At 34.0% G+C, this 144,179-nt stretch overlaps 16 protein-coding genes, 1 long non-coding RNA gene, 2 other non-coding genes and 2 pseudogenes across 25 annotated transcripts; 12 read left to right on the forward strand and 9 right to left on the reverse strand.

The window, feature by feature from the left end:
- Positions 1–1,097: 1,097 nt before the first annotated feature.
- LOC106359671 (phospholipase A1-IIgamma) lies at positions 1,098–9,000 on the reverse strand. The gene is made up of 4 exons (XM_013799329.3): positions 8,555–9,000; positions 7,529–7,912; positions 2,749–2,978; positions 1,098–1,603 (listed from the first exon to the last, which is right to left on the reverse strand). The coding sequence occupies exons 1-4, from the start codon at positions 8,846–8,848 to the stop codon at positions 1,207–1,209; spliced, it is 1,305 nt and encodes a 434-aa protein (XP_013654783.2). The 5' UTR covers positions 8,849–9,000; the 3' UTR covers positions 1,098–1,206.
- A 2,462-nt stretch (positions 9,001–11,462) lies between these two features.
- LOC125577334 lies at positions 11,463–13,419 on the forward strand. Its single transcript, XR_007315767.1, has 3 exons — positions 11,463–11,584; positions 11,822–12,058; positions 12,269–13,419. It is a non-coding gene; the product is annotated as an uncharacterized LOC125577334 (long non-coding RNA).
- A 21,770-nt stretch (positions 13,420–35,189) lies between these two features.
- On the forward strand, positions 35,190–38,618 carry LOC106360906 (protein CHUP1, chloroplastic-like). The gene is made up of 5 exons (XM_048738733.1): positions 35,190–36,656; positions 36,743–37,056; positions 37,140–37,251; positions 38,096–38,233; positions 38,325–38,618. The coding sequence occupies exons 1-5, from the start codon at positions 35,469–35,471 to the stop codon at positions 38,454–38,456; spliced, it is 1,884 nt and encodes a 627-aa protein (XP_048594690.1). The 5' UTR covers positions 35,190–35,468; the 3' UTR covers positions 38,457–38,618.
- Positions 38,619–38,691: 73 nt separating this feature from the next.
- Positions 38,692–41,128, reverse strand: LOC125577335. The gene is made up of 6 exons (XM_048738734.1): positions 39,900–41,128; positions 39,439–39,515; positions 39,243–39,341; positions 39,080–39,163; positions 38,905–38,993; positions 38,692–38,822 (listed from the first exon to the last, which is right to left on the reverse strand). The coding sequence occupies exons 1-6, from the start codon at positions 40,136–40,138 to the stop codon at positions 38,748–38,750; spliced, it is 663 nt and encodes a 220-aa protein (XP_048594691.1). The 5' UTR covers positions 40,139–41,128; the 3' UTR covers positions 38,692–38,747.
- A 205-nt stretch (positions 41,129–41,333) lies between these two features.
- LOC106360907 (pollen-specific protein-like At4g18596) lies at positions 41,334–42,534 on the forward strand. Its single transcript, XM_013800581.3, has 2 exons — positions 41,334–41,596; positions 42,061–42,534. The coding sequence occupies exons 1-2, from the start codon at positions 41,428–41,430 to the stop codon at positions 42,405–42,407; spliced, it is 516 nt and encodes a 171-aa protein (XP_013656035.1). The 5' UTR covers positions 41,334–41,427; the 3' UTR covers positions 42,408–42,534.
- Positions 42,535–54,572: 12,038 nt separating this feature from the next.
- Positions 54,573–61,760, forward strand: LOC106359669 (protein LIGHT-DEPENDENT SHORT HYPOCOTYLS 9). 3 transcript variants are annotated; one of them, XM_048738735.1, is made up of 2 exons: positions 54,573–55,453; positions 61,514–61,760. In XM_048738735.1, exon 1 carries the CDS (start codon positions 54,841–54,843, stop codon positions 55,420–55,422), a length of 582 nt encoding a protein of 193 aa, XP_048594692.1. In that variant the 5' UTR covers positions 54,573–54,840; the 3' UTR covers positions 55,423–55,453; positions 61,514–61,760. The 3 variants fall into 3 exon arrangements, with proteins under 3 accessions (XP_048594692.1, XP_048594693.1, XP_013654782.2); XM_048738736.1 differs by having other exon boundaries at positions 61,566–61,760; XM_013799328.3 differs by lacking the exon at positions 61,514–61,760 and adding an exon at positions 58,607–58,972 and having other exon boundaries at positions 54,575–55,453.
- Positions 61,761–61,952: 192 nt separating this feature from the next.
- On the forward strand, positions 61,953–65,168 carry LOC106360904 (receptor-like protein 30). Its single transcript, XM_022705511.2, has one exon. It carries the CDS (start codon positions 62,687–62,689, stop codon positions 65,045–65,047), a length of 2,361 nt encoding a protein of 786 aa, XP_022561232.2. The 5' UTR covers positions 61,953–62,686; the 3' UTR covers positions 65,048–65,168.
- Positions 65,169–79,068: 13,900 nt separating this feature from the next.
- LOC106360903 (receptor-like protein 30) lies at positions 79,069–82,478 on the forward strand. Its single transcript, XM_048738737.1, has one exon. The coding sequence runs from the start codon at positions 79,699–79,701 to the stop codon at positions 82,198–82,200; it is 2,502 nt and encodes an 833-aa protein (XP_048594694.1). The 5' UTR covers positions 79,069–79,698; the 3' UTR covers positions 82,201–82,478.
- A 2,388-nt stretch (positions 82,479–84,866) lies between these two features.
- On the reverse strand, positions 84,867–85,271 carry LOC125576921. The gene has a single exon (XM_048737461.1). It carries the CDS (start codon positions 85,269–85,271, stop codon positions 84,867–84,869), a length of 405 nt encoding a protein of 134 aa, XP_048593418.1.
- A 2,415-nt stretch (positions 85,272–87,686) lies between these two features.
- Positions 87,687–89,734, forward strand: LOC106400266 (protein DOG1-like 3). Its single transcript, XM_048738738.1, has one exon. It carries the CDS (start codon positions 88,699–88,701, stop codon positions 89,515–89,517), a length of 819 nt encoding a protein of 272 aa, XP_048594695.1. The 5' UTR covers positions 87,687–88,698; the 3' UTR covers positions 89,518–89,734.
- A 2,293-nt stretch (positions 89,735–92,027) lies between these two features.
- On the reverse strand, positions 92,028–94,018 carry LOC106360902 (CBL-interacting serine/threonine-protein kinase 12-like). Its single transcript, XM_013800577.3, has one exon. It carries the CDS (start codon positions 93,704–93,706, stop codon positions 92,240–92,242), a length of 1,467 nt encoding a protein of 488 aa, XP_013656031.2. The 5' UTR covers positions 93,707–94,018; the 3' UTR covers positions 92,028–92,239.
- A 10,530-nt stretch (positions 94,019–104,548) lies between these two features.
- LOC106360901 (shaggy-related protein kinase eta-like) lies at positions 104,549–107,257 on the forward strand. The gene is made up of 8 exons (XM_013800576.3): positions 104,549–104,809; positions 105,311–105,736; positions 105,809–105,883; positions 105,954–106,010; positions 106,083–106,223; positions 106,305–106,355; positions 106,438–106,617; positions 106,714–107,257. The coding sequence occupies exons 1-8, from the start codon at positions 104,795–104,797 to the stop codon at positions 106,909–106,911; spliced, it is 1,143 nt and encodes a 380-aa protein (XP_013656030.2). The 5' UTR covers positions 104,549–104,794; the 3' UTR covers positions 106,912–107,257.
- A 605-nt stretch (positions 107,258–107,862) lies between these two features.
- Positions 107,863–107,935, forward strand: TRNAE-CUC. The gene has a single exon. It is a non-coding gene; the product is annotated as a tRNA-Glu (tRNA).
- Positions 107,936–108,773: 838 nt separating this feature from the next.
- Positions 108,774–110,364, reverse strand: LOC106360900 (receptor-like protein 51). The gene has a single exon (XM_013800575.3). It carries the CDS (start codon positions 110,304–110,306, stop codon positions 109,008–109,010), a length of 1,299 nt encoding a protein of 432 aa, XP_013656029.2. The 5' UTR covers positions 110,307–110,364; the 3' UTR covers positions 108,774–109,007.
- A 9,595-nt stretch (positions 110,365–119,959) lies between these two features.
- LOC125577336 (transcription factor MYB98-like) lies at positions 119,960–121,741 on the forward strand. Its single transcript, XM_048738739.1, has 3 exons — positions 119,960–120,752; positions 120,902–121,028; positions 121,127–121,741. Exons 1-3 carry the CDS (start codon positions 120,076–120,078, stop codon positions 121,601–121,603), a joined length of 1,281 nt encoding a protein of 426 aa, XP_048594696.1. The 5' UTR covers positions 119,960–120,075; the 3' UTR covers positions 121,604–121,741.
- Positions 121,742–122,129: 388 nt separating this feature from the next.
- On the reverse strand, positions 122,130–124,394 carry LOC106359666 (F-box/kelch-repeat protein At3g13680-like). The gene has a single exon (XM_022690728.2). It carries the CDS (start codon positions 123,899–123,901, stop codon positions 122,693–122,695), a length of 1,209 nt encoding a protein of 402 aa, XP_022546449.2. The 5' UTR covers positions 123,902–124,394; the 3' UTR covers positions 122,130–122,692.
- A 3,285-nt stretch (positions 124,395–127,679) lies between these two features.
- On the reverse strand, positions 127,680–130,036 carry LOC111203838 (annotated as a pseudogene).
- On the reverse strand, positions 129,051–129,122 carry TRNAG-UCC. The gene has a single exon. It is a non-coding gene; the product is annotated as a tRNA-Gly (tRNA).
- A 2,587-nt stretch (positions 130,037–132,623) lies between the features above and the next one.
- On the forward strand, positions 132,624–134,161 carry LOC106358868 (transcription repressor OFP5-like). Its single transcript, XM_048738743.1, has one exon. It carries the CDS (start codon positions 133,069–133,071, stop codon positions 134,029–134,031), a length of 963 nt encoding a protein of 320 aa, XP_048594700.1. The 5' UTR covers positions 132,624–133,068; the 3' UTR covers positions 134,032–134,161.
- A 173-nt stretch (positions 134,162–134,334) lies between these two features.
- On the reverse strand, positions 134,335–136,265 carry LOC106360932 (heat stress transcription factor A-4a). 5 transcript variants are annotated; one of them, XM_048738742.1, is made up of 3 exons: positions 135,874–136,265; positions 135,565–135,782; positions 134,335–135,476 (listed from the first exon to the last, which is right to left on the reverse strand). In XM_048738742.1, the coding sequence occupies exons 2-3, from the start codon at positions 135,778–135,780 to the stop codon at positions 134,592–134,594; spliced, it is 1,101 nt and encodes a 366-aa protein (XP_048594699.1). In that variant the 5' UTR covers positions 135,781–135,782; positions 135,874–136,265; the 3' UTR covers positions 134,335–134,591. The 5 variants fall into 5 exon arrangements, with proteins under 5 accessions (XP_048594699.1, XP_048594698.1, XP_022545645.2 ...); XM_048738741.1 differs by having other exon boundaries at positions 135,565–135,791; positions 135,874–136,236; XM_022689924.2 differs by having other exon boundaries at positions 135,559–135,782; positions 135,874–136,161.
- Positions 136,266–143,727: 7,462 nt separating this feature from the next.
- The window catches only part of LOC125577337, a 1,233-nt pseudogene continuing 781 nt past the window's right edge, over positions 143,728–144,179 (forward strand).

The following is a 144,179-nucleotide window of genomic DNA, read 5'->3' on the forward strand; positions in this document are numbered from 1 at the left end:
ATAGTAATTAATAAATTATTACACTAAAATATAAAATTATAAATAGAAATACATAATTAGATATTAAAGTACAAGCAAAATATCACATTATTCCATAAAATTATTTTCGTAATGCTCCATATCCGGTTACACAAAATTTGTGTAGACAATATTTTAGAGGTTCTGAAGCAAATTTACTATTAGTATTATTATATTATTTAAATTTGTGTGATAATTATGTCTTCATGTATTTTTTTAAAAAAACTTTTACTAATTATTTTTTTTGTAATATTCTTGTTGTCTAATTCTAGTTTTTAAATATGAATTTACAGAAATAAATAAAAATATTTATGATATACAAAAGTTTAAAGATTAAAAAGATAAATGAGAAAATACTTAAAAATCATAAATATGATGTGTAATTAATTATAAGGACCAAAATGTAAATAAAAATAAAACTTTAAATTTAGATTTTTGAGTAGTGAAAATATAAAGTTTCACTTATTAAAACTCTAAATTTGAAGTTTTGAAGTTTACTTTTGAAGACAAAAAATATATATTTGAAATTATAAAATTTCTTTTGGAGATGCTCTCAGTAACAGATTACGACACTTCATAATCCTGATTATTTCAATCAATAAATAAATAGTGGTTATGTATATTTGAGCCTTTTTTTTTGTTTTTTTACAGCAAACGGTTCTTTTATTACTCAAATTTTAGGTGGTTTGGGCCATTATATAAACTATTTTGGCTCTTTTGTTTTCTGGTATCTTTCTCTAGACTGTCATTTAATTCCCGACGGGCGACGTGTGAAGCTCCACATGATATGCAACTGGACGGAGCACTTTTCAAACTGTATTTATATAACTAAGGGATTAGTCATATAGTATAAGTGGCAGTAACATTTATTAGCCAAAATGTTTTATATGGAACGTTGATTATCGCTTTACTCGTGGATGGTTTGATTATATGAAACGATTTGGTCAGAGTAATTGATTCAGAAAGACCCATAATATTAAAATAAAAAGTTAACAAAAAATATTTCAGACGTAACGGCAATCAAGCTAGGTGTACACGTGTTTACTTATTTTATTTTTGCGTCGATGTTTGTATAGATCTTAACCTTTTTAAATGAAAATAGAGTTTAATAGGTGAAAAGTGACAACTCTCCAGACATCAGCACACTTAACGAATGTATAACAATAACAATAACAATAACAATAAAAATCAGAAATCAAAATCTTCATTATCATCAATCTCATGGTCCATTAACTTCCAAGACCCATCGTTTTGTTGTACCATACCTTTGTTTTTGAGAATCCTCCAATGTCCTGGGACCATATACTCATCTTTTAACCCATCCACTGATTTGTTGACCAGTCCGATGTCTCTTTTCACATCGAGTCTGAATAAGTCAGCTTTGCTCGTCCCTTGGGTTCCCGCAAGGCCGTGCAAGTAAACCTCTAGGCAGTGAAACGTCGCCAGGTCTCCTGGAGATTTCAGGTATGGTGACTTTCTTGTGTCTATTGGAAGCTCGTCTCCGACTTCAGCGTAACCTAAGGGTGGATAGATTGGAACTACGTCCGGTAGATTCCTTACCCGTAACACGCGGAGATCTTTCAATCTGTATTTATTGTATTATATAAGTCACGTTTCATTTGAAAAAAAATTGACCATGGAAGATAATTACAAATACTATTATTAGAACAAGTATAACGCTAATTCAGAGTACTAATTACAATATCGGGATGCTATTATTTTTGGTGACCAGTACATATTATAGTATCAGTAAATTGTTTTTTGTTTTTTTCATCGAAATGGTACTCTATTACTCAAACTTGAAGTGGTTACCACTTACCAATACCGGAATAGAATAACCAATGAAATAGAAAAATCTATGGAAAGATCTCACAGTCCTAGCTAAGAAATCTGAAATCTGTTTCTGCGTTCGCGGAATATGAACAATCATAAAATCCGAAAAGCATGTCTTGAGAGTCTCTATCTTCTCCAATTCGGTCGCAAAGCTCGGAGTATCAATAAATTGTTTAATATAGATTAAAGCTAGATAGTATATATAAATTTCATGAGGGTTGTTACTTTCAGAAATTAATATTCTACATAAAATTAATTAATGAAGTTTTATATCGTGTTTTGTTGGTCTTATTAGTTTATGTTTTTAGTGTTTTTCAAAAATCATTCAGATAAGGTTTGAATGTTGGGGATTGAATGTTTGAATGTAATAAAATCTCTTTGGTCTAGTGGTAAAGGGACTCCATCTGGAGTTTCTGTCCTGGATTAGAGTAGCATTGATCATTTAGCCATGCTTTAAATTGATTTAATCGTCTATACCATATGCAAAGTTTCGTGAAACTAATCTTGGACCTAAAAAGTCTTTAAGATCCCTACTGTTATCAAAAAGAATGGTTTGCATGTAGACCACAAAACTTTGGATTCCAAAGGTTTTTACCAAAAAAAAACTTTCCAAGAGAACTTCAAAACCCTAAATATTAAAACTATATATTTGGAAAGTCAACGAAAAAAACGTTTTGAAAAACTATTTAGTGAGTTTGTATTTGTATGTTTTTCACATTTATCAGCTTCCACATTCATCTAGCCAAAAAGATCTTAAGGATTTATCTGAAATTTGGCTCATAACAAAAAAAAAATGAAAATATTATTATATGTTTTATATTTGTAAAGAGGAGTACTATTTTTTTATTAGATGACAATATAAAACTGTTGTAAATGTAATTATTTAATAGGACGTACCCGGAGAAGAGTTTCTTAAAGTCAGAATCGCCCACACGAGGACTAGCAAAGACAAAGGCCGTAACGGGACAAGATTTGTCAGGACGGCTCTTTGGTCGGTTATAACCATTAGCCACAATATCGGCAGCGTTTAGCGTCGCGATGGCAGCTCCAAGGCTATGACCACAAATACTTATACTGATCTTTTCGTCTTTATACTTCTCCAACAATCTCCCAATCTCTCGCAATACCTTATGTCATTTCAAAAATTCAGCAAGAGAATTTCTCAAAATACCCAAACGGTAAAGTCGTCGTTTAACAAGTGATCAATGAAAATGGGAATGTTTCTGTTGTCTATTCATGATTGTTACAGATACATATATAGCGATGTCTGTTTACAATAGAGAGATACGTTCCTAGATTACAGGAACTGATCAAACAGAATAAGAATATCTTGTGTATATTCTTTCACCCTCCCTCAGTCGAAGCGTCGATGTTCTTGACGGTTAGACTGGTTCGAAATTCAGTGAAGAGGGAAGATGGGAGTCCCTTTGTGAAGATGTCAGCGTACTGGTGAGCCGAAGGAACATGAAGAACGCGAACTTGTCCTAACGCCACCTTCTCTCGAACGAAATGAATGTCTAGTTCAACATGCTTTGTGCGCTGATGTTTGACTGGATTTGACGCCAAGTAGACAGCGCTGATATTGTCGCAGAAAACAATTGTTGCTTTTGACACCGGTTGATGAAGCTCAAGTAGAAGATTACGTATCCAGCAAGTTTCAGCTACAGCGTTCGCAACCCCACGGTATTCAGCCTCGGCACTGGACCTTGAGATCGTTTGTTGTCTCTTTGATGACCATGTGACAAGATTGTCACCAACGTACACACAGTAGCCAGAAGTGGATCTCCGTGTGTCCGGACAACCGGCCCAGTCCGCGTCTGAGTAGGCCGTTATCGTGTTTGTGGTGGACTTGTACATTTGCAAACCGAAGCCAGTGGTGCCCTGAACGTATCGTATGATGCGTTTTAGTGCTTGAAGATGTGACTGTCGAGGATCATGCATGAATAAGCAGACTTGCTGGACTGCATAAGCTATATCTGGTCTTGTGAATGTTAAGTATTGAAGTGCTCCAGCTAGGCTTCTGTAGAGCTTAGGGTCATCAACTTTGTCACCCGTTTCAGCTCCTAGTTTGGCATTGACGTCCGAAGGAGTCGAAAGTGGTTTGCAGTCTTTCATTCCTGCGCGTTGGATGATGTCCAAGGCATATTGCTTCTGCGACAAGAAAAGACCAGCACCATTATAATCAACCTTAACCCCAAGAAAAAAACTTAGTCTACCCATGTCTGTCATAGGAAATTCACTCTTCAGCTTCTCTGTAATCCGATCCAGTAGAGCTTTGCTTGTGCCTGTTAAGATGATGTCATCGACATACAATAACAAGTAAGCAAGATTTTTTTGATGTTTGTAGACGAAGAGCGAGGCATCTGACTTTGTGGAGACAAAGCCAAGTTGTTGCAGATACTGACTGAAGCGAGCATTCCATGCTCTAGGAGCTTGTTTGAGGCCGTAGAGTGCCTTCTCCAGCTTGCAGACGTAATGAGGATGCTTCTTGTCAACAAAGCCCGGCGGTTGATGCATGTAAATGTCCTCTGTAATGGTGCCATGTAAGAAAGCATTCTGAACGTCAAGTTGCTTTATTTCCCAGCCTTGCCGCAGCGCGACATCAAGTACAGATCTTATTGTTGCAGGTTTGACTACTGGAGCAAATGTTTCGTCATAGTCAATGCCCTCTGTCTGCGTTTTCCCATCAGCCACTAGTCGTGACTTGTATTTCTTGAGGACTCCATCTGCATCAAACTTATACTTGTACAGCCACATGGAGTTAATTACATTAGCATTATGAGGCTTTGGAACCAACCTCCAAGTCTTATTTTTAATTTGAGCACTGTACTCATCAGTCATCGAAGGGTTCCAATTTGGATCAAGAAGAGCTTTGTGATGAGAAGTAGGAATCTGAGATACAGAGGAGGTCAGTAAGGTAAAGATCTTTTTAGGTTTGACAATACCTGCTTGACCTCTTGTAGTCATTCTCGTTGGAGCAGCAGTGACAGCCGTGGCCGTGTGAGGTTGAGTTGTGTTTGGCACTTGTATTTGAGGCGGAGCCGGTGAGACAGCTTGGTTAATCACCGGAGGAGCTGATGGTTGATTCATCAGAATCGTCCGGAACATAGGAGACGTGTGATCCTCTACCTCCAGGAAGTTATATGGTGTCGCATTGGAAGAATGAAGTTGAGCACCAGGGAAGGTAGATTCATCAAAGATCACATGTCGAGAGAGAATGATCCGGTTTGTTTTAAGATCAAGGCAGCGATAACCTCTGTGATTGGTAGGATATCCAAGGAATAAGCAAGGAGTGGACCTTGGAGCAAGCTTAGAAGCATGAGAGTGATTGATATTCGGGAAGCAGAGACAGCCAAAGACACGTAAGTGTGTGTACGTTGGCGTCTGATTGAAGAGAAGAAAATGCGGACTGCGATGGTTAATTGCCGTGGATGGCAAGATGTTAATGATGTGCACAGCCGCATGGAGAGCTTCTGTCCAGTAAGTCGGAGACATTTGAGCTTGGAACAGAAGAGATCTTATAGCATTATTGATGGTTCTTATCATCCTCTCTGCCTTTCCATTTTGTTGAGAGGTGTGAGGACAAGAGAACCTGAAAACAATTCCATGTTTGGAGAAAAGATCATGAAATTGTGAGTTATTGTACTCACCACCATTGTCACACTGAAGAGCTTTTATAGTTCTTTGAAATTGAGTTTTAACATAAGAGAATAAGTGTAGAAATTTTGAAAACACTTCGCTCTTACGTCGAAGAGGATAAACCCATAGATAATGAGTAAAATCATCAAGAAATAAGACATAATACTTAATACCGCTCATGCTCGGGACTGGAGAAGTCCATATGTCAGAATGAATAAGATCGAAAGGGAAAAGGCTCTTTGTATTAGAACTTTGAAAGGAAAGTTTAATTTGTTTACCGAGCTGACAAGCATTACAGAATTGTAAGCTGTCTTTATTACAAGATAAAACAGAAGAAGAGACAAGAGACTTTAAAGTGTCTTTATTCGCATGAGCTAGGCGTTTATGCCATAATGAAGGAGATTCAATAACAAAAGCAGAGTGGTGGTGAGTCGGGAGATGAGGTGGAACAGAGTACAAATCACCGGAGCTGTCACTGCGCAGGAGGGTTTTCCGAGATTGTAGATCCTTCACAGTAAAACCAAAAGGATCAAATTCCACAGAGCATAAGTTATCTTTTGTGAATCGACGAACTGATATCAGATTCTTGACAATTTTAGGAGCAACAAGAACGTTTTTCAGGGTAAGAGGACGAGTATTAGAGTGAATGAGGGAGTTACCAGAAGACTGTATAGGAATAGATGATCCATTTCCTACAATGACCGAGTTTCCAGTGTTCAATTTAAAAACAGATTGAAGGTTACCTGCTGAGGAAGCAAGGTGAGAGGTAGCTCCTGAATCCATGTACCAGTTTGCCGTCGGCTCTGTCAAAGTCATCGTATTGAAGGCTTCAGCAAAGTCGCGAGTTGGTTGGTACATAGGCTCCATCATGTTTGCTTCTTGTTGTTGTGGGCGTGGTGAGGCTGAGCGCTGAGGTTGTACGGGTTGGTAGTTGATCCATTGAGGTGGATACTGTGGAGACCACTGTGGGTACGGGTTGTTCCAGTTGTTGAACGGAGCCATGTTCCAGTTCCCGTATTGAGGTCTCTGCGCATAGTTGTTGTTGTAGTGACCCCTTCCTCTGCCTCCACGACGGTTTCCTCTGTTGTTGTTACGTTGTTGCTGTCGTTGATTGTCCATTGGTTTTGACTCTTGAGTTGTAGAGACAAGAGCGGTCGAGGAAGATGGTGTGTCAGTGTGGGTTGCCGTTGAACGATGCGGTTTCTTCAGGCGTGTTTCCTCTAGCTCCAGCATATTGCGAGCTTCTTCAAAGGTAGGGAACGGCTTCTGATGTTTGATCACGTTGATAATGTGATCAAACTTTTCATTTAAGCCGTTGAGCATATACATGACAAGGGTTTTGTCAGGGACTGGCGCTTCAACGTTCTCCAAAAGGTCTGCTATGGATTTGAGGCCTTGTGAGTACTCACGAACCGTTTGATCACCAATCTCCTTGGTGCGTAGGTCGTTGTCGAGTTGAATCGCGCGTGATTCCTTGTTGTTACGAAACTGGTTCTCAATTCTGAGCCAGATGTCCCTTGCAGATCCACAAGTCTTGAATGAAGATTTGAAAAGCGGTGGTGCTAGAGTTCCGTAGATCCAGAGCTTGACTAAGCCATCGCGCTTCCTCCATTGTAGGTCATCATCGTCGGTAGGTAGGGCTGTGCCATCGACGTGACCAAGGACGTCAAACGCCAGACAGTGAGTCAGGAAGAGCTCCCTCCAGGCATCATAGTTGAAGACATCGAGATCTAGGACCAACGGAATGTGGTGTTTGATATTTGTTACTCCAAAGGCTCTCTCAACGTTTGCCATTGTGGAAACTTGAAGAAGAGACAATCGGTAGATAACAGAAAGAAAAGAAAAACAGAATAAGAGATTAGAAAGAGCTGTGCTCTGATACCATGAAAATGGGAATGTTTCTGTTGTCTATTCATGATTGTTACAGATACATATATAGCGATGTCTGTTTACAATAGAGAGATACGTTCCTAGATTACAGGAACTGATCAAACAGAATAAGAATATCTTGTGTATATTCTTTCAATCAACACATTACCTGGTCACGAGCATTAGCCTTATTAAAAGGTGACCTTTCGTCCTTAGACATGTATATTGAGTACCAACCTTGATGAATCTGTACTTGATCATTTTTCTCACCGAAGATCTTTTTGGCGTTCACGAAACCGAATTCGAAGTCGTTGACCCATTCAAGTGGTTGCACTGAGCCTCTCCAAGCGACAACTATATCTCTCCGACCAAGAGCCGCGGTGCCTTGGTCGTCTGTCACCGCCACGTAGCCTATCCAGTTCGATTCCTTTGTGCATCCTTCGCGTGACACTGGGAACAATAGGAATGACTCAGGCACGTGAATCTGTGATGTCGCGAATAGAAACTTAGTCACTTTGTACTTTGTATACGGATGCGCTTTCTCTAGACCAACCTGCACATGTTTTAATAATCAAATTTCTTGCATAATAAGGATACATTTCCCTTTATTGTATATAAGTATTTTCTTCCTTCTAATAGTGTTATTGCGGAGGTAGAATCGTGAAAATGGGGGAAAACACCGAAAATGTTGAGTGAACTATGTATACACTTCAACAAATAAGGCTTTGTTTAGGGATAAATTATGCCATCTCACTCGAGGGACAAAACGGCATATCACATATAGTGTATTAATATATACATCCATTTTTTATTGACCGAAGAATGTGATCATGTTTAATTATTAAAAAAGAACGGTCAGTTTTAAAGAACTTTAGAGCATTTAACTGAGGATAGTTTAATGATTTTTAGTATTAAAATAAAATTAATAAAAATAAAGGAAAGTTAATGAGATGTTTTCAGGAATGAGAGACTTATGAAAAAAATTGAGAGATTCTTGAGAACACTTGGCATGGTATTAATGGTTATTTTGAGAGATTCTTTAGAACACTTAGCATTGTATTAATGGTCAATTTGATAGATTCTTTAGAATACTTAGCATTGTATTAGTGGTTCATAATATTTAGCGCTTACCAACTAGAACGTTTTTGACAATGCATACCAATTAGGACGTTTTGTATTTTAACTTTGATGTTACCTTGGCGAAGAAATCTTTTCTGGAGTAAATGCTAGAGCCGGCGAATTTAGATTGGGTGTTTATGTTGAAAGTATCATAGCCAGCCTGAGCCATCTCGCCGTAGTGTATAAGATATTGCCGAAGATCTTGATCCAACGGCTGTAACAACCCTTTCCAATGGTTTTGGCCACTCAGATCCCTCCATCTCTTTGCGATTCCTCTAGATGCAATTAATTTCTCATCCTCTTTGTTCTTCTTTTTCTTTGTTCTCGTGCAGCTGAAACACCTCGTAACTTTCTTGTCTGCTTCGTCCATAATATTTCAAATGTTTAATATCTGTTTTCTTGTTTAGGCTCAAAGAAGCTCGTTGAATAAAAAAGAGATTATGTTGAAAACTTTGAAGATAAAATATAGTTTGGTGGATTTAAGTATTAGCTCGCATAATTGAGGCGTGTTGCAGAGGAAGTATAGTTCTCAAGATTATATAAAAACATAATATTTTATTTGATACAATCCCTTATATATTAAAGGAGAAGCATTGTAATAAATGCATTCACACTATAATAGACACGTGGCAGCCTCACGATGATTTGATAATAAATATGCTAATGCGTTCACACTATATTCATAAATGTGTTCACACTATATACTTTATATTTTTAATATAAAACTCATATGCATGGTTCTAATAAAACTTTGGATTTTTCGTTTCGAATCAAAACAAATAACGAATCAAAATGTAAACTATATATATATTATTTTTATTGTTCACGGATAAAGTCAGGCAAAATATTTTTAAATTTTGATTCCATTCGTTATCCGTTTTGATTTGAACAAAAAATATGGATATCTGTAACTCTACGAAGCAAATCAGTTACTAAAATATAATTAAAAAAAAAACAAATCACAAATTCTAATATTTTTAGGTACGGATATCAAATTCGTACAGAATTTTATATATATATATATATATGTTATATATATTATAGTTTATATAAGTTTACAATATTTTATGAATTAAATTTATTATAATAGGTATTAAAGTTTAGAAAGTTAAATAATATTTTATTTTGTAATAAAATGTTATTATTAAATTTTTCAATTATTTTATAAATTTTATTTTATTTACAGATCAAATAGGATATTCTTTAAAATTCTAAATCATTTCGGTTATCAGAGTCACCGACTATCTAGGTGGCTAAAGATTGAATCGACTTGAATGCCTTCAAATACCCAGATATTTGATCTGTGCCCACATCTATTTACGGATACAAATGATTTTTCTTTATATGAAAACAATTCACTAATGTCAAGGCCTTTTTAATTTTTAATTAATTTTAATTTTATCTTTCATGTATTATTTAGAACAAAAATGTCATTTAATATTAATTAACAATATCTTTATATATTTGTCATTTATTCTTATATACTTATACATACACATACATGTGCACATTAATGTGAGCACCTTATAAGTATTTACCACCACTACCACCACTGAAGTATCTATTTTTTTTTGGAAGTTGAAATATTTTTTTTCTTAATGCTTCTTTCACTACCGACCAAATTGTAGTGAAATGATTTATCTTAATAATTTTCTTTTCTTTTTCTTGAACTATTATCCGCTTATAAACTATGATATAAAAACACTGGTTCGACATGACGATTATCTTAAATTTATAACATGAAAATAAACAAATAATAGTAATTTTTGGTTTTACCAAAAAAAACTAAAAAATCAAACATTCTAACAGAACAAACCAAAATATAACCATTAAAAACCAAAAAATAACTTAAAACCGAACCGATATCCAGATTAAACAAATTTAATGTGTTTTTATTAAAAATAACAAAACTAATAATCACATTCCGCGCAAGACGCGGGTTATTACCTAGTAGTTTCTTAATTTACGTTCACAGAAAGCAATAGGTGACCTTATCTACATACAAACAATTCCTTTTTTAACTTTTGAATATGGTGACCAAATAAAAGAGGAAAGAATATAAAGAAGAGTGTTACAAATATATATCTATACTATACTAAAAGGAAGATATAAGCTCCATTGAGCCTATCTACCTAGGATTAAAAAATAAACCAATCAGAGAACACTGTTTTGCCATGTCATATAAAATGGGGGCTTTTGTTAACACGTCGGCTTATCTTTCTGAACAAAACGCAACTTTCGTTTATATCTATTTGTAAGACTGTTAATGGATAATGGGTTGTCCAAGATAGGTTTAAAGCCCATTAATCAAATCCATCATCTTTATCCTTTTGTCGCCTTGAGGTCGCCGTTAATGGCGAAACCGTTGCCGGTTGTATGCCAGTTTCATGCAATTTACTCATTGTTCTTAATGATGAATATCAATAATAGAATCCCACTCCTTGCTCATCCCTTGAGCTTCCCATCGTTCCTATTTCTTTCACTATATATATATATATATATATATATATATATGCCTCCTTCTGAAACCCTCGATTTAAATTTTTCAATAATTTTTAACTATCAAATCCGGTGCACTATTGGCGAATTCAGGTGTTAGATTTACGGAGATTGCACCATATCCATACAAAGTTGTTCAGTTCTGTAACCATGAAGAATTGATATCACTCGCCAGCACAAACACATTTTACGTGGTGGGTCTCAATTACAAACATTCCCCCAGCTGTGGTCTATCTTATTTTTTAATCAACACAAACCAACCAGATTCAAATGATGTTTGTTTGATTGCAGATATTGTTCGGCAAGTAAGGGGAATCAAGACCACTTACAACGATGAAAGCCAAAAGCTCCAATGAATCATGTTCAACCTAAGAATAGAGAGGTACGTACCAGCTGGACCACCTTAGCTATCTTGATCGGTTTTAAACTACTTACAATTAGCTTCCACATTTTTGTAAATAGCACAATGCGCCACTCTGCAGGGGCACAAATGTCTGCTACAGTGTTTTCTACGACCTCGCAAACAAGCTTGATGAAAAATTGGTACTCACGGGTTATGAGCATAAGGTCATCGTTGCAACAAACATAAACCCGAAGTTAGTTGGAGGTACAACTTCCAATAGCTTTAATCGTTTCATGTTTTCAAGTTGTGAATAACTGTAACTGTTATTTTTATAAAATTTCTCCAAGTCGACTCTTCCTAAATGATACTTCATTACACATTTTTATTTTGACAAAGAGTGTCTCTCTAGCCAAAACTTCTTGGATGCGTTAGCTTTTTAACAACTCTTAACGTATTTTTTTCCAGTCTCATAAACTAAACATTACTCATGGACATTGCTAGGGATGTTGGTTCTTCCTAAGCCTCAACCAAGTATGGCGGTGTCCAGAAACTGGAATCTGTTACAGTTGCAAAGCTTAATGCATATGTCCTAAACTCAGAGCCACAGATGCAGCCTCAACTCTTCTCATCCGTTACTTTTACTTCTAATCTATATAGGTTAATGATTCCGATGTCATCAATCACAGGCAGCAGATATCTCTGCACTTTGGAAGTGGGTAATATTGACAGTTAGAACAGGTAGTGCATCTCACGTTCTAAATGCTGAACAAAACTTCAAGGAGATTTCTTATCATTTACATGTACAACATGTAATAATTAGAACGAGAAATCTGTTGGAGTTCTGAGGTTCTCCATACTAAACAGAACATCCTTCATACTCTTTGACTTATAAGGAGAGTACCTTTTAACCAACCACATCTACCCACTCTCATTAAGTGATTTATGCAGGTACTGTGTGCAAATGTACGTCTCTGAGGTCTTTGAATCTGATGTGTTTCTGGCTTTCGATGGGTCAGTCATCAAGTTGACACTGCAACGGTTGCACATATAATGGTAACATCACCCATACACTAAAATTTCGCATATTTTTAGGCTCTTTACCAAATACGAACACTGCTAACAGAACCCATGTGTTGAAGATCCAGATAAGTGATCCTTTCCACAATGCCTAATGGATTTAGTGGGGATGACCTATAATTTACAGTTAATGCTGGACTGCATTCAACTTTACTACAAAACATCAGACTTTTACAACGGCACGGACCTTTGACCACAGTGAATGTCTGTCACAAGTCACAACCTAACTTTGAGGGAAAAATCTATGTTCATACATTCTCTGCAACTACTCACTTCGCTCTGTTTAGTATTTAGATATTTTAACTGTCCATGCCCAGTGAGGTGATAATAACCCAGGTGATGAGATGCCTAGAGCTTGAGCTGTGATAACAAGGCCCTCCCTTGGTGTAAGCAGAGCAACCCTTGAGGCCAGTGTAGGGATGGATGCATCCGGGATTGTTGAAGGAGCTGTTTCTGCGGGTGCACCTTCACCTGCTGAACCTATACCACGTGTAATAAATGTTGAGAGGATGTCACTTCCAGAAGAAGAGCCAGTTGGAAAAAGTCTCCGTAAGACTTAGTTCTTTAACTTAGTGAGCTACTGTGATGACTGACCACCACTGCTACTCCTTTTGCGTTTGGTTTTTTAAATGTTTCAATAATTTGTAATGTGTATAACTACATTTTAGACCCTCCACTGTTGGATTTTTTTATTTTTTTAATAGTCTTGGTGAGGGCGTTGCGTATGATTCAAGTTTCAATAATTGATGGAACCTTAGGCACCCATACAACCTTGCTATTATTTGACAATGAAGCAAAAAAGAAAAAACATGCTATAAGCCTAACTTATAGCATTGAAGACACGTTTATATTACAAAAGTTGTAACCTCAGAAATTCCATTTAATCACCAGCTTCCAAATCTTCCTCTGTCCATGATCTGAAATATGCTCTGTTAACTTTCCTGCAATAAGCAAACCTAAGGCTTATGAGCGCAAACCATCTCCTCTCAAGTACACATGGACATGCTAAAACGTATACTTTCACGCACCACTATCCACATTTTTCCATTTAAAAAAAAAAACTACCAATAACTCCAATAGCCATGTTTCTTAGAAAATCGAAAAAAACTACAGTTCACCTCCAATACAAATGTGATTGTTACATTAGTCATACGAATAATATTATGGCACCAACAGTCCATTTTAATTGAAAACTGGAGTTAAAATTATAAAATAACTAAGATGTGGCGGCAACTGCTAGAGTCCAAGCCTACGGATTAGCACTTCAAGAGCTCCCTGACCCTTGATGAGCTCAAGAAGCAGTATACGATGAAAATAAGAGCATTTCTAATTTATATTCCACTTTGTTTTGAAATTTTCTGTAATTCCATTTAATAACTCTATAATAAAGTTAAAAATATAATTACTCTACTTTTGTATTCATTATTATACTTTCTAAAATATGAAAGTAAAACTCAGGTTATCAATAAATACCAAGAATTTTATCCAAAAAAAAAAAAATCCAAAAATAATCATGTTTCATACTTTCTCCCAGTACAGTTTCCAATATTTTCCATACCTTTTACCAAAAAGAAGTAACAAAAATCGGGAGTAAGAACACAGAGGATGTGTAAATAAATATCATATGAGAACAATCATTCAGATTTGGATCCTTACTTTGATCGGCATCAGCCATCGTCCCGAAAGGCTGGATCAAAGAGAAGAATGGTGAGGAACATGACGTCGACGTATGGCAAGAAATGGTTCAAACAACAGTCTTAAATGTGTCTGTTTCAACAGAAGCTTATAAAACAAACCAAAGAGTGGAAAATAAACTACGTTATTAAAGAGAGCTGGCATGGAACAGAAGAAAGAACTTAAGATCTAATCAACATAATGGAAATGTCGAGTCAAAACACACAACTTCAAGGGAACCCCAACTTCAAACCCAATTGCAAACTAAAGTTTGTATATAACAATTGTGTGAACATCGTTTTCTACAGTTCGTGGCAGATATATACTCAGAATAATATTTCAAAGCATACATGAATGGTGTTTCAAAAAAAAAAAAGCATACGTGAATGATGCTTTGACTTTTAGGAAGAGTCAGAATTCGTATTTTTACATTTAAACTGCCAGATATAGTGTAAAAAAAATAGAGAATAAATAATGCAAAAAACAGCTAACCATGTCAAGAAAGATCTAGCCGATGAAGGTTTCTCTTTGACCTAAGAAACTTCAAACCACAGTCAAATGGATCAAAAAATCAATTTTGAACTTATTATTGAATAAAACATACGAACCCGGCGCGTAGCGCCGGAATATCTACTAGTATCTATAAAGAGGAATATAGAATTCTTATTTCACTCGGTTTAACCAAACAAATTATCGATTGGTGTACTTTCCTGTCAAAATTCCCCTATTTGAAAAATGTTAATGCTTTATGAGTAAAGAAATTGAAACTGAAATTGCACTGAACCAGTGGACCTTACCAAACAGTTGATTCTTTTTCAATTTGGTTATTCCTAAGTTTGCTAATCCGTAACATAAATATATTATACATAGATCTACTTTATATATAAAGATAGTCGATACAAACAAAACACACACACATATATATATGTATATATATATATTTTTTGGATAGTGTGTTTGAACCATATTACGTGAAAGCATTAGTGTGTCATTTGTATCACACTATCACTAATTATTAATTGCTTGTAAACGTGGATCAAGCTATCTTAACATATATGTATATATTCTTTTATCTTAACATATTACAGCATAAACTCTCTTGAATTATGTTATTTTATTTTATTATTTTAATTTACGAATAATATCCAAAATTTTCTTCAAAACAAAGAGTTGGCCAGATAAAAGAACCTTGGATTATTGTTTTTAATTTATGAATAATTTATTATTGATAATGCTATATTGTTTGGAACCTTGGATTATTGTTTTTTATTGTCTTTTTTTTTGTTTATTCATTTCTTCCAAACTTTCGGTTTTCCATCTCCAAACTATGATCCTTTAAATTTCAAATTAATTATCATTATTACTTTTTTATTGTTTATTTTTCGACTTTCAACATAGTGTGAAATGAATGAAATCTGAAAAAGTTTTCATTTATTTGTAATTATGTTTAATTTTGCCATGAATGAAATCATGCTTTTGAAGTAGGGGTGGGCACTTCGGTTATTTTATCGATTCGGTTCGAGTTCGGTTCGGTTCGGTTCTAGAATTTTTCCAGTTGAAGTAAACTATAATTAGTTTGGTTTGGATCGATTTCGGTTCAGTTATGTTCGGTTTGATTTATATTTGGTTTGGCTTGTATTTGATTTGGTTTGTACTTCGGTTCGGTTCGGTTTAATCAGATTTCTCTTAGTTTATTTATTGTACAAGAAATCATGTTTAAATACATACATGTATGGTTGTCATGAAATAATCGCGTTGGACATAATCAAAAATTAAGTATGTAAATTAAATTCAATTTAATTAGACTTGGCTTAGGTTTTAATTTTAGGGTTTAAAAGTATACGCTATTGAAAAAATTAACATGGAAATTATGTGGGCTTAATGACGAATAATACAAAAGTTAGAAGAAGTGTCATGGAAATCAAATTATATTAGGATTTCTTTCGTGCAAAAAGAAATTACGTGGACTTAATCTTAGGATTTTAATATCTTGATATTACTAATATTTTTAATTTAAATAACTATAAAAACACTTCGGTTTATCGGTTCGGTTCGGTTTAAACCGAACTGAACTGAACCGTTCGGGTTAGAAAAATCTCAACTGGAAGATTTGAAATGGACTTTGGTTTGGTTCGAATCGGATTTGGTTCGGTCGGTTCGGTTTGATCGGTTCGGTTAGGTTTTTTTGCCCACCCCTATTTTGAAGTATATTGGTATCCAAGTAGTAATTTCATCAACCTCTTTTAGTTGGTATAAATTCATCCTTGTGCTTAAATTTTCTGCATATTCAAATACTTGACACTAGAGTTGACTGATCCGAAGTATCCTTCTTTTTTTGATAAATATATCAATATCAAACGAACACTACAAGAAAACAGCGGTATTCTGACGGACGTTCCGACGGAAAATGAAATCCTCGGAAAATCCCGAGGAATTTCCGAGGATATTCTGGAAACACAAAATTTGGTTTCCTCGGAATTTCCTCGGAATATACCGACGGAATTCCGAGGAAATATCATTCCGTCGGAATATTCTTATGGAATACCGAAGAAAATTGTATTCCTCGGAAAAAACCGATGAATTCCGAGGAAATATTATAGACGTTAGAGAGCCGTTGGAGAGCCGTTGGGGGATTTCAAAAATTTCGAGGAAATTCCGACGAATTAGCCGTTGGCATCGGAATTCCGTCGGAATTTCCTCGGTCTGTCGACAGGATTTCAACTATAAATACAAGCACCCCTCTTCCTCTTCATTCACTCCATATCTTCATTCTCCCTCTCATTCTCTTTACACACGAATTTGATTCATAAAAACATGTCTTCTTCAAATTATTTTCGTTCTTGGATCGATCGACCTCATTTGGATCCGAACACGAGATTGCTTACGGAAGAATACCAACGAGGTATAACCGAATTCATGGGGTTAGTTCACTGACAACCGGAAGCAAAAACAGGTATGTTAAGATGTCCTTGCTCTAATTGTAAAAATAAAAAGGTTATTAAAGAGTGGGATGTTTGGACTCATCTATATTTGAGTGGGTTTACACGAAGTTACAAAATTTGGTATCATCATGGGGAAACTGATTATGAACATGGTAGTACTAGCGAACCTCAGCCAGCGGTTAGATTAGAAGAACCAATTAGAACGGATGTAGATTATGGTGTAGGTACTGAGCAGATGGTAAATGATCATTTTAGAGGGGAAGATTTACCCAATGCCGAAGCTAGGATGGTTGCAGAGATGGTCATTCAGCTTTATCATCTGCTACAAGATTGATGGGCATTAAGACGGATTATAATTTGGTTGAAGACTGTGTGGATGCGATTGCTGATTATGTAAAAGGTATTCTACCCGAAGATAATGTAGCTCCTGGCTCATACTACGAGGTTCAGAAACTCGTAGCTGGTCTTGGTTTATCGTATCAGGTAATAGATGTATGCAGAGACAACTGCGTGATTTATTGGAGGGCGGATGAACAGCGGGTTTCATGCAAATTTTGTGGGAAGCCTCGTTATAAAGATACGAGTGGAAGAGTTCCAGTGCCATATAAAAGGATGTGGTATTTGCCTTTGACGGAAAGGTTGCAGAGGTTGTATCTGTCTGAACGCACAGCGCAACCAATGAGATGGCATGCGCAGCACTCAATAGATGGTGAGATCAGACATCCTTCAGATGCAAAAGCGTGGAAGCATTTCTAATCAAAGTATCCCGACTTTGCGTATGCGAGAAGAAATGTCTACCTTGGATTATGTACTGATGGTTTCAGCCCGTTTGGCAAGAGTGGAAGACAGTATTCTCTATGGCTAGTCATTCTTACACCATACAACCTACCCCCAAACTTGTGCTTGCGACGAGAGTTTTTGTTTCTCTCGATTCTCGTTCCCGGACCAGAGCATCCTAAGAGATCACTTGATGTGTTTCTTCAGCCACTAATATATGAGTTGCAACAACTATGGGCTCAAGGTGCTGAAACATACGATGTTTCGTATAAAGAAAACTTTCAAATGCGGGCAGTACTAATGTGGACAATAAGTGATTTTCCAGCATATGGTATGTTATCTGGATGGACAACGCATGGAAGGCTATCATGTCCATATTGTCAAGATAACACTGATGCTTTCCAACTAAAACACGGAAGGAAAACGTGTTGGTTTGACTGTCACAGGAGATTTCTACCACCAGATCTTCCATATCGTAGAAGTAGGAATTTGTTTACGAAGAACAAGAGGGTGTTTGACAGTCCACCTCCGGAAATTCGTGGGAAAGATTTGAAGACACAACTTAGAGATTTTGGTGCAGAAAAGACGCCAGACGTCGGTGGACATGAGCGTTTTCCGGTAGATGGTATTGGAGACCTACATAACTGGCACAAAAAAGTATTTTTTGGGATCTGCCATACTGGGAGGATCATCTACTAAGGCATAATTTAGATGTCATGCATATTGAGAAGAACTTTTTTGACAATCTCATGAACACGATCCTTAATGTTCAAGGTAAAACAAATGATAATTTGAAGTCAAGACTGGATTTAGTCGATATATGTGCTCGTTCAGAACTTCATGTTGATGAGAATGGTAGGGCTCCTTTTCCCATATACCGAATTGATGCAGCGGGAAATGATGCGTTCTTTGATTGGATTTCAAACGATGTGGAATTTCCAGACGGTTACACATCTAATTTGCATAACTGTATCGACAGAAAGAAAGGAAAGTTTACTGGCTTGAAAAGCCACGATTGCCATGTAATGATGCAGCGCCTCCTTCCGTTTGCCTTCAAGGAACTATTAACACGAAATGTTCATGAAGCAATTGCAGGGATAAGTGGTTTCTTCCGCGATTTATGCACGAGATCAGTGACTCTTGAAGGTATTGAAAATTTGAAGACTAACATAGCCGTGATTCAGTGCAACCTTGAGAAGATATTTCCTCCCTCATTTTTTGATGTTATGGAGCATCTTGTTATTCACCTGGTAAGAGAATTGGAACTTGGTGGTCCTGTGCAGTATAGATGGATGTATTTGTATGAGCGGTATATGTTTCATTTGAAGAAGATGGTGAAAAATTTAAGTAGGGTTGAAGGTTCTATAGTCGCACAGATGATCAATGAAGAAACTTCAAACTTTGCCGAGTACTACTTTCCAGCAGAAGTTCAGACCAAAAACAGAAGATCTGCTCGGCATGATGATAGAGGCGAACGGGCAACATATCATTGGAAGGTTCCAGACATTTTCACAGACGTTGGACGACTTAGCGGAAAACCAAAGGACCGTCGACTTACTGATCAGGAGCACAGTCATTTGCAAACATATTTACTCACCAACTGCGAAGATGTTCTTCAATATGAGAGGATTTTCATGGCAGAAAAGCGGTTCGTATATAGATACGCCACAGAGGACGAACTAGAAGAAATGAAGCTGAGAGAATTTGGTGGATGGATGTTTACATATGTGAGTGCTGGTTTGGCCAGAGGTGAAACATTTGACGATTGGATACGCGAGATGGTCGTTGGACCAAACTTTGTTGTGAAGTCATATCCGAGATTTTGTACTCGAGGATATGCATTCACAACTCAGAAGAGGAGACATTCGAGTACGACTTATGATGCTGGCGTTTGTTCTGCATCAGGAGATGATGTATACTACAGACACATACTAGGTTCAACCGATCCGGGAACGGGATCAGCGCATGGATCAACCGTATGATGTACTCGGCCCTCGACAAGGGACATCTGACTTTCACTGACTTCCCTCTCGAGAAGCAGCATCTGTGGTTTCGTTAGTTTGCGGTAAGTATTCAAATTTTTTACTTATATTTTTTATTTATTAAAACTATTTTTTGCAATTATTAAACTATTTTCTATATTTATTAAACATTTTAAATATTATTAAAACTATTTTTTGTAATTATTAAACTATTTTTGGGATTTATTAAAACTATTTTTTTAATTATTAAACTATTTTTTATTTATTAAAACTTTTTTTTGTAATTATTAAACTATTTATATTTTTGTGCTTAAAAACTATTTTTAAACTATTTCAGCAAGAATTGAACTGGAATTCCGATGATACGCTCTCTATCTATCACCATTTTTTCCATAAAGTTATGGACAACTATGGGAAGCAGATGTACGAGTGGAAGAAGAAGTGGGAAGCAAACAATGTAGTTTTTAATTTATTAACAATTTTTAATTTACTAAACTATTTTTTAAATTATTAAACTATTTTTTTTTAATTAAAAGGTCCCAAAGTCGATGAACGACACGGTCTGGAAGGAGTTGTGTGCGCATTGGGATAAGGAAGAGACGAAAGAAACTTCTTTCACCAACTCCAACAACCGCAGGAGCGACCGTAAAGGGAAGGGCATCTACAAGCATAACTTGGGTGCTCAATCTATTGCCACTCTAGGGGATCGCATGGTAAGTTCAACCGCTTTTTCTTCAATTATTTGAGTTTCAGAATTTTATTTTTTTGTGCATTTCTTCAAATTTCTAATGTTTGTTTAATTTATGTTTTTTCAAGGTGGAAGAAAATGAGGGCGAGCCGGTTGATGAGCTCGCCCTAATGAAAAAGGCGTATACCAACAAGAAGACCGGCCAGATTGAGGATGGTCTTGTGAGGGACGTGGTCGACCTGGTCCAAACTCAGGTGTATGACGAAGTGTCTCAGTTTCAAACCGATGATGACGATTCGACGGCTTCGACCAACTTGTCCCGGGTTCGAATCAACGAAATCGTTGAATCGGTAAGTTCTTTTTTTTTTTTAAGTTCAATTTATTTATTTCTTGATTTTTATTTTATCATCAATTTATATTATTTAAATTTGGTTATTTATATTTCAGTCGGTTCCAAAGAAGAAGGGACGTTTGGTCGGGTTGGGTCGTCGCTCCCGGTCGGCTGCTCCTTCTTCTGCACCACCGCCATATGTTGATCCAGAAGTTCTTACGGCTCAGCTGAAGGACAAGGATGATCGGATATCTGCGTTGGAGACCCAGATGGCAGCTCAACAGGCGGGCTATGAGAAACAGAAGAGGCTGAACGAGCAGATGATGGAGATGATGAGGAGGATGTACCCGAACGAGGTGTTCCCGAACATTCAAGACCCGTAGTTTTTTTTTTTTTTACCAAAAACTTGGAATGTTTTATTTAACTTTGAATATTATCTACTATGTTTTCAATTTTAATTTTAATTTTAAATTTTCGAATTTAAATTTCAAAAATTTTATTTTTTTTTTAAAATAAATTTTTTTAAAAAATTAATTTTTTTCCGAAATTCCGAGGGAAAGAAGTTCCTCGGAATTTTCCGAGGGACAAAAGTTCCTCGGAATTTTCCGAGGGAAGGAAGTTCCTCGGAATTTTCCGAGGGACAGAAGTTCCTCGGAATTTTCCGAGGGAAAGATGTTCCTCGGAATTTTCCGAGGGCCAGGTTCCTCGGAAATTCCCGATGAACATTCCGAGTAATGTTTCGTCGAAACTTCCGAGGATTGGACCATCGGAATTCCATCGAAATATTCCGAGGAAGGCGTCCCTCGGTATATTCCGAGGAATCTTCCGACGAATCTTCCAACGAACTTGAAGTCCTCGGAATTTAGTTTCCTCGGAATTCCGTCGGAAATTTCCGACGGAATTCCGAGGAAATATGAATTTCCGAGAAGATATTTCGAGGACTTTTTTCGTCGGTATGTCCTCGGAATAGCGTTATTCCGACGACATATCGACGATTTTTTTTCTCAGTATGCCGATGTTTTTTTGTAGTGGAAGAGGTTTATAGTTATACAAAAATTAGAAACTAGAGGTCAATCTGAGCAAAAAAAAAACAAAAATAGAGAATGGCCTAACACATCTTTACTTGCGAAGGGACAAATAAACCAGAATGGCCTTGCAAGGATTGAATTGGAGATCAGCCTATCAATGAATTTGAAAGTGAGTTGAGGCATGGATGCAGCGTTGTTGTGGAGCATGTTGTTCCTCACAAACCAGAGTTTGTAGATGGTGGCTTGGGAGACGAGCTTGCGCAAAGTGGAAGGACATCTGTTGTCTCTTGTACCAATCCAAGAAACCAAAGCTGTCCAAGTGTGGAAGAGAAAGGGAGCAAAACCTAGATATTTGATCACCATAGTCCAAACTTTCCACTGAAATGGCAATGCATGAACAAAGTGATCTCTATTTTCCCGGTAGGGGTTGCATATGCAGCAGCAATCGACAGTCTGAATACCCCCCCCCCCCCCCCCACACGAAACTAGGCGAGTTCTGGTTGGCAGTATGTCGATCTGTGATATCCACATCATGAAAGCATGGCTCGTCGTGGAGCCCTTAAACCAAACAAAATCCGCCCGTTCTTGAACCTGTCCACGAGGCTGCAGAATTTCCCAAGTAAATTTTGCAGAGAACTCATCTGAAACACCATATTTAGTCTATCATCAGTATGATTCTATGGCGGTGGATTGGGAGGGAAGAGGAATAGAGCACAACATGAAATGAACATCCTCAACTTGGCGTCATCATGTTGGTTTAGTACGCCAACCTGTTTCAGAGAAAGCATCTGAGACAGAGGAATCCACACTTATACCGAGTTCTCTAGGGCCACTAGGTCCACAAATTTTAGTGAAAAGACCTAGCTCACACCAATGATCAAACCAAAAGCTTGCTCTTGTTCTATTACCAAGCTGACATCTGATTAAATTCTCTGCTACTGGTCGTAAGCTGAGGATAGAATTCCAGATCCATGATGATTGTTTTTTAGCGTCGATGCTCCATAAGCTAGCTTCTTTCAATTTATGAAATTTTGTCCAAGCTGCCTATAAAGAGTCATGATCAGAGAAAAGGAACTAGACGAGTTTTATTGTCAGAATTTTGTTCCACTGTAAGAGAATTTTTATACCGAGTCCACCTTCCATTTTGGGAAGACACTTGAATTCCAAGATATTTTAGCCAATGCCTGTGTCTTATGTTACAACCTTGAACACAACGAAGATATAGAAGCAATACAACCTTTTGGAAAGATGAATGATGAAAACCAAAAGTTGATTTGTCCCAAAGATACCTGAGCAGATCAGGTTCTCCTTCCAGCCACTACAAGAAAACAGGGGTATTCTGACGGACGTTCCGACGGAAAATGAATTCCTCGGAATATACCGAGGAATTTCCGAGGTAATTCCGAGGAAACACAAAATTTGGCTTCCTCGGAATTTCCTCGGAATATACCGACGGAATTCCGAGGAAAATTCATTTCGTCGGAATATTCCGACGGAATACCGAGGAAAATAGTATTCCTCGGAAAAAACCGATGAATTCCGAGGAAATATTATAGACGTTAGAGAGCCGTTGGGGGGATTTTAAAAATTCCGAGGAAATTCCGAGGGCAGAAAGGTTTTTCTCGGAATTTCCTCGGAATAGATCTTGTCGATTTAGGGATTTGATTATACATTCCTTTTCCTCGGAATTTCCTCGGAATTTTCCGAGGAAATTCCGACGACGATAGAGTTTTCCTCGGAATTCCCTCGGAAAATTCCGAGGAAATTCCGAGGAACTTGGGGTTTTAAACCGAAAACAACGTTTTACGGATTGAATAACACGTATATAACCTTCATTAAGTGTCTTAACCAGATTATGAAGTCAAACTTTGGTGTTTTACCCAATAACAAACACTTTTACGATTGCATGAACGAAAACCACACAACATAAGAGAAACACTTATACACTTTAACAAACGGTAAAGGGAATACTTCCAATTATTTTTGAAATTTTGTTATTTCATGGTTTATGTGATCATCTATACAAAGAATCCTCAATGGTATGCATTATAATTGTATAGTACATTTTATTAGGTCGAGCCCGACCTTCTTCCCCATTTCTCTCCGCCGCACTCTCTCTTTCCCCTGCGATTTCGTCGACTCCTCTCTTCTCCCTTTCGATTTACGGCGCTTTCTCTCTTCTCCCTCGCGATTTCCACCCTAATCCTCATGTATGAACCCTATCCCACTCTTTTAGGTTAGATTTGTATGGTTTTTAAGTAGATTTGATGATTTTGGAATGAGATTTATAGATTTTGTTAGGGTGAATGGTAGATTTGTGTAAAATCGAGTTTGATTATGTATTTCACTTGATTTGAATATTTATTTTTAGTTTTTATTAATTTTGTGGTTATAAAAATCGAATTTGTAATTATATATATATATTGAAAACGTTTTTTGTATATAAAATCTATTTTTTGCATTTTAAATTCATTTATATATTTATTAAACATTTTTAAAATCTATAAAACTTTTTTTAAGATTAAAAATCATATATATAATATTTAAAATCATTTTTTGTGGTTATAAAACGTTTTATGTATTTTATATATAAAATATAAATTTCTATATTTATTAAACATTTTTAATATTATGAAAACTATTTTTTGTAATTATTTAACATTTTAAATATTTTTAAAACTATTTTTTGTAATTATTAACTGTTTTTGCGATTTATTTAAACTATTTTTTTAATTTTTATACTATTTTATATTTATTAAAACTAATTTTGTATTTATAAAACATTTTTTTTATTTATAAACACTATTTTATTATTTTTTGTATTTATAAAAACTATTTTGTATTTATAAAAAGATGATTTCATATTTATAAAAATATTTATATTTATTAAAACTAATTTTGTATTTATAAAACATTTTTTTGATTTATAAACACTATTTTATTATTTTTTGTATTTATAAAAACTATTTTGTATTTATAAAAAGATGATTTCATATTTATAAAAATATTTATATTTATTATAACTAATTTTGTATTTATAAAACATTTTTTTTATTTATAAAAACTATTTTATTTTTTTTTGTATTTATAAAAACTATTTTGTATTTATAAAAAGATGATTTCATATTTATAAAAATATTTATATTTATTATAACTAATTTTGTATTTATAAAACATTTTTTTTAATTTATAAAAACTATTTTATTTTTTTGTATTTTAAATATGTTTTCTATTTTAATTTTAATTTTATATTTTCGAATTTCAATTTAAAAAATAAATTTATATTTTTTTTATTAATTTTGGAAATATTCCGAGGAAGTGTATCCCTCGGGATATTCCGACGACATCTTCCTCGGAATATTCCGAGGAAATTCCGACGAACTTGTGGTCCTCGGAATTTCCTCGGAAATTCATTTTCCTCGGAATTCCGTCGGAAATTTCCGAGGAATTTCCGAGGAAAAATGAAATTCCGAAGAGTTATTTCCGAGGACTTTTTTCGTCGGTATGTCGTCGGAATATGTCGTCGGAATAGCGTTATTCCGACGACATACCGACAATTTTTTCCCTCAGTATGTCGCTGTTTTCTTGTAGTGAGCATATGATAGAGCACGTGAAGTCCATGAAGAGAAACTTCTCTTTAGTTGATCGATGAGAGGTCTATGGTAAAGTAATCTTGCAGATTGTTAATATTTGTGTAAATATTAGGCTGGAATAGAAAACAATTTTAGAGTTTATTAACTTTATTTACTACCTTAAACTGAATCGAATGTATACATTGTTGTCAATCTAAAATGCAAAAAGAAAAAAATCGATTAAAAATAACTTTTATCACACAACAAGAATACACATTGATTGTAGCAAGTATGCATATTATTACGTCCTTACTTGTGTTCCACTTAATGTGGTTTTGCCCCTAGTTGTTGATATCATCGTTCTTAAATCTATTCTGTTAAAGTATTTATTTTAAAAAACTTTGCTGTTGTAAACTATATACCAGACATCTAATGCTAATTTCTTTTGAAAAATAATAATAAAAGATTGGCTATGAGATTAATAGGGTTGGTAATTAACGAATGATGAAGAAGATATACGTATCGATACCGTTCTATTTTGTTTTTTGTTGCTTAGAGGAATAAACAAAATAATGTTGGAAGAGAAGCTCCCTCTAACAAATTCACACATACAACACAGTTTCATGACCTAACCAGCGATTCAATATTTGCCCACTTCAGAGAATACTTCGCACCAAAAAAAAAAAAAAAAAAAAAAACAACAAAGATACAATACTCAAAACCGGAACATTCCCTAGACTATATTTGCAAAGTGATTTTGCCACATGTCAATTCTATAATCAATTTCACAAAACAAATATGACATGACTACTAAAATTGATGACATGTCTTATAGCTTAATATGACATGAACAATTGCATTTAATGTTAATTTATATTTTTGATAAATTTTTTAAAATATGGTAATATGTCATATATTACATTTAATGTCAATTTATATTTTTGATTTTTTTTAGAATATAGAAATAACTCATAAATCATCATTAAAATAAATATATTCAAATATAGCATTATAAATTTCGAAATATAATTTAATTATATATTTTTAAATTATAAAATTTTATTACTAAAATTTTCAAAAATGTATACAATTTTTTTTAAAAAATTATAAAAATTTAATCAAAAATCATTATTTTCTTATATATCTACAAATTTTATAAATATTATTTAATTTTAATTTTTGGTAATTATGCAATTTTTACAAACTTATTTAACATATTTAATTAAAATAAATAGATAGAAAAATCTATCTAAGATTATAATTTCGAATATATACATGCATATTCTTAAATATAATTTGTATGTTTAATTAAATCAAATTTATATTAAAATATTGATACGAAAAAGAAAATTTACAATATTAATAAAATTTTATTTTAAAATATAATTTATATTTATCTATTAAAAAGTATTTTAAAATTTTTTACTACACATGCTGCAGAAAGACACCTAGTTTTCTTTAATATGTCTAGTTACATTTTTGTGGGTATACAAGTCAGCGTCATCAGCTTCAAACCGAACTAGCCATCTTTAATGCGAGGAGACAGTCATATTGAAAATATACTACGGCTCCGAATGGTAACATCCGTCCCGCACCGCACCGCAGTTAACAGTAACAAAAATCTCTACAAATACCATATATCTATACGTTTTTATAACTGTTAAAACCGCATCGCAGTCAAACCGCTTGTTCCGCACCGCTCAATCCGCTTTACCATTCGGAGCCTACATTATAAACTTTATTTTCATCTGATCTAGTCTAGACCCTATTACGATGGAATCAAGTTTAAACACAAAAACATGGCTCAAGCGATCAATCGTATTCATATGATTAAACATTTTTTGCATAAATAAAGTTGGGTATGTGCACACATGGTGAATGTGTATGTATGTTAGTATGTTACGGCAGTGTAGAAAAGACAAGATGTTGATTTTTTAAAAAGGACCACCTTCAAAATATTATTGTTTATAGGATTTATTTGATTAAATATTATACATATACACATATATATATATATATGTGTGTGTGTGTCACCTCCACAAGTTATGTGACATTCTTTTCAATTCTCTGTTCGTTCCCCTTCTTCGCCGCTGCTCACATTAATTTCCCCTTTCATTGTCATAGTTAGCTAAGCTTTTCTCGATACATCAATGATCTAGGGGTGGGCGTTCGGCACCTATTTGGATTCGGTTTAGATCTATTCGGATTTTGAGTTTTCGGGTTTAAAGATTTCAACTCCATTCAACTATTTCTAAATTTCGGTTCGGGTTTGGTTTGGATCTTTGCGGATTTGGTTCCGGTTTGGATAATCCATTTAAATTATTTTAAAATTTTTAATATTCATTATATACTTAAAATTTCTCAAAATCAAAAAATAATAATATATCACATATAAATTCGTATAATATATGTCAAAATACTTAAAACTAACATATAAATTTGTTTAATTTGAATATTTAGATTAAAAAATCAATACATATTTCAGGTATTTTGGTGTTTTGAATATATTTGAGCTATTTTAGATATTTATTTTTAGTTATTTATGTATATTTTCAAGTAGTTTGGACAACTTAAAAGTATCTTATATATTTTGGATGTTTTTAATATATATTAAATCTAAAAAAATAAGTAATATATTTAGATATATAAATCTATTTCGGTTACATTCGGATACCCGAGATATTTCGGTTCGGGTCGGGTTCGGGTCGGGTTCGGTTTTGGTTTTTTAGATACCAAAATTTTGAACCCATTCAGATATTTAATCAATTTCGGTTCGGGTTCGGTAATATTTTTTCGGATCGGATTCGGGTCGGTTCTTCGGATCTCGGTTTTTCGCCCACCCCTACCAACATCAGTCTAATCAGACTTTTATAAAGATTAATCGTTGGTATTAATGGGTAACCGTGGAATTGCAGAATACTAAATTTAAATCTCATATATATTAATTGAGAAACATTTGAAAAGTTGTAACCTGTATTTTGTACTAATTAAAAAACGTCTTTGCTTATGTGTCAGTTAATTAGGCTATTAATTTTGCTTACGTGTCACCATATGAATCAATTGAAAAATATGTCTATCCAAATCCAATTGCTAGGAAATGTAATATTTAAGGGAGGCAGGTGTAAGTGTATAACATTTTATGCATGTATACGAAATGTGAAATATGATATACGCTAACAAACATATAAACTATAGTTGAGCATAAAAAGAGAACATAAATTGCGATTGATTTACTCAATCATAAGAACATGGGGATTGATAAACAATATTGACGTTGGGAGGAAACTAAAAGATGAAAAGCAATACTCTAGCGTAACAAGTTGATAAACAATACTCTGCCATACAAAGTTGACACCCAAAACTATGATGATAATTTATTCATCCGAACGAGTTGACAAACAAACAAAACCTGACACCTTCTTCTATTAGTATATAGTAACAATTATAATACTTAATTTCTCATGAAAAATTTCAACATAAAACCTTGGCAGCCATTGTTGTTATGATATTACAGTTCTGTATAACCGAGAATTGAAAAACAGAAGAAGGTGTCTGGTTTTGTTGAACCGAAGAAAATTGAAAAAAATTGGTAGGTATAGAATATAATTTTTCCTAAACCAGCAAAGAGACATCGAAGAGATTTACTTTTATTTATGTATAAATGATGTTTTCCTTTTTAGATCAAACAGTTAAATAATATTAACTTAATAATCTTATAGTTAAAAATCGAATAACATAGACTTGATACACAAATCCGAATGATCAAAATATAGAAAATTTATATTTAATATGCAAAACTTTGGCAGCAAAGCGAGATTTGATAATATATTGAAGTCCTCTACGATCTGACTATAAGTCTATAACCTAATAGCTATCTTTTATACATTAATAGAAAAACATTAAAAAAGATGTAACATGTAATTTGTAATAATTAATTTTTTATTAATTATTACTTAATTAAGATGTCAATTAATTTTAAGTGACAGCTTAAGAATGCAATTGAAAAAACTATTGGTCCAAAATCAATTAGGGGATTCACTAGGGACACAATATAAACCGCTACGAGTTATTCTTGGGTTGACTCCGTAAGATAAACCTCTAAATTTACCAACCAATAGTAGTTGGTTATTTGATATTTGCTATCTTTAAAAAAAAACGAAACAAAATAATAAGAAATTTAACTTATAGTATGTTTTAAAAATAAAAAGATACTATAAGTTAACACCGTGAGTACAATACTAAACTCTAAACCCTAAATTCTAAACCCTAAACCCTTAGGTAAATCCTAAAACTTGGGTGAATCCTAAAATTTTGGATAAATCTTAAACCCTAAAAACATTAAAAATTAAATCCTAATAACACTAAACCCTAACTCCTAATCACTAAACCCTAAACCCTTGGATAAACCATGAACCTTTGAATAAAAATGATAAATTCTAGGGTTTATGGTTTATCCAAGGATTTAGGGTTTAGTGTTATTAACATTTAGTTTTAAATTTATATGTTTTAGGGTTTAGAAGTTACCGCAAAGTTTAGGGTTTATCAAATATTTTAGAATTTAGGGTTTATGGTTTACTATTGTGCTAATAGTATTATCAAAATTAGTTTATTAATTTGTTTTTGTAATTATTACTATTTTTAAGTTTTTTATATTTTTATTTAAAAGATATAATATAAATTAAATTATTTATTTTTTTGTTTCCTTTTTTTTAAGGATATCAAATATTAAATAATCAACTACTATTGGTTGGTGAACCTAGGTTCATCACCATAGGGGGTGAACCCAGAAATAACTCAACCGCTACTTAAAAGATGCTTATATTATTAGGAAATAAAGAATTTAGTGTTTGCAGACTATACTTATTTTATCGAATGATCTTAAGACGTTAATTTAAATAATTGGTTATTTTAAAATAAAGGTTTGCAATGACATACATATCGTAAACCTACATTGTATTCCAATTATATAAGTATAGTCTGTAAGATATTAACCAAAAAAATATGTGGACATAATATCAATGGTGTAAGAGTCATTTATAAATGTATTATATGCTTTTGGTACATTTTTTCATCGACCATTTTTATAGTTGATCACAAATATTGTTTATTATTATTTTTTATAATATTCAAACAACTTTGTATTTATTATAAGTTTTCAAGTATATGATGGCAATTTGAGCAAATATATGACTTAAGATATTTTTTTTTTGTTACAATCTTCATTTATTATCCATAGATATTATTCTTACTTGATAAAATGATATTAAATTTTCTATTTCCCTTATATGCGTAATGGTTAATTGAAGTGTCTACAATTAAGTTGATCAAACTTAATGACACCTTTTAAAAATGGAAATACCAATATTTAGTTTTCTAAACATTGTAATACATTTAATATTAGATATAATACCGAATTTTAAATTTTATATCCGACTGTACACAAAATTAAGATATATAATTTGAAATAAATTAAGGTGTCTTAAACCCTTTTTACAAAACTTCTTACGGTGTCTTATATATATACTTCTTATGAAATAAATGCATTTTATATGTAAATACATATACGTACTGGAAAAAATATTCGAATCCAAAAACCAGAACCAAACCCAATCCTAAAATAGTAGTAAATCTGAACCGGAATTGATTAAATATCCGAACGGGTTAAAAAATTTGTTATTTACATAACTGAAAGCGATCCCGACCAGAACTGAAGTATTTTGGATAACCAAATATATCTGAAATAGATTTATATACCTAAATATATTAATTATTTTTAGATTCAATGTATATGAAAAACATCCAAAAAATATAAGATACTTTTAAGTTGTCCAAAATACTTACAAATAGTCAAAAATAAACATGCAAAATGGCTAAATTAAAGTATACTCAAAACACCAAAAATACTTAAAATAACTATTGATTCTCTATCCAAATATTCAAACCAAATCAATATATATATACTAAATTTAGGTATTATGACATATGTTATTAAAGTTTATATGTAATATTATTTTGCTTATTGATTTTGAGAAATTTAATGTATAAAATGAATTTTAAAATTTTTAAAATAATTTAAATGAGTTATCCGAACCTGAATCGACCCCGCAAAGATCCGAACCAAATCCGAACTGAAATTTAGAAATACTGAATGAAGATAAAATCTTTGACCCCAAAAACTCGAAAACCGAATAGAACCCGAATGCACATTCATATATGTATGTAACATATATTTTTATAAAGTACTTCACTCCGCGCAAGGCGCGGATCGTCACCTAGTTATAGATTAAATTGAAAGTTATACACACATCACTGCAATAAATGCTAAAAATGTGTGTATATAGATTTTTGTCCTAAATAAAAAACAAACTAAAACGAATTATAATTTGAGCATCTAAAACTTATGTTCGTTTAAAAGGTTAGCAACGGAAAACTTGAAACAGATTATAATTTGATATTGAACGGAACTTATCTTTTTGAATCCAATTTTGTTTTAACCCCAAACAGAACCAAACCACCAAATGCTTATACTGGTAAGTACTACCAAACTTTTTGGTTAATATTACCAATATTTGATGGTTAGTCATTTTTATTGTCTTCACTCATTAACACATAAAACTGCATTTACATGTTCATGAATATAATTTAGCATCAGTTGATTCTTTTTTTTTAACCATTTTTTTGAAGAAAAAAATTATTATTATCCACACTAAATAAAAATCATCACATAACTACACATTTACGCACTACAATTATATATTAAATATATAAATGATGTAGTTAACATGATGATATGTTTTAAATAACATGTTGTGTAGTTGACATCACGTTCAAATTTATATTTTTTTTTGCCGGAACGGTAGATAAAAAGTTAGAATCCGAAAATCATATATTAAAAAATTTGGAGGGCTTATTGTATTAGGGATTTGATAAAATTTTGAGGATTTTAGATTTCCTAAGATTTGATGGGTTTTAAATATTTGATGGAGATTTTGATGGGGAATTGGGTTTATGAGTTCTCAGTTGTGCGATTGTTTCTCACAGCGTTGTAGGCTGTTCCGGTCAATATTGGCGATCCTCCTCTTCCTTAAAATTTGACTTATGTTACGAGCTGCATCTCCTTGGATTGGGACATAGTTTAGTTGTCTTTGATTATGTCTTCCTCGTGTTGGTTTGTCGTCGATATAACCTGCTCGTCTTGCTTTTCAAGATCTGGTTTTTGGTGATCTAACTTCTATGCTTCATAGCTCGAGTACAGTTACATGGTTTGTTGATTTAGTTTCGTCTCCCGTTTCTTCTATGTTCTCTCATCTCGTTACACCTTTCATCACTGATCGAATCTCTGGTGGCTCTCTCTTTCGACATGTTTGTCACTCCATGTTTGGATAGTGATTTCCTCGTGTATGTTATGTGTATGTTATGTGGGTTTAGAAGGTTGTTTCTGGTCATAAGCTTAGGCTCTCGTTTCTCAGTTCTTACCTTCCATTCTCCCTCCCTGAGGTTGTTTTTCTTCTTCTCCTCCTTCCCTTAGTATAGGTGTGTAGTTAGTCTTCTAGAGCTTTAGTCCCTTATATCCAGAGCTTTGTGGTTCTTTGTTGGCATGGGCACCTTGTCTATGCTTGTTTAGTTTGTGAGGTGCTTCTTACCTCTTAGCTGGTGGTTGTGCTTTCAGTGATTTAGGCATGTGTCTTTCTGTTTTGTGGTAACTTTGGCTTTCCGATGGTTATTCTTATTCTGGCATGTTTTCTTGGTCCTTTGAGGTTGTGCTAGATCGCACTCCTTGTGTTCAGGGATTGATATGTTTCAGATTTTACCTTTTACCATTTCTAATTCTGCTTGTTCTGGCCAAAATATTCTATGGTAATGTTAAGTAAGTTAGTCTTCGTTCTTGATTTTTTTTATCGCCAGACTTTTATTGAGTTAATGTTGCTATAACATTTCAGTTTTCTTTTTGATTGTGGAGGTTTTAGGTCTAGATTATGTATTTTGTTCTAGCTTCTTCTTAGTTTGGCTATTTTATATTTTTTAATAGTAAAATAAATATATAATTTGTAAATAAAATATTAGAAAATAGTAAAAAAATAAAAACATGAAAATTTATGTTATTTTTAGCTATGGATGTATTACTTTACTTATTTCTTTATCCATTTTTGAATTTTAATGACCAATAAAATAGATTATTAGATTTTATGTGATAGTGGTTGGTTGAAGAAGTATTAGATAGTACACAATTAAAAAATAATAGGCTAAATCAATAATTTAAAAGAAAAAGGACCTAAAAAAAGAAAGTATAAGGACACATGTCATCAAATCTTTCTTCCACGTGTCCAAAGAAGAGAGAAAATCTATTATATATATATATATATATATTTAGTCATTATCAATATCAAAGTTAACTTTAAATTTAATTTGTATCCGTAACAAGACCTTATTCTTTGATTTTGATTCTCATTCCTCTTTCCCCCAAACTCTTCCATAACAAAAGTTATCTATTTTTTTGAAATTGCATTAGAATCCAAACGAGACAAGAAGCTAGTTTTATGTTGATATACACAACGATTATAGAACATTATATTAACCTCATTGCATTGCCGCCATCACTACTTACTTCTCCTCTTCCTCTCCAATAGTCTCATGCAATCAAATTTGTTAAGAGAGCTTAGTTGAGTTAAAAACCATGTTGCTAAGCTCCATCACGAGACTAGTGTGAAAGACAACAGCATATGACTGTTACCTCTTCTTATAAAGTGTTGTGCAAATATAAAGAGGAAGGTCTTGTTTTGGCGAGACTGTGTACATCAAGAGATGTTGCTGTAGAACAAACGAGAGTGGAGAAGGTTGCCACTATGGAAATATATGGATTCTTTGGAGGAAGAAGGTTAGTGACTAGGAGGTAGTAAGAGGAATGTAGCGTCGGGAGAGACGTGGCGTTAGGTAGGGATCGGAGAAATGAAATGGGATCATTGTTTTTTATGTTTTAAATTCCACCTCTTCAGGTGGTATTCTTTACTATTGAATTTAAAGTGTAAATTCATTTTTCTAATAACCCACAATAATCTTAGATATAAGTTATTGATGAAATACATATTTTTCAATAAGAGGAGTTTTGATAGGAATTTTACAAGCCTCCCTAGTTAAATCCAAACTTACAATCCTATATCGAAGAATGACACGACCAAATCAATTGCATTATGTTTTGAAATAAATCCTTAGAGTTTATGTTCCATTTGTCCAAAAAAGAGAGTTCATGTTCCATAAATTTTTATTTTGTAGTTCAAATCCAAAATCTTAGAATAATTTCATATTACTAACTTTAATTTATTAATAAGAGATAAAAACTTATGTAATGTTTTAATAAAAATTAATAAAATTTACATTTTTTGGGTCAAAATTAATAAACATTTACATTTTAACTATATGAAAAGATTGTTAAAATGACAACTATAACGTCATGTAAACAGAACAACTGAGTCACTTATGACATGTTTATACAGTCATTGACTCTTATCACCGTTTTTCTTTTGGTGTGCTACCACGTAGAATTATGGAAAATCAAATCACGCAAGTGATTTTTAATGAAATCTTTCTTAAATTGTTTCGTGATTTCATCATTCTAATCTATATATATGCTCCCATTCTCAGTAGTGCCGATGAAAATTGAAAAATGTCATAAGACAAAAAGACAAAAAAGAGAGTTCTTCTTTACTTATTTTAAAATTTTGAATCAAAGATGAACAGAAGAACGTTCCTCGTTATACGTGTAACAGTGCTTCAAAAAATAAAGCATAAATTTCAATTTCATCTGGTTACATCTTTCTTCCAACGGTCGCAATAAAGGTTAAAACTAATTTATTCATCTATTAAAAACATTACAAAACCAAGATAAAAATTTGTTTTTAATTCAACTCGTCTTCTTAATCCAAAGGCCCAAATTTTGAATTATCAGCCATCAGTCACACTCACTCACTCTCTAGAACTGCACGGACAACGACATGCTTTTAATGTCCATGCAAATCCCTCCATTCTTCTCAAGAACATTTTGAAACTCACTTGTCTTTTCTCATCTCATCATCATCATCAATGGTGGCTGGTAAAGTCCGTGTGACCATGGGGTTTCACAAATCTCCTTCAACCAAACCAAAAGACATGGCCACTCCTCTCCCCCTTCCTCTTCCCCCTCCGCCTCCTCACCTGCTTAAACCGTCTTCCGGTTCTGCCGGTAAACCGTCTCCCGTTTCGAATCAGAAACCCGGTTTCGCTCGCTACTTCCCACGCGCTTCCGCTCAAGTACACAATGCTTCTTCTCGTTCCGACCAAACCGCCGTCATCTCGGACCTTCGCCGCCAGGTGGAGGAGCTTCGCGAGAGAGAAGCTAAGCTAAAGACGGAGGTTCTCGAGTTCAAGCTACTCAGAGAATCCGTCTCCGTCATCCCCTCCCTCGAGTCGCGGATCGCGGAGAGGAACGGCGAAATCGAGCGGTCGAGGAAAGAGACGGCGAGGTTAACGGAGGAGAACGAGGGGTTACGGCGTGAAGTCGAAAGGAGCGAGGAGCTGCGGAGAGAGAGCGAGAGGAGAGAGAAGGAGATGGAGGCGGAGCTTCGGAAACTTGTTTCGTCGAGTGACGACCACGCGCTCTCCGTCTCTCAGAGGTTTCAGGGTTTAACGGATGCGTCGGCAAGATCCAGCCTAATCCGGAGTTTGAAACGGGTCGAGTCCATGAGGAACTTACCCGACCCGGTTCCGAACCTAGACAGCAACAAAACCGGTTCGTCCGGTGAGATTTACCGGGAAGAAGAGGTAGAGAGTCATTCTATAACTAACTCGGATGAACTCACCGAGTCAACCGTTAGATCTAGAGTTCCTAGAGTCCCTAAACCACCGCCTAAACGGTCTTTTTCATCCAACGGCTCACACGATGCCACGGAGGATATCTCAGATCCGCCGCCGCAGAGAACGAGTCCACCACCTCCTCCTCCGCCTCCCCCACCACTTTTTCGTCCACCACCACCTCCTCCGTCCGTTTCCAAAGCCCCACCTCCGCCTCCACCACCGCCCCCGCCGAAGAGTTTAAACATAGCGTCGGCGAAAGTAAGAAGAGTACCGGAAGTTGTCGAGTTCTACCACTCGTTGATGCGAAGAGACTCCATAAACTCGAGAAGAGATTCCACCGGCGGAGGAGGCAACGCCGCCGCAGAGGCAGTACTCGCCAGCTCCAACGCCAGAGACATGATCGGAGAAATCGAAAACCGTTCGGTTTATCTATTAGCGGTACGATTCTCTTCACCCGGTCAGCTCAATAGCTTCGGTTTAATTCAATAACCGGTTTTTAATTAACTTTGAACCGAACATCGCAGATAAAAACCGACGTGGAAACGCAAGGAGAGTTCATACGGTTCCTGATCAAGGAAGTCGAAAACGCAGCGTTTTCAGATATAGAAGACGTGGTGCCTTTCGTGAAATGGCTCGACGACGAACTCTCTTACCTGGTCGACGAGAGAGCAGTGTTGAAGCACTTCGAGTGGCCGGAGCAAAAAGCAGACGCGTTGCGTGAAGCAGCGTTTTGTTACTTCGATCTGAAGAAACTCATATCAGAAGCTTCTCGTTTCCGGGAAGACCCTCGTCAACCTTCAGGCTCTGCCCTCAAGAAAATGCAAGCTTTGTTCGAAAAGTAAGATAAAAATCCAATCTTTTTTTTGTTTTATGTATTCAAATGCAGGAGAAGTAATCAGATATCTTTGTGGGGGTTTGAAGGTTAGAGCATGGTGTTTATACTCTGTCGAGGATGAAGGAATCAGCTGCCACAAAGTTCAAGACTTTCCAGATTCCGGTTGATTGGATGCTCGAAACCGGCATTACTAGTCAGGTCAGCAAATATTAAGATCCTTCTTCTACTTTTCCTGTTAGATTATTTATATTAACAAAACAAAATCTTCGTTACACAAATCGATAGTATATCATTAGGCCTGCAGTTTCGGTTTATTCAGTTTTTGGTTTTGGTTAGATTTGGTTAATTCGGTTTTTGTTTGTTTTGGTTTGAAATTTGTTTAATTTTTTTTTTTAAATCAAACTAATCGAGTAATCGACTATCAAACTGATTTGGTTAATTCGGTTTTTGCCGAACTGAACCGAACTCTGGTCATTATTTTACTTGCCGTCTCTAGTTATTTATTGCAATTTGACTGGAGTAGTGATGAATAAAGAAGAACAACAATTCTTATGGTCCCCATTTAAAAGTCAATTGTTGCTGGCACTGGCACTGGCACAAAATAATCTAAGATTGGTTTCAAACTGTCTTGACTCTATTATTGTGTGTGTGTGTTTTACATTGTAAAACTATTATGTACTAGATGACAAATGCAGATAGATACAAATCTTGAACAAAGTAAACTTGAATTTAGTGGTTACTTTAATGTATCTGGAGTTTTCCTATGTGCACGCCTGTGAGTTTCAATATTTTCTTCTTGTCTGCTTCCTTTGTTTTTTCCTTGGGATTCATTAGTTTTGATATACAAATAATAAATGCACACAAGAAAAAACACTATGAATATCATTGTAATGGTATCAGATTCTTTTTTGAGTCTTAATGTTACGTGTAGTGTATTCAAATTGAATACTATCTTAGTTATGCAAATAGGAACTTACATAATGGTAAGATATGGAAGTTTGTATTTAAGTATTAACTATATAGCTGTGTGTGTGATTTTCAGATTAAATTGGCATCTGTGAAACTAGCAATGAAATATATGAAGAGAGTGTCGGCAGAGCTTGAAGCCATTGGAGGCGGTGGCCCTGAAGAGGAAGAGCTTATCGTTCAAGGTGTTAGATTCGCATTCCGTGTTCATCAGGTAAAGCAAAAGACTTTGATCATCTTCTGTTACAAACTTAAGACATTTGTTTGTCCAAACTCTTTACAACTCTGTTATTTTTTTTGTTCAGTTCGCAGGGGGTTTTGATGCAGAGACAATGAGGGCCTTTCAAGAGCTAAGAGATAAAGCGAGATCATGTCATATTCAATGTCAAAGCCAAACACATCAACATAAGCTTATTTTTCGATCTACACATTGTTGAAGCAATCTTAGCTTCATATATCAACATAAGCTTATTTGTCTGTTATTTTCTCTATTAAATTCGTTTTTTTTTTGTTCTAAGACAGATAAATCTTGTAAATATATGAAACTCTTGTTGCTGAAAAACAAAGGATCATTGTTTAATTTAAAACCATCTTATCAATAGGTGCTAATGATAAAAGAAAGCTTCACTAACATGTCAAGAGACAGGAAAAAACTAACTCCATTGTCCTAACATTCCCCTCTCCCTCCCCCTATTTCAATTGCAACCTCCTAATTACAAGGTTTTAATTTACACCACCACCCAAGCATCACTATCTGATCCTCCGGATTCAGACTCTTCAATTCCATCTTTTGAGAGTTCCATCTGAAAAAATAAGATAAGCATTCTTAGAAGAGAGGAAATAGTCGAAGACATGCCATAAGTTATGAGAAACTAGACTACACACCATCTGAATTGCTCCTGCTCTCTCTGTTTTAGAATTGGGCGAAACTTCAACATTGTCCACAACCACGTATTCTTCATCACTCAGCGAACCTGGTATTCAGATATCATCAAAGACATTACAAATCCGTTAACTAAAAATGACGAAGAACGAGATATAAAGAAGAAAAAACAGCTACCAGTTCCACATAACATTGCATTGCTCTCGTTGCCTTTCTCCAAAGAGGAGGTTTCATCATCCCCCTCATCAGTCTTTAACCCAACTGTAAGAAAGCTATATAATAAGAGCGTATGAACATGTTTTAAGGTCATAATCATAAGAGTTGCGTTAGTAGGTAGTACCCTTGTTAGATAAATATCCAATGTAATCGTCATAAAGTGAATAGCTGTCGTAAACGGGTAGTTTCCTACGAGGTCGGATCAAATATGGTAAAGGAATCCCTGCAAGGGATCAATCAAGACGCACAATCCGGATAAAAAACTCGGAAGAACCAAAACACGATTACATAATTGTAGAAGTGGCGACAAGTGAGCTTACTATTGACTTTACTCGTCCGAGATTCTATGGAGTGGAATGAAGTCGAAGAAGAAACTGGTTCGAATGTTGCCATGTACCTGAGGAGCAATCGAGAAAGGCACAGTTGTTAGATTCTTCACAAGCAATTGCAAGAACGTTTATCATCCCTTATAACTAAGAAACCCTAAGAAAAAGTTCAATCAACACTAACAAGAAATTGTTGGAGAACTTTGCAGGAAACTTTCTCCGCAAGCAAACAATGGAAACCCTAGCTTCCGTTATTGTACCTCGAAAGAATCACAGTCCTAAAACCCTAACAGCAACTAAAGAGAATAGTAGAACCGAAAAGATAAATCCCCAAAATAATCATATGATTACCACAGAGATTAGTGAAGTCGAGTGAAAGATTAGCACCGACGAAAACTACGCTAGCCTATATCTTACATCATAATTTTCAAAAAAGAATAAGAAAAAATCCATACAAAAGCACAACACAACGAAGCCCACGGCCCAATCCAAGTGTTCGAACGACGTCGTTTGAGAACTGGGCCAGGGTTGAACCGGGTGTATTAAGCCGAAACAAAGAACAAAACTGAGATTCGCATGGAGGTAGAGAGCAGCAAGGCTGTGATTGAGTTGCATGTGGAGGAGGCAGAGACCAATTCTTCTTCACAGGAAACGCAGAAGAATAGTCGCTATTGAGGATAACATAGTCCCTCATGAACCAGGGAAAGGTGAAGAATGCTTTGCTTGGAAGAAGAGAAGCGGAAACTCTGCTGAACGAGTTCAGTGCTCTTCCATCTTTGTCCAGCCTATGAAATGGATGCAAACTAGTGAGAGATAATCTTTAAAAACATGTTTTTTTATCTCAACAAGAATCTTTATAATTGATCTTAACATGCTGTTTGAATTTTTGCAGTTCATGATGGGTTTGTTGAAGAGAAGCTTCTTTGTTTGGGATGTAACGCCCGGTTAGGTTATTTCAACTGGATGGGATGTAACGCCCGGTTAGGTTATTGCCTAAAGTCCAAAGTGGATAATATCATATTAATTAGAGTTTGACATCTTTTTATATATTATATTTTATTTTGTCTAATTTCAATGTGAAACTTTGTTTAATATTTCATATTCTTCCCTTTAAACTAAGGACCACACTCATCTCGTTTGTTTCTTTCCTTTGAAAATATGTCTCCCACAACATCTCGATCCTTTAAAAATATCATCACAGGTTCCATGATCATCTTGACTATTTCTGGTACCATATAAAGTAATCAAGAACACAAGAACTTTATAAAACAGTCTTTTTTGTTTTATTATCTTTCTTTGCTTTTTTAACTTTCTTAATAGATCTTCTTACATTATATATGATCTCTTTATATAAGCAACATAAATCCTAACTTATCATATTACATATTAATCTAGGAACCTTATCTTTATCCTAAACTTTTTAGTATTAGTTATCCAAGTTTCCTTTATGAATAACTTGTCTACTAAATAACCACTTGAAGCTTACCCACAATGCAGCTGTGGAGCGTGGGTTAATCCGACTTTCCAGCTCCATAAAAAGCCGATTACACTATAGTGAACATGACATTCTCATTTGTTAGTTTTTTAGTTATAAATTTAATAAAAGGTCATTATAGCTTAATTTAAAGTATTTTAAATCCTAACATAGTGAACATATTATCATTTTTGTTTATTTCTAATTTTAGGGGAAGAACCAAGGGGAGAAAAGACCGGAAGTCCAGTCCAAAGAAAGACTATAATTAAAAAGAATTAAAGGCTATAATTAAAAAGAATTAACAAACTCACTTTTATTAAAGAAAAAAATTAGTTAATTTACCAAATAAATGGTTTTTTACAAATTTAGCTAAAAATAACAAATGAGTTTTTAATTGTATAAAACCGAACTTTGTGGCGCTTGTGAATAAGTTGTCCTCTTCTCTAATCTCAACAAAGAAAACGTTTCAAAAGGAGAAGAAAGACAAGTCTTGTAACATATTCAACCAAATGGCGACCAAGGCCATCTTCTTCTTTGTCTCCGCCTTGTGCCTGTCGTCTCTAGCCGGCAAGGCTATGGCCGACGCCGATGATTTTGACAGTTTCAAAATTCAGGGATCGGTTTACTGTGACACATGCCGTGTCCAGTTCGTTACCCGTCTCAGCAAATTCCTTGAAGGTATGCACATTACACATGCTTATAGTATTAGTCGAAAATCTAAAAAGTAATAACAATAGCCAAATTCCTTGAAGGTATGCACATTACACATGCTTATTCTATATTTATAGTAAAAAATAGATGAATGTCATCGTAGATGCATGAGTAAATTTTATTTTTATTTTAAGGAAAAAATAGTAAAACATATTAGATTTAGCTTAAAGGTTGCTTTGGGGCAATGTATAAACTCGTTAGTCATGGATACAATTTTCTGCTAAAAAAATCGATGTTTCTAAGCCGAAGATTACATTACAAATTTGAGGCTCAAAAAAGTGTTGATAATGTCTTCTTGAAGATTAGCTGGACTTCAGTGTAGATACTCTTTGATAATAATAAAACTATTAATAATTAGTAACAAGAATATGTGTCTTTTTCTTCCTATTCCAATTGTAATTTTTCTTTCGTTTTTGATTTGGTGGGTGAAGGAGCAAAAGTGAAGCTAGAGTGCAGGAGCAGAACAAACGGAACCGTGGCGTTGACAAAGGAAGCCGTGACTGACAAATCAGGCAGCTACACGATGGAAGTGACCGGTGACCACGAGGAGGAAGTCTGCGAGCTCGTTCTCCTCCAATCACCTGACAGTGCTTGCAGTGACGTCAGCCAAGATGCTTACTTACGTAACGCCGCTAAGGTTAGCCTGACGGCAAATGACGGTATCGTCTCTCATGAGACACGTATCGTTAACCCTCTCGGTTTCATGGTTAAGACGCCGTCAGCTGAATGTCCCGCCGCTTTTAAGGAGCTCGGGATCGTTCCTGACGTCACCTTCTAAATATGATGACAACCTCTATCTCATAAACGGTTATTTAACTGTCATCATCTATTGTTTGTTTTCTTATATATAAAAGTGTAATTTGATCAAATACAAAAAACGTGGTAATTCAAATAATTTATTATAATTTTTTCGAGCAGATTAAATTTAAATCAATGTCATTATATACGGAAATGATGCAGATATTGTCTCTTTTAGAATTCATGTAGATTTGCTCATTCCAGGGCCGGAAGAATGTTTTTTTTTTTTTTTAACTCAACATCAACTTTATATTAACCAGATTTGGGACTACATGATTTCACCACAAGAATTCAACCACTCTTACAGACAAAGAATTCTAGTATCACTTAGCATCACTAGATTGGATCCTAAGCTACCTGAACTCAACCTTTGCTGTAATTTAAACCCATGAGAACAAACTCTTCCTAAGACCCATAAAGAGTTGTCTCTTAACCACACCTACATTGACCATAATAAAACAAGAGCAATAAGACTGAGATACTTAATCAAAGTCACAAATCTAATCAAAGCTCAAGCTTTTATCTCCAATAATTTGAATTCAGCACACAGACAAAAGCATCAACACCGGATGGTGAGTTTTGTGACTTGCTTCAGCTTCATCAGGACCACTACCTCGCTCCTATAGCCTGAAAACGGAATGACTTCGTACTGAAAAGACGGACCTTGACGACGATAACGTGACCGGAACAGCAACTCATGACGTCTGAGGGTGTGTGACTCCACCACCGGTGGGATGTAGAGCCTCACTGCGTATCGAGGCAAGGCGCACATCACCGGTTGACAACTCCGAGGATATGGAGCCTTGCGACGCACCGAATCCGAGAACCGGAGAACGAGACCCTTTCCGCCAAAACTTCACACCACTCCTCCGTTCTTGTCACCGCCGCACACGAGGGTAGATTGGTGGTGTAAGAGGTGACCCACTGAGTCACGCGCCGCCGCCGTGGAAGGAGCACCGGAGATCTGAAAAAGGGAAAACCAGAACCAGCGTTCAGATCAGTCCTAAAAGCCGACCTTTCCTCCTTCCATCGCTCTATAGTCTCACCGCTCCTCCAAAACCGCCACCAAGACCAACCTCGACCGGATGTGGTCATCAGATCAGCAACTGAACCGGAGGTCAACCCAAAGCCCTATTCAACCAGCCAAGACGCAAACCAGGACATACGTGCACTAAAAATGCCATATCTTACAAAACAGGAGGGTTTTAATCACGATGCTAATTTTTATCGATTCTACACTCAAGAAGGAATCCAGGCCAATTGGAATTGGGTCAAAATATTCATGGAGAAAGAAGTTATGAATTTTACAACGCAGAGGTTTCTCAGCCCGTCCATCTGCGAGTATCCGACTTTAGAAGGAGATTTAAGCTCAAGTAAGGAGCGGCCTGAAGAAAAGCCCATCATAGAAGTCAAGAAGAGTTTATCAGCTTTCTAGAAAGCCCAGGATCAGGAGAAATGGCCACAGAATTATGAAGTTATGATCTAATCTCCAAAACCGGTCAAACCAGTTCTACACTTGCCTCAATTGGAAGCTAACCGGTTCAATCAGCTTCAAACCAGACATTGGCGATCAGGAGATCATTTCAACCTATCAGAAGGTATTCCAGAAGTCCATAGCTGCACCAGAACCTAGGAGATCAGTCGGTTCAATGGAGAATCACTTAAATCCAACCGGAGCTATTTATGGAAAGATTGGACAATCTTTCGGTTTGATCCATTCCAAGCAATTCCAATCCAACCAGGAGAACCAGACGACGTCCAGACTAAACCAAGACATCCAGGAGACATTATACACAAGCTCAGTACACAGATTGAGAGAGTCAATCACTTTGATCCATCATTCCATAAGATTAAGAGATTCAATCAAACCTTCCTCCGCAAATCCACTTCAGTTCATCTTCTAATCAAGCTGAGAGTGATACACATCCAGCAGCTTGATTCCGCCATATCTATCCCTTCTCTTTGTTTATTTATCTTGTTTTATTATCATTATCATTATCATTATCATCTCATTTATTTTCATAACTGTTTCTGTTTGCATTATAAAACTCTAAAAACTCATAAAAATCGGGTCTCTTTGTTTTCAGGTTGAAACCTTGGTTCCACCATTCTATCCATTTGTGGGTTACCCCCCCCCCCCCCCCCCCCCTGTGTCTACAACACGACCGCTACGGTTCCGGCATGGACTCGACAGATTCAGAGCAGCATGCATATCGACTCAGAGGAGAACCGATGAAGAGAAAGGCAAAGAGAAAACGAGATAAAGGGTGAAGAGAGGGACTCCGGCACCGGCGAAAGCCGGGCCGGAGAGGACAATTTTTCGACGAGGTTGAGAGAGAGTTTTGAGAGAGAGAGGATGAGAGAGAGTTAATACTAACTTAGCCGGAAGAATGTAATACATTACGTTAAGCTAATAAAAGTACAAAATAAATTCAATTTTCATAATAAATTCAATTTTCACAAGATAATGGAGGCAATCAACTGTTACAATAAATTCAAAACACTGAAATACAGTTTTGTTTAACATTTTTCCTACAAAACTATTAAATAAATTTGTATAGTCAAATACCATTCATATTTGTGTCACTTGATAACAAAACCAGTCCATATTATCTCCCATATGGTATGTTAGACTGCCAATATTTTTTCAACAGTTTCAGTTTCATAAAACTTCAGAAAACTTTAATTTTTTAAAAACGAAGTATTTCAATAGACTTTCTTACTTATTATGGTATTGATTATCAAAAAAGTTTAGTAACCATAAATAAATTATCACTAGTTCTGTATAAATGCATACCCTAGGTTAAAGATATTTCAAGATTTCAAACTTGATGTTCTCAAGGTATTATAACTAAAATGTCTAAAAATATTATTTTAACTATAAAACTATCCGTTTTACTTATCATACGCTAATAAGAAAATAAACTAAAAATGCTCTTCCTAATCAACGGTTTTGATGACTTGTTTTCTGGATCGGCCATGCCTCTTTCGTTAGTTGTTATAAATTTTATCCTTTTACTAGGAATGATTAGATTATATTTGTCTTAGAGCTCATGTAGATTTCGTCCTTTGTAGAGTTGTTGTAGATTTCATCCCTCCTTGACTTTGAGTTTGTATAGATTATGCCTCTCTAAGAGCTTTTGCAGATTCCTCTTTTGTAGTAGATTGTTTCTCTCCTTGAGTTGATACGAGATTAGATGTCTCTTAGAGCAATTCCATTTGAGATTTTTCAACATAAATGTTCCAAATTCAAAAAAAAAACTATCAGAAAGAGTATTTCAATTGTTAAGAAATCCATTTTATTAAATAATATTTTTAGTTGTTTGATATTTATGCTCGCAGTCTTTCAATGGAATTGCTGTCAGAACTTCTGATACACTAAAAATGAATATTTGCTACTGTCAAGTTAATAGTGTTGTTGTAGTATGTTTAGATTCAATTTCAGATGAACAATTTATACTTTATCCTATTAGTTCAATAATAAGCTAAAACAATAATGAGGTTTAAAGGTTGATTGAAAGCATAGAATGCAAGTAACAAGCAAATAGAGGGTTTAACAAAATGATAAGCGAGTTAGCCTAGAGAGAGATTAACAGATTAACGAGGGAGCGAGCCGAACAGTCTATTCAAGATCGAGCCCAAAACTCAGGTAACTAGGTAGATCAGCCCACTCTCGTGGTATTATTCCTTTTATCGATCAATCTCAGCTCCTTAATTCTCGTTTGGGCTGAGATGCGATGATAAACCTTAGGAGCTGAACCGATGGGTTTACAAAGCAGCCTAATATCTACTTTTGCTGATTAGGGATGTCATGCTCATGCAAAACGTGTCAAGTAATCTAGTGCACGATTAATGATTAGATCTACTTAAGTTCATGCATCAAGTGATCAATTTAATGCAATCAATACGACCGATAATGAATGAAAACAATTGATGATACTTATTTGTGTTCAGCTCGCGATCTAGCAACCCTAACACCCTAGGCTAACAAGATAGACTACTCAGTCATAACACAAGTAAACACATATGATAATTCTGAATAATACATGATGCGATCATGAATAGAAATAAAATAGGGTTTAGGATAATCTTCTCCAAGATGAGAAAGATGGAGCCGTCTCCCTTACAAAGCAATTCCAAAAGTAACTTGTCTTACAAAACTAGCGTAAAAAAAAAAAAAAAAATAAGGATATAGGCACTTTTATATGGAGGCGCCATTAAGTTAGAGAAGAGGGACGACTAGGGAAAACTCTTGAAATAACTTGGATGTTTCCTTAAATGTCGGAAACAATCGTTCGGACTGTTCCTTAAGGGGAACAATCGCCAAACTGCTCTGCGGGAAATCTTCCAAATGTGGCATCTTTTCTTCATGCACCCTTCTTCGACTCTGCAACCTATTCCAAACCTGAAAAGACTCAAAAAGGACTGAACAGACTCGATACAATATTTGAAAACCATTGAAAACGTATTTACTATGATCTTAAAAACATCATATATCAGAGCTTCTGTAGGTTCTACCATTCATAGGATTATTATTGATTTCGTCCGTCCTGGATTGATTATATTCCATGTTCTAAAAATCGGCCGCCTGGACACTACGCGTCACTCATCCACCCCGATTTATGCCAAATCGGTTTAAAAAATCGGATATCCAATTTTCTCTGCCTAATCTATTTTTTTATTTTTATTTTTAATAATATTTTTATTTATTTATTTGATCTAAAATTTTGTAAATATCATTTATATTCATAATTTTGATGAAAATTACACTATATTAAATTTATATATATTCTATTTATGTGTTTTATACAGTCTTAAACATGAAAATGTATTAATATTATACACAATTAAAAATTAACTTGTTTTATAACATGAGAAAAAGACTAGAATAGCACTAAACCAAGTTTTTGTTCCCAAAGTAGCACTCAAGGCTCAAAGTCACAAAAATAGATTTCATTAAAGAGGTAAATATACACTTATACCCTTTGGGTTAATTAATCCAAACCTTAGGGTTTAGAGTTAAGGGGTGAGGTTTTGGAATTAGGGTTTAAAATTTTATAAAAAATAAATACTAAATTAAAAAATAAAAATAAAAATTTTAAAAACAGTTTCAAAAAGTATTTTTAAATTATAAAAAAAATTTGAAAAAAAATAAAAATAAATAAAAATAAAAATTTCAAAAAAAAATTTATAAAAATTTCGAATCTGAAAACATATAATCTGAAACTATAAATTTTTTTTTTTCATTTTTTTTTATTTACTTTTATTTATTTTTGTTTGTTTATTTAATTTTAAACCAAAGGTATTAGAGATATTTTACCCTTTAATGAATGTCATTTTTGTGACTTTTTCTTTCTAGTGCTATTTTTGAGACATAAACTTCAAAAGTTGTTATTATTGACAATTGCCCTTATAACATAGTAAACAATCTAAAAATTATGCCCTTCATAATTTCTGATTTTCTCTTGAGGCGCTAGGTCCAACCCGACCGCCCAACTAGCTAGCGCATTCCCGAACAGGGATTATATTTAGATAAATCCGTCCTTTGTAGATTATTGTAGATTTCGTCTTTCATTATGTGATATAGATTATGGGTTTCTATAATAATGATGATATTATACATATGAACATCAGCTGTTACTTGAAAGCTCTCGGAAATCGCAATATATTCTCTATTTTCCCGTTATTTCTCTTCTTCTTCTTTCTCCTATCTAGGGTTTTGTGCTTTCTTTATTTAGAGAATTAGAGGGGTCGCTACAGTTTCCTAATTCATATGCGTATATTTCCTTTTCAAAATAACTGTATTGTCTTCTGCATTCTTCACTGATCTTCTACCCTGACTGCAATTTGTTAATCTTCTGCGTTTACGGCAGTTCACCAATTTTTACGCTTACTGCAAATTTCATGGTAACCCTATTCCTGTGAACTTTATATTTATATTAGGTTACCCGGAGTGAAAAAAATTATTTCCTACACTGAAAATCAAATTACGTCTTTCCAAAACTTTACTGTGTTCTTTTAAATTTGAATGTTGAACTGCCCTCGATAACACTAATGTTCGAGGCATTATCACACGATCTTAAAAAAAATTAAGCAAACAATCGTTTCAACCATAACATATTGGCCAAGGTAACATACATCATCATCATCTCGAGTTCAATACTTCCAAAACACACCCGGACTTCCTACTCCAGTTTTTTTCTTTTAAAAGATCAAAACTTCTTATTATTTATGAACAAAATAATAATAATAAAAATAATAATAATCCTTATAGTAGAATCGCATATATTCATTTCAAATGGTTCCATCAACTAAAAGTTCCTTTAATTAACTTAAAGATGAGTAGTTAGACACTACTTGCAGCATCATTTTCGAATTTTTTTTGTCATTAGCTCAACTGCAAAACATTCCATTGCGTTAGTCTTCGGTGTTAGAAATCTTCGGTTTTTTTAATTAATAAAGATAAATTAATATTACAAACTAATTTAATATTACAAATTAATATTACATGCTGATCTGAATTTTCCAAATCGCTTTTTCGATCCCGCCGTATCACTCCTGAGCAGTGTTTTGAAATCCGATCAGGATCCGCGGTTGAACCGGTAAACCCGGTGACCCAGAAAAAATCTGGTTTGGGTTTTGTGAAATATCCAATATTCAAAAACCAGCAAAAACCCAGTAAAACCCGAAATTAGATACCGGTTGAACCACCGGTTGAACTAATAAATAACTTTTACCTCTTTTTTTTCAGTTTTTAATTATGTTTTTTGTTTTATATTCTAAATTTTCAATTAAGAAATTAGGTGATGATTAAAAAAAAGTTATGTTTTTCTCTTTCAGTTTTATATTTATGATTTTTAGATTTTGATGAAAATTTTACTATGCCACCTGAAGAAAATAAAATGAACGATGGTAGGAGAACAAAAATTAGTTGATGTGATTTGATGTTAGTTCATTTTCGTTATTGACAATTTATTACAATGATCTTTTACTTTTCGTTTATTTTGTATTTGAAGTTTAATTTATTATTCACATTAGACATTTAAATATTTATAAATTTTATGTCTTGATTTTTTTAGATGTCATACATCTTACCTTGTTAGAGAAAATTTTAAATAGTCTAAACTATTTTTTTGATATTTTTTATGTCAAATGAAAATAAAAATATAAAACATTTATTTATTATTTTATGTTTTGAAATACATTTACAAAATATTAAACTTTAGCTTCTATATTTTTATTTACATAGCTGATATATTATTATATAATAAAATTTATTTATTTATTAACCCGCGGTTAACCCGCAGTCGATCTTGTAACTCAGTAACCCGGTAAGTTGTCCAGTTCAGTGTCCGGGTCGGGTTTAAAAACATTGCTCCTGAGATGTGTATTGACTACTTAAAACATTGAAACCTGATCTGGGGGAATTCTTGATCAAATTTGTTCTCATGTTTTTCAATTTAATATACGGGAAATTGCACCCTATATACATGAAAAAACATAAATACACTAACTAACCAAAATTCCCCTCTCTCTCCTATTTTCTCTTCCTATCTCTCTCTACTCTCTCTCCCAAAATCTAAATTTTTTTTTTTTGGTTATTTGGCAAATAAACCCTTAATATACGGTTTAACAACAAATAAACAAAAATTATAATTGCATAATAATATGATAAAAATGATACCAGGTTAAAAACATATGGACCCAAGTCCCACGTGAATATTTTTATTTTTGTCTTTTATTTTCTTTTTTCTATCGAGTGGATTTCTGTTGATGTTGCGTGCAAAAGTATATCGAATATATATTGCCCCCACACAAGATCTCCTCTTACAAAATCTTGTCCAACAATGCTTTTTAGGGTTTTCTCGTCGGATTCTTGTTCGCCGTTCACCGGAATCTGATTTTCACCGGCTGCCAGTTCTTAGTCCCCGACAATGGGTACTAAATGTGTGTATCAAATAATATGCTTGCCTTTAATTATTATGTCTACTCTTTTATTTGATTATTTTCATGTTTTTTATGTATTTCTGTTTTCCAAATTATTCAATGACCTTACTCCATTGTTTAATGCTAAGTTGCTAACACACTATCGTAGTGTTTTTTCAATTAAAGCGTTTAATATACCTAATTAGCATCCAAATTGGCAATTTGCACATGATTTGATGTATGTGTACATTTCTCTACTTTCTTACTTTGAATTTCCAAAAATAACTTTCTTTTACATTTTTTTTTCCTCTTACATATTCTTACACTTTTTTTTTCTTACACTATTTTTCCTCATTAACTTTCACACTCTCTTTCCTTTTACACTCATATTTTCTTTCTTCATATTTTTTCTCACGATTTTTTTATTTACACTTTTATTTTTCTTATTTTCTTTTTCTTTCTTCCAACAGAATGTGTAAAACGAAAAAATGTAAAATTTAAACATAAATAATATCGTGTAACTAAATAAATAATAGCAAACATAAATGTTATCAAAATATATATTAGCTGACAAACAATATATCATCTAACAAAACATGCTGTTACTTACAATTATTTTCTAACAAACTTATGAACCGGATGGGAGTCCAAAGATGAACACGGATTTCTTCGGCACCGAAAATATCAACATAGACCAGACGGAGACCTAGGACAATCTTTTACCTACAAAGATAACAAATAAAAAAGAATCAAATACTACACAGATAACGAATCATCTTCCAGATAAAAAATTATTATCAGCCTATTTTCCAGCTACCAAATCAAGTTTAAAAAATAATGTACAAACCGACAAACAATTTATAAAATCATCAATGAGCTATACAAACAATGCATCAATTAACAACAAGTTTTTGGTAACATCATACAACAATTTATCAACTTTCGATACCAAACTATGTATCAGCTAACAAAACATGTACCAAGTAACAAATTATTTATCAGATAATAAACTATTTCTCAATTAAAATATTAACTCACTTATCAAACCATTTATAAGATACACAACCCATATATCAATTAGCAACAAGTCTTTTGTAAGATCATACGAACTATTTATGATTTATTTGTTATGAAACTATGTATCCGCTTACATAACATGTACCATGCAACAAATCTTTTATCATATAACAAATCATTTCGTGAGAAAAATATATCAAGTCAAAATCACGTATCAACTAACTTATCAACTAAAAATCATATGTGAAACAAATGTATAAACTGAAAAACCAATTATCAAAATATTTATCAACTAATATATTATATAAATATTAATAATAAATATTTTTGAACATTTTATTTACCTCAATTTTTTGCTGTCTGGATAAATTTGTTTGGAGGCTTTTTTTTTTGCACATGAATTTCTATTCTTTTGAAAGAGGATCTAGTCTCCATAGCTGCCCAATACAACACTTTTAAAATAGAATTTTAGGAGACTTGGTTCCAACATAAAAATAATGTTTTACCACAACGGTTGGTGTTTGTGTTGGAGATAGTTAAAATACAAAGTGAGTTAAATTTGGAATGGAAGAAACTGAAATAATAATTAGAAAGTAAAATATTGAAAAATAAAATACATATGAGAATCATGTTTGTGGGAGGAAGGGAAAGAAGAATAGAACAAAATGATAAAAAAGTAAAATAGATAATGAGATAGGGCTAAAAAAAGAATTTTTTTTCTGACAAAAACTTACATACCTTACACACCTACATAAAACTATTGGATTAAATCGGTAGGGATAGAATTAGAATTGAAATTATTTTTTGTTTATGTGGGGTATAATGCAAATATAGGATGTCTCCGAGTATAGACGCCAATTAACTCTTTGTTATATAGAACGATCATTTCAGCCGATAAGTGTTAATAGTTTTTTTTTAATTTGTCTACTACTAAATTTTAAATTTTCATTTCATGAGCATGTATATATACATGCAACAGTAACCTGAATTCTTCCTTAAAAGTATATCAAAAGGAAACAAAATAGTTTTTCTGGTTTTTTCTGTTTACATTGATATATCATATGTATATTGGGAAGATAATGGAAACCAATTATTTATACGTTAGTCCACTTTCATTTTTTTTGGTATAAAGTTAAATTGTAGTCCACTTTCATCCACATGATCTGTTTAGTTAATTACTATTTGCATCGTGAAAGTTGTGTTTTCTTAGTTTCTGCCGATACTATGTATGAATATGGAGTCACTATTTACATCATATTTGTTTGGTTTTTAATTCAAACAAAATCACAGCTTCACGTATATGAAAAGTACTTTTGTGTTAATCATCATAATTTGCAATACTTTTGAAATTTCTGTATTGAAAAAGTTAATTTGTTTAATAGTCACTGATATATTGTTATTGCTTGTTGCTACGAGTACGATGTTGATGGATTGGCGGTCATCATCATCATTTGGGCATCAGCGTTAGGGTATCCGTTCGGGTTCGGATCGGATGCTTCGAATTTTTAGGTTTTCGGATGAAAAGATACATAATCCGTTCGGATTATTTTATACTTCGGATCGGATTCAGGTTCGGGTCTTTAAGATTCGGGTTATTTCGGGTATAACCAAACTGTGTAACAAAAAAAAAGTTCTATGTATTATTGATTTGACCCCGTAAGACAAGAAACAATATTGTTGAAATTAAAAGATTAAACAACTTAATATAAGATTTATATAAGATTTATGATCTTTCTGATTTGTTACTACGTCGAGGAACACGAGCATGTATTATTTTTCTTCGTGTAATTTTTATTTGTATTATCTTGAATAGAAAATGGTAAAAAAATCCATCTATTCATAAATCAAAATCAAAGAGACATCAAAATCAAACAGAAATCAAACCGGGATAATAATGAATGTTTGAGTTCATGCCTATGTTAAGAGCAAAGAGAAAACAAATCGCACATCCTATTTGTAATCAAACATAAATCAAAATCGCAAAGTATAATGATTCGTACATGTAATCGGTCATAAAACGAGTCTGAGTATGTACTGAACATATACGTCAAAAAAAGAGAAGACGAAAAAATGAATGGGAATGGCAAATGTAAGTTTAGGGTTAGTATATATATATATATATATTCGGGTACTTCGGGTAATTTCGGATATCAGATATAACCAATCGAGTACGGGTATCCAGACTGGTTGAATCTTAAACCCGTTCGGGTCTTTTAACTTCGGTTCGATTTTGGTTCGGGTTTTTCGGGTCGGTTTGGGTTCGGGTTTCGTTAATATGCCCACACCTAATCGTCATCATCCATCAACATTATTATTATAATTTTTATATCTATTTTGCATAAAGGTTATAGACTTATAGATATAATAGGCTACATGATTCAACAATAGCCACTAAACTAAGCAAGTTGGAGAAATTAACTAATAATTCATTATTTAAACCAATAATGGTTGATTTGGGTTGCTAAGTCGTACACTGGATAGCTTAAACAAATAATTCTTTAGGAAATTTAAAAGAAGAGTATATCATACTAGTGCGTAAATAGCCACATTAGTAACCAAAAACGAATTAATTTACAAATTCTCAGATTAATTTTTGTTTTAAAAGGAACGAGAGCACCTTCTCACGGGTCCCGTCAATTAAAGTATATTCTCTATTTTTTTAACTAATATAAAAATGTGTACTAATTGTATATATATTATTACAAGGTCGATATTTGAATTGTTTTGTGTACGTTGCTAAACTATTTTTTTCTAGAATGATGACAAAAAAAGTCAGAGAAAGTAACTTGTCAACATAACAATAACAAAATACAGTCCCTGTAAAGTGTAAAGCTGAAATTTGAAAAAGGAAAAAAAAAATCTCATTAATTAGATCTTCTTCGATTGTCATAGATATATTGGTCATAATAATTTATAAATGTATAGGCTCCTACAGGTTACCAATCAAAGGCCATAGTCTGAAAACAATAAAGCTTTCACATTATCTTAGATATAATATATGTAGGTCTAAATCTCAAAATTACAGTTGTCTGCTTTACAATGATTCCAAATATATATAAATTCACAAGATGTTCTTTTTTTTTGGAATAAAGTTCACAAGATGTTTCAATATATAACATAGCTCTCATTAGTTACAAATTGCAATTTGCATGTATAGAAGATTGGATTTATTTTTCATCATTACTTTAAAATAGGTAAATTCTGATTCAATAAGTTAGAGTTAGCATGCATGTTTTCAAATAAAATAAAACTAGGACTTTAAAATTCGCATGAAATAATCAAAATTTATTGACACTTTATACATGTATCAATTTATATAAAATACTTAATATATTTTCTCCTCGTTCCACTCAGTACGTATCTCTCTTGCTTTCCTTCACTTTATTGTCGCTTTTAGACCTTGAATTTTCTCATAAATCAGAATATAATACCAAAACAACACCAAAAAGAAATCAGAGTTACCCCTAAGAATGTCTTCGGATCATCACACACCAACGAAAGATCCACCGGATCGTCCATCATCTTCCTCCATCAACCACAAGCAACTGCTTCCTTCTCAATCGCAGGCGCAGCAACCGCTCAGCCGCTACGAGTCTCAGAAACGCCGAGACTGGAACACGTTCATCCAATACCTAAAATCGCAGAATCCACCGCTGATGATGTCTCAGTTCGATTACACACACGTGCTAAGTTTCCTCAGGTACTTAGATCAGTTCGGTAAGACCAAAGTACATCACCAAGCTTGTGTCTTCTTCGGACAACCAGATCCACCAGGACCGTGCACATGTCCTCTCAAACAAGCTTGGGGAAGCTTAGATGCTTTGATAGGACGGTTGAGAGCTGCTTATGAGGAACATGGCGGTGGGTCACCGGATACTAACCCGTTTGCAAACGGGTCAATCCGGGTTCACTTGAGGGAAGTGAGAGAATCTCAAGCCAAGGCTCGTGGGATTCCGTACAGGAAAAAGAAGAGGAGGAAGATTAAAAACGACGGGGTTGTTGCCAGGAAGGATGTTGCAAACTCTTCAACTCATAATCAGTCGTCCACTTGATAATTTATCACATAAAAATTTTCCGATATAGGTAAATCTATTTTGAAATTCTTTTTTTTTAACTCTTAATTTAAACTCTCATATGCTCTTTTTAAATTGGAATTAAATCCTCTGAATAAGGACACCACAAATACTCAAAATATCATATCAATAATAGTGATTGATTCCATGAAATTTCTTGATAATTTATGTTGTCATTATATATATATATATATGAATAGTAATAGGTATTGAAGATCACATATGTTTAAGGGATGAAATACCGAAAAAGTATTTTTTTTCTTATCAACTCTTCAAGTGTCCAATTGTGAATGGTATTTTAATGACATAAATTTTCTGTACGTTGCATTGCATGCATAATGATGTATACTCGTACACTGGTAGGCATGTGTAGGTCAATAATATTTCTTACATTACATACATATACATTTAGAATTTACTTGTATATGTACACATATACAAGTTGTCACAAAATATGAAGTTTAGTATTATGTGTCGAGGTTAGCTCGGTTGCTATCGTCTTACCGTTGAGCTAGTGTCTCCTTTTAACATTTCTATATTATGTCTTATTGTATTTTTTTTATTGATCAGTTTACCTCGAGATAAAATTCGGTTATTATCGTCCTACCATTGAGCTTACCTCTGGTTGTTATCATTTTACCGTTGAGCTTAGCTCCGGTTATAATTGCTTACCCTTTGAAGCTTTTAATATATTTTGTGACAAAAAGTATTATGTGTATATATGTAGCTATATATTAGACCATAGTATTTAATAAATGTTGGTTTGGAGTTGCTAGCTAGGGATACTAGCTAGGATGATTAGAATAAGCTTGTTTTTAATATATTCCAAAATGCCTGGTTTCTTTATATGTTACTGACTTTGAAGAATCGATTAGTGGCAAATCGGCCGGTTTGCAAAATGCCTGGTTTCTCGAATCATGTAACTAAACGATATAAAAAAAGCAATTAAACGATATGCATGAAAATTAGGATTCTAAGAAAAGAAGAATATCGCTTTTAAATGATCTTGGAACCTGAGCAACTAACCTAAGCAATCCGGATTCTAATGCATTCCACTACGCTTCATATTATATTATGGTTACACAGAAAATGAACTTTGGCTTATTTGAAAATCTGGAAAAAGATTTATATGATGGATTGTATCTTCTTTTGGAAATTAGTTTGGGCCTAACGTCTAGAATACCCTCAAGTTAATAAAAAAAAACTTTTAAATGGACATATACAATTATGGATTTTGTTAAAACATTCAGACATTAATCTACCGGTCCATTCTAAGTTATGTGTTAAGTTGATTCATCTTATGGTGAATATCTTGTGCTATTGAAACTTATATTTTATAACTCACTGTATTATAATTTTTTTGAAAAGTTATAGTCACTCAATTTTAGTGTACTCCAACTAAAATAGTATTACAAAATTTGAATGCCTAATGACCTCTATAATATTTGACAATTTAGTTTTAACGTGCGGCGTTCACGTAAGTTTTCGTGATGGTCAATTACATATATATATCATTAGTAAACTAAAATAATAATGAATCATTTTCATTATTAATATTAGGGTTGGACAAAAAACCCGAATCCGAAAAATCGAACCGCACTGAACCCAAACTAAAATTGATTAAATATCCGAATGGGTAAGAAAATCAAAATATATAAGATACGAACCGAAGTATATCGGGTACCCGATTATATCTGAAATTGATTCATATACCTATATATATTAATTATTTTTAGATTTAATATATATTAAGAACATAAAAATATATAAGATACTTTTAAGTTGTCCAAATACTTATAAATATATACAAATAGTCAAAAGTACATGTCTAAAATAGCTAAAGTATACTTAAAATACCAACAATACTTAAAATATCTATTGATTATTAATCCAAATATTTAAACCAAACAAATTTATATGTTAATTTTAGGTACTTTGACATATGCTATTCAAATTTATATGTAATATATTATTTTGTTTATTAAATTTTGAGAAATTTAAAGTATATAATGAATTTTAAAAATTTTAAAATAATTTGAATGAGTTATCCGAATCCTAACCGAACCCGCAAAGATCCGAACCGAACCCGAACCAAAATTTAGAAATATCCGAATGAGGCTAAAATCTTTGAAACCAAAAACTCGAAACCCGAATAAATCCGAACAAAGCCTGAATGGGTACCCGAACGCTCACCTCTAATTAATATTTTTCAGTTTCCTTTTTAATGATTCATTTTATTCTATGTTATTGTTTTGATAACAGAAGTAGAAGATTTTATAAAAAGAAAAAACATATTATTATATTAAAAGTATGTTTTACGTGTTTTACCCAAACTAATACAGATGCGAAAGATAGATGCCAATCATCACGAGTCTAATAATATAAACTATTGATAATTAAAATTAAGAGCTTATTTGACAACTAATTTCATTTTCTAAATAATGTGGTTTTAAAATATGCTCTTAATTAGTTATGAACCCTTAACCTACTACGAGCTTTTGAAATATTATCAGTGTAACCATGTGATTGTGGTTTAGTGGCAGACAAGCTTTGAGTCGTTAAGAAACCTCGATTGAAGAGTATTTTTGATAAACTCTCTCAATCTGTGAGTGTGACTGACTAACTCTCTCAATCGGTGGTGAAATAGACTTTCTCGAATCACACAAGCAATCCTAATCTGTAGATCAGTATCGACAAATGAACCACTCAAATAAAACTAAAGGCAAGATATTCAAAGACACTCTTTGAAAATAAAAAAAAATTCTTAATGTACAAAACTTGTAGATTGAAAGGTGAATTTTGAACTGTCTAAAAGATTATATAGGCCATGGCTCATTTCTCAGAAAAAATAAGGAAACAAGTCAAACAAAGCATAAAAATCAAAAACTAGCTGTTGGAAAGATTGTTGCAATTTGGAAAGAATTAATGGAGTCTGAATGCAAATAGCTCCAAATATGTTAAGTGTAAGCAAGAGTCGATCCGCCCGATCCTGGTTTATTGTGGGACATCTTGGATGACTTTCTAGATGGTCTAGTATCTCTCCTGGTTTCTATAAATAGGTCCCGGTCGAAACTTTTTGAAAGAGTTAAAGACTTCGATTAAATAATGTCGTTTTGACTCATTTCGTAAATTGGATGGATCTTTTTGTTGGATCTGGTTCTAGGATATTTTATTCCTTCTATGGAATCCTAAGAGGCTATCTTTGAGGGGACAAGTGACTTTGGTTGAAGGCAACTCATGGTTGGACTTTTATGGACTGAGATATGAGGAATATTCCACTTCCTATTGATGCACTGGTGAGTTAACTGTCTTTGGCAAGTGATTTCATGTCAAATGTCTTTATGGTTGTGGAGATAGGGATGCACATATGTCCTACTCGGCTTCTTTAGCTCATTTGAGCTTCATGCTCTCCACTCCATGCCTCATATGATTATTTGCTCTATGGGTTATGTTGACTAGATGTCCTCATCACTCTTCATGTGAAAGTTCTTCCCTCAAACTTTCTGATTTATAGATATATTTTCCTTAATTGACTCTAACTTTTCAGATATGCATTTTATTCAATGTTATGTGCAAATGAATACTAAAACGCAATATACAAACTTAAGCTCAATATAAATGACCAAATGAACTAAAATAAAATGCCAAAATCATGAGATATTAAGCACTTAAATAAATAAAATAGAAAAATTGAATCTGATTTATCTTATTATAATAAAAATCATAGTTTAATTCAAAGAAATAGATAAAACCTGATAAATCTAAAAATAAAGAATGGATCTAACTTCTTATATTTAAACCCAGAATATTAGGTAAGACAAGAACATATATTATTTAAACGATTTTTTTATGCAATATAAATTAAAAATGTGTAAACATATAAATAGATAAAATATTAATTAATTATTATGATTAATTATTTATAAATATTTACACATGTGCATGAATACAAAAAAATCACGTAATTTAAAATAAATAACAATATATTTTATTTGTATATTGTATTTGGGATATATTGAATTGAGTAATATGTGGCTTCTGTAGTGAGCGTATATTAATATACGGATGAGATAATATTATCATTTAGTTTGAAATAATGCAGTTCGTAGCACTAAAATAATTGTTTGTGACAAAATAGTATTTTCTTTTCTAAAATAATATTTTTTAAAGAATAAAGGGAAATTGCCAAAAATATCACATTCATAATACTACTTTTTATGTTTACATTAACTATTTTTACCCTCACTTTTAAAGAAGCAAAATGATATTTACAACTCTAGGACTAACTAATCTACACTAATTAGAGTTTAGAGTTAAGAGGTGGGGTAGAGTTTTGAAATGTGAAATTTAGTATTATAATAAATATATAAATTAATTCTTCAAAATATAAAAATAATTAAAAATAGAAAAATAATTTTCAATTTTCAAAAAGAAATTTTTGAAAAAAAGAAAAATATTCAAATTTTTTTATAAAAAGTTTGAATATGAAAAAGTATAATTAGAAAAATAAAAAAAATTATTATTTATTATTTATTTATTAAAATAATCATTTATTATATATATAACAAGAATATAAGAGTCTTTTGTCTTTCAGTGAAAAATATATTTTTGAAAAATGTCTCTTTAGTGGTTGTAATTATGAATAATATTATCAAAAAAATGGTAAATATGAAAATTCTCCAAGAATAAAATGACTATTATACTCTTATTTATAATTAAATGATTAATTAAATTTACTATAAAATTAACTAATTTTATTTACAAAAATAATTAAATTATATATTTAATAAATATATATTTAATATTTAATAAATTAACTATAATTTAGTTATCAGAATTTATGGCTTATCATTTATGGGGTAAATTAGGATTAGGGAAATTGCCAAAATACCACATTCATAATACAATTTTTCATGTTTACCATTACTACTTTACTCTTACTTTTAAAGAGAGACATTTATAACCCTAGGTTAACTAATCTAAACTTATAATTTAGAGTTGAGAGGAGGAATAAGGTTTTTGAAATGTGGATTTTAGGATTCTACTAAATATAAAAAATAAATACTTCGAATTTTTAAAAATAGTTTCAAAATTTGTTTTTGAATTAAAAAAATGATAAAAAAGTTCGAATTTTGAAAAAATATTGAAAAAAATTCAAATTATTTTTTATTTTCATTTCTAATGTTTTTATTATATATATAAGGAGCAAGGATATAAGAATATTTTTTCTCTTAATGAAGAAAGTATTTTTGAAAAGAATAATTTTCATGTTTACTATTTTTTTGGTACCCATATTCATATTTACCACCACTAAAGAGATATTTAAAAAACATATTATTCATTAAGAGGCAAAAAATTCTTATACCATTGTTCTATATATAGATAATAAATAATTATTTAAATAAATAAAAATAAAAAAATATTTTTTTATGATTTAAAATTATACTTTTTCAAATTCAAACTTTTTATAGTTTTTTTAAAATTATTTTCGATGTTTTTTTTCAAAAATTTCATTTTCAAAATCGAAAATTATTTTTGAAACTATTTTCCAAATTATTAAATATTTTAAAGTATTAATTTATATATTTATTAGAATCCTAAATTTTGCATTCCAAAAATCATATCTCACCACTCAACTCTAAATTTTAAGTCTAGATTAGTTAACCCTAGAGTTATAAATATCTTTTTTTTCTTTAAAAGTGAGAAAAATGTGGTTAGTGTAAACATAAAATATGGTATTATGAATGTGATATTTTTGACAATTTTTCTTTTGAAAATATATTTTTAGTGGTGGTAAAGGTGAATAATTGTACAAACAATATGGTAAACATAAAAATTCCCTTTATGATTAAAGCTAGGGTACGATTGTTTATTTATTCATTGTTTAATGAATATTATTTAAATATATTTTTATCATAATATTATTTTGGAGAATTTCAATTTTCCACAAATTTTCTTTTACTTTGCAAATTTACCATTAGATGAAATCATCTTCATAAATACTTTAATTTAGTGGAAGTCCCCTTAGTCCACTGGTTTAACTAAGGGTTCACTAATGCTTCTACACCAGCATGTCTAGGTTTCAATATTTGGAGAAAGCGATTTATTAAAAAACTACGCAGGCTACGGAGGAAAGACTTCCAAGAGATCTTTAACATGGTGCAAGTAAACCCGGTCATGATTAGATCTTCGTAGGACGGCTCTGGTGATGCAGTTAGACATAGATCCTCGTAAGGCAGGTAGTATTTTCGGTTATTGAATCGTCTATGTATATTTCTCATAATTGTAATATTCTAATCAATCAGCCTTTAAAATTACTTTAATTTAGAATAATTTCAATTGTACCACAAATTTGATATAATTTTAAAAATTTCTTCCAAAGGATAACTATTTACATAAGTATCTTAAATTTGTGATGAAGCGACTAAACTAACTCTCGGAAATAATTTATAAAATATTTATAAAAGTTTATAATTTCAACCCTACCCCCTAAATACTAAACCATCAATAATAAACACTAAATCCTAAATCTAAATATTAAGGTATTTTTGAATGAATGTATTATTGAAAAATTGTAACCAACTTATTATATTTCAAGCAATTAATCTTAAATTTGTGGTAAAAGTTAAATTAACTCTTTTAAATCATTTATAAATATCTAAAATAATTTATACAAATATTTATAAAAGTTTATAAACTCAACTCACTTCCTATATGCTAGATTCTAAACAATAATTAGTAGACTCATATGTTAATGTATTTTTACCCGTGGCCGTGGCGCATGCTTTTTGTAAAGCTATTTCGTCAATTTTATAGTCAAGCTCCATTCAATCGTCAAATCCGTTGAAGAAGAAGAAACAAACAGCGCAAAGAAGAGAGATTATTATGTTTCTGAATAATTATCAGTTGAACAAATATTGTTACAGATTCTACACTTCTATCTTAGCGATTAATCAACTTGAGCGTTAGCCGTAAGTCATTGGTCCAAATCAATGAAGTATGTGGAAATTTGAAAACAAGTGGCCCAAATCATTGATTAGAAGACTTGGCAAAATATAGCCTGTCCGACGACTTGAGTCAATCAACATAAGTATGTGGACAATTTTGAGACAAATGGCCCAACTGACTGATAGGAAGACTTGGCAAAGTCAAGACAATTTGAGTTTTTGTTTTCCTTAATAAAGAGAGCCATAATCATATAAAAACAAACACTTTCATACCAACACAAAAGAAAATTGAGGTTATGATGATTCCAAACCAATTTTACTGTCTTTTTGATATTGTTACTTTGTATTTCTTCTTTTTGGGTTTCCTCCTTCTGCACACGTTTGCTTCTCCTGTGCTCCAACATTGTCATCATGACCAGATGGATGCTCTTCTTGAGTTCAAACACGAGTTTCTGGTAAATGAATTCAACTCAAACTCATCTTTAAGTTCATGGAAGACGAATAGCGATTGTTGTCTTTGGGAAGGTGTCACATGCGATACTAAATCTGGCAAAGTGATTTCACTTGATCTCCAATACATCCCTCTCAACAACTTTCTAAAACTTAATAGTGGTCTTTTTAAAATTCAGCATCTTCGTTACCTAAGTCTTAGAGATTGCCATCTCCATGGAGAGATTCCTTCTTCATTAGGAAACCTTTCTCATCTCGAACATCTTGACCTTTTGGGTAATTATTTAGTAGGGGAGGTTCCAGCTTCAGTCGGAAACCTAACCCAACTAAAATATTTAAACCTTAACAATAACAAGTTCACTGGAAATATTCATGTTCCATTTGCCAACTTTACAAAGCTGACCCACTTAGATATCTCAAACAACCAATTCACAGGTGAATTCCCCCTTGTACTACTAAATCTAGCCACTAGTTTGTCCATTTTAGCCATTAGCAATAATCTGTTTAAATCCATATTTCCATCTGATATGAGTCGATTCCACAAGTTAGAGCATATTGATGTGGGAGGTAACTCATTTTTCGGTCCTTTTCCTACACCTTTGTTCATGATTCCTTCGTTAACATGGGTTAATTTAAGAGAAAACCAGTTTGAGGGACCTATAGAGTTTAGGAATATATCTTCGTCATCTAAGCTTCAGAGTCTATTCCTTAGTCAAAACAAATTCGAAGGTCCTATTCCCAAATCCATATCAAAATTTTCCAATCTTGAGACTTTATTTCTTAGTGACAACAATTTCACAGGAACAATTCCCATATCTATATCAAACTTGGTCAACCTTGTTACTTTTGATATTAGCCAAAACAAATTCACTGGACCAATCCCCAGATCAAATTTAGTCAAACTCCAGTATCTTGATCTTTCTAACAATAAGTTGGAAGGTGAAATACCAGGTTGGTTAGGGGGTGTGTTGGAGTTGATGCTTTCTCACAACTCTTTCAGCCGTTTTGGAAAGTCATTAGAAGTTTCAGATGTAACACATATCCAAACGTTGGATCTGAGTTCAAATTCTTTCCATGGACCATTACCTCATTGGATATGCAAGCTTAGACCATCAATGTTCTTGGATTTGTCTAACAATATCTTCAACGGTTCCATCCATCAATGTTTAAGGAACACGATTGTTCCTCTCAGAGCGCTAAATCTACAGAACAACAATCTCACTGGAATTCTTCTTCAAGATTTATTTGTCAACGCTACCAACTTAGAGTTAGTTGACGTTAGCGGCAACAAGTTGGAGGGAAAACTTCCGGAATCATTGATCAACTGCATTTCTTTGAAGTTTTTAAATGTAAGAAGCAACAAGATCAAAGACAAGTTTCCATCTTGGTTGAGTTCTCTGCCGTCACTAAATGTCTTAATCCTCCGATCAAATGAATTCTACGGACCTTTGTATCATCCACATGTGTCCATTGGGTTTCAAAGTTTAAAAGTCGTTGATATATCACATAACCACTTCAACGGAACTTTGCCGCCTTTCTATTTTTCCAAATGGCATGGGATGACCACGTTAAGGGAAGAACATCAAAGTTACACCGTCTACATGGGATATCCTGCGTATGGAGGTTTTTACCGTAGTTCGATGGAAATGGTGAACAAAGGAGTTGATACAAAGTTTCAGCGGATCCGAAAAGACTTCAAGGCTATTGACTTTTCAGAAAACGAATTTGGTGGAAAGATACCGAGTTCCATTGGATTTTTGAAAGAACTGCGTCTTCTCAACTTGTCTGGTAACACATTCACAGGCAATATACCTCAATCATTGGCAAATCTGACAAATCTCGAGGAACTAGACTTGTCTCGAAATCAGCTGTCAGGTCAGATTCCTAGTGAGCTTGGCAGTCTATCTTTTTTGTCAATTATGAACTTCTCCCATAACAATCTCGAAGGTCCAATACCGCGAAGCACGCAGTTTCAAAGACAAAACTGTTCAGCATTCATGTACAACTCCAACCTCTACGGTCTCGAAGATATATGTGGAAAGACGCATGTCCCTAATCCTACACCACAAGAGTCCGAAGATTTTTCCAAGCCAAAAGAACAAGTGATTAGTTGGATTTCAGCTGCGATAGCCTATGGACCTGGTGTGTTTTGTGGGTTGGTGATTGCACATAAATTATCTCCACACGTACACAAGTGGTTCATGTAAAAGTTCCGTCATATGTTCAACACCATCTTTCTTTAAATGTTTGTAAAACATATGTATATTTGTGCTCTTCAAATGTATTTTTTTATATTATTATTTGTTTTAATAATCGTGATGTTTGGTTGTATGTGATCTTTAAGTTAAAAATGTATTCAAAAGCTTCTTTCTACATAAATCAAAACTTGTGAGGCTACAAATGTTTAAACTATTACATATGGTGAGTGTGTGTATGTGATAGGTGATGAGGTGCGGACCTGGCAACAGCAGAAGAATAAGAAGAGTGACCTGGCACCTGCAGAAGAAAAGTGTTGCAAACTGCAGAAAATTGCAGGTTTTCTTCATGCTTCTCTTGTTCTGTTTTTGGTCTTGTTCAAAGAAAAGAAAATAGAGGAATGTTTGTGTGTAGAACGTATGAGTGAGAGGTAGTAGAAGATAGAGAGAGATGAAGTAGGGAACTGATTTCTTAGTTGCTTCTATTACACAACATGGCTATTACATATTTATACAGAGAACAGAACTCTCTGGATCTTTCTACATTTATCTTTATTATTAATTTATTACTTTTTTTTTTCATGTTTTATTTGTGTGGTTTAAGAACAAATAGGCATTATTCAACACTCCCTCTTGCCTTTTTGTTCCTCAAACCAAGTTGACCACGAAACCTTTCAAAAGGCTGTCCTCCCAATGCCTTAGTGAGTGTATCAGCCAGCTGCTCTTCACTCTTGCAATATTCCAGCTTGATGTCTCCATTTTTCACAGATTCTCTAACAAAGTGATACTTGATTTGAATGTGCTTGGTTCTTCTATGCTGGACTGGATTTTTCCCAATTGCAATGGCTGATTGACTGTCACAGTAGATAGGAACTCCCTCTTGAGTGTTGAACTTCAAATCTTCAAGCAAGCGCCTTAGCCATATTGCTTGATTTGTTGCTGCACACAAAGCCATGTATTCTGCCTCAGCGGTGGATTGAGCGATAGTGTCTTGCTTGCTGGTTTTCCATGAGAATATTGCAGACCCAATACTAAAGCAATATCCAGTTGTTGACTTTAGATCTTCTTTGCATCCTCCCCAATCACTATCTGAATATCCAACAAGCTTTGGCTCCTTGACTGCAGAAAACATCAATCCTATATCAGCTGTCCCTTTGATGTATCTGAGAACTCTCTTTGCCTCCTTGAAATGCTTGGCTTTAGGTTCCTTCAGATACCTAGACAAATAAGATGCAGAGAACATCAGATCAGGTCGCGTAGCTGTTAGATACAGCAGACCTCCCACAAGGCTCCTATAAGTTTTAGAATCAGCAAGTTCTTCTTCTTCATCTTGAATCTTGCCTTGAGGTGCCAATGGTGTTCTCATAATCTTGCATTCTTTCATGTTGAACTTCTCCAGCAGCTTTTTTGCATAGCATTCTTGGGATAGAAAAATTCCTTCTTCACTCTGCACAATCTCCATTCCCAAGAAATAGTTCAATAGTCCTAGATCAGACATCTCAAATTCATTCTTCATTGCCATCTTGAACTCATCCACCATTTTCTTATCGTCTCCAGTGACAATAAGATTGTCCACATAGATGCACACCACCAAAATCTTTCCATGAGCTTCTTTTGTGTATAAGGCATGATCATTGTTGCTTCTCTTAAAGTTTTCTCGCAAGAAAAACTCATCAATTCTGCTGTACCATGTTCTAGGCGCCTGCTTTAAACCATAAAGAGCTTTGTGTAGACGAAGAACATAGTCGCCCTTTCCTTCTTCTTCAAACCAAGGTGGTTGCTCAGCATATATCTCTTCTTCTAGCTTTCCATTTAGAAAAGCAGACTTAACATCAAGTTGAAATAATTCCCATTTTCTTTGAGCAGCAACAGCAAGAAGTAATCTGATAGTTTCATGTCTTGAAACTGGGGCAAAAGTCTCCAAATAATCAACTCCATACTGCTGAGTAAACCCCTTAGCCACTAACCTTGCTTTGTGCTTCACAACATCTCCTTTTGCATTTTTTTTGAGCCTGAATATCCACTTGACTTCCACCACATTTTTGTCTGCAGGTCTTTTAACCAATTGCCATGTCTGGTTCTTCTCGATCATGTGTATTTCTTCTTCCATAGCATGTCTCCACTCAGTATGCTTTACAGCTTCTTCGAATGTTGCTGGTTCTTCAAAACTCAAGTAACATCCTTCACATACTTCAGCAGATTCAACATCAACGTGTGGAGCAGTACGTAAGATATCATTCATTGATCTGGTTCTTCTATTTGGCTGGCTTGAACTGCTTTCTGGACTGTCAGGATCCAGATTAAAGGGCACCGGCTGAATGATTCTTCTCCCTCTGGATTCACCATCGCTAGAACTTGAATCACCAACCCTTAGATCTTCTTGTCTACAATCTGGTTCCAGAGATACAACAGATTGTTTGTTCACTTCTTTTTGCTTCCAGTCCCATTTGCTTCCTTCATCAAATATCACATCTCTGGAAACATCTATTTTATCTTCCTCCAGCAGATAGACTCGATAGCCTTTAGTTTGAGAGCTGTAGCCAACAAAGATTGCTTTCTTGGACTTGTCATCCCACTTCTTTCTCTTTTCATCTGGTATGTGTACATAACATACACAACCAAACACCTTTAAATGATTCATTGATGGCTTTGTTCCATTCCAAGCTTCAAGCGGCGTCTTGTTCTCAAGTACTTTGGTTGGAATTCTGTTCTGAATGTAAGCTGCTGTATGGACAGCTTCTGCCCAGAACTTCATTGGTAAGTCTTTAGCTTTGATCATGGCCCTTGCCATCTCCACTAGGCTTCTGTTTCTTCTTTCCGAGACACCATTTTGTTGTGGAGAATATGCTGCTGTTAACTGCCTTTTAATGCCATGATCTTCCAAAAACTTTGTGAATTCTCCAGAGAGATATTCAGATCCTCTATCTGATCTAATCTTCTTTATCTTGCAGCTAGCTTGATTTTCGACAAGGTTTTTGAACTTCTTGAAGGTTTGAAAGACTTCTGATTTTGATTTCAAGAAATAAACCCAGACCATCCTTGTTGCATCATCAATGAATGTGAGGAAATATCGGCTCCCAATGATTGATAAACTCTGCATTGGTCCACACACATCACTGTGAATCAACTCCAGTTTTTTTGTTGCTCTTGTCTCTGATTCTTTTGGAAATGAATCACGACTATGCTTGCTTAGAATACAGCTCTCGCAACCTTCCTTCTCCACCACGAACTTGGGAAGATTCAGAACCATATCCCTTAACTGCAAGATCTTCAGATTTGAGTAGCCAGTGTGCCCAAGCCTTTGATGCCATAATTCTGCAGCTTCATTTTTTGCCACCATTGCTGTTTCAGGGCTTGAGGACCACTTGATGGGAAAGCTCTTGTTCACCATCTCCACTTCAGCTACCTTTCTTCCAGCACCATCATGTATGATGCAACATCTTTTCTTAAAGGTGACTTGATATCCATTTTTAATCATTTGAGGGACACTTAACAGATTCTTTGCAAGCGTTGGCACAAGAAAAACATCTCGAATGATTCTCTTGCCTTTCTTTGTCATGACTTCAACGTCTCCTTTTCCTTTGGTCATCAACACAGCTCCATTACCAACTCTTATTGGAACTTTGATGTTTGTGTTGATTCTGGAAAACACCTTTTCGTTTGGAGTCATGTGATTAGTGCACCCACTATCAATGAGCCATAAGTTCTCTTCAAATGACTCTTGATCATCTTGTCTTGCGGTGAACAAGTGATTATCTTCTGCTTCTTCTTGTTGATGAGACACTTGTGCTTGTTCTGGTTTCTTGCTTCTGCATTCTCTTGAAAAGTGACCAGGCTTTCCACAGTTGTAGCATTCACTTCTACCTTTGTTTTTGTTGAAGTCTGGCTTCTTTCTTCCATTCTTTAGATAGCAGACATCCTCATTGTGATTGTCTTTCTTGCAGAAGCCACACCACTTCTTCCCTTTTCCTTTATAGCTTGTCTTCCATGAGCTTGTCTTGCCACTGTCTCTGACTTTCAAGCTTCTAAAACGTGCATGGAATGCACCTTCACCATTTTCTTCATCTTCAGGGAAGAACTTCTTTTCATGAGCTTCCAAAGATCCCACCAACTCAGCAAATGTTACTGTCTTGAGATCTTTAGTTTCTTCCATCAGTGATGACAACGGAGCATAGCTCTTGGGCATGGATGCTAAGATCTTAACTACCATATCAAAGTTTGATCTACCTTCTCCTAGAGCTCTCATTTGATTAGCTACAGCCTGGATTCTTTCAGAATAAGGCTTAACCTTTTCTCCTTCCTTCATTTTCAGATTCTCAAAATCTCTTCTCAAGGCTTGTAGTCTAACCATCTTAACTTTTTCATTACCTTGATAGGAATGTTCAAGTAGCTCCCATGCTTGCTTGGCTGAGGTTGCAGAAAGAATTTTGTCAAAGACAACATCAGCTACAGCAAGTTGAATGAGTTGTAGAGCCGCTGTGTCTTTCGCCTTACGGGATCGCCAGTCTCCAAGCTCTTTTGCATAGTCAGCTCCAGACATTTCCGGTGATCTAGATGGTGGTTCAGGAAGTCCTTCTTCAACTATTTCCCAAAGCTCTCTGTTCATCAGAGTTGTCTTCATCCTAGCTGCCCAGAATTCATAGTTATTTCCTTCAAAGACAGCTACAAGTTGTGAAGATTGCAGGTTTGACGCCATGTGTTTTTGTTCTTCTTGTTCTCCTTCTTTTCTTCTTGTTCTTTTGATTTTCTAGTTCTGTCTTGTTCTCTTCTTCTTCAGACTTGTTCAAGCTTCTTCAGTCTTGTTCAGGAAGGCTCCAGAGATCAGCAGGAGCTCTGATACCATGTTGCAAACTGCAGAAAATTGCAGGTTTTCTTCATGCTTCTCTTGTTCTGTTTTTGGTCTTGTTCAAAGAAAAGAAAACAGAGGAATGTTTGTGTGTAGAACGTATGAGTGAGAGGTAGTAGAAGATAGAGAGAGATGAAGTAGGGAACTGATTTCTTAGTTGCTTCTATTACACAACATGGCTATTACATATTTATACAGAGAACAGAACTCTCTGGATCTTTCTACATTTATCTTTATTATTAATTTATTACTTTTTTTTTTCATGTTTTATTTGTGTGGTTTAAGAACAAATAGGCATTATTCAACAAAAAGAAAGATTTTGGTTAGACTTGTATGGTAAAGAGAGAGAATGTGCATAAGTATAAATAGATAATAGATTGTAACAAAATCTGAATGCATCTTGTGGTGATGTATCTGGGAGAGATTGTAATCGTTGTTCTTGATCAATATAGTAGTGTGTACGTATCAGTATGGTCATCTGGATGCTTAGGTTGATTTTTTATCACTTGTCACGTCCTTTTAAGTCTTCCGCACCAAGACCTTCGTATTAAGTTAGATAGGCTTCTAACCTAAAACTAATTGGTGATAAATGGATTGACCTATCTATTTTATATATTATTTAAGATTACTCCAACTATTTATGTGGAAGATTTAGTCTCTAATACGTGCTCTCAAAATAATGGCTCTTTGAACGTTAATCTCATAATGTTTATAACTTTGGACAAGATCGATGTGGATCGGATTGGACTGTTTGGATGGACTCTGATACCATTTTAAATTATATGGGCTTCCAAACTAAAATCAATTGGTGATAAGTGGATTGGTTCATATATCTTATATATTACTTAAGATTCCTTATAACTTTCGATGTGGAACATTTGTCCCTATTACGTCTCCTCGAGATCATGGATCTTTGAGCATCAATCTCATAATGTTTGGGCAAGGATCGATAAACGGATTTTGGACTAGATCGATAATGGATCGAGTTGGGTTGTTTGGTTAAGGTTCTTATACCATGCTAAGGTAGATAGCTTCCAACATAAAACCAATTGGTGATAAATGAATTGATTCATCTATTTTATATATTACTTAAGATCTTTTCTAACTTCTAATAATATGGGACCTCTGTCCCTAATATTTAAAAAGGCAAAAAGTTGAATGGAAACTTTTTTTTCCTCTGATAGACAAAATAATGAAATATCTAGCACTCTTGTGAGTGAACCAATTTGTGAGTGATGAGAAGTGACACTTTAGTCTATAATATTCTTATTCTGTTTACCTCAGACTGTTGTTTGGTTATTCATCTTCACTGTTATCTCTTTTGGCATTTTGTTTCAAGAAAGTCATATCATTCGAATAAAAAGGGTTGAAACTTTTTTATTCTGGATCAAAACGAAGGTGATGTTCGTTTGTTCACCCAGGTGATCCATCTGGGTGAAGATGCAAATCGATGTTCGTTTTGTGCATTATAACACTACATCCAGATGGATTACCCAACTGAATTTTTAAAACTCATCTCAAATTCCCACCCAAATGAAGGTGGGTCTTGATTGTGCATCTAGATGCAGACATCTAGTCAGTCCAAAATAATAAATGACAAAAATGACCTTTTAAAATTAAAATATTATTTTCAAACCGTAAATTCTATTTTTATGCAAATATATTTTTCCGTGTCATAACCGAAAAATACATTTTTCCGGAAAAACTGCAAAACATACTTTTCCGCCAAAACCGCAAAATGCGTTTTTCCTCAAAAAACGTAAAACGCATATTTCCATAAAAACACACTTTTCGGTCAAACCAGTAAAACCGCACTTTTCGGCCAATACCAGAAAAACGCATTTTTCCGCCAAAACCGGAAAAATGCATTTTCCCGCCAAAACCGAAATAATGCATTTTTCCGCCAATACCGGAAAAACGCATTTTCCCGCCAAAACCGGAAAAAAAGCATTTTTCCGCCAAAACCGGAAAAAGGCATTTTCCCGCCGACACCGGAAACCGCATTTTCCCGCCAAAACCGAAGAAACGTATTTTTCCGCCAAAACCGAAAAATGTATTTTCCCGCCAAAATCAGAAAAATGCATTTTCCTGTCAAAACCAGAAAACACATTTTCCCGCCAAAACCAGAAAAATATATTTTCCCGCCAAAACCGGAAAAACGTATTTTCTGGCCAAAACCAAAAAAAAAAAACATTTTCCCGCCAAAACCGGAAAACGCATTTTCCCGCCAAAACTGGAAAAACGCATTTTCCCGCCAAAACCGGAAAACACATTTTCCCGCCAAAACCAGAAAATCACATTTTCTGCCAAAACTGGAAAAAATGTATTTTTCCGCCAAAACCGAAAAATGTATTTTCCCGCCAAAACCGTAAAAACGTATTTTCCCGCCGAAACCGCAAAAAATATTTTTGCCAAAAACGCTAAAATGCACTTTTTCCATCAAAAACGCAAAAATACATATTTCCCGCCAAAACCGCAAAATGTATTTTCCCGTCAAAATCATGAAAAAAAAATTTCTGTCAAACCCGCAAAATGCACTTTTTCGTCAAAAACACATTTTCCGCCAAAACCGGAAAAACGTACTTTTTCCGCCAAAACCGCAAAAACGTATTTTCCGCCAAACCCATAAAAACGTATTTTCCGCCAAAACCATAAAAATGCTATTTTTTCGCCGAAACATAAAAAGTATATTTTTGTCATTTTATTAACAATTTCACCTTGATGCAGATGCAAGTTAAAAACGAACATAGCTGCATTCAGATGATTCATTTGAATGCATGGACGAAGTGAAGAAACGAACAACACCAGATGAAGCATCTGGATAAGACATCTAAATGGACCATCTGGATGCATCTTCCAGATGTACAAACGAACAGAGCCGAACTCAAGGAATTTCTTAACTGCATTCCCAAGTAAGTTCAGATTCACATTTCTTAGCTTAGAGACTCAGGATTAGTACTTAAAGATTTCAGTATGACTCTTGCAGGTTTTTTTTTTGGAAGGAAGCTGATATCTTCAAACGACGTTAGTTATTAAAAAAAAAAAGTAACTTGGCGGATGAACCTGCTCCTCAATCTCCTAGTCCTTCTCCTCAGATTATAATAGTCATAATCTCAGGAGCAGTGGGTCTTTCCCTGCAGTACCTTCTCCTGATGAGAACACTTAGGGGACGACTGGTTTTTCCGCTACCACCCGCAAACGCAGCTTTTGCGGTTGGTAGCGGATGTCGGCGGTTTGCAACAATCACTCAAATCGCTCTAAACTGCTTCAAACCGTTCCGAATCTCATAAATTCAAAAGCTGGCTCCAGCTAGCGTTTGCGGTTGCGGACGGTTGCGGGAGGGTAAAAAAAATTTCTTTTTTTAAAAATAATATATATACAAAAGTAAAAATATTTAATAAAAAATTTAAAATTGAGATTATGAAAATATTAAAATATATCTATTATATTTTAATTAATATTATAAAATTTTATAATAAAAACAATTTCAATAAATTTTCAAAAATTAAAATTATAACTTTCTAAATATAAATTTTATAATTTTTGATATTTTTATATTAAATGTAAATATTGTTAATTTATTATTTGACTGTTACCGCATTTGGTAGTTAACCAGTCATAAGTCACCCGCAAACGCACCAATTTTTAACCGCAGTATCAGTCGTACAAATCTCTTAAAACAGCTAAAAACCGCAACCGTTCGCATCCACAAACTCCTGCAACCGCAACCGCAACCGCTGCGTTTGAACCAATCAGGCCCTTATTCTCCAAGAATCAGCCTCAAGATAATAAACATTCAAAACACTTATTGTGGTAGCTTTTTTCTCTGGTTTGCTGATTATAATACCCATAATATTCTTCTGCCGGAAATGTGCTGTAGAAAGCATAGGCCTTGGACAACTGGTCTTGGTGGGAAGTTGCATAAAGTTTTTGTTACTGATACAAAACTTATTTCTCTTTGACTCTGTTTTACAATCATTACTCTGTTTCTACCATGTTATTACTCTGTTTTATGTAAGTGTAGGATGCAACACGGTAAAGTAATGCCAAAGACAAATCAGTAGATAAAGAGAACTAGTAAACATGTTTTGCTATATTAGATATCACCTTAGACAATCATTACAAAACTTACTTAATCAACTTTACACAACTAGTTATTTCCCTAACAATTGCTACTGAAAAGACTCCCAAGCTACCTAGCTTACATATCTCGTCGCATGATACATTGGTCTCTGACTCAAAACGATACCAAGAACACTTCCAAGAGATTTTCACTCTTGCTCTATAAATTCAGCCTCGAGTGTCTAGTTGATTCCTCATCAACCTCTTGCTATTTTATAGTGATCTCTATGTTTCCAAAATCATAGTCCAAAGATCACACAAAGAAACCATGAATATGAACAACTTTCATATTAATAAGTACAAATTAGTTTTTTTTGAAATTGTACTTATTCCTTTTCAAAGCATAAACTTAACCCAAATTTATCTTTTTGCCTTTTCTCCTAGGTATAAATTCACTCCTCAAATTTACCCTAATCCAGCTCACCAACTTGTATCCACATGGTCTCCACCACCTTGCATGCCTCCTGGAACATGGTCTAACGTAGCATGTGTCAACAACTTCGTCAAGGCAAAAACCTCAGGTTTATCCTTCTCCGGATCAGCATCTTGCATCCACGTGGTATTCCCACTCTTCATGCATTATGTATTAACGACTAATGCAGTCAAGCATCAATGACTTCATCACGGCTTGGTCAAGGTAGACTATTGACATCTACAAATTATGGATTGCATCTTCATTTATGTTTTATATAAGGATGTTAACATTTGAAACTGAGAACATTATGAAAATGTCATAGGGGTACCAAATGAGAACCCGACTGAGCTAGAAACGGTGTGTGAGGATTTTCAGCAATATCATCGAAGCCTTCAGTTGTTGTTGTTTTTATTAAAGAAAATTTAGCGTTCATCAACTAAAATATATAAAAGATAAAAGATAACATATTTAAATTAATCAAAACTAAAAACATGTTGCAATTTAACATAGTTTTCTATTTTCATATATCTAAATTGCAAAACAATTTAAAATTTACCACTAAATAAAATTAATCAATCCTTATAATTTGATTGTTTGTAAAGAGTTTTTTTTTTACGTGTATAAGCACATAGTCACAAATAAATGAAATCATCATTATATGCTCATTCTCATAGTTTATTTGTTAGCAATAATTTCTCACAAATCCACTTATGTTTTAATTTTCTTCTTCGCTGGATAAATAAATGAGCTGTTTTGTTATGGCTTTAGAAAACCAGATATCATAAGACTTTTTTTCATTTTTTTGCCTAAAATGAAACCGAGATATAAACCAAAATATTTATCATCCGTTTTATTATATATGTAACATCCAATTTACCGAACAGAGTAGAATTTTCAAAATATGACTCACCCATGTTCTATCATTCAAAAATTACTTGTATGTCAAAACTAAAAAAGTGGAATCATACAATAGGGTTATGGAAAATGGGTAAAAAAATTCAATTATTTTTTCAACATAAGAATATCACAGACAGCTTTTAGTATCCAGGTGTGAATCTGACAGTGAAAGACGCCTCATGTCCCGTTTATCACTCGTTAGTAGATATCCCCATGAAGGTTAGTTAGGCCTCTGTTATTACAGAGCAACTCTGTTCCGTGTCTGCCGTAGTTCCATTAGACTTTAAACTTTGTCTCTCCCTTTAATGCTTCCAGGACACATATGCCTATTGCTTAGCTATCATGAAAAAAGAAGAAGAAGAAGAAACGTTAGTATCATTGGACGTAAGAAAAACTAAAACCCAAAATATCTTATCTTTCTAAACTCACAATGCGAAAACTTCCATCATTTCCTCGTTTCTTACAAATTTGTAGAGAACTTCATGAATGGCTTCCTTAAGTTGTCTTTCAGCGTGAGAAACTAATTCTGGGCTGGAAAGAATCTGACTGTGGGCTTTATTAACGCTTCTTTCTAAATAAAATTCTGTACTCAGCTGAATCATCTGTGTTATTCCTATTGTATCTGCAACACTAATTTACAGCTCAGTAAGAGGAGCAGCCTGAGGAGTCTCCATAGTTCCCCGATCACTCTCAGTCTGTTTTGAAGAAAAACCTCTGGTTTTTGCGATTTTAGGAGTTTTTATGTTAGTTATCTTGATGATTGTAGAGTTTCTATGAAATTTTTAGATTTGGAACAAAACTTTAGCGATTAAAAAAAACCATTCAACTTCTTAATGCGGTGAAAACACTAATATGCTTTAATGTTTTGATGATGTTGCACCAACCTGCAGTATTGCTCTCTAATTCCATAGTTATGAATGTGTAAGTGAGCCCAAGCTAAACTCCCTATCACCCTCTATAAGTCCAGACACTGAAAAAACTCACTGAGATTGACTTTAAATGGCAGGGACATGTCATAATTTTAGTGAGATATAGTGAAATATGTAATCCATACCAATAGCAATAGATCCAGCAACCATTCGTAAGATATGTAGGTCCTCCGTATTTGCAACTGGTAGCGATAGAAAGCTGATGTCATGGTCTACATGCAGTTGTTGGATACATGCGAGATACTAAGTCTTTCTTGATGTTTGATGTAATCTGCAACCAGATTCATCTCTTCAAGTGATATGAACATGTATTTTTCTCTATCATCCATAACCCCTGAGAGCGGCCACGAATAAAAGAAGAGAAAGCAAAGATGAATCAGAAGAAGAAGAGAGATTGAAAAGGCAACTCTAAAAGTCTAGCATATATACTGCTAGAACCTAAGAACAACGAAGTAAAGGCGCAATGAAAATGAGATAGTGGGATTAGCGGGTTTGAAGGATTGAATGTGATAACGGCTGATCGTTTCATCAACTGAAGCTCTAGGTCTAACTGAAGTCATACTTGTATGGGTCGATTTAGTCAGGACAAACAAAACCCATCATTGACATTTTATAATTAGAAAGCCTATATACCTTAACTCTTTTCTCAGCCGAGTAATCATAAAAGGAGAATTGAAGAATGAGTAGCTGCCAGCTTTCATAAGATGCCCTATGCATAATGATGAGGTGGAGGACTGTGGAGAGAGACAACTCTCCTTCATTATTATAGAGAAGAGATAGATAAATAGATGCCCTGTAAATATTTATAAAAATGATTTAACATAAGCGAATGTTTCAAATTACCTTCGCTAGGCACGGTTCTACTTCTGACTGAAAGGCTCGACAAGTTAGACGATGAGTCTCACCTGATGGTAGTTAGTAACTTAGTATCATTGGTGGTAATAATAGGCTAATTAATTCAGATCAAAGATGACGGTGGTTGCGTCGCAGAAGAGGATGAGACGGAGAAGACGGTATTGATACCATTATTCTCTTTAATCTGGCATAACTTGCTAAACAATCTATTTATGATTAGTTAATGATAGTTATAGTTATAATTCGTTAAGTTTGTGATTTTTAGTATTGAAATAAAGCGTTGCTTTAGTTTCTTAGTGTCCCTGTTTATAATTTTTGTTTCCTTGTTTATAAATAATTTGGGGGTGTCGCGCGGAAGAATATTGTTTTATTGTTATTAAATATTATTTTTGGATGATGTGATTATGTGGTCAGTATTTATTTGTGAAAAGCATTATTTGATGTTTTATTATGTAATATTAATAGGTAATAAGTTAATATATTATGTGTTTGTCTTTTTAATAATGTGTTGTTGTACGTATAATACTACTTCTTAGTGGTGAAGTGGGTTTCTGATGTAAAACATATTGAATTTCAATAACTTTGTCTTTAAACCTTTGTTAATTATAAGATTAACGGCATCAAAATTGTATTTTAATTTTTTCATTTTAAAACATTACTCTTTTTAGATGTTTTTTGCATTCTCCCCCATATTTTGATCTTGAGTCTTAACCATCTATGTATTTCGTTTATCTTTCCGGTGTGCAGTGCTTCTCACCATCACTAGGAAAAGATTCACCTCTGTGCTCTTGTTTTTCATCACCTTCTTTTTCTGTAAAATTATCTGGTATTTGTTATAGATCAGACTTAGTTCCATGTTGTGTAGTTTCTTTCTTACGGCGTTGTATTTTATTTTGGTCAATATTGGTCCTTTTTTCCTTAGATTTTGGCTAAGGTTAGAAACTACATCTCGTTGGGTTACGTCAGAGTTTAGTTGTCATAGATGTTGTTTTGCTCATCGCTGGTTTGCCGTCGATAGTCTCTGATCGTCTTGGTTTTCAAGATCTGGTTTGGTGATCTGACTTTTATGCTATCTTTCATAGCTCTAGGATTGTTCCACGGTTTGTTGATTTTATTTTGTCTCTTTTTATCTCTTTGTTCTTTCATGTCTTTGCACCTTTCATCAGTGATCACGTCTTTGGTGGCTCTCTCTTTCGCCATATTTGCTACTCCAGGTTTGGATAGTGTTTTTCTCTGGGTATGCTTTGTGCGTTTGGAAGGTTGTTTATGGTCTCAAGCTTAAGCTTTGGTTTCTCGGTAGTTGGCTTCTATTCTCCCCCACTCAGATTGTTTATCTTCTTCTCATGCATCCCTTGGTGTAGGTGTGCGGAGTTAATATTTTGGAGCTTTGGTTTCTTCTATTCAGAGTTTTGTGGTTTTTCGCTGGTATGGACACCTTATATGTGCTTGTTTAGTTTGTGAGCTACTTTTTATCTCTTCGGTGGTGGTTGTGCTTCTGGTGCTTTAGACATGTATTTTTTTTGTTTCGTGGTGACTTTGTTCTTTCGATGATTATTCTTTTTCTGGCCCGTTTTTTTGCGCTGGTGCTTGATCGTGATCCTTTGTGTTTTGGAGATTGTTTTGTCTCATATTTTATCATTTTACCTTTTTTGACACCTGTTTGTTCTAGCGAAGACATTATATGGTAAGATGACATAGGTTAGTCTTCTTTGTTGATCTTTTTTCAGCTCTAAACTTTTATTGAGTTAATGTTACTATGATATTTTGCTTTTTCTCTGTGATTGTGAAAGTTTTATGTTTAAATTAGGTATTGCACTTGAATTTCTTAATTAGTCTGGTCATTTTATATTTTTAATAGTTAAATAAATATATAATTTATAAATTAAATAATAGAAAATGGTAAAAAATAATAAAATAATAATAAAATAACAAAAATTTATGTTATTTTTAGTTGTGAATAAATTAAATATATAAAATATATTTCTATTATTTTATTTATTTCTTTATTCATCTTGCATTTTAGTGAACAATAAAATAAATTATCAAACTTCGTATGATAATAGTTAGTGCGAAAATAATTAGATAGTGCACAATCAGAAAGTATTTGGCTAAATTACAATAATCTTAAAAAATTAATACCTAAAATGTAAAAAAAAAAATACATAAATGACATGTTGAAAAACAGCCACTTGACAGATAAAGGAAAAAACCAACTTTATCTATATAAATGTTTTCTCTTTGTGGTTTTAAGTTTTAAGAAATAAAAAAAAAGCCTAAGAAATGAAAATGAAAAGAAGATTAATGAGAGAAATAAAAATGAAATAAACATTCATTCGAAAAAAAATGAAAAGGAAAATAAGACTATGGTATTCTGAATCAAATCTTGTTACAGATTATGACCTTATAGCTTAGTGATTGATCAACTTCACCATCAAGATACGAAGTATGCACCTGCCGACAGAAAAAGAAAAATTAATGTATGTGGAAATTTTGAAATCTTTCTGGTAAAAGTCAATCAGTCAACTAAATCTGACGACTTTTGTCAATCAATCACGGATTCGATCTATGTGGAAAATTTTGAGGCAAGTGGTCTAAATCAATGAGATTGGAAGACTTGGCCAAAACCATCCGACGACTTGCCGCAAGACTTGCTAAAGTCATGACAAATGAATTTTTTTTGTTTTCCTATTTTAAAAGAGCTATAATCGTACAAACCCATCACAAACACAAGAAAAAAAAAGAGAGGGGAAAGATGATGTCAAGTCACTCTTATTGGTTTTCTAGTGTTGTTACCTTATATTTCTTCTTCTTGGTTTTCCGCGTTTTACACACTCTTGCTTCTCCTATTCACCACTATTGCTGTCATGACCAGAGAGATGCCCTTCTTGAGTTCAAACACGAGTTTCCGGTAAATGAATCCAACTCAGGTCCATATTTAAGTTCATGGAATAACAATCATGATTGCTGTGTTTGGGAGGGAGTCACATGTGATGCTAAATCTGGCAAAGTGATTTCACTTTACCTTTATGACATCCCTCTCAACAACTCTTTGAAACCAAACAGTAGTCTTTTCAAACTCCAACATCTTCGTAACCTAACTCTTATAGCTTGCTCTCTCTGTGGAGAGATTCCCTCTTCAATAGGAAACCTAACTCAACTAGAATTTCTATATCTTGACTCTAACAACTTCAAGGGATATATTCCTGCTTCATTTGCCAACTTTACAAAACTCTCCCTTTTAGACCTCTCAAATAATCAATTCAAAGGTGAATTCCCTCTTGTACTACTAAATTTAACCACCAGTTTGTCCTCGTTAGACATTAGCTCTAATCTTTTTAAATCTAAGCTTTCGCCTGACGTAAGTAGATTCCGCAGCTTAGAGTATTTCAGTGTGGGTGGAAACTCATTTTTTGGGCCTTTTCCTACATCCTTGTTCATGATTCCTTCGTTAACAAGGGTTGATTTGTGGGGAAACAATTTCAATGGACCTGTAGAATTTAAGAATATATCTTCGTCATCTAAGCTTCAGATTCTATACCTTGATCACAACAATTTCACTGGACCAGTCCCCAAATCCATATCAAATTTTCCTTATCTATATAGGTTAGATCTTAGTGACAACAATCTCATTGGACCAATCCCCAGATCTTTATCTAAGCTGGTCAACCTTGATTCTCTAGATCTAAGCCACAACAATTTCATTGAGCCAATCCCCATATTTATATCAAAGTTAGTCAACCTCATCCTTCTCAATCTTAGCCACAACAATTTTATTGGGTCAATTCCCAGATTAAATTCATTAACTCTCGGGACTCTTGATCTTTCTTACAATAAGTTGGAAGGAAAAATATCAGGTTGGTTATGGCATGTGCCGACGTTGATACTTTCTCACAACTCCTTCAACCGTTTTGAAAAATCATTAGAAGTTTCTGATTTATCACATTCCGTGACATTGGATCTTAGTTCGAATGTTTTTCGAGGACCCTTACCCCATTGGATATGCAAGCTTAGACCGTCAACGCTATTAGATTTGTCCAACAATAGCTTCAGCGGCTCCATCCCTCAATGTTTTAGGAATACCGTTGCTGGTCTCACATCACTGAATCTAAAGAAGAACAATTTCAGTGGAATTCTTCCTTCCAATATATTTGTCAATGCTACCAACTTAGCGTCGCTTGACATCAGCTACAACCAGTTGGAGGGAAAACTTCCAGAATCATTGGTCGACTGTACTGTGTTGGTGTTTTTAAATGTGCAAAACAACAAGATCAAGGACAAGTTTCCATTTTCTCTTTCGTCATTAAATGTCTTGATCCTACGGTCAAATGAATTCTACGGGCCTTTGTATCATCCTCATGTGTCCATTGCTTTTCAAAGTTTACGAGTCATCGATATATCACATAATCACTTCAATGGAACTCTGCCACCATTCTATTTTTCCAACTGGCTTGAAATGATCATGTTAGCCGAAGAATTTCAAGGCCATAGCATGTACATGGGATATGACCTCTTTGATGATCCCTTCCGTTATTCCATGGAAATAGTAAATAAAGGAGTCGATACGTTATTTGAGCTGATCCGGACAGACTTTGGAGCTATCGACTTTTCAGGAAACAACTTTTCAGGAAAGATCCCAAAATCCATTGGATTATTGAAGGGATTGCGTCTTCTCAACTTGTCAAGTAACAGATTCTCAAACCATATTCCTCAATCATTGGCAAATCTGACAAATCTTGAGGAATTAGACCTATCTCGGAATCAGCTGTCAGGTCAAATTCCTCGAAATCTTGTCAGACTCTCTTTTTTGTCAATCATGAACTTCTCCCATAATAATCTCGAAGGTCCAATACCACAAAGCACACAGTTTCAAAGACAAAATTGTTCTTCATTCATGGACAACCCCAAGCTCTACGGTCTCGAAGATATATGTGGAAAAACTCATTTCCCTAATCCTACACCACAAGAATCTGAGGATTTATCTGAGCCAGAAGAACAAGTGATTAGTTGGATAGCAGCAGCGATAGCTTATGGACCTGGTGTTTTCTGCGGATTGGTGATAGGACATATCTTCTCTCAAGGCATATACAACTGGTTCATGTAAAAGTTCTGCCGAAAGCAATTCCAAGATAGTCACTAGAAGTGCCCCCTAGGACTCAATCTCTCTTTAAGTGCTTGTGAAACATATGTATGTGTGTGTGAGTTCTCCCAACGTACTTTTCAATATATAATTTTGTAATAAATGTCTTTTGGTAGTATTGATCTTAAACTTAAAATGCATTCAAAACTGGTGTGTGTGTGGTTATCTGTAATGCTATTTTTTATTTCTCAGTAATTTGTCTTTGTCATGGAAACAAATAAATCACGTCGTTTTGAGTCTTCCTTACCAAAACTTTTTAAGTCAGATGTAAAATTTTCATCTTTTTTTTTTATTTCTGTGTGGTTTTCGTGCTCTCTACTTGTACTTGAACTTTCACTTTACTACTTCTCCTCCCAATCCTCTGTTTTGAAGTGTGTGTTTTTTTTTGGGAGGTCTCTGTACTCTTCTTCAGAAATTTTAATACAATAGCGTCAGAAAAAAAAAATCACATAGGATGGAAAAAGAATCACATAGGATAAAAGTCTCTAGCACGCTTACTTCTCACACACGTCACTCTTGGAGACAAAAGTCTCCCTTTTCTATTACTAGACATAATTCGTGAAGTGTTGTCCAAAAAAAAACATAATTCGTGAAGCTCATCCAAAACTAGAGCTATAAAGGTGGAGTAAGAATCAACTAGAACAAATTAAATTTGGCAAAACAAAGACAATTACCGAATTTTCTCATATGCAATTCTTATTTTACTCAAAACGAAATTTTGGATTTTAGGTTGAATGGGAATGCAATATTGGTTCTTACATTCAAACCTTTATCTCTCTTTTTATTTTTCTCAATGACTATTAAAAGAAGTAATAAGTTTTCTTATGGCTTGGCTGGGAAGCAATGAGGAACGTCCCAATCCGTCTTATGTGGTTTCAAGTTTCAACTGGTCTCTCTCAGGAAATGGCAGCCACTTAGTGCCATTTTCGGATCGAACCCATCTTCTCACATGTCATATATAACAGTGGGATTTAGTCATTTTATTGGGTTATTTTGACTATTTAAAAAGTTAGAGATTTTTGGTATCGTCAAAGATATACAAGAACTCTCTTCTGTGTTTGTCGAGATCTCTTTTGCTCATGTTCCTCGGTCTTCCAATGTGGAAGCCGATCGACTAGCCAAACTCGCTCTTTCTGTTTCAGTTGTTTCTAACCCTTAGTGGGTCGACAATGGGCCTGAGGCCTTCTTTATTTATGGAAAAGTATGTGTTACAAAAAAAAAAAAAGTTAGAAGCACAATATAAAAAATTCGGTAGAGGGTTTGGAAAAGGCAATAATGGTTATTCACACGCATGGACAAATTATCCGCATACAAAGTTCTGAACCGAATCTGATCCAAATTTTAAGGTATCGAACCAAACCCGATCTGACATATATATCTGAACTTGAACCAAACCCAAAAATTAAGGATATTCAAATATATCCGAAGTATAAATATATCTACAAATATTAGTTATGCTAATACTTATAATAATTCAAATGTTAAAACTATAATTATAAATTTGAATATATTAGCTAGTTTATTTGGATACTTTGTATATTTATATTATTTTCTATATTTTAAAAATTTTAGTTATTTTGGTTATTTTGAATATTTTGGACATTTTAGATATAAAAACCGTATTCAAACCGGGTTTTTCAGAGAAAATTGGTTATTTCATATACATTTGGATTATAATAAGTCAATCCCAACCGAAACCAAAAAGAAATCAGCTCATTTGGATAACATCAAAAATATCCGGATCCGACAAGTATCCTAATCTAAGATTCAAAATTACCTGATCGGTATCAATTTTTCCATGTTCGAATTATCAGATATCTGAAATACCGAACCGATCCGATATTTGAACGCACAAACTTAGTTATTCATATAACCTAGAAAATTAAGAAAAAAATAAATGGGGTGAGGGGATCAAAAGATCTAAACAGTGTCATATGAACGAACTTACAAAGGCACCTCCCCGGCGAATCCCATGGTCCAAAAAACCGAATCCACCCCTCCCCCCCCCCCCAAGGTTTTAACTAAATAGGATAGCGCTCCAAAACATCTGGATATCCGAATCCAGATTTGGTTAATAAATCTTGGAACCGTCAAAGCGGAATCCGAATTTGGATATCTTGATTTTTTTAGTTTCGGATATGTATATCCGAATCCAAATTTTATAAAATAGAATAAAATATTAAGTTAATGTCTTTGTTAAAACAATTTTGTATCTAAAAAATATATCACATGATTGGTGAAATAACACGTAACAATCGTAAAACTAAAAAATATAATCATAACGGTAATCTGTTTTACTATTATAAAATAATATAAATACTAATTAATTGTTAATATTTTATTTTTATCAGATAAATATATATTTATCTAGTATTTATATCTACATTTTAAGAAGTCATATAAATTATAATTAATTATCATTGATTTAATATTTGTTCTATAGTACTTTATAAATTAAATTATCTTATAAAATCTAGGAAGTTTTGTTATTTTTTTTTGTATATATAATTTAACTAACCTTTTTTGGTGAAATGTTAAATTTATATCAAGGAAATGAGAAAATTTTAAAGTTTATGTACATAAAGAATCATAAAAATGAAGCTATCCTACGAAAACTGCTTCAAAGGATCCTACCGCCCACGAAACCATCTTTGGAGCAGTCCCAACAATTTAGGATTCTCAAAGTATCTAGTGGACATAATCCTGTGTTTGACTGTTTTCTCAATGAGTTTGGTGATCTGGTCTACTGTCTTTGGCTTTCCCATGTGCCTCGTGTCATTTCTCTCCTTCCATATGTAATAGATTGCAGTCTGAAACACTAATCTCAACAGGATATAGTCCAGCTTCTCATACCTGAGCTCCACTAACTGACCAAGAGTTGTCTCCCAATCTGGGTCAGCATCAACTACCAAGAGATCCCCCACAACTGCTAACCATACAGTGAATGTGTACGGGCATGCGAAGAAGAGATGGTCTCTGGACTCGCTTAGCTCACCACAGAACAAGCAACTTTGCACCACTCCCCATTGAGCCATATGCGTTCCTGTTGATAGCCTATCTCATACTGCTAGCCAAGTGATAAACGCAAACCGAGGCACTCCCTGCGCACACCAAATGGCCTTACTCCAATTCTGCTTATCCTTATGCAATCTGATCTGTTCCCATGTTTTTGACGAGGAGAACATGTTGCTATACACTCCAGGTCGATCTCTCCATACAGCCCCATCTTTCCCACTGCCTGCCACAGGAGCTACCACAGTACTGGTACTCGCTATAACTTGCTGCAAACTGTGATCACGACACCATCTAAACTGCCAGCCAGCTTCATTTGCAGCAGCCGCAACCGTAGCATACCGCCCCACTCCCAATCTCTGTGGACCATTTTCCCCAACTATGTCAATCAGACGCCCCATTGGATGCCAGTAATCCGACCAGAACAGAGTGCTTTCACCATCATTGACTCGAACTCGGAGGAACTGAGATGCCAGCGATCGTAACCTCAAGAGTTTTCTCCAGACCCAGGAACCTTTAGTCGACTCCCTGATGTCCCAGAATGTACCATTGGTCCAAAGATTTTGTCGCACCCAAGCTACCCAGAGATAGCCCGAGGTAACGAAGAGTTTCCAGATGAGTTTTAAGGCAAAGACCTTTGAGATATCTGCTAAACGTCTGAGCCCCAGCCCTCCTTCTTCACGGGGCAGACAAACATCATCCCAAGCTACCTTTGCCTTCCGATGGCAATCCTGTGAGCCACTCCAGAGAAAGGAAGAACAAAGACTTTCAATCTCATCAAGACAGCCTTTAGGTAAGCAAAACGCTGAGCTCCAAAAATTTGAGGTGCTATAAATTACCGATTTGATGAGTTGTAAACAGCCAGCGAATGACATGTACTTGCTTGTCCAGCTTCCTAACCTTTGCTTAATCTTTTCCACCAAGGGTTGATAGTCCTTCCTAGTCATTGACTTTGTATACGGGGGGCAGAGGCAGCAACATTATTCCGCAGGAAGCGGTTGCCTAAATATTTTGCAGGCAGTGAAGATATAAAGAGCCCCGGAGCAGCCGCTTCCTGCGCAATAATGTTGCTGCCTCTGCTCCCCTCATACAAAGTCGACTTTGCTATGTTGATGGAGAGACCTGACATCCGTGCAAACTCGTCAAATACCTGAAGCGTATCTCTTAGAGACTGCGGAGAGCCATTTGTAAACACCATAATATCGTCTGCAAAGCTGAGGTGAGACAGCTCGACTTCTCTACATATTGGGTGAAGACCAATCTCTCTCCACTCCACTACTTTATTCAACATAATAGAGAGCACATTACTTACGATCACATAGATGTATAGGTAAAGAGCACACCCCTGACGAATACCCCTTGCACTTGAGAAGAAACCCTCTAGCTGATCACTATTCACAGATACTTATATAGTTTAACTAATTGATACTTTATTTAACTATATTTAATGTTTAATAACGCTATATATTTATAACTAAAATATATAAATTTTATATTGTGTATATAAGTGAAAACTAAATTAATACTAACGTACAATAATTATTTAAATAAAAATTACAATATTTTTTAATTATTTACATATTAATTGTAAAATGATAAATATTTAGTAAGATTTTATTAGATTGCAATTTCACAAAAATATGTATGAATAGTTTAGCAATTTTAGAAAATATTGAGATTTTCCTTTTTATTTTAATGTTATTTAATTAGAAGAACATTATATTAAAATAAAAGTAAAATCACATAAAATTAATATGAAAATATCCATAAAATTAAATTATGGGATTATATATAAAAATATAAACATAATTTCAAAAATAGTAATAATAAATAACTAAGATATTTATTTAAAAGATAAAAATTAAAAATTACCTTAAATAATATAATATCAAACTAAAACAACCTGAAATATTTTATCATATTCCTATTTATTAAATCGAAATATATTAATAAGAAAACCGATTATATATATTATATTTTTCTCAATCATCTGATTAGATCATAAATTTGTATGCCACAGCTAAATTTAACTAAATAACCAATTCAATTTTTAAATTATAAGTATAAATTGATCCAAGCTAAACTTAGCTAACATATCTATATATATATATATATATATACTACTTTAGTTCATTTTTCTATGAATTAATCTCAATTAAAAAATAATAATTTGATTTTATATATTTAAAAGTCAAAACAGTGGTAATTCAAGTAAAAGAATAATTACAATATTATATACACCAAAATAAGTAAGAGAATCGGTTAAGATTTATATAAAATAAATTGTATGCATAGGTAAGAAACATTAAATTGTTACTTATTATCAGACATATTATAAAATAAAATAGAATTTATAAACAAATAAAATGAAAATAATAACTAATTATTATGATTTACTTATTTTGTAAATATTTATATCCGTGCATAAGCACATAAATGTTTTTAGTATATATATATATATATATTTATATCAATATATTATTTTCTCCATGATCATTGTGAATTTATTTTAGTTTCAAAGTATAATTTTTATCATGGTATCAAAACAAATCTTATCTTTATATATATATATATTAAATGATTGGTCCAAATAGTGGATAATATTCGAAATGACCATAACTGAATGAATATATTAAAAGTCTCATTTTACAAAAAAGAAAGAAATAGGAAATCATACTCGTCAACCAATATTAAGATGATAATTGTTGACGAAAAAAAAAGAGATGATATTTGTTAGTCAGAAAAAAAGATGATATTTTTGTACCTCAAGCTTTATTTATTATTTTTATCGACGTATCTTAAACTTTTGTTAACGTGAAGCCAAAATTATTTTGTCAGGTACTAGGTACTGCATCATCCGTGCCCCTTTGTCCGTTTCTGTCTAAAATGCAAAACAAGCCCATCGAATTGTGATTGAAGAGAGTAAACATCCAATTTAATAAATAAATAAATAAAAACATCCAAAATAAAAGAATTAAACCACAATTTCACAAAAGAACGTATTGTGATTCCACGGACACGTACCCCGTGTATATGCATGTTGTTATAACTACAGTTTTTAACTTAAGGCATATATTTTTGACGTCAAAAAAAAAAAAAAAAACTTAACGCATATATTATATAATAAAACAAAAGGTTTACAAACATGCACATATAATAAGCCTATATATAGCGTAGCGTTAAATAGTATTCACGAACTAACCAACGAATAGAGAAAATAATCAAACATCAAATTTAATAAAAGGTTAAACCACGATTTCATAGAAAAACCCATCGTATTGTGATTCCACGTACCCGCCGTATATGCATGTTGTTATAATTACAGTTTTTAACGTAACCCACATATACTATATAATTTAACTGTACGGTATACATACATGCACCAATCCAATGTATATAAGACAATAAAGTAATGTTTGATAAAATTCACGAACTAACCAACGAAGAGAGATGGCGAGTAGTAGTTCGTCGAGTTATGGGATTGAGCAACTTCAAAAAGAATGTTACTATGAGTGGATGAGTTTACAAGCGAAACACATAGTTGATCTCAAAGAAGCACTCATGAGGCAAAGATCAAACGCCTACAATCATCACAAACTCGAAGAGCTCGTTGGTAAAATCGTCAACGACTTCCAAAGCTATGCCAAAAGACGATCGGAGCTGACAGACAAAAGCTGCTCTAGCTACTTTGCACCGTCGTGGAACTCTTCTCTAGAGAATGGTCTTCTATGGATGGGAGGATGTCGTCCTTCATCTTTCGTTAGAGTTATATACGCTCTATGTGGATCCTGTGCTGAAGCTCATCTTTCTCGGTATCTCCTCCAGATAGATGAAAACATCGATGATGGCCATGATGGTGATAGTTCCATGAGTGATCTCACCGCGACTCAGCTTGAGAAAATCAATGACTTACATGTAAAGGTGATAAGGGAAGAAGATAAGCTAACCAAGAAATATGCGAATTTCCAGGAGGATGTTGCGGATATGCCAATCGCCGTCACGGCTTTCTGGAGGGACTCGGTTGAAGCTGATGTGGCGGTTGAAGATGCTTTAGATAAGCATGAAGAGTGCATGGGGGTTTTAATGGCGGAGGCTGATAAGGTGAGGGTAGAGACGCTTAAGAGGATTGTGGAGGTTTTGACTCCGGTTCAAGCGGCGGAGTTTTTGCTCTCCGGGAAAAGATTACACATGTCGTTGCACGAGTGGGGAAGAGCTAGAGAAGATCGTGGTTATGGTTGTGTGCACGTGCGGATGCAGCAGCAGGGATAGCCGGAGCCAGAAAGTCAAAGAGATCGGACACTTATTGATATGTGAGTGTGAGTTTTGTAAGGTCAATAAATAATCTTGTGTAATAGTTTGGCCTAAGTAGAGATGAGTGTCTTTTGTGTGTGAGAGAGAGAATGTTAAGTGTCATTATGTGTGTGTGAGACGTAGTTACGCTTTTGCTTTTGTCTTATACAAGGAATAACAAAAGCAGTAAAACGTCAAGTGATTACTCGTCTTCCATTATAAATACAAATTAAAGAAATTATGCATACAAATTAAACGTTAAGATTAATTTGGTTGTCTTAGCAAACTTGATTTTTTTGCCTATAGTGATTTTTGTGTGTAAATCTCTACGACATGTTTGGGTGAAAGGAGTATTTTAACTCTAAAACTAATAATGACAGTATATTCAATTTTGACAGTACACTCAAGTAAATCCCTTAATCACACAAGTGGAAAATTGGGAACTGGTATTTGTGAAAGTTATGTGACTGGCTGTTGTGTTTCTTGTATGACTGGCTGTTGTTGAATCTTTATATAACATTTGAATATTCCTTTTCTTCTAGATTATGTATCCAAAGTAAACAAGAAAAAGCAGAATCAACATTAGATATATATACAAATGGGGCAAAAAGATGGAGAAGAGATATTTATGAATCAAACAAATCAAAGGGCTTGAAGGTTCAAAAGATGACATGTACATTCCGCAATGAAGTAAAAAAGATACCGTGGCAACTGCATAACTTGTTCCCAACACGTGGTTAGCGAGAGTGCAAAAGGACTAATACGGGTAACACGGTTTGATTTTTCTGTAGATAAAATGTATGATATCTTCTACATTTCTTATCATATTGTACATTTAACTTTTTCTGTAAAATTGTCCATTTAAATTTCATTTAAGCAAAAAACTGACATTTACGAGGTTCTATGTGTGTTACTGGTTTTGCTATTGCATATCCTTAATATATATATATATATATATATATATATATATATCAAATTAAATTTAAAATTAACAAAATTCATCAAAATAATAGAAGAAAGTTCTTAGAAAATTCTATAAAATAATCATTATATATCCTATATTAATTATATTTTGCATAAATTATTTTTTGTTATAATATTAAAGTTATATATTATATTATTTTTGATATATTAGTTTAATTTATGTATTGCACTTATTAGTGTCATATATTTGCGATGCATCTAAAAAAACTTGTGAAGTGCAGTAGTTGCATCTAAATATATTAAGATATTTTATTATGTTTTATTATCATCCGGTACAAGCTAACCAGTAATTTTCAAAAAAATTTGGACTTATAAAAGTTACGGTAAAGAATTAACAAAAAAAAATTTGCAATTTAAAAGTTATCTTTACATAAACAGAATATTTTCCGATGGGTTTTAAAGGAGGCATGTTAGAGCCTGGGGGCATGTGATATGTTATGATATTCTCTTTTTGTTTTGAAAAGATTTATACTTTAGATAAAGAATTTTTTTCACATTTTTAATATATATATATATATATATTAATTGTAAATTATAAAATTTAAAAAATACAATTGTGTTTATTGAAGTTCTATTTGTTACAAATTATGAAGAATAATTAGTTATAAAAAATAATATATTAATAATCAAAATTTTAGAGTTTTTAATATGTCTGCTTTTTAAACAGAGAAAATACTTATTAGGTCACCAGATTTCCACTTTGCAATGGTCTTTCATTTCCGTGAACAAAAAAGACAACTAAGATTTAAAATTATGGCTTTTATGTTTCTTTCCAACCCCAACCCCCCCCCCCCCCCCCAACCGACCGTGAGGCCCCACCCAAACTGGCAACAAGGTCGATAGTATTGCATTTTTCTTAAGCATATTCAAACAAAATATCCAAACGAAGTTGCAAGCTAGTCATATTATCAATCAACCTCATTCAAATCAACTTCACAGACAAAATATACTTTACATTCACATGTACAATTGAAAAAGCTTGGCCAAATCAAGGAAAAAACACCCTTTGTATCTGTTGATTGTCAATTCAAATCATATAGATATATTAATTCTTTGGAACAACCAAGCCAATACAACACAAAACTAACTTTCTTCACATGTTTCCTGTCAATTTCTTTACCCACAAATAGTATATATTCTTAACGCAAAGCTTCTTTATCTGAACGTTCCGCCATTAAAATCATCAAGGAATAAACCAAAAAGAAAAGAACAAGAACATTCTTCTCTTCTTTCTTTGGCTCATTCCCATTTTAAGCAAACAAACCACAAACCAAAAGCAGAAGAAATGATTACAGAGAAACCCACTATCAGATAACATAAAGAGTATCCTCAACCAGAAGAGAGCAAGTTTCTTCTTCTTTTTTTGTGCACCAAGTTCTTCATTAAAAAGTTCAAACAATTACAAGACTAATAGCAACATCTTACAAGCATATGGGAACCAACAGGCTAATTCCCAAACAGATAAAACAACATAAAGCAAGGATAAAGACACAAACTTATAAAGGTTTGATAAAGCGTTATGCAAGTTTCTTTATTTGATTTCATTGTTTTATACAATTAAAGATCTGATGTCGAAACTGTTTACAACTCTCCCACACACACACAAGAAACAAAACTGCTAAAAAGGTTAGTACAAACATAACACCATATCCCATTTCTCTAACGATCTCTCCACCAGATAACAAAACCCAAAACTCCCATAACACCTTTTTATTATCTATTCAGTGTCAGAAGGCAAGAAACAAACCGGTGGAGAATTCACGGTTTCATCATCAACCACTGAAACCGCCACAGGCTCTTCAACCTCATCAGCTCTCAGATTCTGCAACATGGGTTTCAACTCGTTGTTGCAAAACTCTTCATACTCTGCTCTATCTCCTCCTTTCTTCTTCACCTCCACAACAACCAACGACGGTGTCAACTCAAATATCTCAGCTGCAATCGTCAAAGGACCTTTCACTCCTTGTCTCGAACCTTCAAGACTCACCCTACAATCCTTCTTCCTCACGGTAAAGCTCACAACTTTAGCAATCTCTTCCAACTTCGATATAATCTTCGAAACCGGAGCTCCTGAAACAAACCTAGAGCCTTCCCCATCATCATCAAACAACCCTGACAAGTCAAAACCTTGCGAAAACGATATAATATCGAAGGCATTCAAACTCGCGGGTCTAGGCAACCCCACAACCTTCCTTCTCGGCTCCAAACACTCAATCTCGGATTCAGACACAGCAGAAGACCGGCCTGACTCCACGGAAGCAGTCTCCAACTCATCGTCATCGTCATCAACATTGCAAAGCTTATCATCTTCCACATAGAACTTCACATGCTTAAACCCTTTCTTGAACCAAGAGTTCTCCATAACCTCAGCGAAAGTAAACCGTTTCTCCGGATCCGTCTCGAGAAGACGAGACATCAACCTAGTAAGCTCCGGCGAGAACCATCTCGGACATCTGAACTCCCCTCTGTAAATCTTCTTATACATAGCCATAACATTTCTATCGTGAAACGGGAGGTAACCCGCCATCAAAACAAACAACACAACACCACAAGACCAGATATCAACCTTAGCAGCATCGTACCCTCTCCTCGCTAAAACCTCGGGCGCCACGTAAGCAGGGGTCCCGCAGAACGTGTGGAAAAGCCCGTCTTGCCGAATCTGATCAGAGACCGCGCTGAGCCCAAAGTCAGAGACTTTAAGGTTACCCTTCTCGTCTAAGAGCAGATTCTCCGGTTTGAGGTCGCGGTGGTAGACGCCGCGCGCGTGGCAGAACGTGACGGCGGAGATGAGCTGCTGGAAGTACCTGCGAGCGGCGTCTTCCTTGAGACGTCCTTTGGCGACTTTGTTGAAGAGCTCGCCTCCTCTGACGTACTCCATGACGAAGTAGATCTTGGCTTTCGTGGCCATGACCTCGAAGAGCTGGACGATGTTGGGGTGGCGGACGCGGCGGAGGATGGAGATCTCGCGTTTGATGTGCGCGATCAAGCCGCCTTTGAGGACTTTCTCCTTGTCGATGACTTTGATGGCCACGCTCTCGTTTGTTTTGACGTTGCGCGCGAGGTAGACCTTGGCGAAGGTTCCGTGGCCGAGAAGCTTTCCCATTTCGTAGCGGCCGAGGATTAGGGCTTGTGGTGGGCTGGTTCTCTCCTTCGGGAGGGATGTTTCTCTTTTGAGATCCGACATTGGGGAGGGAGAAAGTTTGGACCTTTTTTGATGGAAAGGTGGAGAAATCGAGAATCTGGGCGAGTTGGACTCGCTTTGATTTCGAGTTTTCTCACCTGTTGATTCGTTTGTTCTCTATGGTTTGTGAATTTCGAGGTGTTGTTGTTGAAGTTGATGAAGATGGTCTCTCTCTCTCTCCTCTGTTTTTAGAGATTTACTCGAAATAGCATTTACTCTGTTTCTATCGTTATATATAGAAGACTAGAAGGTGTGTATATGCTTTACTATCACTTATGAGTGTCCTAATGATTATACACTATGGTAATGATTTTTAAGTATTGTATTGTCTAAAATTTTGAGGCGTTACTATAATTACCAATCATTCTCTCACGATATCATTTGTTTCTGTAAAGAGAAAAAAAAAACAAGTTGAAAATCTCAACTTGCCATTTTAAATTATTCTGTTTAAAGATAAACTAGATTTTGACCCGCACGCCCGTGCGGGTATATTTTTTTAAAAAAAATATGATGCCATTTGATTTTTATGTCACTATTTAGGATTGGGCAAAAAACTCGAATTCGAAGAATTGAACTGATCCCAATCCGAATAAGTAGTACTAAATCCGAACCGGAATTGATTAAATATATGAATTATTCAAAATTTTGGTATTTGAAAGAACTCAAATCTAATCCGATCCCAAAAAGACCCGAAAACGAACCCGAACGCCCACCCCTAATCACTATTATATATATATATATATATATATATATATATATCCTATATGTGTCAACATAGGTTACAAAATAAGTGTTATCATATAATTAATCGTATTTTGTACGTATCATCAAATAAGTTTTCTTATAATTAATAATATTTTATAGGTATAATCATATAAAGAATCACATATATTATATTTTAAAATTTAATGTGAAATATAAAAACCATAATTTAAGTTGGTGTTTGAAATTGGGCTTTGTATTGTATTTTTCTTATATATATTGAAAACATTTTTATAATAGTTATTGGAAAATATGTTAGTAAAAATCAAATTTTGAATTATTATTTTTTGAATGAATTTTTGATATAAATCAATTTTAAATTATTTTTTTTGAATTGAATATTATCAAGTAACATAGACTCATTTACTTTTTAATATAATATAACGGACTTTTATTTTTTTTAGTATCATAAGCCCATTATTTTTTTCCTAATTTACTACTATCCTTGTTTTCAAACAGTACTATTTTTTTTAACTACTATCTATATTGCCAAACAATCTCAATGTGTATTTCAACTTTAATAATATAGATAGTTAACTTTGATTCTAAAAAAAGGTTGACGATCTACATATACATAGACTTTCGACTCCGCTTTATTTCCACACAGATTGAAAGTTAGGATCTTATTTCTCCCCCAAATCAAAAAGTATGTGCTTTATTTTTTTTTGACAAAAAAAAGCATGTGCTTTATTTCCACATATAATTGAAGTTATACACTGAAAAAACACATAAACTTGGTCTAAAATCGGCTTATTGTTTATAATTTAACTATAACATGTTGTTGCCCAACATAAATCGTGATCAAACCGAAATTATCCATTTAAGATAAGATTAGAATTCGATTTAAACCCGATTATAACCCAAAATGTTATTGATTTAACCCAATGAAAGCATTTGAGATTTTGTACTCGGGTTAAACTACTAACATTTGGGTTATAATGAGATATATATCGGGTCTTATCGGATCTTTAATACTCCCTCCGTTCCTAAATGATTAATGTTTTAGAAAAATATTTTGTTTCTAAAAGATCCATATTTTACATTTTCAATGTATGTAATAATGGAAAATTGTAAATTTCAAAAATATTAATTGTGTTTACTGAATTTTGATTGGTTAAAAATCATAGGAAATAGCTAAACACAGAAAATCATACATTTATTATCCAAATTTTAAGTGTTTTCTTAATAAGTGTGAAAATTCTAAAACATAGATTATTTAGGAACAGAGCGAGTAGATAATTTTGGTTTATCACAATTTTCGTTTGAGAAACAATGGGTTATGGTTTAATAACAAACATTAACCGATTGTAAAGCAAGTCTATGTGTGTTTTGGTATATAACTTCAATTATTTGGGGAAAAGTAAACTTTTTGATATGAAGGGAAATAAGATTCGAATATTCAATCTGTTTGGAAATCGAACATGGTTGAAAGTCTGTATGTACAGAGTGGTATATGATATTGTATTTCTGAGGGGGGAAATAGATCGTCATTCCAAAAGAAGAAAAGATAACTATTAAACTCGATGAATGTGTTGTTTTTAAGAGAAGCCATGAGCAATTTCTTGGAGAGCATCGTTCTTGTGAAGGAAATACGTAAAACGATGTCAATGTTAATAGTCACGGGAGTATTTACTAACTCGTATTTTTAAAAATTCTTACCTTAATTCTTTGCTTAGTTATTTTTGCTGTTGTTAGCTACTACAATTATTATAGTTTTTATACGAACTACGCGTATGTTATGTGTCATGCTTCTTCTACACCAATTGATACCCACTTGTTTGCTACAAGTACTCAATCAAAAAACATGAGTCATTGTCACTTGTTTGCTACAAGTACTCAACTATGTACCATTGTCACTGTTACCAAAGTATTTTTAACCAACAAACAAAATTTCATTGTCTTAGCTTATACTTTCGCTGATAGGTATTCATCTATTTATAAGCGTCTTTCGTTCAAAAGCACTAATTTTGATTTTAGTTTACCTTTTTAAAAATATTATGATTTTGAAATTCCTAATTAAAGCATGGTACATAGTTGAGGTAGTTTAGATAATCAATAAGAAGTTTGGCGTATAAACATTTTTTTAGTTAAAGAAACATATTATTTTCGCGCTTATGAACACTATTTTGCTGGATTCCGTAATTTCCGTGTACGTCCATGTAAAGAGTCTAAAGACATTAACTAAACACGTTTCATGTGGCCCCAACGGCTGTGATTAATTTGCAGCTGCTTTTTTAATCAAATTACGTTGGGGCCAGCCTTGCCAAAAACGGTCGTTTAAAGTCTGACGCCTGTGAAACAAATCTTAAGTTAAACTAGTGATGTCAGGCGGCTCAGGCCTCTGCCACGTGGATGATGTAACAAGGTAGAATATTATACTGGTACTATCTTAAGATTGATGTTTAGATTTTATATTTGCAAGATTAATGTTTTAGACTTTAATGAATGTACATTGTTTAAATACTACAACATATACTAAATTCTTAAAATATGAATAGTAAAGCTTTATTGGAAAAAAAATTTAAAATAAAACAAAATAATTGATAAAATATGCTTTAAATTTTTTTATTAATATTTGTGAAGATTTTTAAAAATAAAAACGATTAATACGGAGAATAGTTTTTTGATGAATGTACGATTAATCAAATTTTAATATTGTTAACTGTATGATTAGAAAAATAAAAAAACTTACGATTAGTCGATTTTCAAATTCCTTTCAAGTAAATCACAAATAAAAATAATAGCATATACAAGTTAATATGAAAAATCTTTATAAACCTGCTAATTGTCTTACATTATTTTGCGATTTGTGTTTACCACTATTTAAAAAGCCTTATAATGAAGGTGCAATTCAAAATATATTTTTTAAAATCTTATAAAAGCTAGTAATTGGATGGAACACTTCAACTATTTAATTATTCAACATCAATTTCACGTATTTAACAAATAATAAATATTATCTATGAAAATGATAATAATATGTCAACTAAGTTTATAATATATTAGGAAAAATATTAGGTAACTATGTGTGGTGACAGGCCGGCGCGTGAGCGTGCGTGCCGTCACCGGAGCCCCTCAAGCCACCTTTAAAGCTTTTGATCTTCGCTTTGCTATCGTCCCCTCTCTCCTCTGCCTTGCTTGAGTTCTGGAAGAAGGTCGTCCATAGCAGATCTGGTTCTGGCGTAAAGGCGCGGTCGTGGTGAGGAAGGCGCGGTGAAGCTCTTTGTGCGGCTATTTGGTGTTGTCTCCGGGAGGTGGAGGCTCCTCCAGCTCCGTCGACGCCGGTTCCTGTCCCCGAGAGGTGGAGGCTTCGTTTAGCTCTGCCGTCGTCGGTCTAGATTACGGGGGGTGAAGGCGTTCCATGCCTTGCCTCGCCGTCGGTTGGTTCCCTAGCTCCATTTTTAGGGTTTAGTCTGTTTCTTTCCTTTTAGTTTTGTCGCTTTTGGTTGGTTTGGATTGGTGGTGACGACGTCGGAGGACGATCGAAGCTCGACCAAGGTTAACGGTGATGGTTCACGCGAAGTCTTCCTCTCGGTGATTGCGATGAATGGGGACGGATGAGATCTCGATCAGTCGATTGATGCTCTCCGAAATTGGGCTCACTTGTGTTGAAGACGTTTGGCGGTGGTGATGGTGTGGAGTCAGTGAGCTCCGGTGGATCCGGGTGAACCGACGGTTGGTTCCCGGTGTTGTTTCGAAGCGAGGGCGACGTCGGAACCGCAGCGTTTGTCCGCGCGGCGGCGAAGCCTCGTGGGTCCTAGGGTTTCCCGTTGTTGGGCTTTGGATCCAGAATTTATTGTTTTTGGCTTGGTTTTATGGGCTTCTGTATGTTTGTAATAAGGATTTTTTAAGCCCATTAATTAAATACCTATTAACGGAAAAAAAACCTATGTGTGGTGTGTATTGGATATATAATATCTAAGGAACTATCCATACTATTGTGGTCACTTTGTCATAAATATTTTGACAAGTGACCACAAAACGTTACTATCGTTTTAGTAATTAGTACGGAAATGGATCGCGGTATTGTACAGTTTGTACTGTGTGGTGTTGTAGATCATTCCTTTTGTTAGTTTACGTTGGTGTGGATAGTTTGTGATCTCCGAGAAGTCTCAGTTGGGTTTGGGCTAGATTTACATATATAATGTAGATACCTCACAGGCTTGTAACATATAGCACATATAGCCCACTGGGGATAAATGAGACTTAAGATTATTCAAAGAAAATAAATTTGTGAGATGCCCAATTTGGTAGCTGACTCATTTGTCATAACAATTTAACGCGCAAACAACGCATCCACCAAAATAAAACGGACAAAACATTCAATGCTCATCTCATTATCAGAACACACAGACATTTCGAATTCTGGCAGCTATTTCTTTAGTCCTAGCGTGTTGAGCCTTAGCATTGCAACACGGTTTTCCAGACATAATAGCACAAAATCAAATTAGAGATATATTGTACCCAAACAATATGATCACTTCATTATCGCCTATACCATACAACACTATATTTCTTTGGTCCTACAATTAGACAACCCCAGCACATCTGCTGGACAAAAGCCGTCTTTGTCTTTCGACCTGGGTCATGTACTGTTTGTCTTTCTGTTGTACACTTGTATTCCACAGAAAAGATTGTATAGATCTATGGGAAGCACACTATCCGCGGGTCGTAAACAAGGGTCATGTTGGGCGTATGTTTCAAGCCGTTTAATCGAGAGCCATTTGAATGCGAGAACCAACAATTGTCAACATCATAGCCGTGAGTTCACTGTAGGGGGTTTACATTCGACAACAGCAGAAACGATCACTATCTTTAATAATGTTTCCTCAATTAAAAAAACAACAAAGACAGAGAGGCTAATAAGAGGTCGCTGAGTTATAGTTGACTAAAATAAGTTTGTAGCTTTGACCAGCCCATCTTCATTCCATTTCCACCGACTGCCAACTCACCGGTCTATCTTCTTCACATTTCCATCATATTATACTGAGTTCGACAGTATTATCATTTCATGTAGTTGCCAAAAAAAAAATCATTTCATGTTTTTTGTTTTGTTCCACTCGTAATACGGTCTAAACTTCATAAATGGCTCAACAATTTTGTAGGAGTATTATTGTTGTTGCAATGTCACAATTTAAATTTAAACTTGATAAAAATATATCATTTTTTCCTAATAGTTTATTTATGTCAAACATTATACATAAAAAATAAATTAGTATGGTTTTGATTTGTGAGATTCTTCAAGTTATCAAAATATCAGTTTTATTATTGAGAGTTTATATATATTTTAAAAAATAAAAATTTTGTATGTAGGATTGTAATTAAGCGAGGTTAACAAAAATCAAATTTGAAATATAGAAAAAGTTGCATGGGATGCTTGAAGACATGGCAAGTATATGCATGAAGATAATATGAAGGGGTTACCGATTCTTTCTCTTTGCTTTTGCCAACGGTTAGCTCAGCTGTTACCTAAGAAAAATAACTTCTTTTTATCAAAAAAAAAACATTTATTTTATAATTTTCACTATCATTCGCGCCCAATTGTTATTAGCTTTCTTCTTAATTGTACTTAACTTTTCCCTTCATTTTCATGTATCGTCATTTTCGTGAATTATTTGATTGGAATAATTTTTTAAAATGACAATAATTTACTATCATGCAAAGATTCATTCACGTTTAAAACTAAAGTAACTATAATCTTAACAACTTGGTATAGTGAAATACGCAGCTAAAACCTGATGTACATGAGCATTTAAATTGGCTGCTGCGATTGAAGAATACGTATATTAACATATGAAATTATTGAGCCTCAGGATAATTATCCACAATATAATCCATACCGCCAAAAGTATGTATGTCCCATGCATAATTGAACAAAAAGAAAAGTTTATTAATATTTTGTTGTTGTCTTCTGCAAATGCTAGTACTGCTAGTCTGCTATCATTATCATCATTGATATTCCAGAAAAAATAAATAAAATAAATATAAAGAAAAAACAAACAAACACAATAAGTAAAGCTACACTATTAGGTAATAATTAAAGACATTTTGAAGGCTAAAACTTAGTTATAAAATAGACGAACATTAAAAGGCCAAGACCAAGGAAACATAAATGCTTTTTACTTTCATCAATGTCAAAAAAGAAGTTTTCGCACCAAATGGTCAAACTTGGATCTTTGACAATTTTGTTCCAGTTCATCATGCTTTTAACTTTTTATTTATTTACGTATATTATTTTACCTAATTTTTTTAACCTAAATTACCTTACATCAATACTATTAAAACAGAAGGCTTTTTTTTGAGGTGCCCTCCTGTTTCAACAATATTTACAAGACAATGCCATTGAAGTATTTTTAAGCTATACTTTTAATTCAGTTCTATATTTTTTGAATTTCTTTTTATTTAACCACCGAACTATTTAAAATTTTCTTTCTCTTTTAACTGTAACTAACGAAAGATTTTTTGAATTCCAAAGTCGAGATCTTAACAAAGCTTGGATTTTTTGTTGTTTCCTGAATTAAAGTTTGGAATTTGAATGTTCTCCATTGCAAGCGTTTCGTTTTCGCATGACTATAAGCAAGCTTACAAGCTATGTATCCTTTATATATTTGCAAGGTTTGTTTTTTTCTTCTTTTTCGTAAGGTTTGTTCTATAATTTATTTGTTTGTTCTGCTGCTTCTATTCTGAGTTACACTCCCGAAATCTGTTTTTGTCCTTTGGGAGGAGTGAGGTGGCTCGGAACTCAGAAGATCACGAGTCACGACTGCGGTGGTTAGGGGCAAGTGCAACCAACAAGTCCGGTTAACCAGGGTTTTACTTTCTGTTTTGTCCGGTTCAGTTTCATATGATTTGAAATGTGTGATATTAACCAACTTTTGGTTAGGATTCTATTAAATATGGAGAGATGGCCGATGGTCGAAGACAATTCTATGAAATAAAGTTGGTCATATTATCTTCAAAAAAAAAAAAAAAGTTGGTCATATAGTTTATAAATTCCATAAATGATATGTATAAAGTTAAATAATATATAACTGTATTTAACTTTATTCTAAATTAATAATACGTGCAAAACTTAGGTTATTTAAGCGAATCTTATTTTGGATGTAACTGAAGCTTTGTATTTAATATTTTATAAAATATGCTTCCTATATATGTAAAACCGGATAGTATGTTCAGATTATGTCTCACAAACTTTCTGTATAAGTTTTTTTCATAGATAACTAAAATAATGAAACTATTCTATAACTATATTTATATTTAATATATGTGTTCCTAAATTATTGGCTTAGAATATATATTTAAGTATATTTATTATTTACCGAGAGATATTTAGTCAACTAGCTCTGCTTTGTTTAATTAATTAGTCACAAATTTTTCCGATGCTTGACGAGTTAATTAAGAACATGAATTAGTTTATTTCAGTTTTAAAATATTAGAAACAAAACCTTTTTAAAAAATATTAAAAATAAAACAAAAACCAACGTAAAACGGGTTAGATAAACATATTTTTGTTTTCATATAGTTATATTTATATACAATTTTAATTTTATCATAGAAATATCTATATTATGAAGATATGTTAGTTTGAATCAAAATATTTTAAGTCAACATAAGACTCATTGCATTTTCTTATTTTATTTTAAAATCACGATTTTCAATATATTAGAGTGAAAATCTTATATAATTATAGATATTTACTGTTTGTCTTGGAATTTATTTTTTTATTAACTCAAATATTAAATAACAAAGTTTTCTAAAACTACTCAACGAAATAAATTTCCATATACAACTCTTTTAAGAGGCCAACAATATTAATTAAGAATAACAGATTTAAGTACCATCTTTAAGGGTCTGACTGGTTCAAACGCAGCGGTTGCGGTTGTGATTACGGGAGTTTACGGATGCGGGTGGTTGCGGTTTTTAGCGGTTTTAAGAGATTTGTACGACTGGTTCTGCGGTTAGAAATTGATGCGTTTGCGGGATACTTATGACTGGTTAACTACCAAATGCAGCAGCGGTTAAATAATAAATTAATAATATTTACATTTTTTATAATTATAAAAAATATCAAAAATCATAATATTATAATAAATATGAAAATTATATTTAGAAAATTATAGTTTTAAATTTTTAATATTATAGAAAATATTTTTATTTTAAAATTTTATAATATTAATTAAAATATAATAGATATATTTTAGTATTTTTATAATTCCAATTTAAAATTTTTATTGAATATTTTTATTTTTATATTTATATGGTTTTTGAAAAAAAAAAATGTATCCTCCCGCAACCGCAAACGCCAGCTGGAACCAGCTTTTGATTTTAAGAGGTTCGTAGCGTTTTGAAAAGATTTATAGCGGTTTGTATGATTGTTTCGAAACGCTGTTAACCGCTGGCAACCATAAAGACTGCGTTTGCGGATGGTAGCACGGAAACCAGTCAGATCCTAAGTAGGTTTATATTTAAGTGGCATTTCAATTAAAAAAAGACACTGACATCACCAACACTTGACATGATTATATTTAAATGTACCAGCAAAAAAATTTCATTAAATTACCAGCAAAATGTTTCAAGTTTGTAATCTATCTATACTACTAATATATAAGGTCTTTTTTAGGTGATCTTATGTTTTGCAAGTATTTACAAGAGTGTCATTTTCTATTAATTACTAAATATATATTAATTTATTATTCACCCACATAAATATGCTTAAACCTATGAACAGGCCTTTATAATTTACATAGTTTTGACCCACTTATATTTCTAATGCTTTAAAAAACATTCAAGTATCAAACATTCTTTTTTCAAGTATCAAACGTAAATAACGAAACCGAGGTTATTACATCTAAGTCACATAATCTTAAACCCTGTTAAGCAAAACACTTATATATATGGTTCATTTCTACTTCGTATGTATGTAAATTACTGAGTATGTAGTAACGTACATGTATTACATTCTATGTGTATAGACTTCCCTAATTAAACTATTTACATTGAGCTTAAGATATTAAAATTTTATTGGTATATTCAAAATGAATTTTAACAACCCCGCTTGTCGGTTTGCAAAAATAACCTCCTATTTTTCTAAATCAAAAAAACGAAAATCACACCAAATACTAAATGAATACCCAAATATAATAAAATATTAATTTATATATAATTCAATTTATAAATAAAAATATTCAAATCCTCAAATTACATGAACTAACTGATTTTTTTCTAAGTTTTTAGGTTTAACTTAGGTTTTTGAACGTTTATCAGATTTTTGGCCATAAACCTTAATTAACCCCAAACTATTTTTAATTTGTTTCACTTCGGTTTTTATGGATTATAAAAATCTGATTTGAACCCAAGATTATCCGAACCGATCTGATCCAAAAATGTATGGTTCATAAACAGATCTGAAACACCCAACCTCTATAACTTTAAAATCAAATAATCCGAACCACACAAATCTAAAACTCGAATGATCATCATTATAAGATGTCAAAATAAATTAATCACAGTTATAGATGTCAAAACTCAAATATTAAAATTCAAACCAAAAAAAATTAATAACATTTAAATTGAAAAGTTTAACCAAATAGTTATCCCGCGCTTTTAAAACGCGGATCAAAATCTAGTGTTTTGTTTATTTCAAAGCTATTATTTGTACCTATAGATGTTTTAAAATGTGAAATATATTTATGTAATGTAATATCTCGATTACAAAAATATTAATCGTGTGAAATTATACTATAACTTATGTGTAAAGACGCAAAATTTTGTTATTAATTATCTTTTACTTGATTATTATTAATTATCTTTAATTCATACTGATTATCAATCAAACATTTGGATAATTATGAATTGTAAAATAAATAGTGAGTGATAATATTAGATTCACTTTAGTAATCACTCTTATAATTATGAAAATCAGACAATGAATACCAATTTAGACCCTAAACCAACGATTTAGGAAAGATGAGAGAATCAAAGATTCAAATATGACCGACAACAAACATTAATTGATACCCTTCGATTACGAAATAAGAGCCCTTGTGTCGAGGGTGTTTATGTAACTTCCTTTACTAAACGAAGATTAATTAAAAGAAAATACGAAAGAAGATGGCGAAGAAAACGGAAAGTAGAGAGAGAGAAATAAAAGAGAGAAGTAAGAGCTGGATTCACATGGACTTGTTCTCTCTCTCTCTCTCTCTCTCTCTCCTTCCTTTATTCTCATCTTGCGACTTCTCTTTCTCTCTCTCTCTCCACCAACAAAACTGATTGAAACCAATTTTGTTCTCTCTCACTCTTCTTTCTCTTCCCTTCTCTGCCTCTAACGCCATGGCTGACGATAAGGTAAAAGCTAATTGTACTTTGAGGGAAGATCCTTGTCTGTTTTCCACATTTTACCCTTCAGCTTATTGTCGGAGAGAGAGTCTTGTTCTGCTAGATTTTTTTTTTTAAATCAAGATAAGAACTATGTAGCTAGTGTTGTTGAAGTTGAAGGGGGTTTCAAAGTTGTGGGTTTGTAAAAAGTTTCTTTCTTTTTTTTGAGTTAACATGAGAGATCTCTGAGGTTGCTTAAGGGTCTTGAGTTCTGAGTTAGACAACTATTCTTAAAAGACGATTTGTAATTTAAGCATCTTTAGGGTTTAGGGATCTGTACTCTACTTGCTAGATCTAGAACTGGGCATAGAGATTCGTTCTTGTTATGTCTTGTTTTTATTACATCCGTTTCTGTTTCTGTTTTACCTTTCTTCTTTTTGACCAACAAAAGATTCCTTCTTTCTTTGACCCTTTTGAATTAAGCTTTTAGTTTTAGGTTTTTGCTGACCTTTAACGCTTTGTCTATTACAGGAGGTGCCGGGTGCTGTAGTTAACGGACACGATCAAGTCACTGGCCACATAATCTCCACAACTATCGGAGGCAAAAACGGAGAACCAAAACAGACGATAAGTTACATGGCGGAGCGTGTCGTCGGAACAGGCTCATTCGGGATAGTCTTCCAGGCGAAGTGTTTGGAGACCGGAGAAACCGTGGCGATAAAGAAGGTTCTGCAAGACAGGAGGTACAAGAACCGAGAGCTTCAGCTGATGCGTGTTATGGACCATCCTAATGTGGTTTGTTTGAAGCATTGCTTCTTCTCCACCACTAGTAAAGACGAGCTGTTTCTCAACTTGGTTATGGAGTATGTACCCGAGAGCTTGTACCGTGTTCTGAAACATTACAGCACTGCTAACCAGAGAATGCCTCTTGTTTATGTTAAACTCTACATGTACCAGGTAAAACAACACATCTGAAGTGATTTATTTTGAAGAAATGTTTGTTCTGATGAACTTTTTGTGTTGTGTCAGATCTTCAGGGGACTTGCTTATATGCACAATGTTGCTGAAGTTTGTCACAGAGATCTAAAGCCTCAAAATCTTCTGGTATGCGTTAACCTTTCAAGATTTTTTGTGTTGTTTCTTTCTTTGCTAATCTGTCTCCCTTTCTCTGCAGGTTGATCCTCTTACTCATCAAGTCAAGATCTGTGACTTTGGCAGTGCTAAACAGCTTGTAAGACTTTAGAACATTATAAACTCTTTTGACTTGTAGCTTTTACTGATGAAGTTTTACATTTTGCATCAGGTTAAAGGTGAAGCCAACATCTCTTACATATGTTCAAGATTCTACCGTGCACCTGAGCTCATATTTGGTGCCACGGAGTACACAACTTCCATTGATATCTGGTCTGCTGGTTGTGTTCTTGCTGAGCTTCTTCTTGGTCAGGTAAACCAATTTTTTACTAATCACATTCATTACTTTCGCGTTAGAAGTCATTGTAATGATATTATGTTCTTATGAATGCAGCCATTATTCCCTGGAGAAAATGCTGTGGATCAGCTTGTTGAAATCATCAAAGTAAGAACCTTTAACAGTGATATAGTTCAAAGCACATTCACTTGGCTACAGTATCCTCATTGTTTTAAGTTGTTGGGAACAGGTTCTTGGTACACCAACTCGAGAAGAGATCCGTTGCATGAATCCACATTACACGGACTTTAGGTTCCCACAGATAAAGGCACACCCTTGGCACAAGATTTTCCATAAAAGGATGCCTCCAGAAGCGATTGATTTCGCATCGAGGCTGCTTCAGTACTCTCCAAGTCTTAGATGCACAGCTGTGAGTGTTTCTCTTGAGATTTCTCTCGCTCTAAGGGTCTTAACTGAAAATGCTAATAAATAGTGTTTTTTTGTTTTGTTTCTGGTGTGACTTCAGCTTGAAGCTTGTGCACATCCGTTCTTTGATGAACTGAGAGAACCAAATGCTCGTTTACCAAACGGACGGCCTTTCCCGCCAATCTTCAACTTCAAACAAGAGGTAGCTGGAGCATCACCTGAGCTGGTCAACAAGTTGATTCCGGACCATATCAAGAGACAGTTGGGTCTAAGTTTCTTGAATCAGTCTGGAACTTAAAACGATCAGAAGATGAGGGACTTTATATGTATAATGTACCATTACTCAGAGACAGAAGAAGGTAGTTGAAGGCAATGTGGAGGATAACAAATCAGAAGTTTTGCCTCCTCAAACTCAGTTCCAGGAATGTTTCCTTTGGGAGACAAGTTTGATGGTCAAAGACAGCTTCTACAAACCTGACTTCCCCAAATCTGCAAGAAAAGCTATTCAGATGTATCTTTTTCTTTTTCTTTTTCCTTTTTAAGTTTTGTGAGAAAACAAAATCTTCCCTTGTACTTCATTCTTTCTGCATCTGTATATGAGCTTAGTAGTTAGAGGTTCTTTATATAGTAAAGTTTGAGCAGAAGCTGAAAGAATCTTTAGTCAAAGAGATCCAAAGTCTACCAAAAGAGGAAGGCTTGAGTTCTTCTGCAGTTTAAGGGGTTTCTCTGTTTTTTTTTTGGTTCTTTCTCCTTTGGAATGTTTCGTCTTCTAATGAAATGGTTTGTTTCACTTAAGCTTCTCACAAAGGCAAATCTCAAGACTATCTTATCCTTTTTTTGCATTAAGAGAATAACTCACTCTTCCGTTCTCTGTGTGGGCTCAAAAAAAGAGAATAACTCACTCTTCCGTTCTCTGTGTGGGCTCTCACTCTTTTTACCAAGGAAGTAGGCACAACACATGTTAGGAACAAAGAACAAGGTCTAAAGTACAAAACTCCAATGACCTTCTAATGTACTAACAAACTCAATTTATGTCTTCAAAGCTGGCCATTCCACAGAATTTTCAATAATTTTGATTAGGTTAATACAATCCGTCTCAAATCCAATTTTTTGGATATCCTTTCTCCGAAGAAAAGTTATTGCCCAAATGTAACTCACTCTTCAGTTATGTTGTGTATTTATTGCATCCACAAAAGTTAACCAGGAAAGTTGCAAACCAAGGAAACATTCTTAACTGAATGAACACAAATCCGTTGTAGTCTAGCTGGTCAGGATACTCGGCTCTCACCCGAGAGACCCGGGTTCGAGTACCGGCAACGGAGTATTTTTTGAAATATTGTTGTTGTAATCTCTTTGACTTCAGTTGGTTTATAATCCTTAATGCCCTTGAGATATGAGCAATATTTTGTGGTTATCTTTATCATTTAGCGATTCATCCTCAGCAGCATACAACAGGCTAATATACTTACTAGATCTCATAAGTATAAGTTCCTTATGTACACTAAATTATGTCCAAGGTTCTTGTTTCTTTGACAATGATGGTAGCTGGATATGGGATTTACACATCTCTCTTTTCAATCAAAATGTTTGAGTGTGTGAGGAATTAGCAATGGCGTTATGGATACTTAGCTCTGGACGTGGAGAGATCACAAGAGTTGCTAAGAGTCTCTCTAAGTGTGTATGTGGAGATTTTCATGAAATGGCCAAGTTCATGTCTAACCTAACCAGAGGAGATATTGTTCTAAGATATTGTTCTTTGCAAAAGTTTCTGGTGACCATTGAAATGTTTCATGTACTAAAATGTTAGTACCAGCCTGGTTTACGGTTGGTACGGTCCGTGATGAAATCTTTGACAATCGAAGCAATAGAAGAACATGAACAGGCTGGATCTCTATGTCTTCCCTAGTTCCATGATAGTAACATTGCTTCAACGGAAAGCATAACCACGTTATTTAATTTACTCAATTTTATACTTAGTCAATGTTTTAAAAAAAATATCATTTTCAATCATTAATAATCTGGTGAAGATATGAACTAATGACAAGTTCAAATCTAGTTTTGTCAACTAAACCATGTTCAAGTGTTCAACCCCCGCATGTGCAGTATTACATAAACAGAAGTACACAACTAATGATGACAAATGTTTGTTGAAGAAAATAATTGATAAGAATAATTCAATAATTATTACAAAATAATCCTTTTGAAAACATACACTCAAAATTACAACAAACTAATTTTGTTTAAAAAAAAACAATAGCTACTAATTAATTATACCCACTCAAATGTAAAAAAAAAGCAAAGTAAAATAGCAAATAAAGATTAATGCGGAGAACCGGTTCCGGTTATTCTCCAAAGAATCACTATCATCTTCTTCTTACAGCTTTCTTGTCGGAATCAACCACACCATTTGGCGCAAAGGATCAAGAAAATGATCAAGAACACAAGCGAAGCAAGTCCAATGGAAACACCAAGCACAACCTTATTAGGACCACGACTCTCTTCCTTCTTCTTCACACTAGTCTCATCTTCACTACCGTAATCATAATCAGAACTCGAATCCTCCTTCTGCGGCGGCGGAGACAGAGGCAACCCATGTTTATCACACTGAGCAATCCCTAACTTCATCTTCGAAGACAGCACAGTGCGGTTGTAACAGAGATCACTGTTCCCTCCCACTTTAAACACCTCGAGCTTCTTCAAGAAGCTCGCATTGAACGGAAGAACTCCACGGAAGTTATTGTTAGCGAGATTCAAGTGCTTGAGACTCTTCATCTTGGTGATGAACCTCGGAACGGTGCCGTTTAGCTGGTTTCCGCTCAGATCTAAGTGGGTGAGGTCTGGAAGGGAGGAGATCGAGTCAGGGATCGGTCCGGAGAGCTTGTTTGAGGATAAAGACAGGTTCTTTAAGGAGATTAGATCGCCGATGCTGTCGGGGATCTCGCCGGAGATGGAGTTTGACGACAAGTTAAGAGATTTGAGGTTGGAGAGTTGAGTGATCGAAGTGGGGATTGAGCCTTTGATGAGGTTGTCTGATAAGTCGATGAATGTGAGATTCGAGTGGAGGGACTTAGGGATGTTGCCGGAGAGATTGGCGTGTGAGATTGTGAGGGAGGCGATCTTGTCCATGTTTCCGAGGATGACGAAGAGGCCGGAGGTGGAGACGGGGACGGAGGAGACGGTGAGGTCGGTGAGGTTGACGAGGCGAGCTAGGTAGACTCCGGAGAGGCCTTTGCGGCGGCGGAGGAAGGAGGAGGTGGCGGTGAAGGAGCGGAGGGAGGTGGGGAGGCGAGGAGGAGGGGAGAGGGAAGGGCAGTTGAGGAAAGAGAGGGAGGCGAGGGAGGGGGAGAGGGCTCTGAGGGCTGCGGAGGAGATGGAGAGGTCGGAGGAGCAGTTTGTGAAGGAGAGGGATGTGACGAGGCGGAATGGGGAGCCGGCGTCGCAGGTGACGACGGTGGAGGGGGGTTTGGAGGTGGGACGGTGGTCGCAGGGGTTTTTGGCGGTGGGGATGTTGAGGGATTCGAGGGCTTTGAGGTGTTTTGGGTCTAATGGGGAAGAGGAGGTGCGAGGAGAGGTTCGAGGAATGGGGGAGATGGTTGGAGAAGGGGTCGGGGAGAGGGAAGGAGCGGCGAAGGTAGTGGATGAGAGGAGGAGGAGAAGGAGGAGTAACGGTAATGACGGTGACAGAGGTTTCATGTTGAAGAGAGAGAGAGGAAGTGTGTCTGAAGAAAGAAGAGAGATTGGGTTTTTCAAAGATGGGTCATGTGACAGTTGGGAACTCTTTATATTTTAGTCTTCTATTGTGGTTTAATTACGATTTTGACCTTAATTTTTTCTTCTTTTTTCTTTCATGAATTTTCTTCACATCCATTGAATTTTTGTTGCGTTAGTGTAGAACTATGGTTGTAGATAGTGATGTTTTTTTGTTTGGGTGTTGTGTCGTACTATGTTTACCATTTGGGACATTTTGACGAATGTAAACATACGGATAATCTGAAAAAATAACAAAAGATTGTTTGCGGTACATCAAAAGAATATTAAAAGAGAGAAGAGTGTGGAAGGAATGACTACATTGTAAAACAATCGAGGTTAATCAACACAAGTTAAATGTTTACAGTTCTCAAAATGTGAAAAATTGTTAATCTATGATAGTTAATAAACTTGTACAAATCATTAGTGAATCTGCACTAACCATAGTTTTCTGCTTGCTTTACATTTTCTCTGATTCATTGTAACCATTCAAACACTGACAAAAGTAAAGAATATAAGGTTCTATGTGCATTACCACCAAATGTGAATTCACCGGATGATTTATGCTCTGGATCGGAGGGATCGTGTAAGTTAAGTCTCTTGATTTTACTTTTGTAAAAGAAAGTTCATCGATATTAGCATCACTCCAGGCCTTATGCATTGAATGGGGACAACAAGAATATCATAGGAATCTTCTTCTTCTTCTTTTTGTAAACCCACCCTAGGCCTGGGCATTCGGGTCGTCGGGTCGAATTCGGGTCGGGTTTTTCGGGTCTAAGAGTTTAGGACCCGATAGGGTAATTTCAAATTTTCGGTTCCGGGTCGGTTCGAGTCGTGCCGGATCCGGGTCGGGTCGGGTCTTAGATAGTTAGACCCATTCGGGTAATTAGAATTTATCGGTTCGGATTCGGTTTGGTTTCGGGTCGAGTTCGGTTCGGGTTCAATCTAAAAAAAACCTAAAAGTACAAAAAAAAATCTGAAAATATTTATATATCCGAAAATATTTAAAATTTTATTCAAAATTTGTGTTTTTATTATATTAAAATATGTATATATACTAAACTATGCGAGATAAAACAATAATTTGTTGTCTCCTAGTGGTTGACCCCCATGTTCTCTAGACAAATAACCTGTCTTCGATTCCCCCTTGATGCATTTTATTTAATTTACATTATTAATTCGGGTACCCATCGGGTTTCGGGTTTGGGTCGGGTCGGGTCCAAGACCCGCAGGTCCTCTGCAACAAAACCCGATAGAGTAATTTGATCGGGTCGGTTCTTACCCGAACCGTGTTTTTTCGGATCGGTTTCGGGTCGGGTCTTCGGGTCCGGGTAAAATGCCCAGGCCTAACCCACCCCATACAAGAATAACTAAAGCTCTTCTAAAAGTTTTGGTACAGAACTCAAATTTATGAAAAATACATGAATATCCTATATTTTTTGCATATACATGCAGATTAATCAGAAAGCTGAAAACAACATTTTTTCTCAAAGTTAATGCATAATTTAAGAGGTTAGGTAGCAACTAACTTTTTTAAAACAATACATACTAGGAGTATTATTTTTTATATAAAAGGAACGAATAAATTGAAGAAATTTTTTTTAGTATATAAATTAGAGACTCAAGGAAATCTTTTTTAAGTTTTTGTCACAAAAATAGCTTTTAATGAAGAAAATGACCAAAATAAGTTTTATTAAAGAGTAAAAATAGATTTTTATCCTAGGGTTTAAAGTTAAGGAGTGGAGTTTTGGAAATAAAGTTTCAAATTTTTAAAAATAAAAAATATAAATTAAAAATTTCAAAATAAAAAGGGCTATTTTGGTTATTTTCTTTTTTTTAGGGTTATTTTGTGACAAAAAACTTAAAAATGCTATTTGAAAGAATTATCCTATAAATTAAAATATATATTATTATTTTCTAAATTAAAAAATATAAATATGGCCAGTTTCCTTAAAAAAACCCCAATTTATGTTTTGTTTTCTAAAGCTACCAATTAAAATCTTGAACTTCCAAAAGTACCACTAAATTATGGTTTTGGAAGAATTCATTATTTTTTATATTTTTCAAAAAAATCCGACAAACAACCAATTCATGCATAAACTATGCCAAAAGTAAAAATAAATAAATAATAAAGATGAAAGTGAGATAAATAAAACTTTAGATGCTAAACATAAAAATAATATCATTATACTCTTATTATTTTCATATTAATCAGTTGAGCATTGAAAATAATATTGTTAAATAATTCCGTTTTTATATATGAAGAACACAACAAACGATTGAACATGTGTTTTTATAAGACTGGTTGCCACAAGAGTCATACCTAATCTTTCAATGTGAATATAACTATCAATTAATCTTATTCACTGGAGTTTAAAGTATGACACCATTCGTATATAGGCAAATGGGAGTAAAAAGTTTCTTAGTAAAAATCGGATTCAGAGAAACAACGGATTTATCACACTATTTACAGAGCTATTTACCAGTTACCATTAGGCCACCACTTGTTTTAACCAATGTTCAATAGAGTGATAATTGGCATTTTCCTTAATGTTGGTTTAGACAATTTTAAATAGTTTATGTAAGGTTTATCTCAGTCAATTTAGTTTTATATGTAATTTCACAGCTCATTATTTTATGCACATGTCTTCTAGACTGTCCAAAATTCATGCAGGAATTTGTTTTTTTTTTCCTTAAGGCCTTCACTTTTATATATGGAAGCTTTAAACCCTAATTATTGTTGTATTTATAGTACTTTCTTAGTAGTATATTTGGAAGTAAAATTTATATATTTGTATTATCTTAGGGTAATCTGGTTATAACTATCATTCGAAGTTTATCTGAATATTTATTGAGGAAACCACAAGTTATATCAATACAATTAAAACAGCAACATGACCAATTGATAAAAGGTTATGTCCAATTTATTATTTTCCTATGCAACATATTCAAAAATTAAACCGTATATTTTTATAACTGCTTACCTTTATTCCTATATTCTAGGATCCATAACTACCATGTTTACCAGAGTGCACAAATAATCAATTGATATACGTTTGATTCAAATCTGCATAATAACTACATCACCCTTTTGAAAACATTTACACATTTTGTTACAGACAATATATGTTATAACCAGCAAATAATACTTTACTTATACATTATACATTAGTTAATCCAGTGAATTAGTATCCACATTTATTCTTACGATTATGACTACTAATATTTAAAATATAAGTTTATGCTTTATATTTAGTAAATATTATTTACTAACGTGCCCTTTTAATAAAATATATAATATATTAGTATAATATTATTTACCATTGAAATAGTTAATATAAAAGTATATTTTTATTTACCAAATACAATTAGAATTTTATTTCATTTTCATGAAATGCAAATTATTTGACTAATTTATCTACCAAATTAGGATTTTGCCTTTAATTAAATACACAAATTATAATTATCATGTAATTAAAATAAATTTAAATTAAAAAATAAAAGATCATTAGATTTATCTAGGTTTTTTCGGGTTGGGCTTTTAACCGGATTTTATGGAGTTTTTAAATAGAAATTTTATAATTTAATCTAAAATCTGAGCTGGATTAAATGCAGATCACTCGATTTACCATTTTTATCGTCGATTCATATCAAATATGAAAATATCACGAAAATATCTAAAATTATATTATAAATTAAATTTAGCAAAATTTAGATAAATACAATAAATTAATATTTTTGAGTATATAGGTCGGATTTAATCGGATTCGGGACCCATACTTACGGGTAGACTCTACATTGGTTTTTTGAGTATGAATATTATTAATTATATTAATAATTCAAAATGCTAAAAATGAAAAATATCATGATTTTATTAAAACCTAATTACATATTTCATCATCAAAATTATACCTGTTAAAATGTCAAAATATTATAATCTGCACAATTATAATACTTTCTTTGTAGCACTTAAATGTAAATAATAATAAAAAATATAAATATCAAATAAATTTGATTTGTTTTGGAAATAAATCCACACTTTAAAAGTGCACGGGCATATGATTACAAAAAGACGGGCATACATGCATATGATTACAAAGAACCAAATGTATGTCGGGTCAATTTTTTAAATTACAATTATTTTATAAAATAGACTTTGATCAAGATTTATACACATATATGATTACAAAGAAAAACACAAATATGATTTCAAAGAAAAACATAAATATGAAATTAAATTTCTAAATATATATATATATACCCGCCCTTTTGAGGGCGGGTCCGAATCTAGTATAGTTTAAATGGTTTGTGGTAGCGGCATTGCTGTGTTATTGTCCAAGTTTGACAAAAATAATATATATATTATTAAAACTGAAATACTTTTTAAAATTAAATTTTGCTTCATTTTAATAACTACAACTTATGCTATTGAACTAATAATTAAAATTTAACTTTAATTTTTTTTTTTTGAAACTTAACTTAAATTATAATATTTCTCGAACCAAATCTTAACTTATATCATTAATATATTATACATTTATTTCACTTCTATAACTAAAACCTATCACATTTTAAACATGTACACAATTAAATATCCAATTATGGTTGCAGTATTCCGGAGCACATATTCAAAAATGAAATTTTAATAATATACTAGATGATAACCTGCGTGCATGCGCAAAATGAATTTTTATAATAAATTTTATTTATTAAATGGTTTTTAACATTTTGTAACATTACAATCTTTATCAATTATAAAATGACGAATACAAATGTTGATCTCTTAAATAAATCATTGTTGTTGAAGAATTAACGTATTACATCTCATTTTAATTACTTTTACGACTTCATATGCACAAAAAGAAATTAAGTTTTGCGGCTGACACAAATCACCAAAACCAAATAGGCATCATCGATTGTATAATGACGAAAGGGGATTAGGTTTTCTACTTTCGATTTCTTTACTATTGACTCTCCAAAGTGATTTATTTTTTACATCTATAAAATCGTGCTTTTGTTCTCGTCTTTGTTCCATTGATATGAGTTAAGTTTTTTAACTTCTTATGAATTCGGTGAATTACATAAGTGTCAATTTAAAAATTGACATTTTTAAAATTTAGTTTCACTCCAGATACATATCTAAGAATCAAAATTTTGAAAAAAAATCACCGGCAAACAATATTAACAGGTTAGTGTTCAAATATAATATATCAAGCTGTTATAGAATATAAGTGCAGACTCGAAATATAAATGTCTGTCTAGTATATATTCACCAGCTCGGTCTAAAAATCATCTAATTCTTGAACAAACAAAAAAAATTACTTATTTCACCAGTTCGGGTAATATCTGAATCTGAACGGATAATATCCGAACCTGAATAGATATCTGAAGATAACCAAACATAAGTATACTTAACCCTATATTTATAGTTTACTTCCCTCATTTTATTCAAAATATTTATATTAATGATGCTTATTGCTCAAAATAATATACATATAATTATGGACAAAATCATTTGCTACTCACTTAAAATACATATCAAGCTTTTGTTTCTTGCATTAATAAAGTTGCATCTAAAATTTCAAAACAACAATTAATTTAGTGTCTTTCTATTTTAAAAGTTTTATCTCCAAACCAATTAATAGGTTAATCTTTTCAAAATTAGAAAACCAGTTAAGTTAAAATATATTTTAAATACAAAAAATTAAACAATGAATAATTTATTTATTTTTTCTTCAAAATTTAATATCCGAACCACACCCAAAATATCTAAATCCGAACATAAAATACCCGAGCCCGACTTGAAGTGTAGAAATACCCAAACGGGTTATATACCTTTATACTGAAATACCCGATACGAACACAAACGTGTATCCGAACGCTCACTTCTACGATATATGATATTTGTAGCTTGTTTGAACAAAAAAAATTTAAACCATTGATCACAAAATTTTCAATGTGGGACTTTTACCATTTTTAGTAATTTATAGTCGTTTTAAAAAATTCAAAATATAAAATATAAGAAAAAATCTATTTTTTTAATTATATGTTTAATGTGATTGTTTAATTTATTTTAATAATATAATATTAAACAGAAAAGAGATAGGTTACAATTTTTTTCTCAAATATGTATTATTCATAATCATTAATTATCATATATATGTCAATCATATTAGGTAATTCCGTACATTTTATTTATGGAAATAAAAACATATTATTTTGTACACTAGTAATTAATTTGATAGTTAGTTTAATAAAAAAAACATAGTATATGTTTATATGGATCAATTTATTTTTCTAGCAATTCTAAAAACCATTTTCATGATGACATGTGGCTACAAAAATATGTTATAATGCTCGAGGATGAATATATAGGGGATTCTCCAATCAAAAATGCCAGAAAACACGAATATAATCAATATACTTTAAAAATATACGATACAAAGGCTAATTTGAAATATAAAATTAAATTATCACATTTACATTACACAATATGTTTTGTAAGAATATAATAATATACAATTAGTTATATGGTGACATGTCTAAAATATATAAGGGTGATATGAAAAACAAATATCAATATATGAAAAAGTAAAACTAACACCCGTGTGATGTACAGATCAAACTCTAGTATGAACATTAAATATAACCATTTTCAGTAAAAAGTATATCTAAAAATAGGGTTGTGTTCCGATTATTGAACATGGTTCAGTGGTCTGGTGGATGGGCCTTGAACGTGTTCAAAAAGGTATATCTAAAAGTAGGGTTGTGTTCCAGGCCCGGCCCTGTGGTAAAGCTGGTAAAGCAATAGCTTTAGGCGCCAGAGTATACATATATTTTAAAGGGCACCGAATGTTAGTAGAGTCACTTTGTCTTAATGGTTTTGGGTGTTGCTTTTCCTGTACTATGGTCACGAGTTCGATACTTCACCCTTTTATTATTTTTTTTATTTTTCTTTTGAAAAGTAGTAATAAAGATTTGACCTCACGGTTTGGTTTCCTTTTCTAACAAACTTAATTACTTTTATTACAAAACTATATTAGTCATTAATAAATTATATAACTAGTTAAAATCCTAATTATTTTTAAAGAAGATATTTTTTTCTTGGTTCTCCCAATCTCCACTTTACCACATTTTCTCTGTTCCTTTGTTTTTCTGTTGATTTTTATAATTATTTAAAAAAATTCAAAAATCTAAAAGCAAAATATTGTAAACTATGCTCTGATATTCTGTGAGACATTTCTCAAATGAAATTGGTGTTAATATTTTTTTTAAAACTAATTGGTGTTAATTTTAAGGTGATTTTGATCATATGTATTGCTATAATATACAATTTTTGTTATATAAATGCTAAAATAGAACTAAGAATCAATTAATTGAATTGTCAATAGAATAATAATTCAAGCTGACAGCAACATGGTTATTCAAAATTGGTCAAATGATTTTGCAAGAATTGTTTGTGTGTTTATATTTATTTTTGATACTAATTAAGTTCTAATAATATGTATGTTGATTATATATTAAAAATACAGTAAACTAGTTATATTTATGTGGCATAATTTTATGAGTGCGCTTTAGGCGCCAAATTGGTTCGGACCGGCACTGGTTCTGGTTACTGAAAATAGTTCAGTGGTCCAGTGGTAGTGGATGGGCCTTGGATGCAAACACATTCCGGGTTTGATCCTCCTGCTGTAGAAATTAAGTCATATTGTTTTGCTCATTACGGCTGCGGATATGTCCTTCCATAGGTTAGGTATGTGTCTTTAATAGATCCGGGATTAACTCTTATTTTTAGATATACTCTCAAAACATTTTAAATTAAGACGTAGGGATCTAAAAGTAAGCAAACGAGAGTGTTTAATCTTCTCGACAAAATCTGCTTGCCCATAAAAAACGATGAAGATTAGTCTACAAGAGTAGTTAATCTATACAAAACAATACCCTGGCAAAAAGAAATAAAAACAGGGGATTGTTAGTTGCAAAAGAGAGATAGCATGGGGTTCATGAGAAGCCCAAAGAGGAACCTATGATCCAACACATAGGATCAGATTAGCCAAAGCTTCATGAGGGCTCTGAATTTCTTCCTAGTCCTCAGTGCTGAGATGGAGTTTATGACCTGCCTGTTGATTTCTTTGAACACCACAGACGAGGGAGATAGCGTCTGATTAAACAGCATGCCCATAAGCTTTGATATTACCCTATGCTTTTATTGTCTATATCTCATATGGAGTTTTTTTTTAATCGTCATGTGTGATCAAAGAACCCATATCGAGTTCGAGTCCATATTTTCATATATATTCCGTTGGGTTCTCGCATTTTTTTCGATTCTTTTGGTGTAGACAGAAGATAACGATAGATAACTTGCGCATGAAGCGACCACGTGGTCTAGGTTTCTGGGTCCATGAGATCCATGTTTTAAGTTTTGATCCCATCAATGAAGTTATATCAAGACTAAATGATCAGTAATCTATGTTACATGGAAACGGAAGCGGGTACGTGGAAGCGGAAGCGTATGGAAGCGCAGAAGCGAGATTTTTTAAAAAATTAGGAAGCGGATACGTGTTGGAAGCGTATTCACATATATATATATATATATATATATATGAATATATATACATATGTAAGATTATTTTTTAAAATCTAAAACTAAAAATTATATGATTTAAATTTAAAATAAAGCATTTATTCTTATAATAATTTTCAAATGACTTCATATTTAAACTGTGAAAATACACATAAATTAAATTAAATAATATTATATTATATTTTTTAATTCCTTATAATTAATTGACATAATATATTTGAATATATGATTTATCTTTAATAAAAACCTCAATGCATAAAGATAATTTATAGTATTAGTTTTAATATTTATATATTTTTATTCTCTCTATTCAATACTATTAAAATTTGGATTATATATAAATTAAAAACTATAATTTTATATTTTTATTGATATAAGACATTGTTTTTTTTTTAAATGGAAGCGTGATTCCAAAACGGAATCGTAAGCTTCCAATGTGTTTTTAAAGAGAATATTTTAGAAGTGTTTTGGAAGCGAGATTCCGTAAGCTTCCACAAGGTTCCGATTCCGATTCCGGTTCCGAAGCGGGAAGCGGACGTCCGATGAAGCTTCTGCGCTTGTATACGCTTCCGCTTCCACGTACCCGCTTCCGTTTCCTAATTTTTCATTCGAGTAACGTTATGAATAACCAGATTGTATATTACTAAACTATCATGTAGATTGAAATTCAAGCCTAAATTAATCAAGTAGCAGATTTTCATCAAAATTATACATCTTACAATCTTTCAAAGGGAAAAATAAGCATGAACTATACTGTACTTAGTAATATATCACTAAAACTACATTAGTAGATTTTCTTTCCTTGCTGCAATCTATGTCTAAACTTTGAAATTAATTTACTCAATTATTTTTTTCCTTCCATCTTTTAAGACATGGTTGAATTTAATAACACAATGCTACAACAAACTCTAAACGTTAATTAAATTTAATAACACTAATGCTACAACAAACTCTAAACGTTATATTTTTACTAACAAATTAATGGGCATAGTAAGAACACACATATTAAATGTCTTTCATTCTTCCTCTACCTTACAAATACGAGAAAGAACAAAGCAACACACAAGAAAAGCAAAAATACTTCACTTTTTTTTACTAATTAATTAGTTTTTTCTCCTCTTTCCGAAAAATATGGAGAATTACGTCGACGAGAGTGGTTTTGCACCTCTAAACCTAACTAAATTCACACGTGACGAAGAACATATGAAAGAAGAAGATTTTCCATTCGAAGTCGTTGACCAATCAAAGCCCACAAGTTTTCTTCAAGATTTTCACCATCTTGATCATGATCATCAGTTTGATCATCAATATCATCATCATCATGGCTCTACGTCTTCAAATCCTTCTTTGCTAGGTGCCCCAAGGACGTTGTCTTGTATCAATAAGGTTCCCTTGCAACATTGCTCTTACCAAGAAAACTTGGTCGACTTTTATGAATCTAAGCCACATTTGATGAATCATCATTTCCAAGCTTCAGACAATCAGTACTTCACTCGTGATCATCGTCACCAAGAGATCAGTTTGGTCGATGAACATAATCCTGTTGACTTGGAACAAAACAACATGATGATGATGAGGATGCTCCCTTTTGAATACCTTCCTACGGCAATAATCAAGCCTACGAACTTCATGATGCCAGATGAAGTTTCATGTGTTTCTGCAGATAATAATTGTTATAAAGCGATGAGTTTCAACAAGACCAAACCTTTTCTGACAAGAAACTTGTCTTCATCATCGTCTTCATCATCATGGAAAGGAAAGAATAATACAACCTTAGTCAAAGGACAATGGACTGCTGAAGAAGACAGGTTCGTTATTAACAATATAAAGCTTACGATCATACTGCATAATCAATATTTCTGACGATATATATAGTCTCATTATATTATATACTTATTACGCAAGATTACTAACAATTGTTACCAATAAAACCGTAATATATTTTGATATATAATAGGATATTAGTTCAGCTTGTGGAAAAATACGGATTGAGGAAATGGTCACACATCGCCCAAGTGTTACCAGGAAGGATTGGGAAGCAATGTAGAGAGAGATGGCATAACCATTTGAGACCTGACATTAAGGTATTAACAACTAGTAACCAAGATTCATGTCGTGATGATTATGGAAACCAAATATTAAATAGTGTTTGAGAGATTAATTATGAATATATTTTTCACAGAAAGAAACATGGAGTGAAGACGAAGACAGAGTGTTAATAGAATTTCATAAAGAGATTGGAAACAAATGGGCTGAGATTGCAAAAAGACTCCCTGGAAGAACAGAAAACTCGATCAAGAACCATTGGAACGCAACAAAACGAAGACAATTCTCCAAGAGAAAGTGTAGGTCTAAGTATCCAAGACCTTCTCTATTGCAGGATTACATTAAGAGCTTGGATTTGGGAGTTTTGTCGTCTTCTTCTGTTCCTGCAAGAGGTAGACGCAAAGAAAGTAACAAGAAGAAGGATATTGTGGCGGTTGAGGAGAAGAAGAAGAAGGAAGAGAAGTTTTATGGACAAGACAGGGTTGTGCCTGAATGTGTGTTTGCTGATGGCTTCGGATTTAATGAGAACCTGCTTGAGGAAGGATGTAGCATTGACTCGTTGCTTGATGATTTTCCTCAGGCTGACATCGATGCTTTTGTTCATGGAATCTGATTTGTATTGCTCTTTTCTTTAGTTTTTTTTTTTGGTTTCGTTTTTTTGGTATGAGAGAGATTCCACCAAACTTTGAGCAAAAATAATTCCACTCAATAAAACAACATAACTATATTTTATGTTTACAACTTTACATGTTACAACAGAGTGTGTTTCTTTCAAATGAAACCAAATGATTTCATATTTTAATCATTCTCTTGTAAATGTTTGTTTGCATTAATAATTTGCATTTTTTTGATGAGAAATAAAAAAAATGTATTTATATGTATTTAAGAAGGTGAAGATTAGTTTAACATGCTGAAGTAACAGAGACCCCAAAACCTAACTTGTACAACAAGAATATTACAACAAGAATATTACAAAACCTAACATACATAAAGTCATCTCTTAGCAATCGATCAAAAGGCAGTTCTGGGGAAAGGAGGTCGTATCAGTCCTAGATAGGAAAGGATTGATTCGAACCAAAACAAGAAAAAAACACAGAAGCAAGCAATGATAGACCAGAGAATAACAATGGTGGGTGTTCTGTTCTGTCTTCTCATAAGATCTTTAAGGAAAGGATAAAGACAAAGAACAACCCAAAACGCAAAGAAAACTCTCCCAGTCAAATCCGTTTTTTGCAAATCTTATTAAGACATAAAAAGAAAACTATTGCTTCACTGAGGGCTTTGCTATTGTTGACGAAGTGATAACAACCAAGATAAAGAATGAATAGAGCATTTCTTAAAAACGCAGACATTATGTGTTGAATTTGAAGCTTTTCCCAATGTGCTCTCTGCTCCAGCCTTCTTGTGATACTCATATCAAGGTCTCTTCTCTATGAAGACGTAAACTAATCTTCGAAGTTCGTTTCCTTCTGTGTCACGAGCTTTGCAATTTCTTCTGGAATATATGTCTCAAACACAATGAGAATAAATTGAAATCAAAACATCTCAATTTCCTCTGGTAAAGGCTCATATGAGTTTTGTGGTTGAAGAATTACAGAACTAATAAAAGAATTTGGTACTAGACATTTTTGTGAAAATGCCTCTCATTTGTTCAAAATGACATGAAAAAAGTGGACGATACAAGAAACAAATCAAGGTAAAACTAGACAGCTGTTTCTTTCCTTTGGTGTGGTTGGTTGATTTGTAATAAACTTGGAAGATAAGAAGAAGACACAAGTGGAGGATGATAACTTCCAGACCTTGTGGGTTCTTTTCCGATGTTCACTGATGTGAAGTATCCTTCTTCTCCAACAATGAAAGCTGTTGTTGCGTAGTGCCTGGATGAGTCATTTAAGCCTATATCGAAAACCACAGCGACTTTCTTCTCCTCGTCAATGAAGAAGCTCCCATGATTCCTGTGAACCAAAGGGTGTCTCGGTTGTTTTATTGTCAAATCCACCTTCAAAAACTTGCTCCAGGACACCACATTAGACTCAATCTTATTTGTAACCCAAAAATCCAATATGTTAGATTGCGACTTCTCATAAAGCACGGCGAGTTGCTCCTCCCTAACACAAGATAAAACCACAGCCTCGTGGCGGTTATCAGTGATTGTAAACGGGAGAGTCAGATGCGGTCCAAATCTCTCTTTTGTATAATCGAAACATAGCATAAAAACGCCAAGCCCTATTATGCACGCATCATTTCCCACTTCATGAGGTGCAGTTCCTCTAGCAAAAAAGTAAGTATCTCCCTTCAGAGTCACCCCGCGTTGATAATAATCAATTTCACAGTCGGGAATGAGGTCAAGAACACTCCATGATTCAGACATAGAATTGTAGATTTCAGACCCACTGAGTCGGCCATGGTTATAATAATCATAACAACAGTGTAGCCTCAAGATTTTATAGTTAGGGACTTTACTATTGTTATTGCATCCGAGAGCATACATGTTTGACTTGTGGAGCTGCTTTCTTGTTTCGATCCACTTTGTTTGCCCTAGATAAGGGTTCCACACCAAAAGCTTCGAGTTCTCTTTAGTGACACATAAGACTAAACCATCACAGTGAAATATTTTAGTTATCTCAACTTGATCAAGTAACCTTACTTGCTTCGTAGATGGATCAACCAAAGCGTCCTGATTGTGGATTCCTTGGAGACCGAATCTCAAGGAACAAACCTTACTACGTATTGTCATGAACCCTAGAAACTCATGTTGCCTTGATGTTGTTTTACCAACAATAAAGTCTTTGGATAAAACATTCCATAGTTTGCAAGTAGATCGTATTGCTTTTAGAGATGTTATTGGAACTTTGGCGAGTATCTTCTCACCCAACAAATCATGTGGAAGATCGCACATCATCGTCATCATTTCTGATCATTCATCCGAGTTTCAACAAACGCTAGCTGCATTTATAATGATTAGATTAACATAACAACACTAGATGCGAATCAACTTAATTCAATTAACATATATAGATAACAATGACACAAATACTCACAAAGGGCTGAACCGCGCGATGACCTGCAGCAATCGATGATGATACAAGAAAATAAGGTATCACGTGTATGTGTCTAAGCATAAGACACACGCCGACACACATCTAACCCTAATTCATCGTGGGCTTAATAATTTATAATGGGTTTACTAAACTGTTATGGGCACGAATATATACACTCGCAAGTTTTTTTTTTTTTCTTTTTGTAAGTTGGAACTCTTTATTTTGTTGCTATTTGCCTCTTTACTGCATTTTTTTTTTCTGAAAGAAGAGCTTTAAATACTGATCAATAATTTAAACAGAATCTCACTATTATGAAATTAATATTTTGACACATTTGTAGTTTATAGTTAAAATTTAAGTGATAGGAATTTTTTTTGAATAACTCACAAAAATATACATGACGCAAGAGTTTCTAAGGATAGGATGAATCAAATATCATTGTTTTTAGGCATATTTGTGACCGATTCGATTCGGTCCATAACTACCCGGATATTCACTGTTTGAATATCAATTTTTTTTTATATTTTACCCGGATATCCGGTTCGATCAGTAAAAATAAAATAAAAATTTAAATAAAAAAAACTCTAAAACAATATAAAATAAAATTAATTCATTACAAAAAAATTATTTACTTTTTAAATTTCATTAACAAAAATAATAAATTTAATAAATAAAATATTGTAAAAATTACATAAAATATAATAATTATAGAATTTGTATATAATTTATATATATAATTCTGTAAATATATATATAACATATCATATATATGTTTCTAATTTATATATTTATTACTAAATGTTTTACTGCACCATGCAGAAACAAAAATTTTAAAATTTAAATTATATTTAAAAATAAAATTTATTAAATTTTAATTTTCATTGTAGCTTTATGCATACAGATTAAGAAAACATATGATTTTGTATATTTTCAAAAAAAAACACAATTACCTATACACCTAACCATATTTCAACTAATAGAAAAATAAAATAGAGAATCTTATTGATAAACTTTGCATTGAAACTCTAAAACGATAATTAAATCGAAACGAAGGGAGTATATACCTATCAAAACCTAAAAAAGAAAATATTTCTAAATTTTGTACATATTAAAAGAAATTAATGATACTGAGATTAGAAAATTATAATTTAAAAAGCTACATAAAATCTGAAAGAATTTTTTTAGTAATAAAAATTATATATTAATATAATTATAAAAATATTAACAAATAAGATTCCAATTTTTAAAAAATATTATTATATTTCTATTTCTGCTATTATATTATTTATTGTGATATTAATGATGATCTATGATTTATTATCATATTTTAAAATAATTACTAAAAATATAAATAAATATTAAATATAAATATTTATATCAAAGTTCTAGGAGATTATTAGTTCTACATATTTACTGCTTATCCTTTTGAGAATAATGCAAAATAGAAAATGTTCAATTGGAATTTGAGATGATGTTATACAATATTCAAGTATACAATTATAACATATTAAAGATAATAATTATATTAATGTTAATTTATTATATACATATTAATAATAAAATTATAATCAATCGTATTTTAATATCTTTCAAAGTAGTAAGATATAAATGCTATATATATATATATAGTATCTAAAGGTATATATTAAAATCATAAAATGTGTTCTAGTTAAGAAGAGAATCGAAGAGCCTTTAAAAACAATGTCAAGAATAGGTTCAACATTTGAAAACTATCATATAAAAGAGGTTCAACATTTGAAATAACTTTACAAATAAAGTAGACTTTTAGGAAAAATATTTTGGACATCATACTTCATTTTGGGTTTCCGAAACAATGTAATTTATAAGAATATTTTGCTATATATATATATATATATAAAGCCACCACATGTTCTTTATATATAGTCTATGTGCCTTATTAGAAAAAGCTACAGTTTTAGTTTTTGTAAAATTAAGCAAATTTTTATATGTTTTGAAAATTTTAATTCTCTAGGTGGTCGTATGTTTGCGAACATTAATATTTAGTAATAAATCTTCAGACTAAGATATTAGTACTTTAGTGTTTTGTCTTTTACAACCAAAAAACATGGTAGGAAAGTTTTGGCAGTGTAAAAAGATACAGTTGTGGAAAGACTTTAACCACAATCAAGTTCTATACCTCAATGTCATAAGTGGAGTTTGATACTCATTGGACTCATATACTATTTCAAGACCATTAATCTTTTTAACATGATTTTTGTTTTTCAGTATATATATTTCCTCTGTTTCATTTTAAATTTTGAAGTGTCATTTTAAATTTATACACAGATTAACAAAACATTCAACTTTGTATATTTTCATAAAAATTACCTATACACCTAATCATATTTAAAACATTAAAAATTAAAATGAAAAATAAGTTCATAAATTTTGCATTAAAATTTTAAATGACACTTATTTTGTTACTAGACAACAATATTTATTACTCCATGAAAAAAAAGGAGTACTCTCTCTGTTTCAGATTACTTGTTGTTTTAGGGTAAAAAATTTGTTTTAAAATAAGTGTCGTTTTATAATTTCAATGCAAAATTTATTGATTTTATATTTTAGTCTATTTCTGAATTGGTTAAAATGTGGTTAGATGTATTAGAAATAAAATTTTTATATAGTAAATATACAAAATTAAATGTTTTCTTAATCTGTGTACCGAAATCTACAACGACAAGTAATTTAAAACGGAGGAAGTACTATTTAAAAAAAAATCTCACGTGTAGGTTAACATTTGCCATGTGAAAGAGCACAATGATTCTTGGAAAGGAAAACAGCACTCAATGATTTGTACTCTGTGCCCAAAATCAACGCATCTTTTCTATTAGCAAAGAAACAAAAAATAAATAAAAATAAACAGACAAATGTTCTGTGCTCCTTCCCACTCATCCTCCATTATTTTGCTGAAAATCCCATTATTTTGTCATTACCACAAAAGTCTCCATCAAACCTTTCCTCGTGAATCTGAAACCCGCCAATCAAAAACTTTCTGTTTTGTCTTAATTTTATAAACTGACAATGTCTGATTCTCCATCTTCATCTTCCTCTGTTTTAAGTCAGAACGTATCAAAACCAGTTTCAGACAAGCTTCTTGACAGGTACATTGACGTGTCTGAGTTTCAGTTCGATTACCAGAAAAGTGGAATCTGGTCTCCACCGTTTCAACGCACCACTTTTCTTACACCACAAGGCACAATTCTGACAGGCAAAGAAATGGCAGAGAAGCTTCACAATGTTCTAGAACCTCCACGGATCAAATGGTATAATATTTATTGTTGTCGTTGAATACGCTTTGTTTATTAATCTTGATCTACAATCTTTATTTTGTTGTTACTCGCAAAAGATTTTTCAGATACAACAAACAAAAGAGAAATCATGTTTCAAACAGAAACATTACTCTGTTCCAAAGCTTCTTTGCCAGTGATTCCATCTTTCAGATTCTTGAAATACTCTTTGTAGTCTTTCTATGGTGGATGACTCTGGGGATCTATTGTGAAAGGTTCGCTGAACGGTACTTTTTAACTTGAAAACAAACACACAAAATAGCTCAAATGAGAAATTAAACATCTTCTTGATTTAATCCTCAATTTTTGTGAAAATGAGGTTCTCAAATTTTCTGTCTTTAACTTGTAAGTGAGAATTAAGTCAAGCTCCTTGTTTACTCTCACATCCGGAGGTTGTTTGCTTAGATCCAAACCGGGTCTCTCTGGTCGGTTTACTCCAAACAGAACCAACATGAACAAACCTGTAACCGCATATAAACCAAATGCCAATTCAGAGTTTAGTGAAGATTCTTGTTTCTATGGAGAAAGAAACTAAACGCACCTTAGAGTTACAGGCTGTTGAATGTACGCTCGAATGTTCAAATGGTCCTGCTTAATTTGCTAAACATAAGCTGAAAAGAAAAAGCAAAGAGAAGAAAACATTTACTAAAGAAAGTAAACAAAACAAACCACCGGTTAGGTCTACTATGAAGTTACTTTCGCTGACAACTCCCACTACAACATCATCCAAGGCTCCCCAATGTAGATATTTAAATGTGTTATATATATAAATACATCGACTTCAACTTTTTCTCAAAAAAGGTTATGTCAAGTAAAAAGACTAATCAAGTTACGCGACTCAACTTACCCCCACCAACGAAAAGAAGCTTCCCGTTCTCAAGTTTAACACTATCTTTAACATCATTGATCAAGTTCTTCATTCCCGTGTATTCCACTAACTCGGGAGAGTCGCCTTTTATCTGTGTATCACCATACAATCTATATGTTTAGTTTTGTTGAAAATTGAACTTAAGAAATGTTCTTTTCAGTCCCATCACCTCTGGCTAGAAGAACCTGACTCCTTGAGCGGGGGGGGGGTGGAATATATAAGAAAAGAGCATCAAATCTTTAAGAAAAAACCTAAATGTATTTTTGTCTCTCAGGTTCATATCCTTCCTTTCGACAGACTATAACAGAAACAGCATTGATCACTTTCCTCACCCCTTTGAACTATTAAGGAACTAATTTATTTTCCTTTGTAATGTCTGCAACAATCTGATTTTAGCCCACTGATTAAATCAAGAATCTAAGAAGTAAGCAAATAGTTATCAATGATCTTGAAACTGTGGAGTTCCTCACGAAATCAATGTCGGTTCCTAACTTCGTCCGAGCCTTCTCTTCATTCCTTACCTTTTGATATTTTCACACAAAGTTTATTACTGCCCACATTTTTTTAATATCGAGAAGTACATCCAAAAGGTTAGTACCAGAGCTTTAACAGTCGAGCTTCTTCTCCTCAAAGATATCAACAACACTTCTACCTACACCACCAGTAGCTCCAGCCAGAAGAATGATTCTAGAATTGTCCATTGCACTAACCAGTTCCTCGGTTGATCCGCTAGTTAGTTTCTCAAACACTGAATAAGCACAATGTTTCGATGAACCTACCAAAACAGATCAAACAACATCGTTTACTCCATTAAGCATAAAACAAAAGAGTACTGAAAAATGCGTCTGCCGGGAGTCGAACCCGGGTCTATTGCTTGGAAGGCAATTATCCTAACCGTTGGACTACAGACGCTCTTGTTAAATAATAGGAAGCAATATAGTTAACTTATATTATTTCTACCAGAAACATTTGTTAAGTACTTGAGTGTTTTTTAAACAAAACAGTATTAATTTGAGATCTCTTAAATATGCTGTGATTGACTGGGAGCAGATGAAATGAGGTCTTAAATATAATTGACTAATACTTTCCTTTTGTGATACTTCACCATTCATTTGACCAAATAAAGTTTATTTGCATCAGAAATCATCTCTAGTGAAATCATAAAGAAAATTTCAAAGACATTTTACTTTCAAGTCACTTTCTGTGACCTCAAAGTGCATTCGCAGCTAGTTCATTGTGTGTGTCCTATGATTTTTATCTCACCGTTTAGAACTTTTGGTGCTTTATATTAAGTTGTTTATGCGGTTATGTTAATGTTTCCGGCCGTTCAGCTTTTGATGCAACAGTATTTTTAATCAGTATGGCTACTTTGTTGTGATTCAATGAGTTTTCCATGGTTGGAGTATAAGCTTTATTTATGAAACTTAGATTGGTAAAAAAAAAAAAAGAGAGCACACTTGCTTTGCTGTAAAGGATGAGTATTAATTAAAGTATATTGGCCGCATATAGTCAGCATTTAATCAGCATTAACAATGAACATGACATGATATAATCTTGAGTCAATTAAAACAGTCAAAAATTGACTCATCATTCTCAATAGTCGTCGAAATATTATATGCATGATGCAAACCAGCAAAAAATAAAACGATTTGGTAAAAAAATACGACTTTTAAGAAAAGTTATCGCAATGGTTGATATCCTATTATGTCGTTTGTAGAATATACCGCATTGCTCTTTGCTTCTTGTTGGCTCAATCCACCAACCACCATTCAACCATAGTGTTCCATAGTTGGCTCAATCACGTAAAACGCTATTCCCATCTTCATTCTTTAAACATTGAAGCACTTGATGTACTAACTAGTACTTTTTATTGAAATTAAAAAAGATATTAAAGGTGAGCATTATGTTGTATATTTCATAATAGTGAACGTAAAAGTTCAACAAAATTTAGTATACCTAAGGAAATTATATGTTATTCAAGCAATACATTGTATATTTGCATTGGTGTCTGGTGAATGATATTATTGGCACATTTGTATAATAAACACAATTTGATACATGGTAAACAAAAATCGGGACTGTTATAGAAAAAAAAGTGACAAATTTCTTATGGAGTCAATCGTTGAAATCTTAATTTTTTGTAAACACACAGAAATTTGGAAAAAATATTGTATTTGTTAAAATAATTATATCAATCAAATTAAACTTAACTTACAACATTTTCAATAAAAGTACAACGGGTTCATATTGCCATCACTAAATATACCGCATAATAGTCGAACGTCTTGTCGTTTTTAATAATATGGACAGTCCAAAAAATCATAACAGATCATTTAAAATTAAAATTTCTTATATCATACGCGCGGGGTACTATTCTTTTATTCCTTTTCAGATTATAAAGTAGAAGAGCCTGGATCTGGTGAATTTGCTAATGCTTCAATCTCAAGTCTTTACAATATAAGAGAAACAAAAAAACTTATTAGATAAAAGCACTTCTTTATAGAAGAAAATCCGCTGTATATTAATCGAAGATTATTTTAAAAATTGTAACCTTAAATTTATACTAATGAAAAAAAAATTATGCTTAGGTGTCATTTAATTAAGATGTCAATTTAGCTTACGTGGCAGGTTAAAAATCAATTGAAAAAAATGTTTGTCCAAATCAAATTTCTAGAGAATATTATATTAATTCAAAATATAATAAGCGTGTATTTTTTTTAAATAAAAGCTATGAAAAATTACGTAATATGATTAACATATATATAGTAATTAATGATTATGAATAATAAAAATTTGATAACAATTTTTGTATCTTTCTTCATTTTTGTTTAATTTTATATTATCAAAAAAATTAAACAATCACATTAATCATATAATAAAAAATTAGATTTTTTCTTATATGTTATATTTTGAATTTTTTTAAATGACTTTTACAAAAATGAGAAAACTTTATATGTTATATTTTAGATTTCTTAAAAAGATTTTAAATTGCAAAAATGAGGAAACCATATATGTTATATTTTTCTTATATGTTATATTTTTTCTTATATGTTTTATTTTGATTTTTTTAAAAAAAATTTAAATCACAAAAATATAAGTTTTCTTTAAGCATACAACTAAAAATATTAAAATGACATGTATCAATTCAATGATTGATCTGAAACCTTTCAAAACCATATAGAAGATAAATGTCAAAATAATTCAACTGTGGAAACAATACTGTTCACTTTTTCAAGAATGTGTTCGGTGAAAAAAAAGAGGTTTTTGTGTCATAATTTGTTTAGTGTCTAATTCGATCAACCCATGATATATTAATTTTAGTTTAGTTCCAAAATTTTTAATAAAAATTAATCCGGTACATCGGAAATAAATTATATAATAATAACAAAAAAAATATTATATATGTATAAATAAAATGATTAAATATATAAAAAAATTATCGATAATATATACAAATAAACTCATTATGCCTAAGGTGCATGTCTTATCCTAGTATAAGTTAAAAATCAAAATCATGAACAAGTTGGTGGTCGATGACACGAACCACCATATCTCAAGGTAGGTATATATCCATATGGAGAGATTTGAGCTGTTCCTCTAAAATCAGGACAACACCAACTTCACAAAATCTCTAAACCATAACCCTGAATCCTATAGCTTTACCATCTTCATGATTAAGAAATCTCTTAGTCTAGGACCCGGGACCGATATGACAATCATATTGTTCTTTTTTGACGAAAACTAGGGTTTGGGGCTAATTATGTAACCGGTCTGCTAAATGATTAGGGACATTAGGCCTGGGCGTTCGGTGGACCGTTCGGTTTCGGTCCGGATACTTTGGATTTACGAATTTTTGGTGTTATGCTCAGAAGTACTATTCGGATTTTACTAATTATCAGATCGGTTTCGGTTCGGTTTCTTTCGGGTTCGGTTCGGTTCGGATGTAACCAATGTTTAAAATCGTCTAAAAATATTTTTTTTAAACCTTAAAAATTGACAAAAAATTTTCAAAATATATAAATTGTTTACAAATCTAATTAAAAATTAGTTAAACTATCTAAATTAACTAAAAAGTATTCAAAATAACAATTAAAACAAACTAAAAAAATATTTTGAATATCCTAAAATATCTAAATCATCTTAAATATAAAAACTTTAACATATTTAACTAATTTCGGATATCTTCGGATCCTAGTTCGGATGTCGGTTCGGTTCAGATTATAACCAAACACCAAAGTACTAAGCTCATAAGTCCCGTTCGGATATTTTTGTATAACAGTTCGGATTCGGTTTCGGTTTTTCTGGTTCGGGTCTAGGTAAGTACTTCGGGTTGAGTTAAAAACGTCCAGGCGTAAGGGACATAATAATGTAAATGTAATCATTGCATAGGCACTAGATTCCATGAGCCAAGAACCCAAGTGTTTAACTATGGGTTTTACGCAATTAAGACAGCTACTACAAAACTAAAAGATGGGATGATTCGTGTGGTTCTTGGATCGGTCACGTTACTCCGAAAGAAGACATAGCCTAAGTCTTTGTCATCAATGAAGTTTGGTTTCTGATTGATGCAACTGGTCCCCTACTTCGGTATAAATTCCACAACTTACCCAGAGATTACAAAACCAATAAAAAAAAAAGTTTTCACAAGGTTAAAAGTGGGCACAAGATGATTCAGGCTGATTTGGTTCTCTTTTTCAAACTGCAATAGCTTTTACCCGTTAAAGAAACATCTTCTCATCTCCCTATTAATATTTATAATCCTAAAACGGGTATTTTCTTTAAGTGTGTTTTTCTCTCTTAAGTTAATTCGCATTTGTTCAAAACATCTGGCTACATCTGGCTTCTCGGATCTTTAGGAATGATGAAATGGGGAAGAAAGAAACATGTTCCTTCTTCATCTTCTTTGTCTCGTGCTCATCATGTTTCTTGGTTTTCAAAGTTGAGAGGTTCTTCTGACTTGAAACCTGCACAGGAGAAGAAGCATCATGATGAAGCTAGCCAGAAGATGTCTACAAAATCTTCCTTGAGTTCTACTAAACCTCGAAATGATATTCATGAGAGCAGCAAAAGGTTACAGAGAGTATCAGTAGAAAAGGAGAACGTTGCAAAAAGGTCAGCAGGCATGGAGTCAAATGAGAAGTTTGAAGAGATCATGAGCAGTGTGAAGAAGAAAGCAAGAGATTACCAAAGAGAGACGCGTGGCTTCCTAGAAGTAGAGGCAATGGATAGAGACAAAGGAGCAACGGTGATCATGACGCCAAGAATTCACGTGAACAGAGATAAGAAGAGACGTGACCAAAAGCTTCTCCTACAAAAACCAAAGAGATCAGAACAGGAGTCAGAGGTCAAGGTGCAAAAACCAGCCACAAGAACATGTACAAGAAGCTACAGTAGAGAAGATTTTGTGAAGCTGAAGGAAATAAAACTAAGAGAAGTGAAGCTGAAGGCTGACCAACAGAGGAAATCTATGTACCTAAGAAGGGAGCTAGGAATAAAAGAAAACAGCAATGTTAGAGTCTTTTCACCAAGAACATGCAGAGTTAAAGCTATGGAAGACTTGAAGAAGGCTAAACTGAGAGCACGTGACCACGATGGAGGAGGAACAGAGAAGGAAAGCTTTGCAGTTGTGAAATGCTCGAGTGATCCTCAGAAGGATTTTACAGATTCAATGGTGGAGATGATCATGGAGAATGGTATTATCAACCACCCTGAAGAACTCAAAGAGCTTCTGGTTTGTTATCTTAGACTCAATACCAATGAATATCATGACATGATCATCAATGTGTTTCAGCAGGTGCACAGTGATTTATATTTACATTAATTTTGGTGTAGAATAGTAATTATCCCTCAGTTTTTAATATTGGAGTTTTATAGAATTTGTTTTTCCAAATTAGATGACTTTTTCTATTTAACTTTGTATCACCCTTAGTATTTTCTTGTGTATTTTATTATTGGTTGAATTTTGTTTAAGTGAATAATTAATGATAATTATTTAAAAATGTAAAACAAAATTAAATATTTTTTTAATCTATGTACACGATCTTGAAATTGTGATCTAATAAAAAGCAGAGGGAGTATCAGTCATAATCTTTTGCATAATAGAGAATGTAGCAGAGCTTCTAGATGATGCCTAACTCTCACATGAATCAAAGTATCAAAGACAGAAAAATAACTGAACAAAGTTGTCAGGTCAAGCTTCTACAGTCCTGCAAGATTAATGTTACAGTCTGCTAGAGTGAACTGAAAGGACATAACATGTGATGATGAAAAGCAGAACCAGACCCAAAATAAAATGAACCGACAAGAAAAAAGAAACCTATGTTACAAGAAACTATAAACAGATCTGAAGTAGAGATCCTTTAACACAACAACTTCTCTATCTCAAGAAGTCAGATGTCCAAGCTGTTCTGTAAGTGTATTTACATTCCTCGAATCCCACCAACATTTCTCAGCTTTATCATCTTTCCTCTCTGATTGAACTTCCTTTTGCCCAGTTGAGCCAGGGTTCTCTGTCAAAAGCTGTTGCCAGAAGACATCATTCCCTCCTGCTCCTGGAGGAGGAGGAGCAACAATGGTCTGTTCTTTGGAAGCATTAGGCTCAGAGTTCATGTCGATGGTCCTTGGAGAAGTAGGACATGTGTCGATACTTAGCTGAATGCAAGGGAGAGGAGGGCTTTCAGGACAAGTAGATGACTCATCCACATCAAGTGTCATCATGCTTCTTGTTTCTTGTCCCAAACTCTCGCTAGAATCTTCAGATACAAGATTCTCCCAAACCGCTATTGATGACTCCAACTGTTCCACCTGAAGCTCTCTTGCCTGTGAAGAAGGGCTTGTGGAACCTTCCAACCCGATCCTAGGGAACCTTCTTTTCCTCTCGTTAGTCTCTTGTAGACACGGAGAGAGATTGAAAGCAAGCTCCGGTTTCTCCAACACCTGAGAGACAAACGAAGCCATCGTCTTCTGACGCTTCTCCATGTGCTGTAACTGATCTTTTAGTTCTTTAACTTGTTGCTGAAACATCTCTCGTTCCTTCTCTTGTTTTTGCAACTCTTCAAGCAACACTTCTTTCTCCTTGGTTAGTCTCTCGATCTGATCATTCATTCTCTGTCGTTCTGAATCAGTCAATGGGTGAGGTTGGAGACTCGGTGAAGAATGGCTGTGAACAGGTTTGCGTCTATGAATGTTCTTCATAAGATGAGGCTGACCTCTCACGAAATCATCGTTAGCAAACTCCCATTGCTCTGGATCAGCTTTTCTAAAACCCTACAAACAAACAAAAAAACTTAAAATAAACTAAAGAATGTTCTGTTTAAAAAAAAAAAAAAAAGACAGAACAGAACTAAACAGTTACGTATGTGTTAAGCTGTCGGATAAAGCTTGCGAAGTTGTTGTGTTTGAAGAATTTGGGAAGAAGGTCTCTTGAAAACTCCGGTGGGTTCCAAACGATGAAGCTTTTGTTGCTTTGAGGACTCCACGAGACGATTGAATCAGATGAGGAGTCGTCAACCATCTCGTACGTTTTGGTGAGGAAAGGTGGGAGCGAGCCTCCATGGTTACTCTCATCCATCTCTATAAAAGCTTTTCAGGAAAACCAAAGATCAAAACTTTCGATCAAAAGTGGATAAAGCTTCGAACTTTAACCAAGTGAGAGAGAACCCACCAGTGTTTTTGGTAATGAAACTAATCAAACAGAAGCTTCTCAGAAACCCTTTTAAATTACTCTCAGATTCAATGAATCTAGAGCCCTTTTTGTATTAAATTTTCACCTAATCCTATAATATAAAGAAAAAAGTGCTTCTCGAAACCTCTCTTCTTCTCGAATTTTCAAAGATCAGTGATTTTTGTCTTGCTCTGTTTCTCTGAGGAAATAACAGAGTCTTGTGAAGAAAAGTAGACAAGACGATTGACCCGGTGCTTGATATTATAAGAAGAAGAATTGTCAAAGCTTTCGACAATTTTTATTGGATAGAAATTAAACGAAATAAAGGTGTTGATTTTTTTTTTTGATATCTAAAAGTTTGATCAAGTGCGTACGAATCGCACAACACAACACATCTTTTTGCAGAGATTGGGTTTGGTTGGAATTTTTATTTATTCATTTATTTTTACTATTTTATGAAACTGTGGTCCATGGCATGGCACCATCCTATGAGGTTTTAAATTATGGCTTTCGAATGGTGATTATCGTTTTGTTCCGTCCCACAGTTAAAAGTAACAAAAATTTCTATATACAGTATATATCTATACATTTTTATAACTGTTAGAACCGCATCGCAGTTGAACCGCTTGTACCGCATCACTCAAACCGAAGTCACCATTCAGAGCCTATAAACTTTTGTTAATTTAAAAAGTCAATGATACGTGTATAACTAACTATAAACAGATAATCATACATTTGTGTATGTAGAAGCATTTATGACCGTAAGGGCATGAATATTGCAAGTTTCCAAATGGGGTTTTAGAGAAAAAGTGATGTGTGGACCCCCACAAAAACTTCAGAATCGATGACAAAAAGCACAAACTAAAAAGGGTTTTTTGATAGCAGGTAGTATTGTCGGTTATCGAATCGTCTTTGTAATCTTTCTCATAATTGAAATATCTAAATAAATCCTCGACAAAAAAAAAGAAAAGGGCTTTTGATTATTTTGATTAAGAATCCCAAAGATTTATTTAGGGTCTTTTAATTATTTTTAAATACTTTTTAAATAGTAAATATGAGTTAAGAGACTTAGTTAAGAAATTTCAACATTTATATGTTTCAATGCAAGTCTTCTTAATTAACAGTTTTTTAAAAAAAAATGTAGAAAGGGTTTTTGATTATTATGTGAATATAGAAGATGAGAACATGATTTTGATTCCTCATTAAGCAGAAAACAAAATCAAAAACTTAGCAAGCTTGTTTTTGATTCCTCATTATTTTGTGAATGTAGAAGATGAGCACACAAAGGTAACTTCATATCAAGATTACAGTAATCCAAGGCGCAAAGTGAAGTTACCAGTTTAGGAACTAGTGGATAGACATTGCAGAATGATTTCATCTCTTCTCTAGATACAAGAGAATCAATGGACAGTACATCTGCTCCAGCATCTGTAAAAACTCTTGCTCTACTGAACGATTCCTCCAGAAACATCGCTTCTCTACAAGCATTACTGCTTCCCTCTCGCCGCTACAAGAAACATGATCGCTGATGATGATTCCAGCAAAGCAATACACATATGTACATAAAGATCAAAAAGCAAACATCTTTCTTAAATTTAAGCTAAAGAAACTGTAAAGTCTTAAACTTTAAGATCAAAGAATCTCAAGTTCCATCACCAAACACACAGACAAGAATGAAAAGGAACTGTACCACAAGGAAGATGTAACGGCCCAAAAATTTTCATAAAAGAATAGGCTTCTCTACGGCCCATATGGCAAAGACCTAGGGTTTCCCTTCCCCTTTTCTATAAAAAGAGATGCAGTCTCCCTTTTGCCTCATACAGAAACTAAATCGAAGCTCTGCAGAGAATTCCCGGAGACCAGAAACCCTAGCCGCCGAGCTCTCCCTTTCTCTCTTGCGCCGTCTCTCTCTCTTCTCTCTCTCTCTCCTCGCCGTCGCTCTCTCTCTCCTTGCCGTCACCCGCTCTCTCTCTCCTTGCCGGCGCCGTGTGGTGGTGGTGGTGACCAGATCTCAACCTCCTCTCATCTTTGTTTCCAGATCCAGATCCAGATCTAGGCTAAGGTGGAGTGTCTTGAACCCATCTTGTTCTCATGCACTGTATACTCCTTTATGTTGGAGTTAGGGTTGTTTAGACCCTGTTTGAAAACTAGGATGATAGAACATGATTATTGCTAGGATGTTAGATGAATGGATCACGATGCATAAGAACCCTCATATTGTTAAATGAGACTTAGTAAACTGAAATGGAGTTGTGGTAGTGATGATTGATTGGTGATTTATGCTCGTATGTTTGGATGTGTAGTCCCATGAGTGGTTTGTGATTAAAGCTAGGATGCTAGAGAGAAATGAATGCTAAGATGATAGATGACTACTAATTGCTATTGATATTGTAAGTGAAACATGAGTGCGATGTGTATTGTGTGTGACACCGATAACGGGTGACGTCTAGTGATTGAGTCCAAGTACAAGTCTAAATGAATAAGGAAAGTAAATGAGAATGGGAAGGGATAAGTGGAAATGATAAGGATGTGAAAGGATAAGTAAAAGTATGAAAGAATGATGTTACGGTTAAGCATGGGTGGGGAAGCATATAGAGTCTAAGGAAAGTATGTGTGGCAGTAGTTCTCGCTAGGTATCCATAGGAGATGTGGCGAATACACAAGAATATGGAAGCACCCATAGGAGATGTGGCGAATCCACATGAATATGGGGTAGAAGCCTAGTGGGAGCTACCCACTGATGATAAGAACGTGTGCCAATCGCGAGAGGCGGGATATAAAAACGTGCATCATGGTCGGGTAACGGGGAGTTGAAGGTGACATAGGATCGAGTCAGTCTAGTATGAGGAGACGGTTAAGTCTAGGGTTTAACGTGTGTGGCAATGAGTGGGATCATTGTATTGGTTGATCGCTAGGTTGCTAGAAATGTATGGAGTTGAATGTTTGGAAATAATGATGATGATATGAAATGATGAAAACACATTACTTGATTGTAGTGGCTAGTCAGTCCTAGTTCCCGCATAGAGTAATATAGAGTGTCATGCGGACAGGCTGGTCTAGAGCCACTTCACTGAGTAACTTGTTGCTCAGTCCTCCATTTCCATTTCCCTGTGCGCAGGACTGTAAGTAGAACTATATGGATGTGGGTGTGACGGTATTTCAAAGAAGGTTTTGCGCCCGTCGACTCTCGGGACCAGTAACGGGACACGTAGGGTTGTCTAAATGAGTAGACACGTGTCCATAACGCCCCTTCGATAACCCCGGTCGGACGCCGGGGGATCAGGCCGTTACAATTGGTATCAGAGCGGGTTAAGATCCCTTAGTTCTGTCCTAAGGGATCAGCATTTCCGACGCTTAAAAAAAAAAAAAACTTGTATTCACTAAAAGAAAAGAGTGTGTGAAAGTTTTGATTTTTCTGAAAGTTGTGAACGATTTCAAAAATCACCCACTATATCTATACTTCTATTATGGTTCTGATCGGATGTTTACTTGAAGGATGTCTTCGACAATCAGTAACAACCAGAGTGACAATTACGGGTATCGTGGACCTGCATGGTGAAACCCGATCTACACTCGGACTCAGTGCACCATAAAGGGAAATGTGGTACTCCATCGGTGACGTCCATTGACGAAGTTTCATCGCCAGACACATGAGTTGGAGTGGTTGAAAGAAAGCCAGAGATGGAAACCCGACTAATGTAACTATCGAGAACGTGAAGGTTGTGGCGGATATCATGGGTTTAGAGGAGCATTAGAGGTGCAGTGAAACAAGTTGAGGTCATAGGTCAATGAAGGTATTTTCCGAGGAAGGACATATATCTAATGGAGGGCTAGTTCTAGGATGTCCGCCAGAGAGACATGATTGTAAGGAAACACAATAAGGATGTAACCCCTAAGGATATTTGTCGGGCACTCTCTAAGAGGGGGGAGAACTGATTCACCGCTTCCTGAAGGAAATGAGAACCGATCTGAAGAATAGTTGTAACGTGCAAGATTACTGGGATCATGAGCTAATCATGATGGGTACAGAGCTATAGTTTTGGTTGTAAGAAGATCATAGGCTAACCAAGCATAACATACTCACAGCCTAAGGAGAACTTGCGACATCGCCATTAACACAAGGCGGTTTATTGTGACAAGAGTGGAAGTGCGAGAAGAACCACACTAGGAGAAAATGGATGGGAGCGTACTACCAGTACAACCAGTAGGGCTATGATAGGAGGTTCATTCATCAAGGAAAACATGGCCAGACCGAAGGACTCAGAGGACGAGGATATGTTCGGTGCGGAGTAGCTAAATACCAAGTCGGGGCTGCTGGACTCAACTAGTAGGATCCGCGGTTGAAGTACTATCCTAACTACCGGTCCCGACAAAGGCAACTTTAATTCGGGCTACCTGGGATAGGACCGAGGGAGTATAGAGAATGATGACCATGGGAGTGTATGTGGTAGTGCTACTATCTCTCGACGGTGTGAACCTGCATGGAGACCTGCTGGAGTTGGAGTTTGGAATGATATGAAGTGACATAATTTTGGGATGCGTATTTAGAGGTGTACCAGTGCTTAGGGATGTTGCAGTGTGTTAGGGATAGCATCGAGGCTTAGCAAGAATCTATACGGAGGTTAGATATTAATGAATAGGAAGAGATCTAGGAAAGTAGACCGGGACCAAGCACGTGGAGTTAATGTATTGTATTGGCATGTACTCATAATCCTCGATAGGAGAGGAGAGTTGTCCTTAATGGAATAAGTATTAGGAAATGAATATAAGCTATCTTGATGTTGAAAGCTGAAGAGTTAAATGGAAAGGAGAAAGATTTGTTTTTGGAAGTGAAAGCTCTAAGTATTGGATACCATTGCTGCAGTAACCGAGTATGCAGACGCTTTTAAGCATTTTTAAAGACCCATTGAACTGATATAGTGCATACACCATAGAGCGGAAATACAGAACATCGTCTAGTCAAAGGAAACATATCGGTTAGCACCATATAGTTCGTTGAGATGTTGGAACCTACAGTAAGTAGCTTTGGAGTTCACTAAGAGCGATTTGACATTAATGTATTGCCAGATTCTGATATCAAAGAAAAATATTCAGAAGACAACATTACGAGCTGGTAATGGACATTACCAGTTGTAGAAGTGTGTCTTTGGATCAACTGATGCGCAACATGTTCCTGTGAAGTGGATGTACGATGCCGCAAGCGTATTAAGAAAAGCACGCGGTAGTGATGATCGAAGACACAATATTCTATTGTACCAGAGGAGTGTGATGGTACTTGGGAGTAGCTTGTTAAGTTTCGTGAGATGAAGTGCTCGCTAAGTTAATCGACGGAGATGTGGTTGGGTACCATGCAATGGTGAAGGAAGAGATCATGGGACAAGTTTATTGGTCGCAATGGGCATTACAGTGGGCATGAAAAAGATTTATCAGAATTCGAAGCGGAACTGCCAAGGGTAAGGATAAAGAGGGTTTTAATGGAGCTTTGCAGTTGAAAATTGTTAGTTGAGAACAGTGGGGTGTGAGGCCGTATATGATTGATGCAAAAGTTGTATGTGTCAAATTGGAAATGGAATATGATAACAATATATTTTTGTTGTTGGGTCGCCAAGGACATGACAATCAACCTATGTGGTGTACATGTGTGTTGAGCTTAGAGAGGAAGTTGGTTAATGGATCTGATAATAGTTGAATCCATGCAAGACATTAGCTACGACTCGAGCAAATGGATATCCCCTATGAGAATTGTATGAACAACCATGTTGAATCTCTTATGTTGGACCAAAGTGGGGGATATCAGAATCTCGAGCCTGAGATGACTGTTGATGATGAGCTGCTTAATGAAAGGATAGAAGAGGTACAAGACCATCAGAGAATTACGTCGACAAGAGTTATGGTGATATGGAAATGCATATGAGGTGAAAGCAATCTAGGGATGAGAACGCTGTTGGAGAATCGATTTGGGACTTAAGAGGACGTTGGATCTCTGTGAAGAATATGAAACTTGGTATATCGCATGAACCATTATATATCAAAGGACGAGTTGTTTACCCATTTGGGTTCGGGATGTTAGAGTTGGAGTATTGACATACGGAATTCGGGGACGAATTCCATTCAAGTGAGGAAGAATTGTAACGGCCCGGTTCCTGGCCAAAAAATTTTCATAAAAGAATGGGCTTCTCTACGGCCCATATGGCAAAGACCTAGGGTTTCCCTTCCCCTTTCCTATAAAAAGAGATGCAGCCTCCCTTTTGCCTCATACAGAAACTAAAGCGAAGCTCTGCAGAGAATTCTCGGAGACCAGAAACCCTAGCCGCCGAACTCTCCCTTTCTCTCTTGCGCCGTCTCTCTCTCTCTTCTCTCTCTCTCTCTCCCGCGCGACGCTCTCTCTCTCTCCTCGCCGTCGCTCTCTCTCTCCTCGCCGTCACCCGCTCTCTCTCTCCTTGCCGGCGCCGTGTGGTGGTGGTGGTGACCAGATCTCAACCTCCTCTCATCTTTGTTTCCAGATCCAGATCCAGATCTAGGCTAAAGTGGAGTGTCTTGAACCCATCTTGTTCTCATGCACTGTATACTCCTTTATGTTGGAGTTAGGGTTGTTTAGACCCTGTTTGAAAACTAGGATGATAGAACATGATTATTGCTAGGATGTTAGATGAATGGATCACGATGCATAAGAACCCTCATATTGTTAAATGAGACTTAGTAAACTGAAATGGAGTTGTGGTAGTGATGATTGATTGGTGATTTATGCTCGTATGTTTGGATGTGTAGTCCCATGAGTGGTTTGTGATTAAAGTTAGGATGCTAGAGAGAAATGAATGCTAAGATGATAGATGACTACTAATTGCTATTGATATTGTAAGTGAAACATGAGTGCGATGTGTATTGTGTGTGACACCGATAACGGGTGGCGTCTAGTGATTGAGTCCAAGTACAAGTCTAAATGAATAAGGAAAGTAAATGAGAATGGGAAGGGATAAGTGGAAATGATAAGGATGTGAAAAGATAAGTAAAAGTATGAAAGAATGATGTTACGGTTAAGCATGGGTGGGGAAGCATATAGAGTCTAAGGAAAGTATGTGTGGCAGTAGTTCTCGCTAGGTATCCATAGGAGATGTGGCGAATCCACAAGAATATGGAAGCACCCATAGGAGATGTGGCGAATCCACATGAATATGGGGTAGAAGCCTAGTGGGAGCTACCCACTGATGATAAGAACGTGTGCCAACCGCGAGAGGCGGGATATAAAAACGTGCATCATGGTCGGGTAACGGGAGTTGAAGGTGTCATAGGATCGAGTCGGTCTAGTATGAGGAGACGGTTAAGTCTAGGGTTTAACGTGTGTGGCAATGAGTGGGATCATTGTATTGGTTGATCGCTAGGTTGCTAGAAATATATGGAGTTGAATGTTTGGAAATAATGATGATGATATGAAATGATGAAAATACATTACCTGATTGTACTGGCTAGTCAGTCCTAGTTCCCGCATAGAGTATTATAGAGTGTCATGCGGGCAGGCTGGTCTAGTGCCACTTCACTGAGTAACTTGTTGCTCACTCCTCCATTTCCATTTCCCTGTGCGCAGGACTGTAAGTAAAAATATATGGATGTGGGTGTGACGGTATTTCAAAGAAGGTTTTGCGCCCGTCGACTCTCGGGGCCAGTAACGGGACACGTACGATTGTCTAAATGAATAGATACGTGTCCATAACGCCGCTTCGATAACTCCGGTCGGACGCCGGGGGATCGGGCCGTTACAGAAGAGCTAAAGAGTTTCCACAATGGCACTCCAACACTCTTAGCAGCAGCATCAATCATAGCCATCTCCACCCCAGCTCTTACCTTCACATCCATTAAACAACATTCTCTTCATCAGATACATTCACAAAAATACAAAGAAAGTTATATGCTTTTAAGCAAAAAACGAACTAAAAGTTTCAGACTTTACAGATGGAACTCAGGAATGGATCTACTTCAGCGAGTCAATGCTCATCGTACCAACCTAGCCCTCGTGGTTCTTACAATCCAAGCCCTTCACCTTCCTCATTCCCTAGTCCTACAAACATATTTGGTGATGCTAACTCACTAATCCCATGGCTCAAGAATCTCTCTTCAAACTCACCTTCCAAGCTTCCTTTCTTCCCTGGAAACTCTATAAGCGCTCCCGTCACTCCACCATTGGCTCGAAGCCCTACACGTGACCAAGTGACCATCCCTGACTCTGGATGGCTCTCTGGAATGCAAACCCCACAGAGCGGACCGTCTTCTCCTACTTTCAGCTTAGTCTCGAGAAACCCGTTTTTCGAAAA

Source organism: Brassica napus, chromosome A8 (assembly GCF_020379485.1).
Source record: "Brassica napus cultivar Da-Ae chromosome A8, Da-Ae, whole genome shotgun sequence".
Classification (NCBI taxonomy): domain Eukaryota; kingdom Viridiplantae; phylum Streptophyta; class Magnoliopsida; order Brassicales; family Brassicaceae; genus Brassica; species Brassica napus.

Bases quoted from the DNA above. Each gene is read 5' to 3' on its own strand.
- LOC125577336 (XM_048738739.1), top strand. From the start codon at position 120,076: ATGGAGAATTACGTCGACGAGAGTGGTTTTGCACCTCTAAACCTAACT. The intron at 120,753-120,901 runs GTTCGTTATTAA...GATATATAATAG, and splicing joins TGGACTGCTGAAGAAGACAG to GATATTAGTTCAGCTTGTGG. The intron at 121,029-121,126 runs GTATTAACAACT...TATTTTTCACAG, and splicing joins ATTTGAGACCTGACATTAAG to AAAGAAACATGGAGTGAAGA.
- LOC106360907 (XM_013800581.3), top strand. From the start codon at position 41,428: ATGGCGACCAAGGCCATCTTCTTCTTTGTCTCCGCCTTGTGCCTGTCG. The intron at 41,597-42,060 runs GTATGCACATTA...TGGTGGGTGAAG, and splicing joins TCTCAGCAAATTCCTTGAAG to GAGCAAAAGTGAAGCTAGAG.
- LOC106360903 (XM_048738737.1), top strand. From the start codon at position 79,699: ATGAGATTGGAAGACTTGGCCAAAACCATCCGACGACTTGCCGCAAGA.
- LOC106359669 (XM_048738735.1), top strand. From the start codon at position 54,841: ATGTCTTCGGATCATCACACACCAACGAAAGATCCACCGGATCGTCCA.
- LOC106360901 (XM_013800576.3), top strand. The intron at 106,224-106,304 runs GTAAACCAATTT...TTATGAATGCAG, and splicing joins CTGAGCTTCTTCTTGGTCAG to CCATTATTCCCTGGAGAAAA. The intron at 106,356-106,437 runs GTAAGAACCTTT...TGTTGGGAACAG, and splicing joins AGCTTGTTGAAATCATCAAA to GTTCTTGGTACACCAACTCG.
- LOC106400266 (XM_048738738.1), top strand. From the start codon at position 88,699: ATGGCGAGTAGTAGTTCGTCGAGTTATGGGATTGAGCAACTTCAAAAA.
- LOC106359671 (XM_013799329.3), bottom strand. From the start codon at position 8,848: ATGGACGAAGCAGACAAGAAAGTTACGAGGTGTTTCAGCTGCACGAGA. The intron at 2,979-7,528 runs GTAATGTGTTGA...AAATGACATAAG, and splicing joins AGGCTAATGCTCGTGACCAG to GTATTGCGAGAGATTGGGAG. The intron at 1,604-2,748 runs GTACGTCCTATT...CAATAAATACAG, and splicing joins TTTAAGAAACTCTTCTCCGG to ATTGAAAGATCTCCGCGTGT.
- LOC125577335 (XM_048738734.1), bottom strand. From the start codon at position 40,138: ATGAGGGACTATGTTATCCTCAATAGCGACTATTCTTCTGCGTTTCCT. The intron at 39,516-39,899 runs GTATGGATTTTT...ATTGCTCCTCAG, and splicing joins CTTCGTTGTGTTGTGCTTTT to GTACATGGCAACATTCGAAC. The intron at 38,994-39,079 runs GTAGCTGTTTTT...TCTGAATACCAG, and splicing joins TGCAATGTTATGTGGAACTG to GTTCGCTGAGTGATGAAGAA.
- LOC106359666 (XM_022690728.2), bottom strand. From the start codon at position 123,901: ATGATGACGATGATGTGCGATCTTCCACATGATTTGTTGGGTGAGAAG.
- LOC106360902 (XM_013800577.3), bottom strand. From the start codon at position 93,706: ATGTCGGATCTCAAAAGAGAAACATCCCTCCCGAAGGAGAGAACCAGC.
- LOC106358868 (XM_048738743.1), top strand. From the start codon at position 133,069: ATGATGAAATGGGGAAGAAAGAAACATGTTCCTTCTTCATCTTCTTTG.
- LOC106360904 (XM_022705511.2), top strand. From the start codon at position 62,687: ATGATGATTCCAAACCAATTTTACTGTCTTTTTGATATTGTTACTTTG.
- LOC125576921 (XM_048737461.1), bottom strand. From the start codon at position 85,271: ATGGCTCAATGGGGAGTGGTGCAAAGTTGCTTGTTCTGTGGTGAGCTA.
- LOC106360906 (XM_048738733.1), top strand. From the start codon at position 35,469: ATGGTGGCTGGTAAAGTCCGTGTGACCATGGGGTTTCACAAATCTCCT. The intron at 36,657-36,742 runs GTACGATTCTCT...CGAACATCGCAG, and splicing joins GTTCGGTTTATCTATTAGCG to ATAAAAACCGACGTGGAAAC. The intron at 38,234-38,324 runs GTAAAGCAAAAG...TTTTTTGTTCAG, and splicing joins TCGCATTCCGTGTTCATCAG to TTCGCAGGGGGTTTTGATGC.
- LOC106360900 (XM_013800575.3), bottom strand. From the start codon at position 110,306: ATGAAACCTCTGTCACCGTCATTACCGTTACTCCTCCTTCTCCTCCTC.
- LOC106360932 (XM_022689924.2), bottom strand. From the start codon at position 135,780: ATGGATGAGAGTAACCATGGAGGCTCGCTCCCACCTTTCCTCACCAAA. The intron at 135,477-135,558 runs GTTTAGTTCTGT...GTTTGTTTGTAG, and splicing joins AGCTTAACACATACGTAACT to GGTTTTAGAAAAGCTGATCC.